The sequence below is a fragment of the Hemiscyllium ocellatum genome, chromosome 15, assembly GCF_020745735.1.
Source record: "Hemiscyllium ocellatum isolate sHemOce1 chromosome 15, sHemOce1.pat.X.cur, whole genome shotgun sequence".
Taxonomy (NCBI): Eukaryota; Metazoa; Chordata; class Chondrichthyes; order Orectolobiformes; family Hemiscylliidae; genus Hemiscyllium; species Hemiscyllium ocellatum.
The window spans coordinates 26,290,705-26,434,883 of NC_083415.1; the positions used below are offsets into that span (position 1 = coordinate 26,290,705).

Sequence of the window (144,179 nt, forward strand, 5' to 3'; positions counted from 1 at the left end):
CCATGCCGACCAGATATCCCAATCCAATCTAGTCCCACCTGCCAGCACCCGGCCCATATCCCTCCAAACCCTTCCTTATCCATATACCCATCCAAATGCCTCTTAAATGTTGCAATTTTACCAGCCTCGGGTCAAACTAGAATGTACAAAGTTAAAAATCGCAACACCAGGTTATAGTCCCACAGCTTTATTCAGAAGCACTAGCTTTCGGAGCGCTGCTCTTTCATCAGGAAGTTGTGGAGCATAAGGTTGTGGAGACAGAATTTACAGCAAAGGTTTACAGCGTGATGTAACTGAAATTATACATCGAAAAAGACCTGGATTGTTTGTTAAGTCTGTCATCTTTTAGAATGAACATGTTGATTTCAGTTCTTTCATATGTAAATCGCAGAACTTTAAAAGTTACATTCGAGTGAACTTTAACAATTGGTGTCATGTCGGCCCAGATAATGCATTGAAGGAGTGAGCCGCCCTGTGTGAGACTGTCTGTGCCAGTGGTCAGACTGATTCTCATCTAAACAAAATTGTTAAAACTCACTTGAGAATATAAATTTTAAAAAGGTTCTGTGATTTACACATGAAAGAACTGAAACCAACATGTTCATTCTAAAAGGTGACAAACTTAAACAGTCCATGTCTTTTTCAATATATAATTTCAGTTACATCACACTAAACCTTTGCTACAAATTCTGAGTCTATACCACCTGAAGGAGCAACACTCCAAAAGCTAGTGCTTCTGACTAAACCTTTTAGATTATAACCTGGACCAGAAATAAAATTTTGAATTGGGGGAAAAGCTGATTTTAATATGATGAGACCGGTTTTGGCAAAGTAGACTGGGAGTAGTTACTTGTTGGATAATCAACATTGGAGCATTTGGGAGTCAAAAAGCTGACGAGGTATCGGTGGGGATAGTGCAGTGGATGTGATCTACATGGACTTTGGTAAGGACTCACATGGAACATTGGGCAATAAGGTAGAACACATGGGATCTAAGGCAATTGGCAAACTGGACCTAAATTTGGCTTAGTTGCAGGAGGTAGAACGTAATGGTCAAAGGTTGTTTTTGGAAGCCTGTTCCAGCAGTAGAATTTGGTGCTTGGTCCCTTGCTGTTTGTAGTATACATTTGTGGTTTAGACATGAATGTAAGAGGTCTGATTTGTAAGTTTGCATGAGATTAAAATTAATTGTGTGGTAAATAGCAAGAAGGAAAGCCCGATTTGTAGGGCAATACAGATGGAATTAAATCCAGAAAATACTGAGAGGTGATGCATTTTGGAAAGACTAAGGAATGAAGAGTACACAATGAATGTTGGGCCAATAGAGATAAAAAAGATTATGGGATACTGGTGTGCATTGCCACAGATTCTTGAAGGCAACAGGACAGGTGGGGATAAAGTAATTAAGACGACACATCAGATTCTTGACTTTATTTGTACTGCCTATTTCTGTATTCAAATGATGACAGATGACACTATGAAGGATGAGATTGTACTCAATAGTAATGGATATTTACCAGGATGTTGTCTGGGCTGGACAGTTTCAGTTGTGAAGAGACACTACATGAGCTGGGTTGTTTTTCTTAAAGCAGAGAAGGCTGAAGGGGGACCTGATTGAGGTCTACAAACGTATGAGGGATATAGAGAGGGAAGATAGAAAGACAGTTTCTCCTTAGTAGAACGATCAATAACCAGGGGTCATAGATTTAAAGTTAAAGGGCATGAGGCTTATAGAGGGCTGAAGGTGGAAAAACACTAACTGAACATTGGGATCTGTGCTCTGGCAGAGCACTAGAAGATCAGTCTCTTTCCATTTATGCAGCATCTAGGCATTTAGTAAAACTGACTTATGGTCAGCTTCCCAAAAATTATTTACTTCATTAACGATATTCTATTCCTTTCAACAGCTCATTTCAACAAATCTATTCTGAAGGTGGTGTAGAATTTTAGATCTTGCTGTTTAGTCTTAGATTAATTAAATTGCACATTTCAAACCACACTGTCAGCCATGTCTGCTGTAACCGACATGCAAAAATAATCACCAGCTAAACAAAATCAAGGTTTTTTAAAACCTTGTCACTAGGTTTCCAAAGAAAGGTTCTCAGAGCAACTGCTCCATTATCCTACCAAGGCTATCACTTTAATCACAGCACTTCAGATCAGTCCTATACAACATACATAGAGGGAACAAATTTATTCAGCCAGAGGATGGTGAATGTGTGGAATTCACTGTTATAGAAGGCTGTGGAAGCCAATTCATTGAATGCCTTTAAGACAGAAATAGATAAGTTATTGATAGTAAGGGGATCAAGGATTATGGGAAGATGATAAAGAGCATGGGGTTTGAGAAATGCATCACCCATGACCGAATGGCGGAGCAGCCTTGATGGACTGATTGGTCTGACTCTACTCCTATTTCTTATTGTTATGGTAATCAAAGAGAGGAACAGAGAAAGTACACACTTGTTGACTCAGTGGCCTCTTCAGGTCCAGGATAATAGAAGTCAGATAACTGGACTATATTCTAGCAATCATGTGACTATTGTATAAGAGCAACGTTGTTGATTTTTCTTTTATTTATTGGGATGGATGACAAAACATGGTCAAATGACACAGAGGCTCATGCTTACTGCTGAAACTTTAACACAACTCAGTATTGTAAGACTCTACGAATGACCATCTTCAATTCTCTACAGGTAGACAGCAACAAGCCTGTCGAAAAATTGATGATTCAAATGAATGGTGGTGCAGAGTTTACAAGCCAGTTTCTACAATGTTGACTTGTCTCCTGGCCATAACTTCCTTTGTGGAACGGATTGTTAAAATTGCATTTGGCATTGCCCTAAATCTTCAAACTCAAGATTTCAGAACAATAAACTATGGCACACAAATACTGAAGTTTGCTTGTTCATTCAAAATCCACTAGAAACCCTGGATCAAATTCACCCCTATACACTTTTGCATATTTGACTAAGTTCATCTTTTTTAAACTTGAATAAACCAAAATATCCCAATTACAAGCTTTGATTGCATGAAAATTGATGACATACAGATATTTTCATAAGTTAGTAAATTTGCTGCTAGCAAGAATATTGATCACTGCAAATTAAAGGAAGGTTGAATTAGGTCTCCACATTGAGCAACAGTACCAGAGTTATGATTTCAATGATTTTATACTTTCCGCCTTGCTTTCCTCATTCAGTCAGCATCACAGAGGGGTCTTTGGGAGGTAAAGGTTATTTCATACTTAACATGTGCTACTCTTCAAATGCTGACATTCCATAAGATCCAAGTCTTATGCATTTGGTCACTGGACTGGGGGAGGCAGTGGCCCAGTAGTAATGTTGATTAGCAATCTAGAGGCACAAACGAGTGCTCTAGCTTTAAATCTCACCAGAGCAATTGATGAATTTTAAATTCAAATAAAATCTGGGGAGGGACAGCCTAGTGATACCATTGCTGGACTGTTAATCCAGAGAACCAGATAATGTTTTGGGGACTTGGGTTTGAATGCAGTCAGTGCAGATCATGGAATTTTAATTCAATAAAAATCTGGAATTAAAAATCAAATGATGACATGAATCTACTGTCAGAAAAATCCATCTGGATTACTGATGTCCTTTAGGGAGGAAATTGTCACCTTTACCTGGTGTGGCCTATATGTGACTCCAGACATGCAGTAATGATTGATTTCTAACTGCCCTCTAGGCAGTAAGGAATGGGCAATAAATGGCAGCGTAGCCATCAATGCCACACTGAAGGAATTAAAAAGAAAAAACTGGCATCAATAATGGTTCCATGAAACTGCCATAAAACATATCTCGCTCATAAGTATTCTTTAGGGAAAGAAACTGGTCATCTTTATGCAGCATGGTCTTTGTGACTTCAGATCCACTGCAGACTAAAGTGGGCTAGCAAGCCACCCAATTCAAAGACAAATAGGGATGGACAAAAATGTTGGGTATCCAGATGGAACACAGGCACTGAAGAGTGCTAAAAATTACAGGTATGTGCACCATACTTCCTTTCCAATTGGTGAAGATAAACCACAACTTCGACAAAATTGCTAAAGATCATTTTTGTGAAAAATTTACATTTTATTAATGGTCCACAATCAGTTCATGGTATCAAAATGTGCAAAACATTTAATGACACAATCTAATTGTTTGGTCTGTTCAATTATCTTATTGGCATGACTATGCTGGAAACAGCAAGATCCAGGGAGCATTTTAATTAAGGCATGTAGCACAGCAGCTCAATAGCTCATTTACGTTAAAGCAGCTATTTAGTATTTAACAGATATATCAGACCCAACTTTTAATTTTCTGTACATACACTATAACTACACAAGTATACAAGAGCCTTTTTAAATTTAACATCTTACACTGAGCTTATTCACTCATTTCCTCTAGACTGAATTCAAATAATACCTCCGTGCTGAGGGTTTAACATTGATCTAGGCTATTAAAATGTAGACTTGTTTGATTGAAACTCTACAAAGTGCCTCAAAATCAGCCAAAAACCTGGTAATTTATACACATGTAGGAAGTCACCAGATTAGCCAGTCATATTTCTGTACAGGAATACAGCCTAGTTGAGAGCCACTGATTTAAAAAAAACCTCCAAACATTGAACCTTATCTAACAAAATTAAACAACTACTGAACTGTGCCCCGCTTAAGACAACAGGAAGTGAGACATGAACAAGCCCTGCAGGCGATTTGGAATGTCTGGACTTGATCCTACCTACCCGAAATGTGACATCTCAATTACATTTGATTAAAAAAATACACACGAGATAAATATATATACAAACACACATGCCATACTCATTGGAAACACAGATATGCTAGCTGTTATATAAACACCCGCCAGAGAAATCAACCACTGAAGGAACAACTTGTTAATGGTCATAACCACTGTCAATACTACCAACCAGAACAATCATGCAAAGATTTTCAATGTATGCTACACATGTTCACAGTAGTAATTAAGATATAGATCTTTTGTATTCCAAGCAATTTCATATTTAAATGACACTAATGGAGTCTGCATGCACTCTACTGCACCGATATTCAATATACAACTGCCAGGATACAAAATACACCCAGACCATTGATAATCATTCTAAAAAGCAAATCTATAGCTTACACACTAATCTCCTATTATATATTATTAGTATCCCTGTACTTTGATATACATAATCCAAAAATGTTAATTCTTTTATTTTCTGAAGACAACAGACTATATATTGACTACTTACAATTTCTCCTCAGATTAAGTACTGGCACCGTATGCTCTACAAGGGAGCTGGTGGTCAGCTTTCAGTACTGATGAGGTATCTTATTTTACTTATCTTTGAGCCTTTGATACAAGGCTGAAGAAAAATGCTATATTTATAATACATAGATGGTTAAAAAATTGACAACAATTACAAATAAATATGGAGTGGAAAAATGTTCAGTTAAAAACATAGCAATTTAAATTTTATTTGTGGTGCAGCTGTAAAAATGCTGGTGGAAATGTTTGCATTTTGTATTACCCCTCCTCCATTATTACTGTCACTGAATAAACTAAAGGCTAAAAGTGAGTTAATTTGCTTTGCTTTCTGATGGTCTGTGCTCAAACAAGTACATGTGTAATGCAAAATGTTTATCAGATACAGTTGAAGAGGTCTATTTGCTGAGATACCCTGAGCAGCAGTGGAAGCCTCTTAACAAACCTGTTTTAACAAAAGCAGTAAGATAAAGCCAAAGCTTTGCTGGGATTAATGCAATTTCACCACAGACACAGCCCAAACTCCATAAGAAAAGATATATTTTCGATTATTGAGAGGTGTTTGGGAAGAAAATACAAGTTTAATATAAATGCTACATCATGTTTCTAAAGAACATATTGGGCATTTTTCATTTGGATGTAAAAACAGCAAAACGTACACTAATATTGTAATTATGAATTAAGTACACCAGGGTTACAGGATATGATTATGTCTGAACATGATTAGTTTCTCAATATCAAAAGATTGCAGTATACAACACTATTTTGCCCTATCCCAGCACACTCGCACGCGCGCGCACACACACACACACACATACTTTTTTTTAAAAAAAAAGAGCTATTTGGCATTTTTACTGCTTTCTCCTGAATATTCAAGGCCCTGAGATTTGATTGTTATGCTCTTGGGACCATGGAACTACAACAAACTATAGTGCATCATCATCATCATCATCATATCCCTATAACTGCGCCCAAGCTCCAGTCTCAGAAACTAAGTTTGCTTCTTAAGACATGGACCCTCCAGTTTTCCAAAACAGCAAATATTTTCTATTTACTGTACTGTAATACATACATTATTTCTGGAGTATTTGTCAATGAAAGCATACCCTGTAACAGAGGTAAGCCCCAGCTGTAAGAGCAGTGACCACACATACATTAACCATAAAAGGTTTCCAATGTGAACATGAGTTTTTCTCTTCCACCACCACCTCATCTTCTTCACTTCTTCCTGGATTCACTTGTTCACTTGTCTCCGTGGGCATAGATGCACTTGCGCCAACGTGCCTCTTCCGAATTTCTGGCTCTGAACTAAAAGCGAAAGCAAAAGACAGTTGAGAACCATACTTATGATGGTGTCTACATTTGGTATATTAAAACCTCCAATGCACGTCAAGCATTTTACAAGTCTGAATGTCAGATAGCACAATTAAACAGTAACACTGCAATTATGAATTAAGAATCCCTGAGATTCTCCATATGTAAACATTAAAAGAACACACACTACAACAAACAAAATTGTTTTGTTATTTTGATAGATTCGTCTTGATTACTAAAGACCGATAAACATCAATGATATGCTGTTGACTACAGGATAACAGTGAATCTTTTGAAATAAAAATCTCAATGATCTCACCAGAAATCTCAAGCTTTCCTTGCAATCCAGCCTCTAAACTACAAACGTAGGCCCTACAATTTTGCAATATTCTAACAGCAGTACTGTACAACATAACCAAAACATTGTTAACATAGCGCCAATTAGAAGCCCCCTATTCTACTTTGGCTGTAGAACTCATGACATAAATTAACTACCCTATAGAATTTTATTGGTCACATACATATTTATCAGTCACATACATATTTAAATCAGATTTATTTTTAAATGATGGCTCTGTGCAAAACAACCATAATTGGTAATGGCTGATCATTTTCATAAATTCACAACATGCTTCGTTTAATTTTTCCAGGAACTTTAACTAACTCAGAACCATCCCAAAGCATATCACAACAAAAGTTATCTTTTTGAATCATAGTTATTGTTGTAACACAGGAAAGGTAGCATGTGAGCACAAGCCTAGATTTTGAGATTTAAGTCTCTTGAGTGGGTGAGCCACCTACCACTGAGATACAGCAGGATCACTGCACAACTTGCTTAATCAAGTGGGTGACACAGTGGTTAGCACCGCTGCCTCAGCGCCAGAGACCTGGGTTCAATTCCCGCCTCAGGCAACTGTCTGTGTGGAGTTTATACATTCTCCCAGTGTCTGCTTGGGTTTCCTCCGGGTGCTCCAGTTTCCTCCCACAGTCCAAAAATGTGGTTAGGTGAATTGCCCGCAGTGTTAGGTGAAGGGGTAAATGTAGGGGAACGGGTCTGGGTGGGTTGCTCTTCGGAGGGTCGACTTGTTGGGTCGAAGAGCCTGTTTCCACGCTAAGTAATCTAATCTAATTATGCATTTTGAATTGAGTACAGCTGTTCAAATAATCAACAATAGAACACCATGTCAACAGAAGTGCATATCTCTGCTCCTCTGTGACCCTTATCTCGAGACTGAAAATAAGTATCTGTAGCTTGCCAAGGAAGGACCATCATAGAACCAAACTATATTTGTGAAAAACATTTTAAACATGCACACATATTTGCTATTGTTCTTTACTCCCAAAATTTTTGTTACAAAACTCCAAAAATTATTTATGATAAATAAGCCATGGTGAGCCGATACCACCAAAAGATATACAAATTAGTTTAAGCAAAAGCTTAGAATTTTTCACACTTTAGAAGCATACTTAAATTATTTGGTGCAAAATTTGGATGCACAGTACTTGTTTTTGGGTACTGAGGGGTTTTGGGGTTAATGTTCCCTGTAAGCCGTGTCCTGTGCACACCAGTATGCCTCACATTGGCTTCTGCTTATCGAAGTTGCTGCCACATATGGACCTTGGAGATCTGTGCAGCAGATTAAAGGAAGTTTAGCTGGGGGTCCAAAACAGCGCCCACAGCACAGAAGCATGCATATTTTTCAGTTACAATTTCTGCCAGATGCCTTAATGGTGAGGGCATTAGCAAACATGTAGTGAGAATCTTCCAGAAGAATAGTAGAAGAATTGTAATCTTCATGCTACTGCTGCATTCTAGAGCTCAATGCTTCACATAACTTTTTTTTCAAAAATCACTCTGAACACATTCAGCAGAAAGGACCCCAACCAGTTGTATTCATATAGGGCCATCAACTACTTTCAGACTGGGTGTGGATTCATTTCTTCTGTTTGTTGGTACAATTGTAAAAAATGTTTAATACTGATAAGTTGCTGCATCTATAAGGGATGACATGGTTGAGTGAAGGACTTACACATGACTTTTGTGCAAATTAGTTAATCCCAGGCAGTAGGGAGTATAGTAGGCAGAGAAAACATAGAGCTTTGCAAGGTTCACGGCAAGCTTATCTAATAGGATGGTCTGTCAGCCAGACTGTAATTCATCAAGAATTTCAATTCAGCCTGCAACTGGTATTCCATATGCAGATATGTAAAGGATTCTGCAAGGAGACACTCCTTCCAATCAAAGCATGATTTCCTCCCATGTTTGCTGCTCGTAGTCCCACTGCATAGGTTATCAGCAGCAAACGTGGAAGAACGATGGTCCTTAATTGGTAGGCAGTGAGCTGCACAATCATTTCGACATGGAATGAGGAGTGTGGATGTGTGTATCTTTATAGTCACGATGCCTTCATAAGGGTATCACAGCCAAGTCCAATTTTATTTCCCAGTGATAGGCACATGGTATTTCTGAAGGGACTGCTAAATAATAATCAAGAGCACATACAGGAAAATAGTTCCCCTTCTTTAACTCTACTTTTGCAACCAATTAGGGTGCACCTTTCATTGTGATACCAGAAATCCGCACAGGCTGACCATGAAACTTGCATATTCCTTGGTCAGCATGACTCACTCAAGAGATAAATACATTAGAGCATTAGAAATAACACTAACTAACAACTTTCAACCTTCATCTCGATTCTATCATGGGACATGACATTGTACGACAGGCATTTGTTGCTTAACTTGAATTGCAGAAGGATTGTGTGCTTTCTAAGCCATTTGAGAGAGTCATCCACATTGATCTTGGCCTGGAATTACACGTAGGACACAACAGGTAAGGATGGCAGATTTTCTCACTTTAAAAGGACATTTGCGAACCAGGTAGGCTTTCATAAATGATTGCTTTACGGTTATTGTTAGGGAGACTAGCTTTACATTGCGGATTTAATTGCATTTTAATTTCTACTTTTGTGGGATTTGACCCAATGTTGCCAGAACATTAGTCTTGACCTCTAGATTACTAGTCAACTGACATTGTCACTATACCACTACCTGTCCACTGTAGCAAGTTTCATAATTAGAGTAAAAGGAATAGATGAGTAAAAAGAGGAGACACTTTGTATTTTTAACCTCACTTCAAGCTGCTGCTAAATAATCAAACCAAGAACCTATTGCTACCACAAAATAATAACGAATCTTACATAGTTATCATTGATTTTTAAATTGTAAAATGATTTGGTACAGTCATGCGAATCCCAGTTTAAGGAAATGCCGCCTGAGCTAAAAATTATCTTTGATATATAAAGGATAAATAAATTAATTATTTTCTGAGGTGGAAAAAGTAAATTCAAATTTTGATTTAAGAAAGCTGTGTAAAAGATGAAATCATTTTTCTTTTAATGGCTGTTCGTTGAATGCCTCAACTTTTATGTTACGAGCAAATGCATAGCTTCACTAACTTTCAATAATGTAATCACCCACACCTTAACTTGAGCCAAGATTTTCAAACAATGCTGTTGCAATGGAGAGTTGTTGATTCATGATTAACTAAATCTAAAGTGACTAGTTAGCATCCTTAAAAGTCTCTTTCAGGAGTTTCTTTTTTACTTAGTACTGATATAATGTGCATCATGAAATTTAAACATCTTCCCTCTGAAAACAGTAGCTTTCAAGTTTAACAATGGAAATGTCAGAATGCATTCAAACCTGCAACAATGACTCAAGGAAAATAAAAGTATGTCCACTTCTACAATTTTAAATTGCTTTAAACTGGTCTGAGTAGATGAGCATTTCCAAATACCTTTCTGCCCTTGACCTGGTGCGTTGGTTCACTACGCCATCATGACTTTCTTCCTGTTTCTTCTCACAAGTTCTTTCATTTGGGTCAGGAAAGGATATTCTATGATCTGGTGTTTTACCATTCAGTGTCTCAGTTGTCCTTTTGGGAGGCCGTGGGGGTGGAGGACTATACTCTGGAGGCGGGTCAAGATCTTCATTAGACAGCTCTTTCCACTGTTCCTTAAATTAAGGACACAAGTTTTTAGAAAGGTAATCAAGCTGGCTGACCATTCAACTGTGTTTCACCACCTACCTTTTTCTTCATCTCTCCATCTCCATACGATCCAACCATGCTTAGTCATAGTGATGTGCAGCACAGAAACCCTCCAGTTCAACTCATCCATGCTGACCAGATATCCTAAATTAATCTAGTCCCATCTGCCAGCATTTGGCTCATATCCAAACCCTTTGTATTTACCTATCCAGGTGCCTTTTAAATTTTATAACTGTGCCAGCCTCCACCACTTCCTCTGGCAGCTTGTTTCATAAATGCACCACCCTCTACATGAAGTTACCCCTTACGTCCCTTCTAAATCTTAAATATCTCACCATAAAACTATGCCTTCTAGTTTTGGACTGCCCAAACCGGAGGAAAAGACTTGTCTATTCACCCTATCCATGCCCCTCATGATTTTATAAACTTGTAATTGGTCATCCCTCGACATCAGTTTAAATGTGGATAGCTGGCTATAAGAGAATGGAACACAGTTCAGCAGAATCCTGTTACCCAGATAACTACAGACAGAATTTATGGGAGAATGACATCTCTGTACAGGAATCAGATGCAGAAACAGCTGATATTTCTCTTCAATACAAAAGCTAATTTTAGTCATTCCACTAATAGCTCAGAGGCCAGCTAACTAAAGATTCTCTAGGGATTAAACTCAGGACCTTCTTGTTCTGCACCAGATAACTAAGCTAAAGTCTATCTATAGGAGTTTTCAGTCACTTGCTCATTTGTAGTTAAATAAAATACTGACACTGTGCCATATCATAATAAGCCCAGGCTCAGATCAGTATGGTTCACAAAACCAAAATGGATTTTCCATTTCCTATGCCAACCACCACTATACCACAAGTGAGTCTGTTACATTAGATCCAATTCCTGTCATGTTAGGGACACTGTGCTTCACAAAAACTGAGGAAAATACTTGAAACTACTAAAATTTCTGTTTAATAACTGTTGAAAGGGAGGAAAAGAAACTAAAAAAGCAAACATATGATAACTCCATATTCCAGTTGAATCTGAACCTATTTGGAGAGTCTTCACTTCCATAACACAGAAGGAAATACTGAAAGAGTCTTGCCACTACTTTTACTAAGCAAGGCAGCTACATAAGAATAGTGTTTTCTTTTCCCCATTTGTGTGATGTGGGCGTTGCTACCGGCTAGCATTTTCTTGCTCGGTCCCAGTTGCCCTTGAGAAGGTGGTGGTGAGCTGCCTTCTTGAACGACTACAGTCCACCTGCTGTAGATTGATCCACAATGCCCTTGAGGGAATTCCAGAATTTTGATCCAGTGAGTGAAGAAATAACGATATATTTCTAAGTCAAAATGGTGACTGGCTTGGAGAGGAATATGAAGGTGGTGATGTTCTCATGTATCTGTTGCCCTTGACCTTTTAGATGGCAGTGGTCGTGGGTTTAGAAGGTATTAAGGATCTTTTGTGAATTCCTGCACTGCTTCGTGTAGATAGCACACACTGCTGCTACTAAACATTGGTGGAGAAGGGGGCATTGGATGCTTATGGATGTAATGCTAAAGAAGCAGGCTGATTTTGTCCTGAATGGTGTCAAGCTTCTTGAGTGTTGTTGGGGCTACACTCACCCAGGCAAATGGGGAGTATTCATTCACACTATGACATTCCCTAAAGCCTGTCTACCATTTACAAGGCACAAGTCAGGAGTTAAGTTACTTGCCATAGTATTCCTCGCCTCTGGCCCGCTCTTGTAGCTATTTGTTTATGTGTTAAGTCCTGCTGAGTTTCTGGTCAATGATATCTTCCAGGATGATGATAGTGTGGGGTTTTCAATGATGGCAATACCAGTGAATGCCGTGGGGCGGTTGTTAGATTGTCTTTTAATGGTGATGGGCGCAAGCATTACTTGCCACTTGTCAGCCCAAGCCTGGATATTGTCCAGATCTTGTTGCACTTGAACATGGATTGCTTCAGCATGAAGAATCATAAATGGTGCTGAACATTGCGCAAACAAACATCCCCACGCTGGCCTCATGACAGAGGGAAGGCATTGATGAAGCAGCTGAAGATAGCTGGGGCTTAGAACACTATCCTAAAGCTGAGACGACTAACCAACAACCACAAACATCATCTTATGTGTCAGGTAGGACTCCAACCCACTTGAGAGTTTGCCCTTTAAATCCACTGATTCCAGTTTTGCTAGGACACCTTGATGCCACAGTTGGTTGAATAGAGCCTTGATGTCAAGACTGCTCACATTATTTTTGGAATTCAGCTCTTTTGTCCATGTTTGAACCAAGGCTGTAATGAGGTCAGGAGCTGAGTGACCCTGGCAGAACCCAAACTCTGCATCACACAGCAGGTCACTGCCATACAAGTGATATTTGAAAGGACTGTCAATGACCCCGTCCATCACTTTATTGATGATCAACAGTAAACTGATAGGGTGGTAATTGGTCAGGTCGGATTTGTCCAGCTTTTAAAATGTACAGGACATACCTGAGCAATATTCCAAATTGTCAGGAGGACAGTGATGTAACTGTACTGCAACAGCTTGGCTAGGGTAGCAGCAGGTTCTGGAGCACAAGTCTTCAGTACAAATGTTGTCAGGGCTTGTAGCCTTTGCAGTACCCAGTGTGTCCAACCCTTTTGTGATATCACGTGAAGTAAATCGAATTGACTGAAGACTGGTAGCCGTAATGCTGGGGACCACTGGAGGAAGCAGGATCATCTACTTGACACTTTTGACTGAAGAATACTGCAAAAGCATCAACCTTGTCCTTTGCATTAAGGTGCTGGGCTCTTCCATCATTGAGGATAGGGATATCTGTGGAGCCACCTCCTCCAGTGAGTTATTTAATCTGCCACCACCATTCATAATTGGAAATGGCAGGACTACACAGCTTAGACCTAATCCATTAGTTGTGGGATTGCTTAGCTCTATCACATGCTGTTTGGCATGCAAGTAGTCCTGTTTGGTGGCTTCATCAGGTTAACAACTCATCTTCAGGTATGCCTGGTGCTGCTCCTCTACTCTATTAAACAATGGTTGATCCCCTTGCTTGATGGTAATGGTTGAGTGAGGGATATGCTGGGCCATGAAGTTAGCGATTGCACAGGGGTACAATTCAGCTGCTGTTGATGGCGCATAGCACATCATGGATACCCAGTATTGAGCTGCCAGATCTGTTCCAAGTCTGTCCCATTTAGCACATTGATAGTGCTACATAACACAACGGAGGTTATTCTCAATGCAAAGGCTGGATTTTGTCTCCACAGGTACTGTGCGGTGGTCGCTCTTACTATTGCTGCCATGGACAGATGCATCTGCAGCTAGTAGATTGGTAAGGGTGAGGTCAAGTACATTTTTCCCCTTTGTTGGTGCTCTCATCACCCTGCAGGACCTGACCAGCTCAATTAGTAGTACTGCTGCACTTGTCATCCTCTGATCTTCCTCTAAGTGTTGTTCAACATGGAGGAATACTGATTCATCAGCTAAAGGAGGATGGTACGTGGTAATCAGGAGGTTTCCTTGCCCATATTTAACTTGAAGCCACGAGACTTTGTGGGGTCCAGAGTCAATGTTGAAAACTCACAAGGGCAACTCCCTCCCGATTGTGTACCACTGTGCCACCACCTCTGCTGGGTTGGTTCTGGTGAGACAGGACATATCCAGGGATGGTGATGGTGGTGCATGGGACAGTCGTACCTTACAGACAATGTCAGGCCGTTGCTTGACAAGTCTGAGTCAGCTCTTCCAATTTTGGCACTAACTCCCAGATGTTAAGGAAAACTTGGCGGAGTTGACAGGACTGTTGTGTCCGATGCCTGGTGATCCATCTGGCTTCATTTCTTTTGAGCCTTGGTAGCAACTGATACCACTGAATGGCTTGGTAGGCCTTTTCAGAGGGCAATTGAGTGTCAATCACACAGCTTTAGGTCTGGAGTCACATGTAGGCCACACCAGGTGAGGATGGCAGATTTCCTTCCCTGAAGGACATTAGTGAACCAGGTGGGTTTTTCCAACAATCGACAATGATTTTGCAGTCATCAGTAGATTCTTAATTCCAGATTTTTAAAATTTGAATTCAAATCCCACCATCTGCCGTGGCAGGTTTCAAAACCCAGATCTCCAGAATAGCTGAGTTTCTGAATTTATAGTCTAGCAATAATACAACTAGGCCCTCACCTTTAAGCGGGTCATTTATAGAACAGGTTTTGCCACCTGGATAATGTACTTAACAATAATGGGTTTTACGTTATTACTTTGTCACGCAATAGATTTGTTTTTGTCTAGCCTGCTCAAAGTCCAGTATAATACACAATTTCATTCTCTATGTATTATCAGTTAAATCTTAGTTTTGTTTATTTTACTGATACGTTTTGTTTAGAAACCAAATGATAAAGTCTTCTGTAAGCATCAGTTTGGTTAGAGTCAGAAGACTGCGGATTAAAGCTGTGTTCCAGACTGAAGCACAGAAGGTAATGCAAATTGGAGGTACTACCCTTTCAGTTAACCTATTAAAGAGAAACATCAGATGTGCCTAAGGTTCCAAGGCACTACTAACGTCAACCAGTTCACTGTCATAATTGATCCCTCATCTAATACCACTAAAACAGTCAACTATCTAACTTGATGTTAGTGGCACCTTTATGTGCCTAAGCTGGCCATTGTATTTGACTGTGCAACACTTCAGAAATGTTATGTTGCATGTGATGTGCTACAAAATATCCTGGTGTAAGGTTTTCTTAATGATCAAAAGCAATTAACAAATTGAAGTACTTACTTGCACAGAGGAGTCTCCCATAATGAATTTGGCCCCTTCAATAATAGCCATATAGGAGAAACGCATTTGATCAGCTGTCTGAATGAGACCCATACGATACTTCCTCATTTCTAATAAAACTTCTTTAATATTCACAGACAAAGGATCTTTCCGCTTGTCCATCTGCCAATGAGTCATACATTAAGGATTAAGCCAGGAAAATCACAGTTCAGATATCCAGTTCCAATCATTTTTATTTGAGCACTTTAGGACAAGGTATCCTGAATTCTTGTTACAGTATCTTGATATAATAGGTACACACATTTACCCATATAGAGAACTTTTTAAAAGTATTGAATTCAATTTTTTTAGAATTTGCTGAGATATTTTCATCAATGTTAAAAGTTGTAACTGAACTGACAGTAAATCATGGTTATCTGGAATGTGGAGCATAGTGATGCTGGCCAGAAAACACAACTTGCTTCAGGACTGCTAGCATAATCTGTGGAAGCTTTGTAACATTAGTTGTAAATATCAGGAGCAAATTAATAGCAGTAAAAAGGTTGTAAATTTGAGGCTGTGCATCAACTTAAAAAAACTGTTTTTTTCTACCAATAGACTGTTGGATTAATGGCCTTGTCATAGAAATATGTATTACGCAAAATACTGAGCTTGCAGCAACATTTCCTTTAGAGGCTTTTCAGAAAACACATGAACTTCCTTCAGTAAAGGTGGGCTCTCAAACAGTTTTTTTTTAAAAAAACGTGATTTGTACTCCAGTTGTTTTTCTCTTTATCTTCTTTCTCGTTTCTTGAGACATTCTTGGCTAATGATGATCAGAAAAGGGCACAATATAATTGGGTATAATGTGCAGATAGGTAATCTGTTTTGTCTTGAAAATAGTGTCCAGAAAGAGAAATATATAATTTGATGAACAAAATTTCCTCCCACGCATGCAAAGTCGTTTTTTTTTTGTTGAAGGACGAAATTATTTAAACCAAACACAGAATTCTGTAAGGGATCTATACAAAATATCAAAATTTACTTACCAGAAGGAGGCAAGTATCAACCAAAGAAAAAGTGCCAGATCGTCCTATCCCTGCACTGCAATGAATCATAATAGGTCCGTACTCTGGATTTAATGAGCCAGATTCCCTCACTTTGAAAAGAAAGTTCAGGAATGAAGCAGGTGATTCTGGAACTCCAAAATCAGGCCATGTGGTATAATGAAAGTGCAATATTTCCCTGGTTTCTTTGGTCTAGATAGACAGACAGCAATAACAAAGCAATAAATGTCAATGTAAAGTATCATAGAAAGCTTTAAAACTTTAATACATCTTCCAAAATATAATGTTTGTTTGGAATTTCAGTCATCTCATTAATTGATGCTAACAAAACTTGGGAAGAACAAGCGACAGCAGCAAGCTGACTAATATAAACTGGTAGTCTGTCTGTCTTATAAACACTTTTAGAAGTTAATAGACAATATATAAATTCCAAGCTTCTAGAACATTTTAAATATTTTCAACTACATTAATTATCATTTTGGAAATAACCACAGTTAGGATAGAAATAAGATGTGATAAAGGAAAGAAGTCACTTTTAGGAGTTGTGTATAAGCCCTTAGCAGTAGGTTGGAGTATGTTCATATATAAATGTATACAACATAGGGAGTCAGAAAGTAGAAAATATAGGCCAGCTAGCTTAGCATTTTATCAAAGGAAAAATATTAGATGTCATTTAAATTACTGTAGGGAGCTTAAACAGGTTTTGTGAAAGGGAAATCATATTTGATCAAACTAATGGAGTTCTTTGAGGAGGCACACATACGCTGCGGATAAAAGGTGAATCAAATGAAGCACTGTACTTGGATTCCCAGAAAGCATTTGATAAGGTACCACAAAGGTTATCAAGGAAAGTAAAATCTCATGGAAGGTGCAACATATTTGCATGGCTCAATGATTGTTTTGTTAAAGAGTAAAAGTAAATGTGTCTTTTTCAGGTTGGCAAGATGCAACAAGCGGTGTGCTAAAGGGATTTGATTCTGGTGGAAATCAGCAACAATGTTGAGTTCTACATTATATCCGATAAAAAGAGTTCTAACTCAAAAGTCCAAAGTTCCCAAATTCAGTCTGAACTACTTACAGCAAGGTTTTCCACTTCTAATTGCCGCACTGTATAATATGATTTCACATCTTCAGAAATTAATGTTAACTTGAATTGGGTGTCTGGGAATATCATTTCTCCTCCTTCTTTACTTGGCCAGTACTGTGCACATTTTACCTAGAATTGAAAGGAATCTTTAAAAAAAACTGGTATTCATCTTGTACTAACCAAAGTGTTTTATGCTATTAAAAGTGAACCAACTCACTATTTCTTCTATTTTGAAAAGATATTCCTGTTACTGAACTAACACTTAAAGTTATTTTTGGCTAGATAGTAACTTTGTGGATTAATGGAAATAAAACAATCCTAAAAGCTTTCTAGCTATACCTTAAAGCACACAAAAGTAGCAGCACAACAAAAAAAAGTTTTACACAAGCACCTTGCCTCCTATTAAAAGTCAATATTTAAAAAGGTTTTTAATAATCAGCTTCAGATTAAAACAATGACAATTCTAACAGGATATACTGAAGAAATTATACAGTTGGTGAGATAAGAACATTTCATGAGGTAAGAAAAATGGAAGTATAGCACTCCAATTAGTTTTCATGGATGAACATATTATGAACCCAGTTGAGAACTACTAATATTTAAGAGAAATCTGAATACCTTATTTTAACAATTATGCACATTTTACTTTTTAAAACAAAGTATAGAACAAATTTAACAAGATAAATACAATTAACACTTTAGCTTATATCTATATTATTCACACCCTCAAGTTTACTTCTTTTTTCCTCCAAGAATACAGTACAGTATATTAAAGCAACTGACTTCTGTGGCAAACCATAAATGAGCCATGGTCATCTGACAATTTCTTAGCTGCAACTGTTTCCATTTACTCTCACTTGACTGCGAATGCCTCAGCCTGGATTCTGGTTATTTTTCAATACTTCCAAGCTAATTCAGCTGGCTACTTTAAATTGCAAGACAACACAAAAGTTTATGAGAAATTCTCCCATTATCTTCAAACTAGGCAATTGCCAGCTTCAGGTTTTACTTTGCTTGCTGAGCTGGAAGGTTTGTTTTCAGATGTTTCATCACCGTGCTAGGTAACATCATCAGTAACCCTCCAGAGAAGCACTGGTGTTATGTCCTGCTTTCTGTGTCTTGGTTTGTTAAGGTAAGGTGATATCATTTCTGATTCTTTTCCTCAGAGGTTGGTAAACGTGGTCCAAATCAATGTTTTATTAAATGGAGTTCCAGTTTGAATATCAGGCCTCTAGGAATTCCTGTGTCTCTCTGCTTAGCCTGTCCTAGGATAGGCACATTGTGCCAAAGTGGTGCACTTTGCATGTGTGTAAGGATACTCGTGATAGTGGGTCATGTCTTTTGGTGGCTAGTTGGTGTTCACGTATCCTGGTGGTAAGTTTTCTGCCCGTCTGTCCGATGCAGTATTTGTTCTACTCCTTGCAGGGTATTTCGTAAATGACATTTGTTTTGCTGGTTGGTGGTATAGGGTCCTTTAGTTTCATCAGTAGCTGTTTCAGTGTGTGAGTAGATTTGTGGGCTACTATGGTGCCATGGGGTGAGTAGTCCAGTAGTCATCTCAGAGATGTCTTTGATGTGAAGTAATGTGGTGAACGTTTCTGGGCATGTTGTGTCTACTTGTTTAAGAATCGGCAGACTGTGTTTATTGGATACCCGTTGCTCCTGAATACACCGTCTAGGCATTTTTCTTCTGCTACTCGTGGTTCCTAGGTGCTGCAGTGTGTTGTGGCCCATTTAAATAATATCCTGATGCAGCTCCATTTGTGGATGTCGGGGTGATTGCTCCCGTAATTAACTATCTGGCCTGTGTGCGTTGCTCTCCTGCAGACGCTGGTCTTGCAGTTCTCCATTAATTGTTCGTTCCACTATGACATCTGGGAAGGGGAGTCTGTTGTTCTCCTCCTCTTTTGTGAAATTTATGCCAGTAAGGATGTTATTGACGGTGTTGTAAGTTTCCTCTAATTTGGTCCATTTTGGTCTGTGCACTACCGCCTCTGCTAAGGAGCTTGATATTGCTGATCCCATGGGTGTTCCATTAATTTGTTTGTAGGTCTTGTCATTGAAGATGAAGTGGGCAGTGAGGCACAGGTTAACTAGCTTGTGGATGTTGTCCTTGCTGATTGGGTTGGTGCTGCCTGGTGTTTGAGTCCTGGGTTCGTCCAGTAGTGTGGTCAGTGTTTCTTTGGCCATGCTGATGTTAACTGATCTTAATAGGGCTGTCATGGCAAAGGAGACCATTATTTCATCCTCTTCCTTTTTGGTGTCATTGATAATGTTGAGGAATTCTTGGGTGGAGTGGATAGAGTGGCATGAGTTTTCGGTGGAGTTGTTTTGCTAGTCTGTATGTCAATGTGCCAGGGAGTGAGACTATGGGTCTGAGGGGGCCCCTGGTTTGCGTACCCTAGGTAACCCACAGAATCAAAGTGTATTGAATCCATCAGGTTTCATTTTTTGGAGATCTACCTTGTTACTTTCACCTGATTTATGAAGCTTCTTCAATGTAGCTTCCATTAGAAGTTGCCAGCTTCCATTCCTTCAATAATCAAACTAAGATTACAGCTAACCTGCCTTTCATGCAATCAAAGAAATAGAGTGTTTGGTGTTTTACTAAGCTTTTAGTGCAGGTGGTGAGATGGTGGCATAATGATAATATGCTTGGATTGGCAATGCAGAAAACCCAAGCTAGTGGGTTTGGGGATCTCTTAGAATACCATGACATATAATCAACTATTTAGGGGTAACATACACCAGGGAGTCTGATTCAACTCTCACCTGCTCTCGAGGACCGTTCAACACATTTGAATAGGTTGATTAAAAATATCGAGAATTCAGGTTAAGCCAATTAATGATTTTTAAAAAAAAAATCAAAAACATCTCCTCCCAGAAAAGTGCAAACCAAATTACTTCCAAAATGCAACTAACTCTTGCAGCAATCAGGGAACACTTGCCAGCCAATAAATACTCTTCTGATACAGTATACAACATTGCTCCCCTTTATATTGATCACCATATGTATGCAATAATGAGTGCATGATGAAAAGTTTTGACTTAATGCATTTTTAAAGCATTATGCTGTTCTTTACTTTCAAATAACTATTGCCTGGTCCGAGGGAGAACAAATATTGATTACACAACTAAATTCTATAATCATGGTTTATTAAATCAAGAAACCTCTATAAAAAAAAGTAGCTAAGTTCTTTACTTATGATCCCCATCTTTAATAAAGATCAACTACTGCTGGCATCATTATCTAAGTTAAGGATAAATTTGATTTACAATCCTAATTACTTTCAAATGAGAAAACATCTAGTTTCATACCATTTTTGACTACAGATTGCACAGAGCTGTTGAAACTGTCAATGACTCAAGATGAATAGGAATATAGTCAATTACTTACTGATCCCTTTTCGATCACTCTGTTGAGCATGACAACGCCCCTAGATTTCTGCTCCCAAACCATTTCCCAGAAATGACCACAGGTATTTGGAAGAGGACCCTGTAAACCAAAAACAAACATTGATTAGGAACAAAAATAAAAATTCCTGGAAAAAACCCAGCAGGTCCAATAGCATCTGTGTAGAGAAAGCAGTTTTTTTTTACATTAACGTTAAACATTAATCTTACCTGCTGGCATGCAACACAAAATCTAAAAAACTTAAGTTCTACAAATCGAAGTTACTAACTTCTCACACAAGTCTGAATATTATCACCATCCGAGATTTGAAAGTTTCAAATGGTGTATTCTAAGTTTTTTTTTAAAAGAAGAGGCTCATTGTCAGCCCTCTCACCTTACTCAGAAACCGCAAGCTGAACGCCAACTCCAGAACATAAAATCCAATCTGGCACATCAGCATTGTACTCAGTGATTAACTGATGGACATGTCATCTTTCAAATGAGAGATTGATTTAAAATTTGCCTCCCTTTTAAAGAGGATATAAAAGATCTCACATTCCAATCACTATCGATCTCACTATTCTACCAAACGCAGGCGAGTTCTTCCAGTGCTCTGGCCAGTACTTATCTGTCAGTCAAGTTCACTATAAGAAATTACCTGATTACATATCTCATAGCTGCTTGGAAAACCTTGCTGTATGCAAACTGGCTGTCACAGTTTTCTACTTTACAACTGACCACTTCAAAAAGTAATTATTAATTGGTATCATGATATTCTAAAGATTGTGAAATATATTATATAAATGCATGTCCCTTAAATCATGCTCAGAATAAAGGTTCTTTTGGGGGTGGGGTGGAGGGATTGCCTTTTGGCAGTGGTAGTGTCCATACTCTGGGCTAGAAAATCTCTATTCAAATCCCACCTGCCCCAGAGGTGACAAAATTGGAAGTTGAAAACAATTTTTCTGCATATTTCCAAATGGCACTGGATCAAATTTGAAGCATGACTTTTTATAATACGGTGTTTATAATATCATATACTTCCAATTCACCTATCTGCAAGAGTTAATGGCTAGATCAATATGCTTTAATGTGAATTTCTAATTTCTGAATTATATTAGTTATTGGAAACTTAAAAGGCATACTTCAATATTCAGGGAAGCAAAAACTTCAGATTTTTTTTTACATGAAATATTGTACAACTACTAAAAATACACATCCATAACAAGTACCACAGAATTCCAATAATTGAATTTATATACTTTTTTGCAAAACACAACTTTAGCTGTCGTCAGAAAAGAGTTTGTAATTTATGTTTAGTTTTCTAAATTCAATAACATGGAGGGAAAGGTGACAATGGGCAATCACATCTTGCAACAAACATAGGTTTAAAAGTCCCAAACATACAGAACCAAAGCTTCCTTGCTGCTAGAGAAAAGGAATCAAATCAAATGAGTTTGGACAATATTAAGTTTTACTGAACCACATTGCGTATGAAAAGATAGAATATTTAATTCTTGAGTCTCATCTTCCCTTAGAGTAAAAAGTGAGGTCTGCAGATGCTGGAGATCAGAGCTGAAAATGTGTTGCTGGTTAAAGCACAGCGGGTCAGGCAGCATCCAAGGAACAGGAAATGCGACATTTCGGGCCAGAGCCCGTCATCAGGAAATTTCTGGCCCAAAACGTCGAATTTCCTGTTCCTTGGATGCTGCCTGACCTGCTGTGCTTTAACCAGCAACACATTTTCAGCTCTCATCTTCCCTTAACTTGGTGTCTTTGTTTATGCTGAATGCTCAAAATGGTATTTCAGGAATTAACTGGAGACTTAGCACCAATAATATACTGACATCTATGTTAAATAAAACTAATATGTAGTTGAAGGAAAATTTATTTTGTTCTGCGTGCCTCTTAAAATTGCTCACCTGAGTCAGAATGTAGCTCCTTTGTGCCTCTTCCATTTTAATCAAGCTTGCATTCACATAATCATTATCACCTTGTTGTAGCTTAATTCGACTGTGATCAACTTCATGTTTACAGAAAAGAAAGATTACTGGTGAGCATTATACTTCATTTATAGTTTTGCCAAAACATGAATGGTCAGGACATACCAATCAAGCTGCAACACAGGACACATGTTTAAAGTAACATTAACTAGTTGGATGATTTTGCAGTTTTGAGAAAAACAACGCATCAATTGCATTCTTCAGAAGATGTCAACTAGGACAAATAGCATAAGAAGTTCAATAGGTCTGGGACAGTCCAGCTTAAAAAGATCTGAAACCTGTTACTGGTCTGTAGGTCACATGTTTTAAAATGAAACTATAACCAATTTTAACAAAGTTAACATAGAAAACCAAATCTTTCAGATATTTGTAAATATTGTCAATTTCATTATGCATACAGCAGTAAACTAAACTGAAGAAAGATGCAATTCATCTTAAGAACTCAAGAAATGATGGGTCTACTGATCACGCTGCACTAAAATTAATTTAGTATAAAACTCATGATGAAGCAAGCATACTTTTTTTTAGTAGTGTGGAAATGATTTTTTTTCTTGAAAGGGAAATACAAAAGGAGAAATTCTGCAGTGCTTTTCTGCACAGCAAAATCCAAGTTTTCAAAGCTGGCCCATTACAATTAAGAGATTCACATCAATTTCAATTTCTAAACAAATTCATAGGTTATATTAAATGAAGGTGTTGTTGATTTGCTGTTGTAGCAAGGTTAAAAAATGCAATGCTTAATTTTCTCTAGGATGAGAAGTGCCATCTTAAAGTGACTTGCGTTTCCTGGCTCAAGGCTTTTTGTTACAAATATTGCTGAAAGATTGCTATACTTTGGGACAACATTTTTAAAATAACTGAAAGGAATCATGTGACCTGCCTGACAGCAAGACTCGATTTTTAGATTAGAAGGTCCATTTGGAAACAACAAGAGCAGCATATGTGCTAACAGTGGATAAGCTGTCAGTAGCAAAGTATCAGAAAAAAAAAGTTGAGAATCTGTTAAAAGTTAGAAACAGCTGTGCTACAAACTGTCCATTTAATTCCAAGATAATTCAGGACCTTGAATCAACTACACAAGTGATAACAGCCCCAGATTCATATTACCTTGGATTTGGGAAGAGCTGAAGATATCCCTGAAAATTCTCAGTCAGGATCTTGGAGAACAGCTGTGGTCAATAAGACACTATAGTTCACCATACAGGAATGTGGTTAGGAGCTAATAATTGGATTGAAAAGAAAATTCTTGAAGAGTAAAACAAGGATGAAAGATTTGCTGGCTTGCACAAAAGAAAGATTCTCAAAAGAAATCTTGCAGTGAAATAGTTCTAACCGTAAACGTTTCCAGAGTGAGAAATGAATAGAAGATGTGATTTTTTTGAATGCCAAGAAACACGTGACTGATAGTGAAATTTGGATGTCTATTTCATACATATACTTTACACTGTACTTGAAGCTAGTTTTCTATTGGAAAACAAAAAGGGAAACATTTTATTGAAACTTAAAGGATAAAATGCTAATTAGTTACAGTAAAGTCCTAAATGATGAATTCTCATCATCCTTTCAGCGATTAATTGGAAGCTTGAATTTCTTCTTAAAAAGAATTATCTCTGAAGTCATAATATTCAAAAGTACATACTCCCCTTATAGCACCTTAAGTCTGTGGCCTGAATTTAAAAACAGAATGTAGTTGATTGGGAATGCTGGCTTGTTGTATAAAAGGCAAACTACCTCTAATCTTCAATGTAGGTGGCCAAATTAATAAAAATCACAAACTTTTATTGATGACTATTTGATGCACTGCATTAGATTTTTTTGTTAATCTTCTTGCATTTATCTGTCCTGCAGTTCTTTGGGTCACTTCAATCACGCTTCTTTGCTGTGGCTCCATTTGTTAACAAAAATTGCAATTCAATTTGCCACAGATCTTTTTTTTCCCCCTCCTGCATACTTTGAACAGGCTTCTCTTGCATCCTGTTCCATCTCTCTTCTGGAAGTGCCCTAATTACACTTCATAGCGTTTTACTACAAGTAGCTATATTTCTAACCTCATTTTAAAGAGTCTTGACTATTCGATATAATGGTAGCCAATGGGTTCTGGGTTTGAACTGGTTACAGGATAAGGCAATAAATCAGTACTGACAAACTGTTAAAGCACAAGACCAATGACACTGGGCTGGAGAAGGGAGGGTGACAGGGTTTAGAGTGACCAGGGGATACCAAGCTCTTCAAACAAGGAAGGCACCCAAGTAAACATTAATTACAAGTCAAGGTTCATGGTAAGATCAGACACCTCAAACATTTTCAAGGTTTATGGACAGTACAGGACTGTTTTAATTCATAAATTTTGATTACGTTCTTCTGATCAAACCATATACTCAATCAATATTCCTTTTTCAATTTTCCACTTGCATACAACTTTTAATGCTATAATTAGGTCAATTACCATTTAAAATAGAAAGTTCTGTCAGGGTGGTGTCTTCGGTTGTGCTGTAATACAGCTCTAGAGTAGGTGGGACTTAAAGTCAGGAGATAGGGATACTACCACTGCACCATAACAGTACTAAGACTTAACTGTTCACACACTCGTCAAACTCCAAAACCTATGCAACAAGAGAAGAATTTTAAAGTTCGAGATACTAAGTATGTGGTGCATATGATTTGCCACTTTTTTGTAGTGGAATTTAGTTTGCTCCCAATTGTAGTGGCCATAATGAAAAATGAACTAGTTTGACAATTATTCATTTTGTTATTTAAGCAATTTATTCAGAAGAAATTAACTGATTACTTTAACCATGTTCAATGTTATCTTCATCAGGTGGCATAACAGTCAAAACTACGGGCACAACTTCAAGCTGGCAACTGTCATTTTTGATAAAAGATGAAGGACTGCATTCAACAATGCTGTAAAATCACATCAGTTTTGTTAAAAATAATTAATTAGTCAACAGTAAACTAGTGACCCTGATATGACTTGGCAATGAGGTGCTCCAAATGTATAGTTAGTGATTCAGTGAAGATATTTGTATTTTCCCTTTTAAAATATACACGGTTTGCTTTAAGGTTCTCTGAGGTCATAGATGTATAGCATGGAAACAGACCCTTCGGTCCAACCTGTCCATGCCGATCAGATATTCCAACCCAATCTAGTTCCACCTGCCAGCACCCAGCCCATATCACTTCAAACCCTTCCTATTCATATACCTATCCAAATGCCTCTTAAACATTGTAATTGTAGCAGTCTCCACCACTTCCTCTGGCAGCTCATTCCATACACATACCACCCTCTGTGTGAAAAGGTTGCCCCTTAGGTCTCTTTTATATCTTTCCCCTCTCACCCTAAACCTATCCCCTCTAGTTCTAGACTCCCCAACCCCAGGGAAAAGACTGTCTATTTATCCTATCCATGCCCCTCATAATTTTGTAAACCTCTATAAGGTCACCCCTCAGACTCCGATGCTTCAGGGAAAACAGCCCCAGCCTGTTCGGCCTCTCCATATAGCTCAAATCCTCCAACCCTGTAAATCTTTTCTGAACCCTTTCAAGTTTCACAACATCTTTCCGATAGGAAGGAGACCAGAACTGCACACAACAGTGGCCTAACTAATGTCCTGTACAGCCATAACATGACCTCCCAACTCCTGTACTCAATACTCTGACCAATAAAGGAAAGCATACCAAACGCCTTTTTCACTATCCTACCTACCTGCAACTCCACTTTCAAGGAGCTATGAACCTGCACTCCAAGGTCTCTTTGTTCAGCAACACTCCCTAGGACCTTACCATTAAGTGTATAAATCCTGCTAAGATTTGTTTTCCCAAAATGCAGCACCTCGCATTTATCTGAATTAAACTCCATCTGCCACTTCTCAGCCCACTGGCCCATCTGGTCCAGATCCTGTTGTAATCTGAGGTAACCCTCTTCGCTGTCCACTACACCTCCAATTTTGGTGTCATCTGCAAACTTACTAACTGTACCTCTTATGCTCGCATCCAAATCATTTACGTAAATGACAAAAAGTAGAGGACCCAGCACTGATCCTTGTGGCACTCCACTGGTCACAGGCCTCCAGTCTGAAAAACAACCCTCCACCACCACCCTCTGTCTTATACCTTTGAGCCAGTTCTGCATCCAAATGGCTAGTTCTCCCTGTATTCCATGAGATCAAACCTTGCTAATCAGTCTCCCATGGGGAACCTTGTCGAATGACTTATTTAAGGCAATATAGATCACATCTACTGCTCTGCCCTCATCAATCCGCTTTGTTACTTACAGTCATAGAGATGTACAGCATGGAAACTGACCCTTCGGTCCAATCTGTCCATGCTGACCAGATATCCCAACCCAATCTCGTCCCACCTGCCAGCACCGGCCCATATCCTTCCAAACCCTTACTTCTTCAAAAAAAACTCAATCAAGTTTGAGAGACATGATTTCCCATGCACAAAGCCATGCTGACTATCCTGACTCAGTCCTTGTCTTTCCAAATACATGTACATCCTGTCCCTCAGGATTCCCTCCAACAACTTGCCCACCGAGGTCAGGCTCACCGGTCTATAGTTCCCTGGCTTGTCTTTACCGTTCTTCTTAAACAGTGGCACCACGTTTGCCAACCTCCAATCTTCCAACACCTCACTTGTGAATATCGATAATGCAAACATCTCAGCAAGAGGCCCAGCAATCACTTCTCTGACTTTCCACAGAGTTCTCAGGTACACCTGATCAGGCCCTGGGGATTTATTCACTTTTACCCATGTCAAGACATCCAGCACTTCCTCCTCTGTAATCTGGACATTTTGCAAGAAGTCACCATTATTTTCCTACAGTCTATATCTTCCATATCCTTTTCCACAGTAAATATTGGTGCAAAATATTCATTTAGTATCTCCCCATTTTCTGTGGCTCCACACAAAGGCTGCCTTGCTGATCTTTGAGGGGTCGTATTCTCTCCCTAGTTACCCTTTTGTCCTCAAATGTATTTGTAAAAATCCTTTGGATTCTCCTTAATTCTATTTGCCAAAGCTATCTCACGTCCCCTTTTTGCCCTCCTGATTTCCCTCTTAAGTATACTCCTACTTCCTTTATACTCTAAGGATTCACTCGATCTATCCTGTCTATACCTGCCTGCTCACTTTATATCAGTTATTTAGAGGGCAATTGGTATTTTGGTAAAAAGGACAAAAGTCCATCAACAATAGGTCAGATTGAAACTGCAATGAACAAAACCATTCGCTTAACATACTTCTGAATAGTACAAAGGTGTCAAACTGCTGGTTTAGATTAAAAATGCAGTAAATGAATGGTTGCTATTTAGAGCAATAGTTAATACTGTATTTAAAATTGGTATCTGTTAATCTACAACACCAGGTTCTCTATTTTTTTCAATTAATAATTAGGTGTAAATTCTTTTCCAGCAGGAAATTGAGATGCAATACAAACACACCTTTTACAGTGATCAAGACCCTTCCCATTGTACTTACAGGGGCTGACATCTCTATATCTGTTCCGATTTTTATTTTCTGGAAGCTTGGCTACTTTACAAGGGAAGTCACTGGCTTGATGTCGGATTTCCTGGAATTGCAAAATGGGAAATTGTCAATGAGGCATCAGGGCTACTATAGCCTAACAGTATAACCAGCATGCACAGTGGTACCAAGAAAACAGAAAGTGCTCAAAGTAGTTAGCTTATTAAAACTGTAATACAAACAGTGAAAATAATTTCAACCATCTTTCTCCACTTTTCCTTAAAAATAAACAATTTGATTGCAATGTTAATTGTCTTCAAATAATTTCCAGTGAAAGGAACTATTGTGTTTAAACCAAGGTACATTTTAGTCAAAAATGATTGATTTTGGGATCTGGAGTTTCAAAATAGAAATAAAATCAAAGTACTAAAGCTAAGCAATACTGATGCTTTTAAAAACAAATAGTTTTGCTTAATTACTAGTCAGGGTTAATTAAAAACCAAAATCCAACATTATTCATATGGAAGAAATGCACTTTCCCTGCTTTTCATTTGCTGATCTCTCCATAATCTTCCTTTAACTTCTGTTCCAGGTCACCAAAAAAGGTGTTTATTTCTTCTCCTCTCCACTCATGCTAGTCATAGAGAAAGTCTTGGCTTAGATTTTAGATTTAAATTACTTACAGTGTGGAAACAGGCCCTTCAGCCCAACAAATCCACACCAACCCTCCGAAGAGCAACTCACCCAGGCCCATTCCCCTACATTTTACCCCTGCACCTAACAGTACGGGCAATTTACCATGGCCAAATCACCTAACCTGCACATTTTTGGATTGTGGGAAGAAACCGGAGCTCCCAGAGGAAACCAACACAGACAAGGGGAGAATGTGCAAACTCCATACAGACAGTCACCCGAGGTGGGACTTGAACCCGAGTCTCTGGCGCTGTGAGGCAGCAGTGCTAACCGGCTCTCGGGCACATTTCTGACATTTGGAATCCATCTTAAGTTTTTTGTGTACACAACATTCTGATACTCCAAAACAAGCTTAACACCTTCACACCTTCATCCATAGTATGCATGAGAGTTAGATTACCCATTAAAGCAACAAAAACGAACATCAGTGGAATAAAATTGCTAAACTAGCCTGTTTGGTCAGTGATTTAACCTGCAGCACTTATTTCCAGAAGTTGATCCCAAAATAAAATTTACACTGTTCACCCAAAATCACCCAGACATACTCTTAAAAAAGGCTGGAAAACAAATTAATGAAAATAACAAATTGTCTCTTTCAAAAAAGATACTGTAAAAGGTGAAGTCTGACTGTGATAAGCTAATGAGACAGCATATCACAAAAAAATGATGCAATGTTCCATGATCTTGTTCCCTCAAGCTTATAGCATGCTGATACAATGGTAAGAAGTTTCTGAAATAAAACTATATTTTCCTTAGCCAGTTATCTGTAAATATTTTCAATATTTGCTGCATAACAAGACCAAAAAATTTATAATCCACTCAATAGTAACATTTTATGGATATATAGTGGAGATGAAGTCAGGGAGCAAACAAAATGGGATTGATTTGTCTCTTTCGGTTTTCCATTCTGAAAGAACTACAGATACTGTAAATCAGAGACAAAAACTGAAGTTGCTGGAAAAGCTCTGCAGGTCCAACAAAATCTGCAAAGGAAAATCAGAGTTAATGTTTTGGGTCTGCTGACCCTTCCTAAATTCTGCCAGACCTTCTGAGCTTTTCCATTAATTTCTGTTTTTGCTTCATTTTCAGACTCACTTTAATCTCAGTCTACTGCGCAAACTGGTGAGAAATGTCTAGCAAATAACCAGAAATGGTTTAGCAGGCAATGTTAAACTGCTTCTGGTCTTCAATTCCTTTTCCTCGTTTGCTAATTGACACACACCCAATCCAAAATACCACAAATTAATTGCAGCATGTCATTCACCACACAGTTAGGAAGGAGCACTGTCTGCATGGGACTGCAACAGTGACAAAGACTCAGTGAGTTGCTGCTTATATTGTTGAAAATTTGGCTCAAAGTGAAAATTTGATACAAGGGGAGACATTGGTGCTTTAACCAAAGTTCAGTGCAAGAAATAAACACTCTGGAGTGAGGTGAGTGGGAGAGGATAAAAGACTTCAACCAAAAGGCCTACTTGCAGTGAGAACAACTGTCATGTGAGCTCAAAAACCACAGTGATGCAAGTACAGGGAACGAAGCTGACTGGTGAACACGATTGGTGAACATTTCTAGATTCGTAAAAGCAGTTTTCAGTTTGTTTGTGGAAGCCAATGTGACCCAGAATCAACACATCTGTGCTAAGCATTTGCAGTTTGAGGAACGTTGGTTCAGAATTGAAGAGCTAGAGTTGTAAACATTGTGCCGTATCTGGGATGGGGAAAGTTACCTGGGCACGAACAGGCCAACATTTATCAACAGGGAATTTGAATATTTCTTACATTTGAATAATATCTTCCATCTAAGGACAGCTCCATACCATCTGTCATTCAATGTTGTGGCAGAAAGAACAGTCCAAACTTTGAAGACCGGCTTAAAGAAACAGCCTACAGCTTCACTAGATAACAAACTATCCCGCTTCCCATTTAATTATATCTTCCCTGCCCTGGGAGGGGTCTGGTTGGGGAGAGTGAAATACCATCAGGAATGTCTATGCTGGACACGAGACTAAGTAAAAGAGACATTTTACTTTCCCTAAAGAACTTTGCTGTAGGAACCATGGAAACGGCCCTGGAAGGGTAACGGGCATGGCTGACCCAGTGACGTTGGGTATGTGCGACAGTCCTGAACAAGCACATGGACCATATGAAAGCTACAAACCCACAAACTGCATGGAAACAAAATATGCCTGGCTCAACTGCCAGTCTGACTGCTCTGGAACCCATGGGTTCTCCCTCCCCATCAAGCATTGAACTTACCTCTGAATCTGAGATGCAACACAGGGCATGTTGCTGCCTGAAATTAGAATTGATTTCTTCTGAAACACTGTGCACAAAAGGTGATGTACTGTGCATTACATGCCACCTACATTCATAGAGCTGGCTTTCAGGAATCTAGGCCAGGTGTCATGGCCTTTCCGCGAGGAAATAAAGGTGACTTAGTGATAGGATACCAACCTCTGGAGTTATTTTAGTCACCGCTGTCATAATGTCTCAACAACTTGCAGTTATTGTACCTTTAAATAAGTAAAATGGTCAAAGGCAGTGCTCGAAGAGGCTAAATCACCCAAACCAGATGGGTCACACCTTGTGTTGTGGAGGGAAGCAAATGTTCCATGCTTTTTAGTCACAGGATAATGCTAAAGGACCGAAAGATTCCAAATGTTACATTTTGTTCAAATTAAAGGAAAAATAAAACTGGCGATAATGAACGGATTGGCCTAACATTAAGTTTAAAAGTCATAATTTAACAGGAACTCATCTGTCACTTGAATACGCATCCGAAAGAGATCTCATATGAACTGATAAAGATAAATCACATTCAATCATCTTGAATGAAAATTTGATCAAGTTTTTAGATGAAATCAGAGATGATTCAGGAGAGTGGAGAAGTCACAGACTTCCAGAAGGTGGTGTCCAAATGCAGAGAGTCCACATTTAACATTGTTCACTTTAATGTTGTTTCACTTTAACATTGTTAAGTTGTTAGTAATGGAAACCTCACGGAACGTTGCAAGATTAATTTTAACACTGCTTATTACAGTACTGTTCACTGAAGCCTTCACCAGACAACTCACACCCACCAAGCTTCAGACCACTCACTGGAGCAAATGCCTGCACCCGGCTATGCCGCATTCCAAAAACATTTCCTTGTAAGGTTGCACAGGCCCACTGCCCTTTGGAGCCACACAGATCAGATGGGACAGCCCAGACTGAGCTTGACTGCATGCACCCTTTATACCTTGGCTGATGAACACTGCCTAGGATTGGCAGCACTTACACCTCCACCCCTGACCCATAGGGCACAGACCATAAATGAATGCTGAAGGCTCCCCACGCTCTTATAATCGAAAGCAACACAGTAAACTCCACAACCTAGCTCTTCACAATTATGATAATTCTGCCCTTCCCCAAAATACCCACTGGAGACAATGGCCATGGAGGATCATCTTGAATTACTACTGTTCATGTGGTAGAGGTACATTCAGAGTACTGTTAGAAAGTGAGTTCCAGGATTCTGACCCAGTGACAGTATAGCATTACATTCCCATGTCAGAACAGTATGTGGCATGGAGGGAGTTCTGCTGGTAATTTTTCCATTTATCTTCTGCCCTTGCCCTTATAGATGGTAGAGATTGTGAGTTCGAAGGTGCTGTTGAAGGAGTATGGGTGAGTTGCTGCAGTGCATCTTATAGATGACACATACATTTGGCCATTATATGTTGGTACTGGAGGTAGTGAAAGCTTAAGAACATGGATTAGGTGCCAAAAGAACTGCTGTGTTTTGAATGGTGTTGAGCTCAAGTGTTATTGAAGTTGAAGTTGAATCTGTTCAGTCATATAGACAATATTCCATTACACTTCTCTCTTGTAGATGATCGAGTTATGAGCCCAGTTACTCACCATAGACTTCGTAGCCTTTGACTTGCTATTGTAGCATTGCATTAATATGGCTGGTCTAATTCTGTTCTTAGACAATAGCAATCTCTAGAATGTTGACAGCGGATCATTCAGAGTTGATACTATCATTGAATATGAAAAGGAGATAGTTTTTTTTTTGTTGGGAGATGGTCAGTGCCTGGCACATATGTTACTTGCTATTTAATAATTTAATCCTGAATGTTGTTCATGTTTTGCGGTATATTGGTACAGACTGCTTCCAGACTTTAGAAAAAGTGAATGGTGCTGAACACAGTGTAATTGTCATCCCTACTTCTGACCCTATACCAGAGGGAAAGTCATTGATGAAGCAGCTGAAGATGGGGCTCAGTCACTATCCTTAAGATCCCCTACAGTCATATTCAGGTTTTGTCTATGGTTGAAAGATTGGAATTCCATCCTAAAGCAGTTTTTAATATCATGTGCAATTAACCAAAATGTGTGATACTACTTTCAAATAAGAAAAAGTGATCCAGCTCAAAAGACACAGTCCAATGAAACATTTAAGCAGAAGGTCATCTGACCCATCAGGGGAACATAACCAAGCCCATAGCACTTGAACAGCATAGGTATTCTCCCAGCCCTAGTTAAAGAACAATAAAAGAAAACAAGTATCAATTACTGCATTTGAAAACAGAAATTGCTGGAAAAACTCAACTTCAAAACAGTCCTGAAGAGTCATCACTGGACCCAAAACATTAACTCAGATTTCTCTCCACAGATGCTGCCAGATCTAGAGTCATAGAGATATAAAGATGAACAGCATGGAAACAGACCCTTTAGTCCAACCCAATGATGACCAGATATCCCAACCCAATCTAGCACCACCTGCCAGCACCTGGCCCATATCCCTCCAAACCCTTCCTGTTCATATACCCATCCAAACGCCTTTTAAATGTTGCAATTGTACCAGTCTCCACCACTTCCTCTAGCAGCTCATTCCATACACATACCATCCTCTGTGTGAAAAGGTTGCCCCTCAGGTCTCCCTTATATCTTTCCCCTCTCATCCTAAACCTATGCCCTCTAGTTCTGGACTCCCCAACCCCAGGGAAAAGACTTTGTCTATTTATCCTATCCATTTCCCTCAATTTTGTAAACCTCTATAAAGGTCAGCCCTCAGCCTTCGATGCCCCAGGGAAAACAGATCTCCTGAGTTTTATCAGCAATTTCCATTTTCGTTTCTGATTTCCAGCATCCACATTTCTTTTGGTTTTTCATTATTTCATTGCTTTTTGCTGTGTCTTGCTATGTGCTGAGTTAATAGGACATATCCTATTACAGTAACTAGACTTCCGAAGTAACTCATGATCTGTCAAGTGCTTTGGGACACTCTGAAGTCATGAAACACTTTTGATTCAAGCATTAGTTCTTGCACAGATTGTCATTCATTTTGATAAAGCAAATAAAAAAAAAGAGTTAACTACTTCTATGGAAGTTGACAATTAGAGGTCTCATTTATGATGGTCGGGGGCAACTTAAAAGTTAAGAAAAAAATGTGTTTTTACGATCGACAATGCAAAACCTGAAAATATGTTCAAGTCGATTTAGATTAGATTACTTACAGTGTGGAAACAGGCCCTTCAGCCCAACAAGTCCACACTGACCCGCCGAAGCGCAACCCACCCATACCCCTACATTTACCCCTTACCTAACACTACGGGCAATTTAGCCTGGCCAATTCACCTGCCCCGCACATCTTTGGACTGTGGGAGGAAACTGGAGCACCCGGAGGAAACCCACGCAAACATGGGGAGAACGTGCAAACTCCACACAGTCTGTCGCCTGAGTTGGGAATTGAACCCGGGTCTCAGGCGCTGTGAGGCAGCAGTGCTAACCACTGTGCCACCGTGCCGCCCACAAATAATAACCTCTAATAATTTAATAACCTCTAATAAATACTTGAGGGGAAAAATGTTGAAATTGGGAAAGAGAAAGGAAGTGGGAATAAATAGATAGCTACAGAGCAGCAGGTAAGGCAAGAAAAACAAGCGGATCCACAGAATTACCACTTAATGGGGGAAATGTGAAACATCAGAAATGTACATAAACAATGCTGTGTCAAGCTTGCTGTTATAATATGAAAAAAATTAAAATGAATGTTCGTATTGGGATGATTGCTTAAGACCTGAGCAGCCTACAGTGGTATTCTCAGTATGCATCTTACACTGAAATATTAACACGCAATTTCTCTTGATAACTCATTGCTCTTTTTCAAGTATTTAATCAGTTTATGTAAGATCCAACACTTGTATCCATTTATACAGTTCGCTTATTTTGATAGTGTAAAAATGCTTAATGCACATTGCTGAACTCATTAACTGCGGCAAAGATACAAGGTATTTTGTTTCTAAACCGCCAGTTGATTTTAAAATAAAAAGCTCATGTGACCCTTAACAAGATTCATTTTCAGATAACAAGGGGTAGTGTCTGCTTTATATAGGTAATAAGCTAGGAAAAAAGGTGAGGACTACAGATGCTGAAGGTCAGAATCAACAGTGTAGTGCTGGAAAAGCGCAGGTCAGGCAGCATCCGAGCAGCAGGAGAATCGACGTTTCGGGCATAAGCCCTTCATCAGGAAGGCTGAAGGGCTTATGCCCAAAACAATCGATTCTCCTGTCCCTCAGATGCTGCCTGACATGCAGTGCTTTTCCAGCACTACACTTTGAGAAAGCACAAAACAAGCAGTGCTTGCCAGAAATGTGGTCAACAAGAGCTGCTAAACATCACTGATATCGCTAACACAGTATGATACAATTGTACACAGGTGATACTTCAAGATGCCTAGAATGTTATCAAGTGTTAAGAAACCCAAGTGTTGTAGCTGATGCAGTGCAGACCATGTAGCTAACTTCCAGACAGGATTAGTGCATCACTGACCAGGCAGCATTTACTGCCTATCCTTAATTGCCCAAAGAGCAGTTAAGAGTCAACTACATTGCTTTGCTTGGGAGTCACATATAAGCCAGACCAGGTAACAATGGTTTTTTTTCCCAGATGAGTTTTTCTGACAAGAGATTCATGGTTCATCATTAGACTCCTAATTCCAGATAGTCTTACTGAATTCAAATTCCATCCGCCATGGCAGGATTCAAACCGTGGCCCCCAGACATTATCTGGGTCTCTGGGTTAACAGTCCAACAATAACACCATGAGGCCATCACTTCCCCAGTGGTGAATGAGTTCCCTTATTTGCGATGTTTAACGTACATTATCTCGCCAATGTATGTGTAGATGTAAACTTTGTGTGTCTGAGCTTTCTATTAAGTTGAAAGAAAACCTACAAATTCAGTCAATTCACAAATTTTGTACACTTTAAGATTCCGCTTTATGCGATCTAATTAGGTATAATTTCTCCCAAGAACTAAATCAATCTCAACAGTATAAAGATAAATCAGTATTTTTTAAAATTCCAGTGTATTTAAGAAAGCTAATTCAAAGAGACAATTTTAATTTTATGGTGTTGAAATCTGTTATCATCTTTTGAGTGCAAGTGTCAGAAAAATCTTTACACCACGTACAATGCATTTGAAAATGACTGTCTCAAACAAGTGGTTTAATACCCTTAATCACTCTGACAACTGAAAATCATACTGTCTTACACCATTGGGCAAAACAATAGCAGTGTTCAGTTTTTAACAAAACTATATCTTCTGTGTCCATATTTGGCCTGGCTAAAAAGGTACAAGCTTGTAAAAATGGAATACTTTCCATTGCTATTGAACAGTTGCACCAGATTAATTTTATGAATTTGGGAATGTGGAACAAAAACATTTGCCCAACAAAATTCACAATTAATGTTCATTCTGTCAATAACAACTAACCATATTTCGACATAAAGAAGGTGCTGCAGTATATTCAATACAAAATAAATATCAACTGCAAAATACTTTCTTCCACTTTGATCCTCCTTGGCCCCAGGTGGACTGCAGTGGGTCAAGAAGGCAATTCAGCAAAACTTTCTCAAGGGCAATTCAGGGAAGGGCCAGCCAGTGACACCCATACCCGAGTGAATTTATTTTTAAAAAATAAATCGCTCAACACTCAACGTGGAAGAGTTCTTCTGCAGCAAATATTTGAATGGGTGGGCAGGTTTAAAGCAGAGAATGAGAAGTCTGTAGTTATAAGATCGTGGCAAAAAGAAAGAAGACAGTAGCAGCTCAAAACCTCTACGTTACAGATCAGAAGTATTTCATGGCATTCAACTAAAGGCACTGGCACATAAGCACAAATGGTGACAGAAAAATAAAACAAATCCTTAGTATATTTTTTGCATATTTAAAGTTAAATGCTTTCTTAGTGATTTACAGATGAATTTGCTTTTAATTCATTCAGGGGATGAGGTTGCAATTGGTTAGGCTAACATTCATTAGTTGCCCAAAGGAGCGGCTACGACTCAACCACATTACTGCACGCCTGGAGTCCCATATAGGCCAGACCAGGTAAGGATACCAATTTCCTTCCCTGAATGACATCAATGAACTAAACTAGTTTTCCTGACAATTGACAATGGATGTATGGTCATCATTAGACTCTCCATTCAAGGTTTCATTTTAAAATTCAAATTCCACCATCTGTTGTGGCTGGAGCCAAACCCAGATCTCTACAACATGTCCTATGTCTCTGAAAAAACAGTCCAGCGATTATACAGCTATGCTGTCGGTTCCTTAAATGCAGATTTAAGTATAAGTGATTGGTTCATGTGGATCCGTGGTGATAAAGTGATCACAGTTATCAGCCAGATGAAAACTATCACTATTTAGTCAAAACATATACATTGCAAGCAAACAGTCGTACAACATTAGTTATACACAATTGAAAACATACTCTCAAAAAGTCTGTACTACTTTCATTTCGCTCTTTTATTCTAAGAATGTGTCTAGCCAAGTGATGCCTGATTTCCTTCTCTTGGTAAGGAAAGGATCTTTAATTCCATGTTACTTCCCATGGATTTCCTTTCCTTTGTCTTCTCATTTCCAGTTCTAATTTTTCTCCTTCCCTTTCTATTGCTCTTTTCATTCACTATTCTTCCCATTGTTTAGTTTATCTTTCTCCTCCTTTCTAATTTTTCTTTTCTTCTCACTCAACTTTTCATTTTTTTATTTTCTAACTGAATTTTAGTTATTTCTAATGATGACGTATCAATTTCAGCTTTCCTTCTTTTAACTCAGAATGCTGACCACAAAGTATCCCGCCGTTACAACATCTGCTTTGATTTCTGCGCGCAATTTGTCCACTAAAACAGTGTAGCTACAGTCAAAGATTTCAAGTAGTGCACTGTTACACATTCTATCTCAGTGTATCAGAATAACTAAAGCCATTTTGAAATTCTAGCCCATGTAATATACTTCCTAATTGCACTGCCATTTTTATACCCAGTATCTCCACATACTCATTTGATTAGTCAGGGTTAATCAGTAAAGGCCACAGATGATATAAAAATTGCTGGGGTGATAAATTGTTAGGAGGATAGCCTTAGATTACATGAAAGTAAAAATGGGCTGGTCAAAAGGGTTGATCAGTGGGAGTGGCAAACAGAATTCAGTCCAAGTAAATGGGAGGCAATGCACTTGGGCAAGACAAACAAGGCAAGGAAATAGATGATAAACGTTAGGAAGCACCGGGGTTCAGAGGGACCTTGGTATGCAAGTCTACCAGTCCCTTTAAGGTCGCAAGACAGGAGGATAAAGTGGTTAAGGCGGCGCGCGTGATAGCTCTGTTATTAGCCGAGGCAGAGAGAGTTTAAGAGCAAAGGAGTTATGTTGGAACTGTATAAAATGTTGGTTAGGCCACAGCTAGAGTAATGCATGCAATTCTGTAATCCACATTAAATCGGAAGCACATGAAAGCGTTGGACAGGGTACTGATTTAGCAGGGTTGGAGTTGCAGTTATGAAGAGAGACTGGACAGTCCAAGAGAGACTGGACAGTCCAAGAGAGACTGGGCGGCACGGTGGCACAGTGGTTAGCACTGCTGCCTCACAGCGCCTAGCACTGCTGCCTCACAGCGCCTGAGACCTGGGTTCAATTCCCGACTCAGGCGACTGACTGTGTGGAGTTTGCACGTTCTCCCTGTGTCTGCGTGGGTTTCCTCCGGGTGCTCCGGTTTCCTCCCACAGTCCAAAGATGTGCGGGTCAGGTGAATTAGCCATGCTAAATTGCCCGTAGTGTTAGGCAAGGGGTAAATGTAGGGGTATAGGTGGGTTGCGCTTCGGCGGGTCAGTGTGGACTTGTTGGGCCGAAGGGCCTGTTTCCACACTGTAAGTAATCTAATCTAGTCCAAGAGAGACTGGACAGTCCAAGAGAGACTGGATTGGTCTGGTGTTGGTTTCTTTAGAGCAAAGATGATTGAAAGAGGACACAATTGAGAAGTATAAAATTAAAAGCACAGATAGGGTAGCCATGAAGATTTTTTTTATTTGGATGGGATCAGCGACAGGGGACATAGATTAAGGTGCAAAAAAACAAGATGCAAGGAAACATGGTCACCCAGCAAGTGGCAGGATCTGGAACGCTCTGCTTGTAAGGGTGGTAGAGGCAGAAACTCTCAAATATTTATATGTGCCCTTGCTATGCGGAAGGCATACAAGACTATTGAAATGGAGCCTTTTTCTGTGTCTTATACCTCTATGTCTCATTGTTAAAGATCCAGACATCCCTCTTAAATTCACAAATTTCAATCCCACATGAGCTCCCAGTTTATGACTACAACAGATGGTAATGGGTAATTCAGATCCCATTGTGAAATTTAGCTTGAGAAACTATTAGCAACTTGACTACCATAGTGTAGTCAGTCACTGAACATATTCCTAAGCAGCTATCAATGTATGTTTGAGAACAAGATCAATATTTATCACCAATAGAAACAAACAAAAATTAGAATTTCCCTTGCTTCCACATTCAAAGTTTTCCAAAATAAATCTTGTGCATGGAGTGCAGGCCTCACTGGAAAAACTAGTATTTATTGTGAATCCCTAATTGTCAATAAAGTGGCAATGAGCCACCTTCTTGGATAACCGTAGTCCATATGCTTTAGACAGACCAAAGGCATTGTTCAAGATGTCTTCTAGAATTTTGACCCGATGACAGTGAAGGTATGACAATAAACTTCAAAATCAGGATCATAGAGTCATACAGTCAGTTGTACAGCATGGAAACAGACCCTTCGGTCCAATCCGTCCATGCCGGCCAGTTATCCCAACCCAATCTAGTCCCACCTGTCAGCACCCGACCCATATCACTCCAAACACCTCCTAGTCATATACCCATCCAATTGCCTCTTAAATGATGCATTGGAACCAGCCTCCACCACTTCCTCTGGCAGCTCATTTTATACATGTACCACCCTTTGTGTGAAAAAGTTGCCCCTTAGATCCCTTTTATATTTCTCCCTTCTCACCCTAAACCTACGCCCTCTATAGCCTGTTCAGCTCTCCCTTTAGCTCAAATCCTCCAACCCGAGCAGCATCTTTGTAAATACTTTCTGAACCCTTTCAAGTTTCACAACATCTTTCCAATAGGAAGGAGACCAGAATTGCACACAATACTCCAAACAGTGGCCTAACCAATGTCCTGTATAGGCCCAACTCCTGTTCTCAATACTCTGACCGATAAAGAAAAGCATACCAAATGCCTTCTTCACTATCCTATCTACCTGCAACTCCACTTTCAAGGAGCTATGAACCTGCACTCGAAGGTCTCTTTGTTCAAGAACACTCCCTAGGACCTTACCATTAAATGTATAAGTCCTGCTAAGATTTGCTTTCCCAAAATGGAGCACCTTGCATTTATCTGAATTAAACTTGTGTGACTTAGAGGAAAACTTACAGCTTGACTCTTTTAGATGGTAGAGCTGGCAGGTTTGAATGGTGCTTTAATTGTATTTAAAGTGTCATGAAGTCCTTTGGAATTTAAACAGACTTCATTGCAAGTCCTTTAAATCTGCATTTATGCTTGCTGCAAAAAGAAAGTCAAACTTTGTCAGACAAATTCTTAACATTCTGCAATTTGAATCATGTATCTAGCAGTAAAGGCAATACTACAAACGATACCCGAACTTTCACTGAATTACATGCAGCCTTGAAGTTAATGTCAGTTATAAAACTAAATGTTGGAGAAACTCAGCAGATCTGACTGCATCGTTGGAGAGAAACAGAGTTAATATTTCAAGAGTTCTGAAGTTCCTCCCACATTCGCCATTTGTTTCCAGTAACCACAGTATTTGCTTTCATTTTAGTTAATTTCAGTTAGGTGGTATCTTGAGCTAAAACTGACATAGGCAATGACATGGAAAACAACGTCCACATAAGCAATCAAACCATTGAAATAAATTATTGACTGAAATCTAGAATAATGTGCAAAATGCCTGTCATAAAGATTTAAAGATATTGGCTCATCAATCTACTTCAAGTAAATCTGATACCCTCTGTTTATGTTAATGCTAATTTGGGTTATAATTTGGTTGCAGCTCAAAACAGAAAAATGATAATGCAATGTTACCATGTAACAGTTAACAAGCTGCTTTCCAATTAATGGATGAATTTTTTAGCTTTATGACACTAAATGAACAAATACAGAAATTAAGGCAATGCACTGATCTACTGTTACAAAGTTGAGAGACACACAGTATGGAAACACACCCTTCAGTTCAACTTGTCCATGCTCACCAGCTATCCTAGGTTAATCTAGTTGCATTTGCCAGCACTTGGCCCATATCCCCCTAAACCCTTCCTATTCATATACCCATCCAGGTGCATTTTCAATGCTGTAATTGTACCAGCCTCCACCACTTCCTCTGGCAGTTCACTGCATACATTTACTCTACCCTCTGTGTGGAAAAGTTGCCTTTTAGGTCCATTTTAAATTTTTCCCCTCTGCCCCAAAACATTTGCCCTCTAGTTCTGGACTCCCCATCCAGGGAAAAGGCTTTGCCTATTTACCCTATCCATGTCCCTCATGATCTTACAAATCTCTGCAAGGTCACCCCTCAGATTCCGATGCCCCAGGGAAAAATCACCACTGCCTATTCAGCCTCTCCCTATACTTGAAACCCTCCAACCCTGACAACATCCTTGTAAATCTTTTCTGACGCCTTTTAAAGTTTCACAATATCTTTCCAACAGGAAGGGGACCAGAATTGCACGCAATATTCCAACAGTGGCCTAACCAACGTCCTGTACAGCAGCAACACAATCTCCCAATTCCTGTACTCAATACTCTGACCAATAAAGGGAAGCATACCAAATACCTTCTTCACTATCCTATCTATCTGCAACTCTACTTTCAAGAAATTATTAACCTGCACTGCAAGGTCTCTTTGTTCAGTAACATTCCCCAGACCTTGCAATTAATTGTATAAGTTCTGCTCCGACTTGCCTTTCCAAAATGCAGCACCTCACATTTATCTAAGTTAAATTCCATCTGCCAGTCCTCGGTCTATTGGTTCACCTGATCAAGATCCCATTGTACTTTGCTGTCTATCACACTTCCAAGTTTAGTGTCATCTGCAAACTTACTAACTATACTTCCTATGTTCACATCCAAAACATTTATATAAATGAAGAAAAACAGTGGACCCAGCACCAATCCTTATGACACACCACTGGTCACAGGTTCCCAGTCTAAAAAGCAACCATCCACTATCACCCTCTGTCTTCTACCTTCAAGCCAGTTCTGTATCTAAATGGCTACTTGCCCCTATGCTGCATGTGATCTAACCTGTCTACCACGAGGAAGCTTGTTGAACACCCTACTGAAGTCCATGTAGACCATATCCATTGTTCTACCCTCATCAATCCTTTTTGTTACTTCAGAAAATTCTGTCAAGTTAATGAAACATGATTTCCCATGCACAAAATCACTTTCTGCAAACAATGGCAAAAGTCAATACCAGTCAATAATCATAAAATGTTATAGTTAGTGACAGTACACACCCTTGGTCCAATCATATGGCCATAAGATATAAGAGGAGGAATCTCAGTTTCAGGTGATGGCAAATCATTTCACACTTCTTACTTCTCAGAAAGAATTGATGGACAGGTTAAAACAATTTATTTTGAAAACACTGGTCTTTAGCAGTTCTAGCTCACACAAAAAAAAGCATCATGAAAAGAACATGTTTCTAAACTGTTTCAATATAAAACACTGGTAGTAAGGGTTCCTCACAATTGTTGATTTCAGGTCAATTCAACAGGTGAGCTCCCTTCCTAACAGCATTTTAGTACACTTATACTACATGAACTGTATTTTGAACTGCTACATTCCATCACCTTCAAGGGCAATAAGGGATGGCCAATAAATGCTGGTCTTGCTAGCACTGTCAATGTCACATATCCCAATAAAAGTGCCTGAAGGTTCCATCACTGCAGTATTTTTGGCACCAACTTATGAATTCTGTCCTTGAATCGCTTTGCCTTTCCTCATTCCTCCTTTAGGATATGTCACAGTGTGTTTAGTAATATAACTATGAAATCCATTGGACAATTATTCTGTTAACTACAACCAGCTGTTGTTTTAACACTACGAAGACCACTCATGAACACGTCAGCGAGAGAACACTGTTCGAATTGACATCTTGTACAGTTTAATCACCAATTTGGTTGTTTATTGAATGTCTTCATATCAAACTCAGAATCCAACTTGTCCTTTAAATGACTTCCTGTGACACTATCTATCAAGATCTGTCTAGATAAATTAAGAGACAAATAACATTCCACTGTATTGAGAATAATTACTGTTTAGATAGCATTTCCATTCTACCGTCTAAATTTGCATTCCACATTTTAATGTGCTGAACCCCAATGGTCACGGCACCTAATTATCTGGTTAACTGGTGTACATTTTGCAATTATCAGTGCAGTAAAATTACTTCACAACTGCACAACCAGAGAAGTTTCCTATAGAAAGTACAATTGTGGTTTTCCTCAGTGTGCACGTTGTATTTGTCAAGTTTCATACCATTTTATTTGCATCATCTGTAAAATATGAAGCAAGTGACAGCATAAACTATTTCTCCTATTACCCATGATTTTCCTGGAAAGACACATTGTGAATTACTGGCAGCCAGTCAATTTATAAAACATTTAGTTATAGGGCAGAAAGTACAAATTGCCAGCACACTTCAGGTAGGAGAAACAATATTTATTTTTCTATTTAAAGATTACTTGCTGTTAAGATAGAAAAAGACTGTTCAAGCCATTGTAACCAACTTATCAACATGCAGAGGATTTTCTTATCAGCTATGTCAAACCCAATAAAAAATAATAAAAGGATTTAGAGTAAACCAAACAACTGAGGGGAATTTCTGAAGGACCACACTTCCTACCTGCAGCTAAGGCCTCAGGTTTTATTTGAGATTAAAAAAGTAGAAAATGCAAAGCACAGCTGAATGCATACATTTATTATGTTGTTCTGAAATGCAAATTTTGTGCACTAAACCCATAGGAAAGAACTACATTCTTTGGCATTGACAATACCTTAAAAATGATGATTGCAAATCAAAGAGAACCTAAGTGGTACCCTTGACAAACAATAGCAGTAACTTTTGCTTAATCTTCCGCTACCAACATTCTTGGGTTACTACTTACCAGAACTTGAACTGGACCAGCCTTACACATATTGCAGCTATAAGAGCAGGTCAGAGGCTAGGAATTCTGCAGCTAGATTCTCATTTCCCTTCTCTCCAATGCATGTTCATCTACAAGCCAAAGGTCAATTGTATGTTAGAAAACTTTCCACTTGCCTGAGTTGGTATGACTCCAAGACTTGAGCAGCTTATACAATCAAGGATAAAGCAGCCTACTTGATTGGCACCTTATCATTCATACCCTCCACTACTGACACAGTAGCAGTAATGTGTACCACATACAAAATGCATTGCAACAAGTCACCAAAGCTCCTTTGATAGCAGTTTCCAAACTAGTGACTTCTACAACCTAGAAGTACAAAGAATAAATAGGAACTCCACCACCATCTCCAAATTAGCTTCCAAGCCATACACCACTCTGCACAGAACTAAATGGCCTGTCCTTCACTGTCACTGGGTCAAAATCCTGGAACTCTTTCCTATCTGGTCTGTGTACTCCTACACCTCAAGGACTTCATGTTGCTTGCAAAATGGTAACTGGAAGGCTACTAAATAAAAACTTAGAATTGCAGATGCTGTAAATCAGAAACAAAAACAAATTGCTGGAAAAGCTCAGGTGTGGCAGCTGTGAAGAGAATTCAGCGTTAACATTTCAGGTCCAGTGATCATTCCTCGAACGGAGGAAGAGTCACCGAACCTGAAATGTTAACTCTGATTTCCCTTCACAGATGCTACTCTTCACACCTACTCGCTTTTCCACTAACTTGTTTTTGTTACTAGAAAGCTACTGTTGTCCCTACTAATTTTCAAAAAAAGTTGTTAAATAACCCATTTAATATGCTCAGCTCATCAGACCTTATCTAAAATGGTAAAAATCTCCTTTTCAAAAACTGGCAACGTTGTGAATCGGATTATGCAGTTACATCTTGAAAAGTTAGTTCTGAATAGAGCTGAAACTGCTGGGACACATGTTGCTACAAGGGAATCAAGTGAAACTGGTTTGAAAGGTCCAATCCCATTTGAATTCTGGATAAATAATGACCAAATTTCAACATTAATTGATTTTGCTCAGAGCAAGGCTGGCTTAAGGACTGGAAAATTCAAAACTCTCTAAAAGGAGTAAAACAGTGGAGTCAACTTTAGTTGAGCATGCCTATCAGGCAGATTGTGAATACAAGCTGGATCATGTCAATGTGTGCCATGAACTATTTCACATGAAAATTATCCTGGAATTGGTGGGCTGTCACTACTGTTTGCATAATCTATTGGCTGTTCACCCATTGGGATGTTAAGTGTTCTCAAAACCTAAGGGTTATGAACACGTGTAGGGAGGTGTAATTTTTATGGCTATGAAATATTATCACTTTTATAAGTGATCAGAGGTCAGGTTGCATGGTTTGCAGAAAGTACCAGAGAGGTACCAATGGGAGGATCTATGAGGAGAGCAACTTTCTTCCCACTCAAAGATCGCCAGATGCCATAGTGCATTGTCTACTAGCTGTGAAGAGAAGTCAGCACTCAGGTTATAAGAACTCCATCATTCCAGACAACAGGAGTAATGCCACAAACGAACAATGGCAATGGCTCAGTGGTCAGCACTGCTGCCTCACAGCACCAGGGACCCAGGTGTGACTCCACCCTTGGTCGACTGTCTGTGTGGAGTTTGCATATTCTCCCACTGTCCACTCTGGTCTCCCCCGACAATCCAAAGACATGCAGGTTAGCTGGATTGACGTTGCTAAATTGTCCAGTGTCCAGGGTTGTGTGGGCTGAACGGATTGGCCATGGGAAATGCAACATTACAGGGATAGGGAAGGAGGGGCGAGTCTAGGTAGGATGTTCAGAGGCTCATTGAAGATTCAATGACCCTAATGGCCTGCTTCCACATTGCAGGTATTCTATGATTCTGTAAATGACAAGGACCACCAAGGCAAGAATTGCATTCACATTTCTACAGTGTGCATCACTATACCAATATTTAAAAAGACTTCCCTCTTTTGGTTTCCATGCTGTTCACACAAACAGTAGCAGTGTACTTCTCTGCTGCTCATACTGCAACCTGCACACTTTAAATGTTATACATGTATAACATTTAAAGTAAACAAGCTTGTTCTAGAGTTTTCTTGAGGCGAAAGTGAGGACTGCAAATGCTGAAGATTAGAGTCGAGAGTGTGGTGCTGGAAAAGCACAGCAGGTCAGGCAGCATCCAAACAGCAGGAGTATCAATGTTTCAATCAGGAATGACGGTTCATTCCTGATGATGGGCTTTTGCCCAAAACATCGATTCGCCTGCTCCTCGGCTGCTGCCTGACCTGCTGAGCTTTTCCAGCACTGCACTCTATTATAGTTTTGTCTTCCTAGTTGTTAACAGTTAGGTATATATGGAGTAAGGACAGAAATCACATTCCACAGACTATTTTTAAAAAGCATTCAGTACTTAATGGTTGTATTTATAAAACAGGTCAAATGTATAAACCACTACAAATATACTATGACAACAGAAATTTGTTTCTGAGAAATGTTTACTGTGATTATCTGAGGGATAGTTTGAACAATTATGGCATTTATTTCCTTAAACAGGAAAGAATGGTTCAACATCTTTCTTAGGTCAAATGCAAATAGATATTTTTGTAACACTGTAGCCATTTTCTTAAAAAGGAACCCTTTCTCAGAAATTCAGTTTGCATATCCATTTACTGTTGACAGTACACCCTCTCTTTATTATTCCATACCTATTCTCAATCCATGGTTCAATTAGAAAATATCGTAAGGTTTCTGCTAGGACTACAGTTTACAAATTGCTACCAGAATGCATCCATCCTGCCAATTCTTTTGTTAGGCCCACATTTGTGCAAAAACTCCAGGCATCAACACAAATATTAAATATTCCATGAATCTGTACAACCTTCGTGCAAAGACTCCTAACCAGACTAGGACATCTCTCAGCATCATGGTGTGGAATTGTCAAAAGAGGATATTAAAAAAAAAGAAAAAAATTAAACTAATTGATTCTCTTTGAAGTAGCTGGGAAAACCATTAATATGATTTGTGTTTGTTTTATAATTGACTGCTTGTGACAACTGGTAAGTAACATATCCTGCGCATTTGAAAATCTAGAGTATTACTTCCACACGTTAAGCTATTATCCAGGATAGGTAGTCGTAAAAGTTTGAGTAATTTACAACAGAGGGAGAAAACTCCAGTCTGCTGAATTGAAACATTTCATTCAAATAATATAAATTATAGCCATATTCAATGTTATTCTTTCTGTTAAGAAGTACTAGGCAAAACAAATCCTTAAACTTGGGTAACAAAAGTAATGCATAAGTTCCACTCACTGCCAACATCAAACTCAGTTGCTGTCTAATCTCCAACTCCCTAACTGATACAGCTAAAACTTCAAGATGAATGTTGGCTCCTGAAAACATTTGGGTACGTCCAACCACAATTCCACCAGTGGATTCCACTTCAAGCTCAGCCATGTGCGCTGCACAATTCGACACCGAGCAGTTCCCTTTCCCAAGGCCCAATTCTCACTTCGTATATCATTGGTGACTGTTGTCCCAACTTTTGTCCGCAGCAACTCAGTTTTAACATCTCTTCTGTAAAAAATCAAGAGCTGCATTTTTAACATTCTCAGAGGTTACTTTTTTCCCTAAAAAAAAACCACTCCCCATCTTTGATGTGCATTTCGCATCCAACTTCTCAAAGCACTGACACTGCATCCAATAAGCATTGGAGAAATGTTGTTAATAATAGGTGCAGAGTTCTAATGGAAGGTCATCTCGACATGCCATGTCATAATTGTTCCCAGAAAATGCTGCCTGACCTGTTAACAAGGTTGTTGCTGGACTGCTGTTCTTAGATAGAACACCAGAATTTTTTAATGCTTATTTTAAATTCCGATTTATAGAAACTTCAGAAGTCACAATCGTTGTAACATTTAATGGTTTCTGAAATGAAACACAGGGATTCATATTCATTGAATTAGATGAAGTTAAAGCAGATTGACATTAATATTCAATTAATAATAGCAGGAAAACCCTGCTGTTCCCAATTTCAACATGACTAGCTCAGTCAACTGTTCTTGTAAGCCAAGGATTTACTAAGAAACAAAGCATCTTAAAGAAGTGTCGCCTTGCTTCCTTATTGACTTGAGAGACAATTGCAAAACATTTGAAAAAGGAGGATCAACACTTGATATTGACTTTAAAAAAACCAAGATCCAAAAAAAAAGCTTGCTCTTGCTTTCAAACACGTGATGCAGTAGCCTCTCATTACTCTGGAATTTGCTTGCCACCTTTCCTTCTTTTGCCTGATTGTGTGCATTCCTAGGCTGCACAATAGATCAGAAAGCAGTTTGAATTGCAATTCACTATCATAAAACTGGATATCTAAAATTTCAACTACAAACTTTTCGGCAATCATCTCAACTTATCTGCTTCAAAGATTTGACTACATTAATCTCATCTTTCCGCTCTTGGCCTATGGTCCTGGAGGTTATGGCAACACAAGTGAATATCCAAACATGTTACAAATGTTTTGACTCAACTACCCTTTCAGATGATGAATTTGCTGTCTCCCCAGATAGGGAAAAAAATCCTCCTCGACTCTCAGCTTTCTGCCTTTAATCTTAAATCTAGATCCCTGCTTTTTGACCTCTTTACTATTGGGAAAAAATACCATTCAATCCACCCTATCCATGCCCCTCAATCTTACACACCTCCCAGGTCCACACTCAACCTTCACTCCTGCAAGGGCACAAACTCCAACCTAGCCATTTTTTTCCCCAAAGCTCAGACCCTCTAGACCAGGTAGTAAATCTCCTCTGGGGTCACAGTACACCAGTTGTGGTCTAACTAGCATTTACACAGTTCAAGCATAGACATCTGCTCATGGATTCCAAGCCTCAGCCAACAAAGTTAAGTATCTCATATGCCTTCTTAACTATATTATATACCCCCCTTACTACCTTCAGAGATCACTGCATTTGCATATCAAGGTTCCTCTGATCTACAGCAGTTCCCAGGATTTTATTTTTCATATTGTGATTCGTTGCCTTTTGGGTGTCTCACTTTACTTCACACTATTCCAAATTGAATTCCATTTGCTTCGGCTCTGCCTTCCTAGCCAATGGTGATATCTTCCTGTAACTTACAGCTATCCTCCTCACTATTTATCACCCTACCAATTTTCATCTCTACAAACTTTTTGATCATACCCCTACCATATCATTAATTTACATCACAAACAGGCTTGCACCAAGCCCTGTGGAATCGTACTGGATACAGACTTTTATATACAAAACATTCCTCTACAATCACTGCCTGCTTCCAGTCTCAGCCACATGTGGATTTTATTTGCCATTTGTCTTGGATCCCGTGGGCTCTTTCATTCTAGACTGTGAGGAAGTTTATCAAAAATCTTCCTAAAGTCTATGTAGATGACATCAAATGCATTATCCTCATCAACATTTCTAATTAAGTCCTCAAAAGATTCAAAATTGTCAAAAAAAAAACAACCTTCTAAAAACTAATCGATTTCTCTCCAACTGCCAATATACTAATTTAATTATTTTCCACAGAGTCCCCATGACTGAGCTTAGACTGACTAGCCTGTGATTTCCTGGTCTATCCCTACTTTTTTTTGAAATAATGGGACAAAGGCAGCAGTTCTGCACTCCTGTAGAATTTCGTGGCCAGGCAGCATTTGAAAATTGTTGCCTACATCTTTGCCTCTAAACTGTCGAGAATACATCTTATGCAGACCTGCAGATTTAACTACTTTTGAAGTTGCTAAACACTAGGAGTTCTAATGTTAAGTTTCTTCTAATTTTTCAGTCCTCCACTCCAATATCTATACTTGCAACACCCTCTTGCACTGTGAAGACTGATGCAAAGTATTCAATGAGGACTGCACCCATGTCATCCAATCCCACTGAGCTAGTTTAAAACACCGAGCAATACAGGAGCAGGCCCTTCAGCAGATCATGTCTGCGCTCACCACTATGCTATTCTAAACTAATCACATCTGCCTACACGGGACCATATCCCTTTATTTTCTGCCTGTTCATGCATGTCTCAATGCCTCTTAACATTGCTACTGTATCTGCTTCTACCATCTCCCCTTGCACCGCATTGCGGACACCTATCACCTTCTGTAAATAAAGCTTTCCGAGCACATTTCCTTCAAACTTTCCCCTCTCATTTTAAATCTATGCCCCCTCATACGTGACATCTGCACCATTGCAAAGAGACTCCAACTATCCACCATATCCATATCTCAATTTAAACACTTCTATTAAGTTGCCCAAGCCTCTGACGTAGTGATCTGTTTGTCCAATCTCTCCTAATACACTCCAATTTTCCTAAGGGTCTGGTTATTTACGCAATACTTTCCTTTTGCATTTAACCTTCTGAAATGCATTGCCTCACTTTTCCAATTAAATGTGCTATTTTTCTGCCCAGCTTTCTAGCGGATCTATATCCTATTGCATTCTTTGACAAACTTCCTCACAATCCACAACTTCAATTTTCGTGTCATCTGCAAACTTAATCAGACCAACATTTTCACCCAAATCGTTTATATACATCACAGACAGAGGTCCCAACACTGATCCTTGTGGAACACCACTGGTTTCAGGGCTCCAGTCAGAAAGACACCCCTCCATTCTAGCCTGTGTCTTCTATGGTCAAGTCAATTTTGTATCCATCTTGCAAACTCACCATATTCCACGTGATTTAATCTTCTGGACCAGTCTAGCATGAGGAACCTTGTTAAACGCGTTTGGAATGTCCAGGTAAACAACATATACTGCCTGACCTTCAATTATCCTTGTCACTTGCTCAAAAAACTTAATCAAATTTGACAGTCAAGACTTCCTCAGCATAATATGATGGGACTATGCCTAATAAATCAATTTTTCTCCAAAGGTATGTAAATCATGACTCTAAGAATCTTCTCCAATTGTTTCCCTACCGCTAATGTAAAGCTCACCAGCCTATAATTTACCAGATTGTCCCTATGTCCTTCTTGAACAAAGGAACAATACTGGCTATTCTCTGGTCTTCTGGGACCTAACCTGGTGACTTTTATGGCCAAGCTAAGGCCCGATTTTTATTGTAATAAAATGCATGCGGGCAAAGGAATAGAGGATTTAGAGCAGAGAATATAAGAGGTAGATTGGCAAAGGCTGATTTTACTAGAAAGACATGCGGCACTGCAATAGGCCAATGTAAAAATACAACAATTACTATTATATTTTAATGTATTTGTAGCTTATTGTAACAGTTAATCAGATTTTTTTCACTTACAAGGAATCAAAAGTTATTGCACAGGCAGAAAATGATGGTCACAATCAAATCAACAAATGATCTTACTGAATGGCAAAGCTGGCCTACTCCATTTATTTCTTATATTCTTGTAAATTGGTGTGAACTTTCATCAAACTTACAAGTTACATATACTTCCATATACGGTACTAATGAATATTTTGAGGTAATTTAGAGCTTTTAAGTTAGGAATAACAAGTTGGATATACTGTCACAAGTTCATTTTCAAGATTTGATCTACTAACATAGAACACAGAACAGTACAGCACAGAACAGGCCCTTCAGCCTACGATGTTGTGCCGACCATTGATCCTCATGTCATGTAATTTCTATCCAAAGTACTGGTACAACGCAGGTTTTGCGCATGCAAATTTACTAATGCGATTGCTGACTTGGGGACACTTTCTAAAGTGCTAATTTTGACAAGGTGTGTTGGCTGTAACACTATTACATCACCAACACTTTAATGCTGTTTTTAGAGTGTGATTTTTCTATTTATAATGGATTGCACAAGAATGCAATCAACATGCTATAGAAGAACTACCTGTACATTGGAGACAGCATTTTTAAACCGATCAAAGTAAAAAAGGAACTCCAATGACTTGATCATAAGTACTGAATTTTAGAAACAAAGGATGGGAGTCAGGTTTCAAAAACATAAAAGCAATATTTATGAAAAGAGCTTCCTTTATCTCTACCTCTATGTCCATAAACGCTTTAAATTCTGTATAGTACTGTCAGGAATATATGAACAGATAAGCTTAGGCAGGAGCTCATTAGCTGTAAGAAAACAAAAAATCCAATCACACATTTAAAATGAAAAGAACCCAAAACATACTTGGGACACTTCAGAATTCACTAATTGACATGTTTATCAATTAAAACTCTTAATGAATACAAACAATGCATGAGCCACTGCAAGTATAGAATTGAGAATATTTTAAGTACTAAAAAATGGTCAAAGGCACAACTATAACAAAGAATAAATATGTACCAATTCATAAGAATGTCCAGTTTATATATACACATAAAAGCACACAAACACATACCCTTCCAAGATAAAAATTAAGGGCATACATTGTAGTTTGGAATAATGATAAATCTGCAAAACATCATAGGAAACCATGTCTATTACTGCTTTTCTATGTCAGAGCCATATAAATCTTCTTTAACCCATACCATTTTTCCCAGGAGCTAAAGTAAAGCTAACGATTGAACATTTATCTTAAAAACAGGGTCATAAATGGACTGCTTCTTGCTGCATATTCTTCAATTTTAGCACACTTTTACAGAACATGAAGAGTTAGGAAAAAGGGGGAAAACAGCCCGTTCAAACCAATCTCCTCATGGTATTGCTCAGTGCTATTTGTGTATAGACAGCAGTGCTTTGAACAAATGAAGAATTTTCCTTATGACCAGCTAGTAAATATCACTGCTCAGAACCTACTTAAAACTCAGTTTTCCTGAGACAAATATGATTTTAAACCTCTTTTTGGCTCACCAGCAAGAAAGCTCGTAATGCAAAACTAAGAACTAACCACTGGCTATCTGCTGCTTTGTCATCAGTTTCTGCTCAAATCCTCGTATCATGTGTAAGACTGAGGTTTGGAGGTCATTTAAATGGTTCTACAAGTGAAGTAAAATTTCAGACTTGGCAAAGTGCTGCGCAATAGCATTGTTCCACTTTGAATGGAATGCAGAAACAATTATCTTACCGAAACTGTGAAATGGCATTTACCTTCAGCTTCCAAGCAAGAACATCAACTAATCTGTGGCTTTCCAAGAGGAAAAACTCATGCATGGCAGAGGTTTGAACCATGGATGCATTAAATTTAGGGAGGAAGGGGCATAATACATGCGTAAATGGGTAGTTGACTAACAATCTAAATGCAAATATGTAATGGAAAGATTGATACAGCGAACAATGTTTCTCCAATCTACATCAGGGGGCTCTACTAACATCCTCCATAACTAAAACGTTCCAATTTCTTTGATTTTATGTTCTTCATTTAACTTGGATGTCCAATATTAGGACACTTCTTTACTAGAAAAAAGGTCAGAAGGCTCTCAGTTTAGATGCAGTGAGGCTCAAACTTGTCTCCTTCTGTTGCTGGGCTGCTTTTGTTATCACACTGAACAAGTTCTGTTCACTGTTACAGATACGAGGCTGAATATGATAGTCCTGAAACAATCTTCAATCTAGGATCAAATCAGGGGTGGGGGAAATGAATGGAGATTCATGTGATCTGTTTTGAATTCTCTAATCAGCAACCCAAGGTGACTTGAGTGTTAAAGATCAACTCCCCTACATATTTCACTTTGTTTACAGGGATCTGCCTAACCTGTATGCAATGCCAAAGGAATATGTGCAAATAATGGACATCTACCATATCATGATGTTGAAAAGTCAGGTTTAGTAAGTGGCTAATTTCAACTTAGGTAAATTCAAAACAACACCATTCTAAAAGATGATTATTTAGCATCTACACCTGGATACAGAGCCCATAATGTTATTCACATTTCCAAAGTCAATTTCTTGGTAGAGAGATCATCCATAGGAAGCTTTTGTATAATTGAGTTACAGCTTATCTTGATTATCGGCTGAGTTCAGATTTTGTTTTAAGTCCAACTTTAGTAACAATATCAGGTACTTGTGCTCAGACTGAAAAGACATACTTAATGAGATTTAATAATGATTGGAAGATTGACCAAACTTTGGCTGAAGAACTGAATTTCTAAACAACTCAATGAAAAAGCCAGTTCACAATTAGATATTTTCCAGTAGGAGAAAATAAAGGAAACATACCCTTGAGAGTCACGATCATTTTAGACAGGTTTCCCAGGAACTGAAAATAGGTGTAGGACATTCAGCCCTTTGAGCCCGATCTGCCCATCAATTAAGATTTTAACTGATCATCCAATTCAGTACCCTATTCCCAACTTCTCAGCAAACCCTTTGATTCTATTAGCGCCAAGACTGCTTCTAACTCTTCCCTGAAAACATTCAATGTTTTGGCCTCTCAACTTTGTGGCAGAGAATCCCAAATGAGAACGTGCATCAGGTATAAGCAGGTAGGGAAAGAGTTAAATTCTGAGTTTTGTGAAACAAGTAGTTCCGCTAAGCATGACACAGGTAAGAACTTGCGGTTAACATTGGGGTGCTGGAGGCAAGGGTAACAGATGGACAAGGTGGAAAAGCATTAATTATGTAGAGCCATTTGACAATATTGGAAGCATTCAGTATGTAAGGTCAGTTTAACAAGGTGAAAAGTAATCATTATGTGCAGCCAGTCATTCATTGTGTAACAGCAGATGGCTTAATCTTTACGGTTGATGCTCACTGACTGTAACTGTTACCCAATCACTATGTATGTTGCCTTATCTGGATGCGCCTTCCTGTTAAATGACTATATAGTTCATTGAGAAACTGCTGTTCAAGAGAAGACCAGGAACCCATCTATCTGTGCACATGGGCAATCGTTCTCTCCCTCCAGGGTATGAAATAAATATGAAGGAGGTAAAACTATACTGTGTCTGAGCTTTTTGCCTCGACTGGGGGGGGGGGGGGGGGGGGGAGAATGGGATGACAATATTGGCATTGTTGGCAGGATCCAAACGAACAGTTATGATTGGACAGTGTCAGCGATTACCCAGAACATTGGTATGTTGAGATGGACGGGCCTTCAAGCTAAGATTTTAAACCTTGGTCCCTCTGATATTCCTGTGTGTCAGAAATGGTCCCCTCATTCGATTGTTCTCTATTCCTTGAACTGTAATTAGTTCAGCTGAGAGATACGGTTTTGCAAGCGTGCTGACAAACAGAGGCTTGAGTCCTCTGCGCTGCATTGGGGGGGGGGGGGGGGGGGAAAGAAGAGAGGCAGCTGTGATGGAGGTTCACAGAGTCCTCTGCACTGCATTGTGGGTGGGAATCGTAAGTGGGGCTCAAGTTCTATGTTTGAGATTTACGACCTGAGTTTAAGTGGGATTTCATGTTCTGTGTTTAATTGGGGTTCAAGCCCCCATGAGGAGTAAAGAGGGAAAGAGGTTAAAGTCCCCTAGTGGTGAAATTTGAGGCTCTGTGATTCTTTGGTCTGGGAAAAAAGAAAGTGGCATGGGCTGTGATGCTTTGTGGTCTGCTGCGAGAGTTTTTTCTTTTTCGAAGTGTAATTTCATCGAGAGAATGCAAAAAAAAAAAGAAACGCTGATATTAAGGTTGTACTAAGGGGATGTTTCAGCATAAATTGTGCCATGCTGAGAGTGTTTGATGCTTAATCGTTTTTGTTTGTTAAAAATACTGGTACAGAAAACCATTTTAAGTAACTGTTGTGCCTTGTTTGAATCAGGATCTCAATTCAATGTGTTTTGTTGGCTATGTAATGGGGCAGATTTTGTTATTACAACGAAATTATACATGATGTCCTTTTTTAAAAATGATCAAAGGTGTAAACTTAAAATAAATTGAGTGTGTGCCTGGAGCCCCTGATTTGATTAAAATTCTACAATGCCTATTTAAAACAAAAGTTGGGTCAGTGATCATGCTTTAGCCAGATAAGAGTATTGTATTAAAATGTCATTACTGCTGTGTTTTTATTGCAGGATTTTCACAAAATGGAGTGCACATTTTGAGTCCGATGTTTTGTTAAGATTCAAAAGAATATCAGAATTTGAGGCTGAGCTGTTTAAGTTCTGTTAATTATTGTCAAGACGTCAGTCACCCCCTTCATGTTTCAAATTCAAAGAATGTTGATTTCTACCAAACTTGCCTCTGTTCATTTGGAGAACAGATTAAAATATTCAGCAGTTGTTTCCTACTAATATTTGAGATCTAAATCTGATCTGAAACTGCCTCTTCAATTGCTAAAGCACAGGAAACATTTTGTTGTTTTCTTGCGGTTTCAGAAATATTTATCCTGACAGCTTTCACATTAGCCATGTGTCAATTTGTTAAAGGAAAATAATTTTTGAATAACCTGAATGAGGTACCCGAGTGTTTGATTTTAGGACCACTGATTGAATTGTTTAGGCAGTACAATTTAGAAATTTATGGATTGTATAAAACTTGATAATGTCATAAATAGTGCACAGAGTAACAGGCTTCAAGGAGTAGTGTCATTAAATATGTGACCGTCTTCATACTGATCAGCACCTTGCCAAGGAAGGAATGAGAGAAAATGCAAAGATACTTTCAGCAGCTAACATCTTCTCTAGATTTTCTCCATTCACAGGTAAAGCATGCCTTCGGACCACTGCCCACTTTCCACAACCTAATCCAACGGATTCAATGAGCTCCTCAGCCATGAGCACAAAAGGTGAAGCAGCTAACAACAGTGAGGAGGACGTCAGTACGTTTTTTTGTCAGTGGCCTTCCTACGGACATTAAACCACACAAACTTTACCTTGTCTTTCGATCATTTAAGCAATATGAAGGTTCACTGATCAAGCTAACATCACAACAGCCAGTTGACTTTGTTACATTTAACAGCAGAGTGGGAGCAGAAGCAGCAAAGAAGCTGCTGCAGCAGCTGCACTCCATACAGATGCGCTGGTGTCCTCCATCTGAAGTATCTCTAGAAGGATGGAAGTCTCATCAGTTTTGTTAATTATTTAACTGCCATTATCCAAGAATTTAGATTTCTCTGTGGAGTGATGCACAAGGGCAGATAATTTTGTTTTCAGGTTGAACTTTAGTAAAGGAGATTTTGGAGAACTGGCTCATTTCGACGACTTGGAGGGGATGAACTGGTCACTAAGGACTGTGGATTTAAGAACTTTATTGGTGAATTTTTTTCCCCACATGGGAGGATTCTTCAAATTCTAATTACAGTAATGGATTAGTAATTCATGTTGTTATAATCAGTGCATATTGTGTATCAATAACTTGCTTAAATACTGGCCGTCAGAGTCTTAGAATAGTAATGCTAATGGTTATCATGAAATGATGAGGGAATGAGAATGTGTATCGGGTATAAGCAGATAAAAGGAAGTGTTAAGTTCCGAGTTTTGTAAAACAAGAGGTTCAGCTCAGCATGAATCAGTTCAGATAAGAATTTAAAATTACCACCAGGGTGCTGGAGGCAAGGGTAATGGGTTAACAAGGTGGAAAAGCATTCATTATGTAGAATATTGGGAGCATTCAGTATGTAAGGTCAGTTTAATAAGGTGAAAAGTAATCATTATGTGAAGCCAGTTATTCTTGTGTAACAGCAGATGGCTTAATCTTTACTGTTGATGCTTGCAGATTGTAATGGTGATCCAATCACTTATCTGGATCTTCCTCCCTGTTAAATGACTATGTCATTCATTGAGAAACTGCCATTCCAGTGAAGACCGAGAACCCATGTCTCTGTGCACATGAGCCATCGTTCTCTCTCTCCCTCCAGGGTGCGGAATAAAGATGGACGAGATAAAGGCATATTGTGTCTGAGCATTTTGTTTTGACTGGGGTGGAGTGGGGTGGGGTGGGGGAGAAAGAGAGAGAAAACAGGATGACGCAAAGGCTTACCACTCTGGTATATAAAAGTTTCTCTTCACGATTTTAAATAGCTGATCGTGCATCCTTCCACTGTGACCACTGGTTCTGGACTTCTGGCCATCAGGAATACCCTTCTTGTATTTACACAATTAGAATTTTATTGCTTTCTATGAGATCCTTCTTCATTTTTTCTAAAAAAAGAGATTAGTATCTCTGCTTAAGGCTCAGTGTAAAGTTTAATTATGGAAGACATTTCTGATTCTTGCTCAAACATTAAAGGGATTTTTTTTCTGTAGTTAGAATACAGTTTTCTTACAAAATGGTGTTTCTTTCAGTTTGGCCTAGAAGTCATCTTAAAAATGAAAGGAGATGCATAAGATTTTGATTTAGCCACTTGGAATTCTCCAAAAAGAAGAAAGTAATGGGACTGATTTATTTGGCTCATTTACGTCAACCAAAAAAAGTTGGATTTGGTATCTGAACGGCTTTGCCTTTTCTCTAGTGGGATCTGTGAACCAACATACTTTGGGAAAGGGATTTTCCTCATTCTCTCGACTATTCCAAACATTTAATGCAGAAAGCAACAACATAAGATGAAGCAATCTAGTTTAGTGATGTAAAAAGATAAGTAAATATTGACTAGGACACCGAGAATAACTACTGTTCTTAAAATTTAGGGTCATAAGATCATTTAAACTCAGCTTGTTTATAAATTTTCTTTCTAAATGACATCTCCAAGAGTGCTTTGCCTCGTTGCATCACTGAAGTGTCAGTCTAAATTTTGTTCCTTAATTCTGAGTAGGACATGAACTGTCAGTCTTTCGAAAAAAAGGTGACAGTGCTACCAACTATGCGCCAGCTGACAATTCTCAAAATATAACATCAAGAAAAAGGAATGCTCCAAAATGTGGACCAAGAGCACCTGCAACATTTTGTACAAGCTGTCTGTAAATTATAATTGTAACTTTAAGATATAGCTTTAGTCTGGGATTACAGTTTGATACCTGACAAGTTAAAAGGCCTAGTTTCAAGAACCACTGCACTTGCACAAAAGCCTCCAGAACTCCTCTTAAATAATGAATATTTTAGAATGAAGTAATACACTTTTCTAAGTAATAATAAAATACTTTGGCAAATTAAACTTCCCATCTCAAAGTGCACATGCAATAAATTGATCTTGAATTCTTCGTATACAGTTACCATGACATCTTAAATCATTAGTTTAACAGAGCAATATGGGGCTTAAAATTATCTGGAAACTTGTGCATGCTTATTTCCTGTATTGATGCATAGTTGCTTTTACACATTAAATATATTTTTAATAAACACGTGCACATGAGATAATACATTGCCATATCTTAATTTCTCCAACTTTGTAGCTGCCTGCTTTTAAAAGGTTTATGCCCTATAAACAAATAATCTTTGTGCAGCAAAAGAATCAAATGCACGATCTTTGATGTTGCTCAAACCAGAGTTAGTTGAGAGCTTCTATATTATAAGATGGTGGATCAGTGGTTAGCACTGCTGTCTCGCAGCACAAGGGACCCAGGTTTGATTCCAACCTCAGGTGACTGTCTGTGTGGAGTTTGCACATTTTCCCAGTGTCTGCATGGGTTTCCTCCCCCAGTCCAAAGATGTGCAGGTTAGGTGAATTGGCCAAGGTGAATTGCCCATAGTGTTCAAAGATGTGAAGATTAGGCACATTAGTCAGGGGTAAATGTAGGGGAATGGTCTGGGCGGGTTACTCTTTGGAGGATCGGTGTGGACTTGTTGGGCCAAAGGGCTTGTTTCCATTCTGTAGGGATTCTATGACTGCATAGATACATACAACATAACTTGGAGGAGAAAAGACTGTTGATATAATTCGATCTTGACATGTGAATTTAGAAATCATCATTGAGGTAACTGTCAAAATCTAAATTCTCAAAACTTATTTTGTGATTGCTAATTGTTATTATAGGCAAGCAGTTTTAAGCTACTTGGGTTTCACAAGTCAGTCAGACCGATCCTGTGGGGTAAGTGCCCCCAAAGTCACAATATGGCGCTTTCTGCTTTAAAAGTTGAAAGTTAATCACCTCTAATCTTTCAATCTCTTGTTAGCGTTGTACTCTCCCTGTCCCTTCACAGGTAAAACACTTGCCTTTCCCAATATTGTCAAGCACTGTTGATTCCAGAGCTTTATTTCATTACGAATGGACTGCTCAGGTGACTTGCAGACCTGCTTTCATCCTAGATTACTCTCATTCACATCCTCATACATTAGTATTTTGATGATATTATATACTGACTCTTAAGAACTCTGCATACACAGAATAATTGTAAGACTGAATTAAAATATTAAATACACAGTGACACTGCATATTGCTGATTTCAAATCAATGAGAAATAATTCAAACGACAAGATCTAAAAAGTGAAAGGAATGACATGCAATACAACTTGTCCCCAAGAGGCTACAGTATCAAAAGCTACCACATAACACAATATGACTTGAACCCAGGACCTGAAATGCACTTAATGTACAATTCCTTGAATTGGTTAAGTCAAAAAAAATGAAGTTAGCGTGTAAAGTCTAAGCAAGACAAGCTAGTGACACTGCCAGAGCAGTATTTAAGTGAAAAGAATGTAACAAAAAAAATATTTAAACTGATTTTCTTAAAAAGGCAGTCACAATACAAAAATATTCCAACATCTTTCATGTCCAAATGTCCAGAATTTTGTTCCAACAATTCAAAGGCAAATCAGAACTGGTGACAGATAGAGGAGTGTGGTGAGAGAGGAACTAAATCAGTTTGTGTGTACATGCAATAATTTGAGAACAAAATGATCAAGTGGGATGCAATTAGCAAAGAGCTTAAATATATTCATATGTAATTTACTCCATCAATTTCAGCTCTTATTCCAAAATTTTAAACAGGATGCATCTTGTTTACCAACTAGGGATCATTATCTCAGCATAAGAGACAGATAAAGATGGACTCTAGTGGTGAAGTAGTAGTGTCCCTACCTCAGAGCCTGATACTCTTGGTTCAAGTCCCAACTACTCCCAAGGCACGTCATAACACAGGTGAATGAGTTGATTAAAAATATTTAAAAGGCAAAGGTAACAGTCCTTCAGTTGCAAATCCTGTTCTTGGTCTGTCAGCTTTTATCCATTATCTAATTAGAGCAATGTTTTGCCTGATGTAGGGTCGAAAATAAAAAAGGTGCAGCAAAGTTTGTAAAATTATGAATAATGACTGAAATTTCCAGGGTGTATGGAAGTACAATTAGTACACATTACGTTCCGGCTTGCTCCTTTGAGGTATGTTTTCCCAATCATACTTAACATTGAAATGTCTGTATAAATATTTATAAAGGGAATTCTTAAAACACAAAACCAATTACTTATTTAAATATATTCCCATATCCATGTTTATATGGCATAAAATATTTGCAAACTAGGATGAGGGGGATCAGGGAAATGGAAAAATTAAAGTTTACATTCTTTTGTTCTAATTTGCAAAACATTTTTCTAATACAATTTTTCCTAACTCTCACAACTCTTCATACTTTTATTCTAACCAGTTAAGAGTGATAAAGGACCTATTGGAAGGCTTTAGTCAATGATACTCCAAATCAGCTGTGAAAATTAAAGTGCCACTTCCAAACTCTATTCATACTCTTACAAAGGAGTATAATTTCCACTTGATGCCTCTCAGGGTAGCAGCACAGTTCAACAACTTGGTTCGAACCTGCATCCAAAATTCTCTCAAATCCTAACATACAAGTCCCACCAAGATAGTTTTTAAAACTAAACACTTCTTGAAAATAAATTATCATGTGGAAGTTGTGGTTCTGTTCACCGAGCTGGAAGTTTTTGCTGCAAACGTTTCGTTCCCTGGCTAGGGAACATCATCAGTGCTATTGGAGCCTCCTGTGAAGTGCTGCTTTGATGTTTCTTCCGGTATTTATAGTGGTTTGTTCTTGCCGCTTCCGGGTGTCAGTTTCAGCTGTAGTAGTTTGTATGTGGGGTCCAGGTTGATGTGTCTGTTGATGGATCTTCTTGCCGTTTCCGGGTGTCAGTTTCAGCTGTAGTGGTTTGTATATGGGGTCCAGGTCTATGTGTCTGTTAATGGAGTTTGTGGATGAATGCCATGCCTCTAGGAATTCCCTGGCTGTTCTCTGTCTGGCTTGTCCTATGATGGTAGTGTTTTCCCAGTCAAATTCATGTTCCTGGTTGTCTGAGTGTATGGCTACTAGGGATAGCTGGTCGTGTCGTTTTGTGGCTAGCTGATGTTCATGGATGCGGATTGTTAGCTGTCTTCCTGTTTGTCCTATATAGTGTTTTGTGCAGTCCTTGCATGGTATTTTGTAAACTACGTTAGTTTGGCTCGTGCTGGCTATTGGGTCCTTTGTTCTAGTGAGTTGTTGTCTGAGTGTGGAGGTTGGCTTGTGTGCTGTTATGTGGAAGTTTAAGATAAAGTAATGGAGGGATCAGAAGTCTGCTTATGGACACACTTATCCTGGTTATTCATTGAGCTAATTGAAAGGAATCAAGTTAGAGCAATTTCTGATCAGCTAGTTACCAATAAATGTCAAACAGCCATCATAAAGTTTTAACCTTTAGGCTTCAAGCACACCAAAATGGACATTATATTTAAATAAGATAGACATTCATTTTTACGTAAAAATTGACTGTTTGATCTATTTGAACTAACCTGGAGTTCACTGCCGACCAAAGTTAGGGTTTTAATCCAGACAGATTTTGGAAATTTTCTTTTTAGGATCAACTTGCTATGTTACTCTGCCAATTTTGAAATAGCTGTACTGTCTATTCACCTTACAAAAAACTCAAGGCTGTGGATGCTAGAAATCAGAAACAAACATTGCTGGAAAAGCTCAGCAGGTCTGGCAGCATTTGTGAACAGAAAGCAGACAATGTTTTTCATTAACATTAAACATTAATTGTACATGCTAGCATAACAACACAAAATCTAGAAAAATGAAGTTATTCAAATCAAAGTTGCTATCTTCTTATACAAGTCTCAGAAGCAGCTGTTAATTTTTGCAATAAATACTGTTTTTTTTTCATTTTCCTAGCCTACAGTAAAAATTCCTCCTTTAGTTTAATACCCAATAATAAACTTTGATATAACAAAAATCAGCAGAATTAAAGGTGCGAAATTGTGAACTGAAGTGGTACCCCATTTGCAGTTTATAACAACACAACCATTTATGCATATGATTTGGAGATGCTGGTGTTGGACTGCGGTGTACACAGTTAAAAATCACACAACACCAGGTTATAGTCCAACAGGTTTAATTGGAAGCACACTAGCTTTCGGAGTGACGCTCCTTCATCTGGTGATTGTGGAGGGCTCGATTGTAACACAGAATTTATAGCAAAAATTTGCAGTGTGATGTAACTGAAATTATACATTGAAAAATTATAGTGATAGTTTCACTTTCATGTGTAAATTATAAATCCCTTTTTAAAGTTGCATTCTCAGGTTAGCTGCTAACAATGGCGATAGCTAGACAATATGTTGAATATAATGTCTAGCTATCACCATTGTTAGCAGCAAACCCGAGAATGCAACTTTAAAAAGAAGGGTTTTGTGATTTACACATGAAAGTGAAACTATCACTGTATTCTAACAGATGAAAGACTTAACAAACAATCAATTTTTCAATGTATAACTTCAGTTACATCACACTGTAAATTTTTGCTATGAATTCTGTGTTACGATCGAGCTCTCCACAATCACCTGATGAAGGAGCGTCGCTCCGAAAGCTAGTGTGCTTCCAATTAAACCTATTGGACTATAACCTGGTGTTACGAGATTTTTAAATTTATGCATATATTCGGTACAAAAGGTGCAGAGTGGCCATAAGTTGCCTGGGTATACCGACTTAGAAACATTAGTGAGCTTATGAGTTCTTATACCTCAGCCTCCCTCCTACAAATGAAATAATTTGACTGGTTGCAGTAGAGTTTGCAGGATAAAAATAACTCTGCTTCAAGTATGTAAATATAAAAGGAAATGGCACCTGCAAAACTATTACTACCCTATCTTTAAAAACAAAATACTTCTGCTATCATGTAAAAGTAGAAATGAGCAGTGGTAGCCTTAAAAGATTGTTCTTTATCATTTTTTGAAGCATATTTTTCAGTGAAGTAATTGTACATTCAATAAGTTTCACAGTGCAGAACAACATAGTGCTCTTTACCAAACAACAAAGTAAGGCTTACTACTCAATGAGTGTCTTGGTTGTCAACACTAGTCTTAATGTCAAAAGAAAAAATGTTTAAGGCTCAAAACTAACACTGCAGTTAGAATGAGACAAACATATATTACCAACGGGCTGAGTGACAGCGAGCGTGCCATTTGAGCATGTGTGGCTATTGTGTCAGAGACACAGGAAGCTACTTTGACCTTAAGACACGGGTGAATAAAAAATGGGGAAGAAAAATATCTAACATTCTGACAAATATTTTGGAGGACAAAACTGAGAGAGAACAAGTTTTTTACCATCGTTTTTAACATACAAAGATGATAGGTAATCAACTGCAAGACTAGGATGTAGATTCAGACAAATAGAAACTGCAAATTTTCAAATAAAATGCAAGATTTTACTGAATTGCAGGCTCACTAATTATATTTTTAAAATCTGTGCAGGATTTAAGTTATTCCAACAGCATCACATTCATCATTGCGACTCCTGCTTCCCTCTGTTTATTGGGGCATCTTTACTTCGTTGTCCAAAGTTCAGTTGTGTACTTGCTGTAATTCTGCTTGATTTGAATACTGAACTTTGTTGTGATGCTACATTTATCACAAATATATTGACAGAAGTTAGACACTTACTTGCATTTGGTGAGGAGTTACAAGGCTGTAATACAATCCAGCTGCAACTCGAAAATCCCCAAAGTTAAGAAAGCTTTAGAATTATTAAACTATTCATTGGTAATCAGCAAATATTGCTGCACTATAGTGAGTGCAGCTTCCCCAAACTTTTTTTTAAAAAGTTCACTTGCAATAAGTGCAGCAGGAGAGAAAAAGAAAATCAAAGGAAGTTGAATAGGAAACATTACACGGGTACAAGAAAAATATATTGTTTTAAGTGGTGTTCATGAAAAACATCACACGCATTCTAACATTTTCTACAATCAAAATTTGATCCTAAATCATCTTTAATCGGGTATGCTGGCCTGGTCAAGGATGCTGGTGTTGGTTCATCATTCTTCCCAGGGGATTTACAGGATCTTGCGGAGGTGTATTGATGTTCCAAACCTTTGAGGTGTCTGCTATAGACAGTCCACGTCTAAGGGCCATCTACGTGCAGGAACCACTACAGCTCTGTAAAACCGGTAACTTTGATGTTGGATCGGATATTGTTGTTACTGAACACTTTTCCTCAGGTGGCCAAAGACAGTGCTAGCACATTGGAGTAAATGCTGGATCTCTTAAATCAATATCTGCTTTGACTGGCATGAGGTATTAGTCAGTCAATCTTCACTAAGGCCTTCCTGTGGACCTGGATGAGTGGGAGTTTTCTCCATAATGCCAGGCCAGGTTGATGGGTCTTGCAGATGTTCAGTGCAAGACCCATCCTACTATGCTTCCGTAAAGGTGCTAACGACAGTCTGGAATAAGTCTTGAGATTGCACATACGCAATCATCTGCACATTGTAGCTTAACGACATTGGTTGGGGTGACCTTGGCTTTGGCTTGAAGGCGGTGGAGTTTGAATAGTTTCGCATAGGTTCTGTAAGTTAGCACCATTCCAGTGGGGAGATAAAACCCTAGTGACAAGCAGTGCAACCCATTTTTTTTTTAGAAGAGCGATTCAACTTTTACTCTTCACAGGCAGGACCTCAAAGTTGACTAATCTTGGTTTGATGAGTTGAGTTAGTTGAAGTCCACGTGCAATCTTCACATTTCATCAGATAGAAGAATTATGTTGAGGTTTATGTACTCTTTCTGCCACTTCAACTTCACTTCTGTGCATTCCTGCGATGTCTCAAAATGGCACATTTCTGAATGATTCTTCATCTAGTAGAAGGTTAGGAGCAGCAGAGTGTTGGCATGGATATTTGACCTTTTTGGAGATCACCACTGAAGCATTTCAATTGGGAACCTCCTGTTGAGATCAGGTTTTAACGAAGAGCATTGCTCAGTTGTCTGGTGCCAAGCATGCAAATGAAATAACTGCCAAGCTGAGCTGGTTTTGCATGATTAGCACCTTAATGTTGGGCACGTTGGCTTGAGAGGGGACACTGCTCCTGAACTACTTTTTCTTCCTCCCCTCAATGGATTTGGAGGATCTTCCAAAAGGCATAGCTGATAGTACTTCACCAGTGATTTGAAGTTCCTGCTATTGCTTGATCAAATCTATTAAGCATATAGAAACACAATAGATCACTTCTGCCTAGTCAACCATGACCTTGGGTTTGTAATTCTGCTCAGTTGAGAACTGAAGCAGCAGATCATTAAGTACAGAGGTTGCCTTCGACTCAGTCGAAGGCAAACATACTACAAGAGGAAGAGCAGTCAGAGAGAGAGAGAGAGAGAGAGAATGATGCATGAACTTAGAGTTTAGGTTAATGCATGAAATTATGATGTTATTGATATTACAGAGGTATGATTGAAAGACAGACTGAATCAGCAACTTAGCATCCCAGGATAGCTATATTTTAGATGAAAGAGAAAGCAGGAAGGAAAAAGGGGTGGGTGAGTTGTATTACTGGTTAGGAAGAATATCACAGCTGTATGGAGGGAGGACACTCTGGAATGATCTTGCAGCGAGGCATTATGGGTAGAGCTCAGGAATAGGAAAGGTACAATCCTAATGTTGGGATTGTACTGAAGAACTCCCAGTAGTCTGAGGGAGAAAGAGAAAGAGGTATGTAATCAGATTCAGGAAACAGGCTTCTTGTGGTTGGTGATTTTAACTTCAGCCATATAGGCTGAGACTACCTTAGTGCTGGAGGTTTGGATGTGGACCAATTTGTTAGGTGTGTCTAGGAAGGTTTCTTTGAATAGTTTTTTTGAACAGTTTGCAAATAGTCTAAATGATGGAGGGGGCCATACTGGACCTGGTATTGGGAAATGAGCTCAGCAATCACATTTTCAGTGGAGGAGCGCTTTGGGAATAGCGACCACAATTCCGCAAGCTTTTGGATACATGCATTAGGACAAGAGTGGACTCACGAATATGTTAAATTGGGGGATGGTCGCCTATAATTGTAATAGGCAAGAATTAGAGAATGTGAATTATGAGTGGCTGTTTGAGGGTGGGAGTCTTTTAAGGACCAGTTGATTAGAGTGCAGGAAAGGCATGTTCCTGTGAAAATGAAGGACACGGATGGCAGGATTCAGGAATCTTGGATGACAGGGGAAATTGTCAGCTTAGTCAAAAAAGGAAGCATACCAAAGGTCTAGGCAACTTAAACCAATGAACTCCTTGAAAGATATAGAGAAAGTAGGAAAGAGCTCAAATGAGGAGGGCTAAAAGGGACTATGAAATGTCCTTGGTCAGTAGCATTAAGGAGAATCCCAAGGCATTTTATACATATATTAGCAAGAGGGTACCTATGGAAAGAGTAGGCCCACATAAGGATAAAAGGAGGGAGGTTATGTATGAAGCCAGACAAAATACACGAGATCCTTACTAAGTACTTTATATCAGTTTTCACTGAAGACAGTGACGAGGGATTTTGAGGTTAGGGAAAAAAGTGTGAGAATACTCTCAGACAGGTCAACATAATGAAGAATGAAGTGTTGAAGATCTTGAAATACACTAAAGTAGCAAAGCCCCTAGGGCCAGACAGGATCTACTCCAAGATTCTGTGGAGGTAAGTGAGGAAATAGTCAGTGCTTCAATAGATATCTTTGCATCCTCTTTAGCCTAGGGGAAGGTTCCAGAGGACTGGAGAATGGCCAATGTTATTCCTTCTAGACAAGAAACTGAAAATCCAGGTATTTACAGGCTTGTGAGCCTGACGCTAGTGGTAGGGAAGCTGTTGGAGAGGATACTGAGAGATAGTACTGATTCACATTTGGAAGCGAACTCACCGACTTAGTTTGTTTTTGTGGAGATAACAAGAACGATTGATGAGGGAAGGGCAGTGGACATTGGCCACATGGACTTTAAGACATTTGTTACCTCATGGAAGGCTCGTACAGAGATAGAGTCTCATGGTACCTCGGCTGAGCTGGCTAGATGATGCAAAACTGGTTTGGTCAGAGAAGCTGGAAGAGTGATTTTTGGAACAGAGATCAGTAATCAGTGGAGTTTGTAGAGCTTAGTGCTGAGACCTAATAATCTGGAAGAAAACATAGGCGGCTTGACTAGTAAGCTTTCAAATGTCAAAACTGGGAGAGTTGCAGATAGTGAGTAGGATTGACATTAGATTAGATTCCCTACAGTGTGGAAACAGGCTCTTCGACCCAACCAGTCCACACCACTCTCCGAAGAGTAATCCACCCAGACCCATCTCCCTCTGACTAATGAACCTAACACTATGAGCAATTTAGCATGGCCAATTCATCTGACCTGCGCATCTTTGGATCGTGGGAGGAAACCGGAGCACACGGAGGAAACCCACGCAGACATGGGGAGAATGTGAGAACTCCCCAGTCAGTCGCCCTCAGCTGGAATTGAACCTGGGACCCTGGTGCTAACCACTGAGCCGCCACAAAAGGATTCAGCTGGATATAGTCAGATTACAAATTTGGACAGAGAAATGGCAGGTGGCATTTAATCTGAACAAATGTGAGGCAATGAATTTTGGAAGATCAAATTCAGGTGCAAATTATATACTAAATGGCAGACTCCTTAGCAGCACTGACAGAGGGATCAGGTGTAAAGGTCCACAAATCCCTGAAATTGGCATTGCAAGCGGATAAGGTGGCCAAGGTGGTATACAGCACACTCGACTTCATTGGCTGGGGCACAGAGTATAGAAGTTAGTAAGTTATGTTACAGCTGTACAAAAAGTCTTTAGTTAGGCCCACATTTGGAATATTGCATGCAGTTCAGTTCACCACACTACCAGAAGGACGTCAATGCTTTGGACAGCATGCAAAAAGTTTATGAGGATGTTGCCTGGCCTGGCGGGTTTTAATTTTGAGAAAAGGTTGGATAAACTCGGATTGTTTTCACTGGAAAGATGAGGGTTTAGAGGCGACTTGATAGCAGATTGCAAAATTTTGAGAAACACTGATAGGTTGGGTAGTCAGAGCCTTTATGCCCAGGGTAGAAAGGTGAACTACAGGGGAACAGATTCAAGGCGAGAGGGGAGAAGTTTAGGGGAGAAGTGCAGGTGGATGCCTGGAACACTGCCAGTAGAGGTAACAGAAGCAGGCATGTTAACAACATTTAAGGCATATTTTAACAGATAAATGAACATGAGACAAAGAGGGATAGAAACAGTGCATGGACAACAGGTAGCAGGTCTACTGAAGGATTAGGAATTCACACAGGCTTTGTGGGCCAGTGGGCCTATTCCTGTGCTGAACTGTATTGCGTTATTGTATAAAGAAAGAAAGGCAGTTTTTAAAAATTATATTCTCTAGGAAGATGGAGCATGACTGGAGTGCTCACATTGTATTATCAAAACTTGATCAGCATTAGAGTATGACTGCAAACTAATCAAATTAATACTGCAACCAAGGTACAGAAACTGTAGTTTCTCCTGAACGATATCAGGTTAAAAGTTTAAAATCTGATTGAAGATTTGTAGCTCGGGTATCCGTTGTTGTGGTTCTGCTCGCCGAGCTGGAAGTTTTTGCTGCAAACGTTTCGTTCCCTGGCTAGGGAACATCATCAGTGCTGTTGGAGCCTAGTGTGAAGCGCTGCTTTGATGTTTTTGGCCACACAAAACGACACGACCAGCTATCTCTAGTAGCCATACACTCAGACAACCAGCAACATGAATTTGACTGGGAAAACACCACTATCATAGGACAAGCCAGACAGAGAACAGCCAGAGAATTCCTAGAAGCATGGCATTCATCCCCAAACTCCATCAACAGACACATTGACCTGGACACCATATACAAACCACTACAGCTGAAACTGACACCCGGAAACGGCAAGAACATCCATCAACAGACACATCGACCTGAACCCCACATACAAATCACTGCAGCTGAAACTGACACCCGGAAGCGGCAAGAACAAACCAATATAAATACCGGAAGAAACATCAAAGCAGCGCTTCACACGAGGCTCCAACAGCACTGATGATGTTCCCTAGCCAGGGAACGAAACGCTTGCAGCAAAAACTTCCAGCTCGGCGAGCAGAACCACAACAGGTTAAAAGTGCATTAGTGTCAACAAAATCTCACATTAAAAATAAATACAACAGACTGGATTTAAAGTGAAGTAAGCTTAGTGGAAAGCACTAAAATCCATACCCTGAAAAAAACCATTCCAAACTTAAAACATTCAAAATGGGGGATTTATTTTCCCCTTGTTCAAAACCCTTTTCTCATGGAACTCTGGAATTAGTTTAAAATAGCCAATCACTGACATTTCCTTAGGCTATAACAAGGTTCCTCCTACGGTTCCTTGATAGATTGTGAAACTAGTGTCAATTTTCCCTCTAACTCACCTAAAAACTAATGTCACAATCTGAAAAGATGGCTGATTACTCATCACAACAAGATTTAAATGCACATTATAACTTCACATTCATCCTGAATAGGTTAATACAAGATTGCTTAAATTCACTACAAACTTGTTTCAGGTACTGATAGAATGTTTGACATTCAAGTAAACAATGGTTTTCTCATTTTAATTTGTAACTTCAGTTGTAAGATTTGTGGTGCAACTTGAATGAACTACATTGTCAGTCACATAAGAGTAAAATTAGTGCTTTTGAAGAGCTTTTCTACTTTCAAACAGTTCTTTTGGAACAAAGTGATCACTTCAGGTTGAAGCAATACTGGTCTATGTACAGGTAATAACTTTTTCCAAAACTGACAGTAAGGAACAATGACTCTTCTTTGAAACTGTACTGTAACAGAGTTGACTATGGGAAGATACTACACATTATCCCATCGAAAAAGTGTGTAAGGTATGAGCGGGTAGGAAAGAGTTAAGTATTGGTTTGTGTAACGAAGGCTCAGTTAGCATGATGTCGACCAGACAAGAACTTGCAGGGAACAATAGGTGTTGGAGGCAAGGGTAGGAGTTTAACAAGGTGAAAGAGCTTTCATTATGTAAAGCCATTTCACAAGATGAAGCAGCATTTATTATGCAAAGTCAGTTAAACAAGGTGAAAAGTATTAATTATGTAAAGCCAGTTAAGGTTAAGAACATTCATTGTATAACACCAGATGGCTCAATCTCTACTACTGACACTCGCTGATTGTAACGGTCACCCAATCAATATGAAATGTCACCTTATCTGGATGCTGGTCCCTCTAAGTGACTATACAATTAATTAAGAAACTGCTATTCGAGCGAAGACCGAGAACTCATGTCCCTGTGCACATGAGCAATCGTTCTCTCTCCCTCCAAAGCCCAGAATAAAGATGGAGGTGGTAAAACTATACAGTGCTGGAGTGTTTTGCTTCGACTGAGGCAGGAACAGATTACGTTTTGTACTTGCTTGTGAGCACTTAAGGATTTTGGCATATCAATGTTGCAATGCATGCACAGTAATCAAGTTGAACACAGCAAGGTCCTACTTACGCCAAGTAAAACATCAACCAATCTACTTTTTTAAAAACTGGTGCTGGTTGAATGTTAAATATTGGCTCAATGATCAGTACAGTGCCAATGCTCTTATTTTGAATAATGCAATATTTTATGCCCAATGGAAGAAGTAGACCGTCTTCTCAAGCAGAACTTGAGCCCCAAACGCAGAGACAGAGACAACAGCTCTATTACGGAGTCAAAATTGAAACAATAGAATAGATACAAAAGACTGAGTCACTTCTGCTGGTCAACGGTTACACAATCTAGCCTGCCAGAATTTCTACATGAACTAGCTTTTTAAAGCAGGCATAAACTCCACAATAATTATTTAGTTTTGTTGAGATGTCAATATTCTGCACCAAATCAGGAGCACATTTCCCAAGTCTTTATGCAGCAACATAGAGTGATCCGGTACTTCTTTGCAGGGGAAAGCAAGACATTGAAAAAGTCATCCAGATTTACAGCATTACAAACTTGGAGGCTAAATCATTAAATCTAATGAGAATATAGTGTGCAAAAAGGAAGTGTGTTTTTAGAAAGGATGTGAACTAATAATTAAAGTAATTTTTAAACTTGCAAAAGTACATAAAGGTGTCTCTCAATACCGTATCCATAAAGCAGAGACAATTTTCCCATTTTCCCTTACCTCATAAAATGGTGCAAGTATATTACAATAAATTTCAAACACATTTTAGTTGGAATTTAAAAGTTAAAATTATTTAAGTTTATCAAGAAATATAATGGCGATTTCCATAAGTATCATACTATTCCCATTAACCTCAACCTTCTCAGATTTCGCCAAATTAAGACTTCAACTAACCAAAGTTGTATCATTCTAACTGTTGACACACTTGTGCTCCCAGAAGTCTGTAAGCAGTCCAAAGTCCATCTAATTTCCAATTACTATGCAAGGCTAAGCGTGTACTGTTCAAACCCAGAGCTCAATTTCCTTCTTCATACTTGAACCATGACCTGTGCTGGGTACTGTTTTTTTTGACAGCACTCTAAGATCTCAGTATGAAGGAAACTAATTGCTCCCTGGTCTGTAGCTGGAGCATACTCCCATGGGAGTATGACATCAGCTGATCCTCTGTACAGGAAAGGTTCCTCTTTCACAGTACACATTCATGCTTCATTTTAAAGCGTGAAAACCACGACAGATACTACTCCAGGTTTTTGTGTCAGTATGCATAATGATTCTGCTGAAATACTTTAATGGAAAAAGGGGAAACTAAAGTAAAAGGTATAATGTTGGTGCTAAGTGCCTCAAGATTTCTTATTGTCAATTTGCATCAATGGCTCAGAATTTTAACTATAATCTTTGCTCTAATTTATCAATGGCTTTGTATCCTCTTACCTACATAAACTTCAACAGCCAACTAACCAATTTCCCAAAGCAGATGCCACTTTAACCTCTGTCACTATGCCTTAATAGCATCGCAGTTAAAACAGCCTTCAAAAGACTCTTCATCCAAGGCAGTGATGCAGTCTCCATAGCACCCAGTGTTTTGCAAAACCTGATTCACTACCCTCAGAAGAAATTCTTCCTCAGCTCTGCCCTATTTTCAATCTGCTATTATTATGGGGGTGGGGTGAGCGGGTTTAGAAAACCAGAGCAGGACAGAAAACAAAAAAAAGGAAGAGAAAAACACTAGCCCTATTCAGTAGGTTGTGACATCACTCCATAGTTGCTCTCACTGTGGGCATGTCTCTCTTACTTACACCCTTTATCCTCTCCTACTCACCTCTCATTTTGAAGAATTTCACTTCCTGTAGTATGTCTCCTTTTGCATCTAATTTCCAATAGTGCGTGTACACAGCTTTCCTCACACTCTAAAGCTTCCTGCATACTGATCATGCTCCTTACTTTATGTCTTTTAATTTTTGTTGTTAATTATTTAAGCTGAAGCATTTTGTTTATTCTAAACACACATTATGTATTCTAACAGGGACACTTGCAAATTTGCCAAGTATTCAGCTCTTAAGTGCCTAATTTTTCATCTTGCAGCTCCCAATAGATTTATCTTACAAATCTATTTTTATAAAAGATTGTTCAGATGAATGAAACTGATCTCTCTGCTGGAGGAGTTAGAGGTAGCAGTTCAGAAACTGAAGGAGTGGACAGAAGAATGGCAGATGAAATTTGATGGAATACGATTGTTTGAGAAGAGAAAAACATTAATCACACAGCTTACGACTTTAGTGTCATACTTGTTCTCGGGATACATTCTTGACTTGGTTTGCTTCTATAACACAGCCCACCTCCAATTATCTCACCCTAGCTCCATTTGCTGCTGAAAACTATATGCAGTATTCTCCTTCAAAGATAGTAGAATATTCCAACACTCTCTTCCCATCTTATGCCCTCAGAAACCTGAATTTGCCTAAAAATTGTTACTGCATAACTCCATGCTAGAAATGCTTAAAACACAATTCTCATCTTTAAGTTCAAACCCCTCCATAATCTATCCCTTTCCAATTTTGCCCAAGTTTACAACCTTCAGGAAATGGTTTCTTGAATTCTACTGTTCCCAGTTTCTATGCTTTAAGCGTTTTGTTAATGTTACTTCAAAAGGCTAGTTGAACATGATTGGGGAACAGGAAATTGGCAGAGTTTTGGTGCTGAACTAAATTCAATTACAATAGGCTCCTCTTCACAAAAAGTTGTGATTTCCTTTCATAAATCCATGATGATCATATTATCATTTCTGTTTTATAAACTGAATATCATATCCTTTACAATGGATTCTATGGCCCTCCCTGCTACTAACAAACTAAAATATGTGATTTGTCATTTTCTCTCTCCCTCCTTTGTCAAATCTAGGGGATACATTTTTTTCCCCTTTCCAATCTACAGGAATTGTTCCACAGACTATAGAGTTTTGAAAAATAACCACCAATCCATCAACTATTTTTACAGACATCTTTAACACCCTGGGATGTAGCTCAAATGGTCCAGGGACTTTACCAACTTCAAACCAGTTAATTTCTAGTATTACTAGTTCCTGATTTTTACAAGTGCCTTGGCTTCCTAGCACTCCATGAAGACAAAGTAATTATTTAATTTCATTATTCGCCATTATAAAGGTTCAGTGTCTCTGCCTGTGTGCATCCAAGTTAACTTGCTACCCTTTTCACAAACCAAAAGATGCCTTTATAGTAGCTCTTCTGGCTAGATTGCATTCATATTTTATTTTCGTTTTAACAGATTTTTGGTTTTCATCTGAATTCTAAAATGCTCCCAACCATTTTTAAAAATATTTTCGGACAAACATGAGCCACTTCCTTTGACCTAATGCAATCTAACTTCCCTACAGCTGGTAATGATGGTAATTGTTAATGTTCTTTAAGCAATTTGGTGTAACTGACATAGGAATGAATGAACACTATTATCGCCATGTCTCTTCTCATTGTATTTGAATGGAAATGAAACTTGACTTCGTCATTGATTTATTGATTAATTTGTCACGTGCATCTTGTTACAAAACAGAGTGATAAGTATTGGATGATATTGCCACTCTCCGGCACCATCCTAAAACAGAAAAATAAACCAAAGTGTAAAATATAAAAGGCAGAAAAATAAAGAGAACCTTACAGCCCTTCTTGATAAGTCCTCCATCGTGGAGCATGGGCCTAGTGGCCAGGCACAAGACCCCATGCCATATTACCACAACAAAGGTTACCACTCTTTGGCACCATCTACTCTCCAATGCCCTCACCACGGTTAGTCCCCACCAATGCAGATGGCACCAACATCCCACCAGCCCAAATTCAACACCGTTGCCACAAGTGCACTTCGGGCCCACCTCAATGCAGCCACTGCTGATACTCCAGGTCTTGTACTGGGCTCAAATTCACCTCCACGTCTGCCTCCTCCTGCACTGGATACAATGCCGCCCGGAACCCAACTTATCTCTACAGCACAGCCATGTGTTGGCACAAGGATCATCTCAATGATAAAGTAGTCGCCAGGAACCCAAACCCATCTCTGGCACCAGCGCAAGTCTGCACTGCTGGGCCAACTCGCCGTGCAATGCTGTCATCGTGAACAAACTCTTCATCAAGAAGAAATTAAAATAAAGTGAAAAAGAAAGAGAATAAAGAGAAAAGAAATGAAAAAGGAAAGTAGACAGAGCAGAAGAACACTGATCTCAGAAGCTCAACTTCATTGCTACTCAATGCAGTTCTGGACAAGGTCACTTCCTAAATTCTATTCAGACAAGTATTTCTAGTGAGCAGGCAGCCAAAACATTTTCGTTTCCAGATTAGTTTTATTGGTGACTAGCCGCAGGCCTGCTGTAAGAGTACAAACTTCATTAAGTAGCAATGGAGATATTAAGGCACATTTCCCGGTCACTTGGAGGAAATGCATTTTCCAAATGCTACACAGCCATAAAGACCGTTACCACTGAAAGCTCATTCTTTAACATATGAGATACTTCATAGGGTTCTACAGATTGTCAATTTTTTTTGGGGGAACTTGCAAATTGACTGTTATATTTTCCATATAGGGAGCAAATGCTACTCCAAACGCCACCACTAGATGGTTCAAAGAGGAGCCAAAGGAAAGCAGACATTTTGAAAGTTAGCATCAGTCACTTTGTGGTGTTTCTCAGGTTGATCTGTTACATTTCTGATCAGATTTATGATTTACCAGAGTGAGACAGCAGGTGGGAGCAGCAAAGAAACACCAACCAAGACAACATTGTCCACAGACACCGTCTAGTAACAGAAGCTCTGGTTCATCAGCCCCAGCTGGCATCACTGTCCCCCTCACCCCAGCTGGTGATGCCAGTGGTTTACGCACACACAATGCTTCTTGTGGCCTGGCACAGTCAGCTGACATTACAGTGTCTGCACTTGTGACCATCACTTTTTGGCATTATGTTTAATCAGTATTTCGTGTAATGCTATAGATCTTTAGTCTTTCAGAAAGAAATTATAGATTTTATATGGATGCAGTAGAATAAAAAAAACTATGCTTTCACTTTTTCCTTCTGATTAGAAGTCAAATTTTGACTTAAAAATCACTATGTCTTCTCTCCTTCACAGTACTGAGATTGAAGATGACTTCCACACTGGTTTAATGAGTGGAGGTGGTTGATAAGTTCAATGCACAAACTGCAGAGTCTGCAGGACACGTGGTGATTGATGGATTGTTTTGGAGGAATGCACGGTCACTCCTAAATATCAACTTCATGCCTGCACATACCCAATGAAGTTGCTGGAAGTTTTTGGTGCCTTCCTGGATGAGCCTTCCCCTTTTAGGTCAGTAACAAGCCAGAGAATTCTCAAGAGTTGGCAGAAGGTTCGTCCTCTTCAAGGATGACTCAAGGACATCGCTAAAATGTTTCTGCTGTTCTCCTGGAGTCTCCTGCCACAATACAGTTCCAAACAGAGCGACTGCTTCGATCTGTTTGTGTTCCAAGTTTCACATTTCCATTATCCCAAGTAACCTTTGATCCTTGCCTACGAATCAATTTACCTCAGCCTTAAAAAAAAGTATTCAATGGCCCCAGCTCCACCAACTGAGGTAGAGAATTCCAAAATTGTACAAAATTCAGAGAAAAATTATCCCATCTGTAAAAGAGTGACCCCTCATTTTAAAATAGTCTCCTCTGGTTAGGGACTCAAACCCAAGTGAAAAAGAAAGATTCTTTCTGCTTCATTCATGATTTTATAAAATTCAAGTATTCGCATATTGTGGTTTTGAACAGCAGTGGAAAAAAAAAGTCCAGACTACACCATCATTCTCCAGAAGACAACATGTTCTTCCCAGGTATCAATATAGTTTACTTCCTCTGACCCACATCTAAGTCATACAGACAACATGACCTGCCCAACTGAGCTGAGTTTGAGTATCTAGTGCATTGATGTTGAACAACTTGGCTTCAGAGAGGTCTACTACTATTGGACTGTAGTTCTTGTCACCAAAATGTGCATTTGCAGGATCCTGCATCGCTGGCGACAATGCTTTGAGGCACCTGCCATATGTTGGAGTCAGAGTCAGAGTCGTACAGCAGGAAGCAGTCCAACTGATTTGCACCAGACATACCAATGCACCTGCCAGCATTTGGCCCATATCTCTCTGAACTCTTCCTATCATATACCCATTCAGATGTCTTCTGAATGTAATTGTGCCCACCTTCTTTCACTTCCTCTGGCAGCTCATTCCATACACTCACCACCCTCTGCATGAGAAAATTACCCCTCAGGTCATTTAAATTTTTCCCCTCACATTAAACCTATGCCCTCCAGTTTTGGACTCCGTCAACCTAGGAAAGATATCTTGGATATTACCCCATCCATGCTCATGATTTTATAAACCTCTATAAATTGTCCAAGTTTCTAAAGTATGGCATCATCACTGTTACCCAGTAAACTGTGACCTAGTCTCAGGTTTGAGACCCTGATACTTAAAATATTATTTTCCTTAGTTGGCCAAAGACTAAACAGGCACAATATTGTGAGGGATCTCCCTGGTTCAAGAAATTGCAAGTCTCCTCTGGATCGTTCTAACCTTTGCAGTCATCACAACTGTGTGGTGAACAACTAAGAGGAGGTCGAAGGCCCACAAATTAACTTATACTCAACAATGGGAAACAGTGTAAAAGACCAGGTTGAAATATGCATATCCACGTTCAACCAGCGTTCTCCTGTTGTCAGGAAAGCAAGGCCAGTCTTCAACTAATTCAAATCATGCCATGTGACATCAAGAGATAGTTGAAGGCACTGAATACAACAAAAGCAAAAGGCTTGATGACGTTCCAGCGTTATTTCTGAAGTAGCCAGGCTGTACAACTACAACTATTGAAGTACAACTACAATATGAAAAGTTTCCCAAGCATAAAAGGCAGAACAAATTCAAACTATATCATACAACTATTATGTCAATCTATTCTCAATCAATGTGAATAGTGCTATCAAGCAGCACTTGCAATTGAATAGCCTGTGCCTTGACACTCTGTTTGGGTTCTGCCAAAAAAGCTGAACTTCAGAAGCAAAGTGATAGATTACCTTTGACATCAGGACAGAAGTCAACCAAGGTATCAAAGTGCCCTGCCAAAACTGGAGTCAACAGAAATCAGGAATAAAAAACTCTTCCACATATAGAGTTATAGTGAAGACAAAGGAAGAATGTTGTGGCTGTTCAAAGTTGATCATCTCAGTTATAGCACACCACTGCAAGAATTCCAGAGTAGTGTCCAAGGCCCAAGCATCTTCAGCTACTTCAAAGATCTTCCCTCCATCATAAGGCCAGTAGTAGGGATGTTCGCTGATGATTGCACAATGTTCAAGACCATTTACAACTCCTCAGATACTGAAGCAGTCAGAGTCCTTATTAGCAACAGGTTTGGATTTCCACATACATGGAAAATAAGATTCACGTAATACAAGTGGAAAGAATTGGTAAGAGCTAGTGTTTTAGATACTATAGAGTTTGAGGCAGGTGGCACCCATTTAAAGAGGATGCATTACATGTTTGCAAGACTAATACCTTTACAGGAGATTTGAGCACTGGCAGGAAACATTTAAATTCATTTATCACAGGAATGGGAACCTTAAAGGGAATTCAAAATGAAAATGGGAAGTAGAAAAGCTGCAAATGAATGTGGAAAGCAGTAGAAACCAATTGTGGAATTGACAGTAATTTGATGTTAGTTTGACGTTAAGACGACTTAATTAAAAGCACTACTGGAATACATGCAAGCAGATAGGTAAATTGTTGGTGCTGGGAGTAAAAGGGGATGATCAAATTGCAATTATAAAGACATGTCTTCAGGTGATCAAGGCTGAAAACTGAATAATAAAGGATACTTGACATCTGGAGGCGGGGGGGTGAAATCAGGGAAAGGAGGTACGGTAGTGCTAATAAAAAAGGGGCATCTTCAATTGGAAGAACAGAATGTAGTATCTGGATGGATGGAGCTAAGAAACACTAAGACACAGCAAATACTAGTAGTAGTTTAGAGGTCACCAAACAGTAATGTAATGTAGGGTATCGTATAAATTAGGAAACCATCGGCTTATGTAACAAGGGATCATTGGTGATTTCAATCAACATATAAACTGAGAAATTCTGATGAACACCAATGCTGTAGAAGAATAATTCTTGAACTGTATTTGAGCTAGTTTTATAGAGCAATATGTTGAGGAAACAACTAAGGCACAGGCTATATTAGATCTTATAGTAAAATGACCTTTAGGGAATAGTGACCATAGCATGATAGAGTTTTGCATGAAGTTTTTAAAAAATGCAGTTCAACCTCAAACAAGAGAGTCTCTTAAAATGTACAGGGTGTTTGGTATGGTGGATTGGAAATCTTATCAAAAGTTGAGACAGTAAATTGACAATGGTGAGTATTCAAAGAGTTAATGCTTGACTTACAAGATGTACATTCCTTTAAGGCAAAAATACCCAACAAGAAAAGCAAATCAACCATGGCTAACAAGGAAAGTTAACTACAGTATTCATAGTGGAAGTTAAGGTTTGCAAAAAAAAACTGTAAACTTGGAGAATTCAGCAAAGGAAGACCACAAAATTGAGAGAGATATGAATGTAAAATAGCAAAAAAAAGGATTGTAAAAGCTTCTGATGGCACAGAAAGAGAAAATATTAGCCAGACAAATGTGAGTCCACTACAGGCAGACAAGAGGATATACAATAGGAAAGAGACATGACAGAGAAGCTAAATAATGTGCCTGTCTGTCTTCACAAAGACACCAGAGGTCTCCAAGAAATAATTTGGATCCGAGGGTCTAGCGAGAGTGTGGAACTGAAAGAAATCAGTATTAGCAAAATAATAGTATTGTAGAAATTAATCAAACTAAAAGTTGACAGATCACCAGGACCAAATAATCTTCACTCTAGAGTATTAAAGAGGTGGCTGAAACACTGGTGCATATATGAGGGAATCATCTTTCAAAATTCTATTTACTCTGCAAAGGTGCCTGCAGATTAGAAAGGTGCAAACTTAACCCTACCTGTTAATAAAGGTGTGACAGGGAAAACCAGGAACTGCAAGCCTATGCCTTTTTCAGTAGTAAGCCAGCGATGAGTACAGGAGCACAGATCTTGCTTCAATAGCATGAAACACTGATGAGACCGTACCTAAAGTGTATAAATTCTAGTTCCCTTGCCTGATGAAGAAAAAATTGCCATGAGGGCTCACAGCAGACAATGACCAAATTGATTCTTGGGACAGCGAGACCGTTCTTCGCAGAGAGATTGATCAGACTGGGCCTGAATTCTCTGGAGTTTAAAAGAATGAGGGGCAAACTCAGAAATACACAATTCTTAAAGGGAATGTCACAACTTAAATGAGAAAAATGTGCCAGTAATCATGGCTCACTGTTTCCACAAACCATCACAAAATGTATAAAATCCTAAAAATAAAAATCAAGATGACTAATTTAACTGACTGTTGTTCAGAACCAAAGCAACTGAAAGGTTCCATTATCAGAAAATAAGTATTGAATACACTTTAACAAATGGCAAAGAAATGAAAGAAATTCTAAGCTGTTACAATGCAACCAGAATTACAGAATCCCTACAGTGTGGAAGCAGGCCATTCAATCCAAGCCCACACCAACTCTACAAAGAGCATCCTGTCTCCCATCCCTCCCCTGTAACCCTGTATTTTCCATGAATAACCCACCTAGCCTACAAATCCCTGGACACTACGGTCAATTTAGCAACTACACTACATCAAAACCTCAAAATACCCACACACCCATCCATGATCAAGATAGACATTTTGGTACATTCAGCAGGTGGAGAAAAAAAAGAGACGGATAAAATATAATTCTAAAACAATTCCAAAGAATGGGACAGCATTTGGCTCAGTAGTTAGCACTGCTGCCTCACAATGCCAGGGACCCAGGTTCAATTCCAGTCTAGGTTGACAGTCTGTGTGGAGTTTGCACGTTCTCCCAGTGTCTGCATGGGTTTCCTCCGGGTGGTCCAGTTTCCTCCCAATGTCCAAAGATGTGCAGGTCAGGTGAATTGGCCATGCTAAATTGCATTAATCAGAGGGAAATGGATCTGGGTAGGTTACTCTTGAGAGTTGGTGTGGACTATTTGGCCAAAGGGCCTGTTTCTTCACTGTAGGGGAATCTAATCTATCAAAAGCCCAGGCTGAGAAGTGGCAAATGGAGTTTAATTCCGATAAATGCGAGGTGCTGCATTTTGGGAAAGCAAAGCTTAGCAGCACTTATACACTTAATGGTAAGGTCCTAGGGAGTGTTGCTGAACAAAGAGAGCTTGGAGTGCAGGTTCATAGCTCCTTGAAAGTGGAGTCACAGGTAGATAGGATAGTGAAGAAGGCATTTGGTATGCTTTCCTTTATTGGTCAGAGTATTGAGTACAGGAGTTGGGAGGTCATGTTGTGGCTGTACAGGACATTGATCAGGCCACTGTTGGAATATTGCATGCAGTTCTGGTCTCCTTCCTATCGGAAGGATACTGTGAAACTTGAAAGGGTTCAGAAGAGATTTACAAGGATGTTGCCAGGGTTGGAGAATTTGAGTTATACGGAGAGGGTGAACAGGTTGGGGCTGTTTTCCCTAGAGCAGAGGCTGAGGGTTGGTCTTATAGAGGTTTACAAAATTTTGAGGGGTATGGATAGGGTAAATATATGAAATCTTTTCCCTGGGGTCAGGGAGTCCAGAACTAGAGGACATATGTTTAGGGTGAGAGGGAAAAGATATAAAAGAGACCCAAGGGGCAACTTTTTCACGCAGAGGGTGGTATGTGTATGGAATGAGCTGCCAGAGGATGTGGAGGAGGCTGGTACAATTGCAATATTTAAGAGGCATTTGGATGGGTATATGAATAGGAAGGGTTTGGAGGGATATGGGCCGGGCTCTGGCAGGTGGGACTAGATTGGGTTGGGATATCTGGTCGGCGTGGACGGGTTGGACCGAGGGGTCTGTTTCCATGCTGTACATCTCTAGGACTCTATTTCAAATGCAGCTTTATTTGTCTGTTGCAGCGTTCCTCTTAAATTTTAGTACTGACGATAATTTAGAAGTTTACTCATTGGAGTTTAAAAGAATGAGGGGTGATCTCCTTGAAATATAGGAATGCTAAAAGAGCCTGACAAGGTAAATACTGCGAGTATATTTCCCCTCATGTGACAGTATAGGACTAAAGGCCTTAGTCTCAGAGTAAAGGGGTGCAATTTAACACAGACAAGGAGAAATTTCTTCTGTCGAGAGGATTGAGTGGGGGGGGGGGGGGGGGGGGGGGTTTAGGGTACACCTCTGTAGAACTCCAAGGAAGTATGGAGAGAAAGAGGGCAGGAGGTCAGTCATTTGAGACGGTGCCTGTTTAATCACTGTAAACAAAAGACCCGATCACTGTTGGAAACACGTCTTTGATGTAATGTTTCTGTCTGGACCTTGAGATCTCCTGCGGATAATCCAATTTTCAGGTAATTGGTATTCAGATAATCGAGGTTCCTCTGTAATTGCTTTTAAGAACAGGATCAACTACACGGTCAGTTGGAAAATATTATGAAACATACAAATATGTCAAGTATTTTGCACAATATGAAGTAGGATTGTCATTTGAAGCTTATTCTGATTAGGTTGTCACCTACTGTAAAGATATTAAGTGTGAATCATTGTCAACAAAAAAAAAGACATAATTACTTACCAGAAACCGAAATTGTTAAGGTAAATTTAAAGGAGGTTTTTTTGTTGTAAGACAGGAATGGAGATTCACCCAAAGTCCCCAACATCCTGCAGTGGATTGACCCATTCAAATTGTTTACTGTGGTTTACACAGTTTACGAAACTGCATTCTGAAAATTAGGAAGTTGGAATAAAAATTGAAGTGCTGCACATCCTTTGTAAGCTAAAGGAAAAAAATGGTACATATAACTAGGCCACATTTCCTGGAATGCAAGGCTCGCATTGCAATAGACAGAATAAGTGGTCCGAGGCTCAAATAGATCTAATCTGGGTGAGGGGAAGTAATTGTATGTTGGAAGGTGGGAAGATTACATCTTACAAATTCAATGTTCTGATATGCTGACAAAAATTGTTTTTTTTCACATTTCACTCATTCATATTTTACCTATAACACTCAACTATGCCTTTAACATCTCCAGACTAATTTTCCTCAGTGGTCAACCTCTCAAGCTCAATTTCATACGAACTCCAATTTGTTCAGCAATTCAGTGCCCTCATTCAATGCAGTTATTCACTTTTACTTATCTAGATTTTTGTCATTACCAATCTTCACTACATTCCATTTCACTTTTTCGTGATTTCAAGAACTTCCAAAAGTCCTTTGATTATTTTCCCACATCATCTTACCTCAATATTTGACTGATCAGTTTGTTTCATACACCACTCTGCAAAGCAGTCTGGAAATTTCCCTCTGTACTAAAAACACTAAAATCAAATTGTTGTAAATGTCTCAAGGTTACCGGACATTTTTCCTACAATTAATCTAAAAATTTCCAAATTCAGGAATGATTGCTAAACACATCAATAATTATCCTTCGAATACTTTAGAAGACCCATCTCGGTCTCCGTTGCCATAAATATGCATTCCATAACTTCCTTACCAGAAAGAGAGAAAGATGAAGCTTCAACACAAAATACTCAAAACATCAGATGATCTATTGAAACTCTAAACATTACGCTGAACATTTGCAACCTTTTCCATGGCTTACACTATACACATATATGCAGCCGATCCCAGAATCCATAACTGTACTTAAAATCTACAAACAGGACTGTTCAGGCAGACTCCGTTTCTGCCTGCAACTACCTGACAAAACTCATTTCTTCCTACCTTAATTTTTTCTCCCCTTGTCCAGTCCCTGCCCACTTAAATCCATGATTCCTCTGATGTTTTACATCAGTTTCTGTATTTCCGGGCTCCTTTTCACCATGGATGTGCAATCCTTTACGTGCCCACCCACCATCAGGATGGTCTCAGGGCTCTCTGCTATTTCCTGAAAGAAAGGCCTGTACAGTCCCCATCCAACACTAGTCACCTCTGCGTGTCTAAGCTTGGCCTCACCTTGAACAACTTCTCTCACTTTCCTCAGGTCAAAAGGATGGCCATGGGTACCCTCATGAGTCCCCATTATGCACTGTTCCAGTCTTATTGTAGCACCCTCCCACAATTCTTTCTCCAGTATATTAATTATCATTGTTGCCACTTCCCTCTTTCACTCAGTTGGAAGAGTTTATTAATTTCACTTCCAATTTCCAACCCACTCATCTTCACCTGGCTCATCTCTGACTGCTTCCATTTCTGAGGATAAGCTGGCCACCAATATCAAAACGTCAAATCAATCTGTTCTGATTATGCCAACTCAATTACAGGGCCTCTGAAACGTCCATGTCTTTCCTCAACCGAGGATTCCCCAACACTGTAGCTGACAGGGCCCTCAGCCAGGTCCGACCTACTTCCCAAACATCAGCCCACACATCTTCTCTTCCCCACCCGCCATTCCACCAGCATCTACATCCAGCGGATCATTAGCCACCATTTCCACCACTTCCAGTGGGATGCCAATCCCAGACATTTTCCATTCCCCTGTTGTTTCTGCCTCCCACAAAGGAGGCCCTCTGGGACACCCTAGTCCACTCCCCCTTCCCTCCCACAGCCCTATGGCACCTTCCTCTGTAACCGCAGAAGGTGTAACGCCTTTTTCCTCCCTTCTCATTATCCAAGATCCCAAACATACCTTCCAGATGAAGCAGTGCTTTACCTGCACTTCACAACCTGGTCTACTGCATTTGCTACTCACAATATTTGGTACTCTTCTCTATGCTAGGGAAACAAAGGGTAAACCAGGTGATTGCTTCACAGAACATCTACATCCTGTCTGCAAACAAGATCCTGAGCTTCTAGTTGCCTGCCGCTTCAACACACCACCTTGTTTCCTGGCCAACATCATCGTCTCAGAATTGCTCAAACAATGCCCAGTGTAAACCGGAAGAACATTACCTCATTCTCCACTGAGCCTTTTCATTCAGCCTTCTAGACTCAATTTCAAGTTTAACAATTTTACGGGATGAGACATCTTCCCCCATGCCCTTAACCCAACTCCCACACATCAGGCCTTGTTATCATATGGTCTATTACACACAACCCATTGTTACTGAGAAACCCCATTAAAAGTTATTCATTTTCCTAACCTAATTGTAATCCACTCCTTTAATCTGAACAACTGTTCTCTCTCCTTGGACTCTATCTCCACCTATCGTTTACTCCCTAGCCCCTCCCACACCCTGTCTTCTGCATGAAAACCAACTTTTTCCTAGCTACCATCAGTTCTGAGGAAAGGTCACTAGATCCCGAAATGTTAGCTCTCATTTCTCTGCACAGATGTTGCTGGACATGCTGAGCTTTTCCAGCAATTTGTTTTGTTTCTGATACTCAGCATCCGCAGTTCTCAGTTTTTATTTCATAATTTTATACTTTTTTCAGGTCTGCTTAGTACAAAACAATGCATATAAGAGTGATCTTGAGGCCTTGCATAATTCACTACGACCAAACATTTTAAGCTACTTATCCACCCAAACGTAGGAAAGTGAAAAACCTATCGTGTCATTTAAATTCAAAGTTCATTTTTACACCCCTATAGAAAAAAAGTGTCAGAATTTGCAGAACATCGTTTCGTATTTGCAACAGTATTTCTTCGAATTAACAGACATCCTCATGATCAGGGGGAAAAAAATAGTAGCCTTTAGAAAGCATGCGGGAGACATGGGGCACGATCATTAGCAGGCTTAACCAGAATTAATGCAAAAATTAATCTTCGCCTAGCCACCAATAATTACCGCTGATTATCCGCTGTTTAAGAATGAAACCAGGATATGATTTAATAACTGAAGTTGGCAAACGAAATCAGGGAACAATGTATTTCGTGATGAATATTACCGGATGCTTTAAAAAAGCAAATTCAGCCGACAGAGAGAGAGAGAGAGAGAGATCACCCTAGGTAACTACAAAGACCATTTGCCTATGTCGTTTTAAAAGTCGGTGTGGGTCCCTCCCGTTACCAAGGCAGTAGAGTGACAGTTGCTGGTTATAATGTTTGTACAGTAATTTGCCGGAGTGGCTGCTGACAGCACTAATTAATTGGACAGCCCCGCCACAGTCCACAAGCGGCTCCCACACCGATGGGACCTGGGACAACACTCCAGAATCAAGGCAGCCACATGAGTTGCCGGTGCGCGGAGCCAGGTATTCCAGCCGCGGCTCTGCACTTCCCTCCATGCCGCCTATAACTCGGCCCCCCAGGCTGATTGGGACAGGGCTGAGGGGGGAGGAGGAGGAGAAGTTGGGGGGGGGCTGGTGGGGAAGGACTCCCGAACCACGCTCGCCCTCCCGACCCCGGACACTCACCTGGTAAAGCATCGCCCAGTTGCCCTGTTTGTCGATCTCCGCGAACTCCTGCTCCATGACTCCGAGTGCGCTATGCCTTCCTCCCCTCCACTCTGGGCCTCACACTTAACGCCGTAAATTCCCCTTCGCGCTCCGCTCCTACCACTTCATCTCAACTCCCTCGCATCAGGAGGGCTTCGACCACACACCGGAAACACGCGCCCATCCAGCCCATGACTGGCATCCGCCTCCACCAATCAGAACGTAGGAGGCGGGTGGGCTGTGCGTACTGCCTGATGGGAATCGTAGTGCACCGTGCAGGAAATGACGTTGCTTGCGGGTCCCAGGGGACAGTGCGATCCACGGGCCCGAAGTACATGCTTTAGTCCGAAAAATCAGATATTGCTTCATAAAAGCGGGGAATTGTTTACACTAGTCGTAGCCCCATACTTTCGGGGCGCTTTGCTCCTGTATGTTTATAGCGCAGCTGGGCAGTTTCGCGATGCCTGCCGGGAGATGTAGTTCCCGTTTCCGATGGTATCCCAGGGGCCTTGGCGGTGGGCCAGGTTGAAGATTCTGGAACAAAAGTACTTCTGATAATAATTCGGGGCTTTGTTGGAACATAACTGTCTAAATCTAAAACTGAACCAAAGCTCAGGGTAAAGTTAAGTCTGTACGCCGGTATGTGGATATGTGCTTAGAAACAGCAAACACTACAGCGGCGAAGCGATGTCCTTGTACCATGGAATATTGCTAATGATATATTAAAGCTCTTTCTTTATCCATGGCTTAAGTGTCCCCCAGGGCTGACAGGAAGGATTTGAAACTCTTTAAGAGTTTTAAAAAAGTTTAGTTTTAAAATAATTATTAAACAATTTGGCAGGTAGCAGACAGCTAGAAAAATGTTAATGGAGACATGGCTTTTGACTTTGATCCCCAAAACTATTGTGTAGATCTTTCAAACTGAAACCCTGTTGCACTACTTCAGTCAGAGGCCACATTACTTATTTCTTAAGTTTGAGAAATAATATTTCATCTCTTGATTTAACACATCTTTTGTACTCCACGTGAAATTCAACAATTTCAAACCATGAACTGTGTACCTTTTTTTGTTTCATATTTTTCTCATTGTTGATGAAAGGTGATCATAAATGTTATGTTTGAAACATTAACAATTTTTCTCTCTACTATTGCTACTTATTTCAGTTTTAGTTCCTGATCTTTTAAGTAGCTTTGATCTCTGGGGAGGTACAAGTTGAGAGAAAATACCACAGAATTCTGGCAAGACCACAGAGTTCAAAGAGTCTGTTGCATCCAAGTAATGGTCCTTCTCAGGAAACTAGACAAATTATGAAAGCTTGTATTCTTCAAGAGATTCTTACCATGGATTGTATGAAATTCAGAAACTTTTTTTTAAAAACTTACAACTGAAAGGTGAAACCCTAAACATTTTTAAGTATATGTTACTATGTTATTTTAATTGACAGATTATTTTAGTATACTTCTCTATTTACAATTCAAGATTTCATCCAACCCCTTTCTGTGACAGAGGAACAAATTGCATATCAAATGAAAGTGAAACTGCAACATGATGTGGTTTGTGAGGGGGATACTATTCTAAATGAACAATAAATTATCTCAACCACATTGCATCAGAGGTCACAGAGAAGACCACCATGTTTTCTTGCTGACAAAAACTGGAAATATTGTATTAACAAATGATTATATTCAAGTTAAACAATAAATATATAAAAATAAAAACGCAGTGAATTACCAATGGTGCAGCTATTTTGCACATAATCTGAACTTTGCAACTTATAGACTGCAAGACTGATGAATAAAAGTACAATCAAAGTAATGCCATACGTGATTTGTTAATTAACCATCTTAATTTTATAAGTGAACTCAATAACATTTTCATAGCTAATGTGGGCCAAAATAAGTTGTTTGTAATACAGCTGTTAAAGTTAAGATATTAATATTCTTTCCAGCTAAGAGTTCCATCTCGATCTCTGGGTAGATTCCAATTTGTCCATTTCTCCAGCTGTGCAGATTTATGTACAACAGCATTTTAAATAAAATTGTCCTGCCATTAAGGAAACTTTGATCCAAATATTTTCTGAGTACAGATCATGACAAAAACGCAGATGGCTAGTGAAGTCGCTTTGATCTGGTCAATTTTAGTTGCTGACCGTTCCAGAAACAAAGGCAACTGACCTCTGAAATTCTAAGGATTTTTTTATGGTAAGACATTTGTATTAATGTGTTTGATCTGTAGGTTTTTATTCTGTTCGAATCCAATTCTGAGTGTAACTTTTTTTATCTTTCAGACCCACAACAAGGATATGGCAGAAATTGAAGCAAAATAAGTTCATTCTTAATCTGAAATATGCAACTTAAGATATCCAACATTTGGCCATAAGGGCACTGCCTGCTCTTGAGTATCATCAGTGTGTATGAAATAGTTTTAAAATAACTGAACTGTTACACCTTCCTTTACTTTCTGCGAGAGACATTCAAAATATTGAGGAATCTCATACCCTTCTGCTCAATGCCTGGTCTCATTGCAGCTAGACAAAGTCTCCATCGAATTCTCTAAAATCATAAATCCCAGTTTTCCACCTAACTCCATGTCTAAACTCTTAACTCTCCCAGTTAATATCTTGCATACCACAACATGAAGGCTCATGTTTTTCCCATTCTCTTCCTATTTTTCATTTGTTCCAGTACAGTTTCTTCTCATATTTCTCAACTCCAGTGTATGCTCTGTAGGATGATGTATAATGAATGGATTAAAATGTCTATCCAAGGATAAATAGTGTAATGTAATTCCCCGTAGTTCCTATAAACTGTGGCTGGAGTGCTCTACTAACACTTTCTTGTGCTTAAATAAAAGCCATGATTTAGAAATCTGGCGTCAGGCTTAAACTATCGAGCAGACAGTTTGATAGAATTTAAAATGTATTACATGGCTCTGAACTGTGGTCTTCAAAGCTGAATAAATGTGTACATCAAAAAGCAGGAACAAAGTAGCAGGATGTTGAATACGCAGTGAGACTACTAGAAAGAATTATAGTATAGCAAAGGAACAAAATCCAAGTACATGGTTGCAGGAAAATACATTTGTGCATGAGTCTGTGAAACTAGAGTGACTTGTTAGCTCTGTGATACCACAAGTTTACGTGGGATTGGATCCATGAATATAACAGGTTTTTATAATCCAAAGAACTTGCATTAGCACAGCACCTTTCATTAAAGGACATCCAAAAGCACTGTGATGGGATGAATACACTGATTATCAAGCAAACCAGATCACCTGTAATATAAATTTGCTAATTCAAACACAAAAATGTGTTTTTACTGTTGTCTAGAATAAAAGAACATAAGAACCAGGAACAGGAGTAGGCAATTCAGCCCATTGAGCTTGCTCTGCCATTTGATATGATCATGGCTGATCTCATCTCGGCCTCAAGTCCACTTTCCTACCCACTCTCCGTAACGCTTCAACCCACTCCTATTTAAAAATGTCTATCTCCTTCAAAGTACTGAATGTCCCACCATCCACTGCTGTCTGGGGTAGTGAATTCCACAGATTCACAATCCTTTAAGAGAATTAATTTCTCATCTCTGTTTTAAATCTGCTCTCCTTTACACTAAAACTATGACCTCTCATTCCAGATTGCCTACATGAGGAAACATCCTTTCTACATCTACTTTGTCAATCTCTTTAGCATCTTATGTGCCTCAATTAGATCTCTTCACAGTCTTCTAAACTACTCAATCTCTCTTCATAAGACAAACACTTTATCTCTGAAATCAATCTAGTGAACCTCCTCTGAACTGCCTCCAATACAACTGCATTCCTTCCTTGACTGAGGGGACCAGAATTGTATGCAAAACTCCAGTGCAGTCTCACTAATACCTTGTACATTTGCAGCAACATTTCCCTCCCTTTGTACTCTTTTCTTTTATCAATAAATGCTGAAACTTAATTTGCCTTACTTATTACCTGTGATACCTACATACAGGTTTTCGGCAATTCATGCACAAGGACACCCAGCTCCCTCTGCACTGAAGCACTTTGAAATTTCTTTCTGTTGGGATAAAGTGCCTTTCTATTCCTCCAATTAAAATAGATAACCTCTCATTTATTCATATTAAACTTTACCTGCCACATTTTGGCCCAATCCTATCCGTTCGTAAATTTCTTAATTCCTCATTGCAACTTACTCTCCCACCTGTTTTAGTGTGATCTGCACATTTGGCTATAGTACTTTCTATACCCACATCCAAGGTATTAATATAGACTGTAAGTAGATGGGGCCCAAACACTGAATCCTGTGGCACCCTACTAGTTGCGTCTTGCCAACCAGGTAAAGATACTTTAATGAAGCCACTAGACAATGGCGTAGTGTTATTATCACTAGACTATTAATCCAGAAACTCAGCGAAAGTTCTGGGGATCCGGGTTAGAATCCTGTCATGGCAGGTGGTGATAATTCAATAAAATCTGGAATTAAGAATCTTCTGATGACCAAGAAGCCATTGTTCATTGTTGGAGACATAGATCTGACTCACTAATGTCTAATGCCCATCAGGGAAGGAAATTTGCCATCCCCACCTGGTCTGGCCTACATGTGACTCTAGGGCCAAAGCAATGTGGTTGACCCTCTGAAATATTCAGTTGAATCAGTCACTACTAAGTCTCAGGAAAGAAATGAAATGGAAAGGACCACCTGGCATCAAGCTAGGCATCGGAAAAGACAACTCTGCAAAATCCTTCTTAGTAACTACTAGTGCCAGAATTGGGAAAGCTGTCTCAAGCACTAATCAAATAATAGCCTGACATACTCTTGGAATCATACTTTACAGACAATGTCACAGACACCACTGTCACCATCCCTGAATCTCTCCTGTCCCACTGGTAGGACAGACCCAGGAGAGCTGGTGGAACAGTGGTTTGGAGTGGGGAGGAAGTCCTCCATCAGCTGATGAGTAAGTATTTCACATTGAGCAACATTTGGAGAAAGCACTGACTGTGACAATGGAACAAAGAACACAGCTACCAGCTGAGCCTTTGGCAGGTGGTGACAAAACCAACAAGAGGCAAAAACATACTTGACTTCATACTTTCCAATGTGTCGACTTTAAACACATCTGTCCATTACAGCATTGGTAAATGTGACCACACACAGTCCTTGTGGAGATTAAGTCTGCCTTCGCATTAAGAATACGTCCATCGTGTTGTATGACACTATCACTGCGCTAAATGGGACAGACTTCGAACAGATCCAGCAATTCAAGGCTGGGCATCTATGTGGTGTTGTTGGCCATCGACATCAGCAACATTGTACTTCAGCACAATAATGTACGTCATGGCCTGGCATATCCCTCACTCCCATTACCATCAAGACAAAAGGTTAACCTTAGTTGAATATAGGGTACAAGAGGGTATGCCAGGAGCAGCACCAGACATACATTAAAACAAGGTGTCAACCTGGTTAAGCTACCAAACATAACTACTTTCATAACGAACAGCATGAGCATCAAGTGATAGAGCTAAGCAAATCCACAACCAACAGATCAGATCTAAGCTGTGCAGACCTGCCATATCCAATCACAATGGTGATGGACAAGTAATCAACTCACTAAAATTGGGAGGTATAGTGGACAGCGAAGAGGTTACCTCAGATTACAATGGGATCTTGATCAGATGGGCCAATGGGTTGAGGAGTGACAGATGGAGTTTAATTTAGACATATGTGAGGTGCTGCTTTTTGGGAAAGCAAATCTTAGCAGGACTTATACACTTAATAGTAAGGTCCTAGGGAGTGTGGCTGAACAAAGAGACCTTGGAGTGCAGCTTCATAGCTCCTTGAAAGTAGAGTCGCAGATAGACAGGATAATGAAGAAGACATTTGGTATGCTTTCCTTTATTGGTCAGAATATTTAATGTAGGAGTTGGGAGGTCATGTTTCAGCTCTATAGGACATTGGTTAGGCCACATTTGGAATATTGTGTGCATTTCAGGTCTCCTTTCTATTGGAAGGATGTTGTGAAATTTAAAATAGTTCAGAAAAGATTTAAAAGGATGTTGCCAGAGTTAGAGGATGTGAGCTATAGGGGAGAGGTTGAATAGGCTGGGGCTGTTTTCAATGGAACGTCGGAGGCTGAGGGGTGACTTTGTAGATGTTTATAAAACCATGAGGGGCATGGATAATATAAATAGACAAAGTCTTTTCCCTCGGGTGGGGGAGTCCAGAACTAGAGGGCATAGGTTTAGGGTGAGAGGGAAAAGATATAAAAGAGACCTAAGGGGCAACTTTTTCATGCAGAGGGTCATGCATGAATGGAATGAGCTGCCAGAGGAAATGGTGGAGGCTAGTACAGTTGTAACATTTAAAAGACATGTGGATGGGTATATGAATAGGAAGGGTTTAGAGGGATATGGGCCAGTTGCGGGCAAGTGGAACTAGATTAGATTGAGATATCTGGTTGGCATGGACGAGTTGGACGAAAGGGTCTGTTTCTGTGCTGTACATCTCTATGGCTCTATGACTTTAGTAGCAGTGTGTATGGATCTACAAGATGCACTGCAGAAATTTACCAAATATCCTTAGTAGTTTCCAAACTCATGACCACCTCTGTCAAAAAGAATAAAGGCAGCAGCAATATGGGAACAACACCACCTGCAAGTTCCCTCCACCCATTCATTATCCTGACGTGGAAATATATATCACTGTTCCTTCACTGTCGCTGGGTCAATATCCTTGGCATTCCCTCCCTAAGGGCTTTGTAGTTCAATCTACAGCTCATGGACTGCAGCAGTTCAAGAAGGCATCTCACCACCACCTACTCAAAAGCAAGTAGGGCAAGCCAACAATTCTCATTTCCCTTGAATGAATGAAAAGAAAACAAACCCAAATAATCCATTTTGTTATAAAATATAAATTATTCTCCCAATTATTACCAGTTAACATCTAAACTATAATCCAGAATTTGAACTATGTCCCCTTAATCTCAAATATGGACATGCACAACACAAAAGACATCAGGCCAGAGAAGGTATGTTTAATTTTTATTCATTTGTAGGACATTGCAGACTGACCAGCATTTATTGCCCATGCCTAGTTGTCAATAAGAGCTGCCTTCTTGAAGTACTGAAGCCCATGTGTTGTAGGTAGACCCACAATATGGTCAGAGAGGGAATTAAAAAGACAAAAGGAAAAAAGGTCAGCTAAGAGTTTGAAAAAAAAGGATAGAATCTATTTACTTTTCACAGTCTACTATTTTCTGTCCATGACATCAAACCACTGACAATAGTAGACTGATGGAAGATCTTCGGCTCATGATGAAATCATGCTGGAACCAAATCTTTGGAAAGTGGCCACAGTTCAGTTTTTCAAGTTTTCTTAGGTTGTCAGAAATATTGAAATTTAGAAATGCTTTCAGATTATGAAAGCCTTCAACTGAGAGCGTAAGAGACTCGCAGCTCTTGAGATTTTCTCCTGACTGATTTCTTATATCAGTGAATAGACAAAAAAAAGATTGCTAGGTGAGCATTAACATGAAAGGACCCGCAGTTTTTTCAAAGGCATATTTTCCACTAATTAAGGTCAAAAACCAGATCTCTTATTGAAAGCTTTGTTTGCCTATTCTCCAAAGTCACTTGACTTTCTGCAAACAGCAAGTAAACCATGGCACACTTTAAACTGTTGATTTTCTTTTCATTAAACCACAACCTTTTCAACCCAAATGTCTAAACTGCTATATATCTTCCAGTTTTTTACATAATCCTTAAATAATAGGTACTCCCACCATGTCACTATTCTTGGGAAATGAAATACCACTTACAATAATATAAAAATTATGTTGAGGTAAAAATTATTTATTTATTAATCTTCATTCACTTAATATATGAAAACCAAGCAGTTTCTTGTCACCTACATAATCTCTAAATTATTTCAACATCATTACCTTATTGATAACAAATTAGCAATTATGTTATCTTTTCCAGAAATATGAAAACTTTCATCATAACTCTGCACATTCTATTGAAAAAGTCAAGTATTTTGATTGTTAACATTTCTAGCAAGGCCAAGGATTTATGTTCACTGCATATTAGCATTTATTTGTTATTACAGATGTAAATTTCAAAACATTTAAAACCCATCACAATCTCAGAGTTTCCCTTTTTATTGTAGAATATCTCTTTTGATGCTGATTCATTGCCTTGGAAGAGTGTCTTACTAGCTTTTCCTTGACTGATTCATCCTCTTGCCCAAGTCACTAGCATTGATTGCCATTTTAAAGGCTTAAATGAAGTCAAGTGTGGGCAATACATCATCTTTGTTATGATTGTCTTTAGCTTCTCAAAAACTGTTTACCGCTGACTATTTTGACAAAAAGTCTGGACCATTTTACATGCTTTTGCAATAAGTCTGTTGGGAGGAAGCTATTGTGCTAACGTTTGGCACAGAAGCCTCTCTGTCCCAAAAATCTCATGATTCCCCTTTTAGCTTTAGGAATTGAGAGGTCTATCAAGGAATTTACTTTTGCTACCTTTGACAACACTTCCTTTTCCCTATCTCATGTCCTGGGTAAGTTACCAGTTTCCATGATGACCTCAGCCAGTACAGGAATGTCACTCTGCATCACAAATCAATTGTCCAGCTATTCGAACCTCTGCAGGGATATTCATGACAATATTGTTTGATCATTATCTTAAGAGTCTGATAGATTTTCTCTGAAGCACCATATGAATGTCAACTGTTTTACATCCAAGTTAAGTATTATGTCTTGAAAATATTTTAGATATAATAAACTGGAACCTTAGTCTGTATCTCATGTTAGTCCATAATGAGCTGTTTAAAAAAATTATCACCATGGTATGATTGTCATCAAAGACCTCTGGGAACCATTTGGGAATTCTGAGTCCATAAGTGAGGACTGTGTATTGGTATTTTGTAGATTATTTTTAAAAACTGGTGTTTGAAAGTGTGACTGTGATTTTTAAAGATAACCTAGCACCTGTTACAAGCACTATAAATGACTGAACAAACAGTAATTGAAGTTTTAGATGCACGTAATTTGGAGCCATGGGAATATAGAGATGTAGCTTTTACTGGCAACAAGAAGTTGATTGTAGTTTGGAAAATGGGCTAGTCATCCATGACAGAGACTTTCTTGCCTGCTGACAATTGTGTGATTGGTTTTCAGATAACTGGATAACTTGGAGCTGGAGCAAGTTAGAAACCGAGCAATGTTCAGCTCTTGCCCAGCTTAGAAGCATTTCCCTGTTCTTTGCAGTCAAAACTCACCGTAAACCTGAAGAAAATCAGTTTATCTTGACTGCATCAGTTATCATAAGCTGAAATTTTAACTGATGAGTCAGAAATTTGTTATAAGTAAACTGGCCACCTTGTATCTCTTACCAGCCAGTAGAAGCATTCAGTAAAAAATGACTAAAGCAACATGCTGGCCAACAGGACACTCATACAGTGCAACAAGAAAACCTGAAAACAGAGACTACTGAATGTCTTTTGACGTTTCACCCAGTGCCCATAACCTATTTTACCCTGTCCATCCCTGAGGGGGAGTTTATAGGGGGTTTAAAATTTTATTTAGTAATGTTATATGATGGTTTATAACTCTTTACCTGTAGCTAGAGTCTAATTAATTATAGCAAATAGTGATTTTTGTTTGTACAAAAATGGATTGACCCTTGCCTGAGGATTGGTCATAATAGTATTTAAAATAGTAGTTAGAAGTGCTGACAACTGGGAACTCTGTCAGATTCCCAATAATGTTTCCTGAGGGAGAGTGACTTGTTGCTCCTTGGGCTTCTTCCTTAATGACTGCTTTGTTCTGTAAAATGGAAACTATGTCCAGAAAGGATTGCTAGGCAACAGCTAGCATTGAGGCCCCATTATTCATTTCAACCCTAGGTTTTGCAGCATTTAAGAGCCATAAACCCTATCTCTTATCTCCTTGTAAGTGTTATTTACCTTTTGGACCGAAGCCACTGGACATTCTGTAAACAACATGTAAACCACAGAACACATTAAACGCTTCATTTCCTTGACACTACAAGGTGATTCCCTCTTCAGTTCCAGTTTTTCACATATTATTTAAATATAAACATATATGCCTAATATTGCCTCTGAACTAGACAACTAATTTACACACAGCAATGTTCCACATAACAGAACAGATGAAAAACACTTAATTAGTTATTTAAGAAAAGTTTTTTTAAAGAAATGATTGCAATCTAATTGTTAATGTTTTTGATTCATTACTGAATGTAAGTTTTTGACTAAAATATTTTAATTGTCCACGGATGGCCCAATGACCTACTGATACTGAGACTAAGCTATTCGTGGAGAATGGGCACAGAATGCTCACAGAATATCAGCTACATCTTTTGGAAAGGACATGTTGAATGGAAATCTTTGGCTGGGGCAAGAAAAGCTTATAGTTCTTGGTCTTTGAGAAAAATTAACAAGTGGTGAATAAGTCTGCAATGTGTACTGCAAAGAATTCTTCTGTCACTGGCAGTGACATTTGAGATGCTTCTGTAAACAATCTTAAATGATTTCATAAATATTTAACAATTTTTCTGTTTTACCAGATTACTTGATAGTCAGCACCGAAAGTGCATCGTGATTGACTTTAAGTACAAATTATATTTTTTTTCTCCACCATTATCTAGAGTAAGCATCAACAGTGACAGTCAAATGTATTCTTTCAAAATTGCATGCTTACGAATTAGAGGTTATGCTGCTGAATCTCAGATATAATGTAAAAGTATTTTTTCCCCATAGATTCTTTTCAAACTTGACAGCACTTGAATCAAAAGTCTGAAATATTGTGTTGTGCAAGAAAACTTCCTCAGCAAACAGCTGTTTCAGCAGCATGACATTTAAGTTATGCCAATTTCCTATAAAAATAGATGTCATTAAAAGATTTTTCACTTAAATCTTCTGCTCAAGTTTTAGCTCGCATGTTTCTGCATAAACCTGCCTATAGGTTTTGCCTCTGACAACATTTTTACAATAGTGTAATGAGAAACTAATTCTGGTCCTTGGTATACAGTGACCGATTAAGCCATCCTCCTTTTCCAAAAAAAAGATAATGTGGTTTTCTGAAATCTTTACTGATTGTGAGCTCACATACGTATTCTTGTCTATTTTACTATGATTTATGCAAACCAGTGGAACTGACCATTGTTTATGTTATTTGTGAGTTATCAAGTAGATTTTTGAAATATAGTGTGCCTTATTGTTGTCTTATATAATTTCCTTTTTGAAAGAGCAAGGAACAAGTTACATATTTTTGAATAACCTAATGGGTAGTGGAAGTTCAGATTCTACTTCGTAGCATAATTAGGTTTGCTTATTATTATTGATTCGTAGAGATGATTTCATAATCCATTTTGGCAAAGCTGGTAATACTAACAGTGTATTTTCACTGAAGACAAATCTCAGTTATTTATTAAATTACTTTGCAACTGTTTTACGAACAAGAAACTCATTTCCTATGGCCACTTGATTTATTTAGCAGTGATTTATGTCAGACGTTGCAATTCAATCAACTGAGCTCTTCATCTGACCAGAAACTTCCATGTGGTGTATTTTGGCTGGAACCCATTTGGCTGAGTTTTCTTCCATACTTGTGTTTTCTGTAATTTTAGTCAGCCTATTACAAGGGAAGAGATTTTTAAAATATTTCCAATTTGCTCCCTTTATTTCCTATAGTTGTTCAGGCTTTGCAGTGATCATGCCTTGGTAGTTCACTATTCCTCATATTTGTTAAATGTTGATACGATTCTTTACTACGGATTATTGTTAGTTGTTGCACCAGGTCTGCACAGGCAACTTTTCTAGCAGGAATCACTGCGCAGCAATCAAAAGTAGCAACATTTTTTTGTTTTCTCTTTCCAAGAAACTGCATGGCCAATTGTCGTGCTCTTGCATTCCAAGTGAAGCGGCTGTACTCTGTTGTGCCACCAGCTTCCGATATGAGTCCTGCACAATACAAAATAAACTGACAGATTCACTTAAACTATTAAAGTGGAATCATCTTGGCCATATTAAATGTATTAATTTTATTTTGCCACTGTCATTGACTTCATGAGATTTGTGTATATGGCATATCAACACTAGTTGTAGCACAGTGCATACAGAAAATCAAACCCGGGCTCTTCTGAGATACTCATGCCTTAGTTTCACATTAAGCAACAATCTTGCCAAATAAATGTTGAAACATGTTGTTTGGTTGTTGTGTAGTGGAAATTACAATGGGAAGCGCAATTTTGTTGCAAAAAATCTCAGGCCCACATACAGCAGAGACCTCAAATCCCTGGAGAGTTATCACAAGTACTGCCTTCACAAAATCCTGTTAATTCACTGGCAGGATAGGTGCAGCAATATGAGCCTCACCTCTTCCAGGCCAATATCTCCAGTATTGTGCACTGGTCACGTATGACCAGATGCAGTAGGTTGGCCACATTATCTGCTTGCCTGACTCAAGATTCTGACACAGTGCTTTATTCTGACCACTGCAATGGTAACCTATCATAAAGATGGCAGATGAAATACTACACTCTGAAAGCTTCCCTAAACAAGTGCAAGATCTCCATTGACATGTGGAAATCACTTGCCTCAGAACACACAAATTGAGGAAGAAGAATCTGTGAAGGCACCAACCGCTTTGAGCATCACCAAGTGGATCATGTGGAGGCCAAGCACAAGCATTGGCAAGAGTGTGCAGAATCCAAAGATTCCCATCCACCCAACTCATCAAACACCACTTCACCTGCTTGCAGCAAAATCTGCAGCTCCAGGACTGGATCAATCAGCCATTGCAGAAACCCCCACCCCCAAAGTGGAAACAAGTCATCCTTGACTCTAAGGGACTATGAAAAAAAGAGAAATTAACAGTCTTGAGCCTTAAAGAGGATTTGACCTAAGGAAGATTAATTGTATTGTGAAGTGTATAACATATGTGTATATTGATATGACATAGAAATTTAGTTCATTTCATTCCGTGATGTAGAGTCATAAAGTCATAGAGATGTTCAGTACGGAAACAGATCCTTCGGTCCAACTTGTCCAGGCTGACCAGATATTCCAACCTAATCTAGTCTCACTTGACAATACCCAGTTCATATTCCTCCAAACCCTTCCTATTCATATACCCATCCAGATGCATTTTAAATGTTGCAATTGTACTCGCCTCCATCACTTCCTCTGACAACTCATTCCATATACGTACCACCTTAAATGTTGCCCCTTAGGTCTCTTTTATATCCTTTCCCTCTCACCCTAAACCTATGCCCTCTAGTTCTGAACACCCCACCCCAGGGAAAAGACTTTGACTATTTATCCTATCCATGACCCTCATGATTTTATAAACCTCTATAAGGTCACCCCTCAGCCTTCGACACTTCAAGGAAAACACTCCGAGTCTATTCAACCTCTCCCTATAGCTCAAATCCTCCAACCCTGGCAACATTCTTGTAAATCTTTTCTGAACCCTTTCAAGTTTCTCAACATCCTTCCGTTAGCAAGAAGACCAGAATTTCACGCGATATTCCAAAAATGGCGTAACCAATGTCAGAACAATGAAATTTCCTTTGGGCATATACTGACATCTAGTGGTAGTTATTAAAATTCTTGCAAATATTGTAGCTAATTTGTAATATTCCTTTAAAGCTGTGCTCCCACCATGGATATAGTATCCATGTGAACTAGTACTGTACAGATAATATTTACTGTTTCTAGGATGATTACTTAACGGTTCTAATTGGATATTTAGGGGACAAAAGGAAACATCAATAGAAGCATTGAGGTCTCTAAGGAAGACAATTGTCATAATCTAAGATCATGAAACCTCTTTATAAAATTTTTTTTAAGTTATAAAAGATCCTAGATTTTGCACTAGTTGTTGGTTTTCTCCTAGGATACAGCAGCTTCTGATGCCTTGTTCTTTCTCATGACCACTCATAAAATCATTATTTCACAAAAAAGCAGAAAATTGTTAACATGTTGTTGTAGGATAACCCAGAAAACAGTGTCAGTTTTTTTTGAATGGGGTGGCATTTATAAGTTATATAATCCCAGAACTGATGCCTATTGCAAGTCTTTAAAATCATAAGAATGAAAGGGGATGTAATGGAAGTTTTGAAGAACAATATTAGCAAATACTACATTCTCTTGTTCTTTGGTATGTTGCTGAAAATGTGTTACTGGAAAAGCGCAGCAGATCAGGCAGCATCCAAAGAGCAGGAGAATCAACGTTTCGGGCATGAGCCCTTCTAGCAACACATTTTCCACTTGGATCTCCAGCATCTGCAGTCCTCACTTTCTCCTTCTTTGGTATGTTGTCAGGTTTATCTAATGCTTATGTGATGCCTCTTGGGATGTGATCTTATATTAAAGATCTTGTTAATACTATGAAATTGGAGTGAATTGAATAAATTTCTAATTGTCAAAAATTTTGAAATTTTGTTAAGTTTTTAATAGGAAATTTGCACATTAATTATACAGCTTGGGAGAGATGTGTAAAAGCAATGAGGGAACACCTGAATTTACTTTATGGTATTTTTCTTTATCACTGTTCTGCCAATACTAATTAATTATCCATCTCTCCTTCCAAGTGAAAAGGCAGGCAGTATATATTTTCTATCATCCCGCCAATATTTTGAAGAATTCCATCTTAACTTTATATCTATGATCCATTTACATTTTTTGCAGTGTGTTTTGCATACTTTTTATGTCTGATGTTCCTTTTCTCTTTTTAATGCTTATAGTGGTATGATAGTACAGAACTTGAATATTGCTAAAAAAAATACATTTTGGTTGAGAAGCTTCTCATCTTGAACTTACCAGGACATTTTTCAAGAAATACTAAAGCAAGGGAAAGGCAATATTTATACTGTATGAGCAGAGACTGCCAATTAATTGGAAAATGGACTCTGACTGGTAGAGACATTATTTTCACTTTACTGTTTTATTTCTTGCAAATTGACATGATGAGTGCAAGACAAGAATTTTGACAAAGTCGGACTAAATTAGGTACGTAAAACCTTGAGAAACTCCTTAGTAGCTATTAAGCTGGGCTATCTTTACCTCATACATCCTCAAGTACACCTCAACAGACCACTAACACAGTCATAACCAGCCCTGACCCAAAACCCCCTTGGACGTGAACTTCCTTCCCTCTTGCTAGATATGACCCTTTCTCGCAGAGGCTATGTTGGCCTAGTTTGAGCTCAAATGCACTCCACCCCAACTAATCCTCAGAGTGCTGGCTGCTCTCCTGTCCTCTCTAACCCCACTTGTTCTTGTCTCTCTAATCCCTCCTCCCACTTCTCTTTTTGTCTACCCCCAACTGTTTCCCTCCGCTTCTTGTCTCTCCCACCAGCTCTCTTCCTCTTTCTTACCCCACTCATCCTCTCCTGCACTTCCCTTCAACCCTGACCTCATCTGCCTGCACCTCACCTTCTGGGCCGCTGATGTCTATTGAACTCAAAAAGTCCTCTAGGCAGCAACTGGAAAGGTAAGATGGTGGTCTACAGCCTGCAGCCAGTAGAAAAGTGCAGGAGAACTTTCAAGCTTTATCTGCATCAGAGCAGCCAGCACCCCTGTATCTCAGAGAGAAGTAGGGGAGGAGGCGCTGGTTAGCTCAGCTTTTATCAGAGTTTGATCAGTTTCACGATACTTCTCCAGTAATGTTTAAGCGGTGAGCCTCTTACAGATCCCTTACTAGGAAGTACACCCTACTGTCAGGCCAGAGTGAATCATTTCAGTAAGATACTGTGGCACCCAATTCTTTTACCCTTGCTGAAGTACATCAGGATCCTTCTGATGCTCTTCCAGATCGGAATTCCCAGAATTTTTCACCTGCTTCTATGGCAAGGCCAGTTTGTACAACAACATTGTTAACAAAGAAGTGTAATGTGAGTCTATTGATGGGGTTTCGCATACTTTCATCTACGAGGTGATCATAATGATCTTTCATTTGGCAGCCGAGGTAGGAAAATTCTTTACTAAATCTGAAGCATAATAATGATATTCTACTTTTGAATGATAGCCTAGAAAGTACTTTACCTTTGCTTAGTGCCCAAAGATACCGTTGGATGTGCCGGTAATCAGTGCTGAAGATCCACCCATTTTGTATTTTTGTCCAAGGTATTTTGCTGTAACTTCATTTGAAGCTTCAGCATTCCTGACTGCAAATCTTCCAGTGCAAACAGCAATCTCAGAAGAGAGTTTTGTTCATTCTTGTCAGATATTGCATGGGTCTTTTTGAAGAAGTGGATCAATACTTTGCAGTAATCATGATGATATATTCCTCTTTATTCTACTTATTGCCAAACTTTAAGAACTTAAGGATGTTTTTGCACTGCTATAGCAGTTGGGTGTTGAAACCCTTCAGCTCTTCTTTGATTGTGCAGTTTTGTAATCAGCAGTCTTTCATGCACAGATCTTCTCTGCAAAAGAAGGTACCATGAAAATGATAAAATGAATTGATGATCAGCCAAGCAAAATTAGCATCCTCTCAACGACCACCCAACTGTCTTCTAAAAACAAAACAGTCTGGATGCTACAGAGTTAATGTTTCAAGTCCAGTATGTCAGGTGACATTGAGGGGGTGGGGAGGTTTCAGAAGGATTTGGACAGGTTAGGAGAGTGAGCAAAGAAGTGGCAGATGGAGTACAATGTGGGAAAGTGTAAGGTCATGTACTTTCGTAGGAAGAATAGAGGCATGGATTATTTTTCAAATGGGGAGAAAATTCAGATGTCTGAAGTGCAAAGTTCAAGTGCAGATTTCTCTCAAGGTAAACTTGCAAGTTGAGTTTGTATTTACGAAGGCAAATCCAATAATGGCATTTATATTGAGAGGACTTGAATATAAAAGCAAGAATGTACCTCTGAGGCTCTGGTCAGGCCACATTTGAAGTATTGTGCATAGTTTTGGGCATCATATCTCAGGAAGAATGTACTAGTCTTGGAGCGTGTTCAGAGGACGTTCAGGAGAATGGTCCCAGAAATGAAAAGCTTAATGAATGAGGAACATTTGAGGACTCTGGGTCCATACTGGATGGAGTTTAGAAGGATTAGGGGGCATCTAATTGAAACATACAGAATACTGAATGGCCTGAACAGAGTAGATGTTGGGAAGATGGTAGGGGAGACTAGGACCTGAGGGCATAGCCTTAGAGTAAAGGGAAGACCTTTTAGAATGGAGATAAGGAAAAACTTCTTCAGCCAGAGAGTGGTGAATCTATGGAATTCATTGCCACCGAAGGCTGTGGAGGCCAGGTCATTGATTATATTTAAGACTGAGAGTCGACGTTTCAGGCATGAGCCCTTCTTCAGGAATGAGGAAAGTGTGTCCAGCAGGCTAAGATAAAAGGTAGGGAGGAGGGACTTGGGGGAGGGGCGTTGGAAATGTGATAGGTGGAAGGAGGTCAAGGTGAGGGTGATAGGCTGGAGTGGGGGTGGGGGCGGAGAGGTCAGGAAGAAGATTGCAGGTTAGGAAGGCAGTGCTGAGTTCGAGGGATTTGACTGAGACAAGGTGGGCGGAGGGGAAATGAGGAAACTGGAGAAATCTAAGATCATCCCTTGTGGTTGGAGGGTTCCTAGGTGGAAGATGAGGTGCTCTTCCTCCAGCCGTCATGTTGTTATGGCCTGGCGATGGAGGCATCCAAGGACCTGCATGTCCTTGGTGGAGTGGGAGGGGGAGTTGAAGTGTTGAGTCATGGGGTGGTTGGGTTGGTTGGTCCGGGTGTCCCAGAGGTATTCTCTGAAATGTTCCGCAAGTAGGCAGTCTGTCTCCCCAATATAGAGGAGGCCACATCGGGAGCAGCGGATGCAGTAAATGATGTGTGTGGAGGTGCAGGTGAATTTGTGGCGGATATGGAAGGATCCCTTGGGGCCTTGGAGGGAAGTAAGGGGGGAGATGTGAGCGCAAATTTTGCATTTCTTGCGGTTGCAGGGGAAGGTGCTGGGAGTGGAGGTTAGGTTGGTGGGGGGTGTGGACCTGACAAGGGAGTCACGGAGGGAGTGGTCTTTTCGGAACGCTGATAAGGGAGGGGAGGGAAATATATCTCTGGTGGTGGGGTCCATTTGGAGGTGGGACACATTCCTGAGGAAGGGCTCATGCCCGAAATGTCGACTCTCCTGCTCCTTGGATGCTGCCTGACCTGCTGCGCTTTTCCAGCAACACATTTTCAGCTCTGATCTCCAGAATCTGCAGTCCTCACTTTCTCTTATATTTAAGACTGAGCTGGATAGGTTCTTGATTGTCAAAATGATCAGGAGTTATGGGGAGAAAGCGGGAGAATGGAGTTGAGAAATTTATCCCCCATGATTGAATGGTGGAACAGACTCAATGGGCTGAATAGCCTAATTTCTGCTTCTATGTTTTATAGTCTTATGGACTCCTGTTCAGAACAGTTAACTTAATTTGTTTCTCCTTCCACAGTCGTTGCCAGTCCTACTGAGTTTCACCAACTCTCTTTTTGTTTCAGCTGCTTAAAGTGAAGTTCCAGGTCAGTTTTCAGTTCATTGCCTTCCTACACCTTTTTATAACCAGATCAGGGAGAATCGCAAGCACTTGAATCTGAGACTTTGTGGAGGAGATGACGGAAATACATTTGCTCATATAGGGAAAGCTTTCAGTTAAATGTTTAAGGTACTAATGTTAAGAAAATGCTTTTAGTTAATAACAGTGGAAAACGAGAATGTACTTGGGGGAGATGTGGAGGTAGGGTTTAACAAATATACAGATGAGCCTCTGATGTAGGAGCAACATAGCTATGACCTCAGCAGTCACAAGTAGGAGAGTTGAACCTGTACAGGATAGAGTATGATGTCCTGTAGCTTTACCATCATGTCTGGTCTATCATTGTTTAGCAGTAGCTGGGATGTCTGGCCTGAAATTATATGAAGGCCCAAATAAGCCAGATGTTACAAAATCCATTGTCCAGGGACAATCACATCCCTTAGGCTAGGTACTTCAGATTTGCCCATCAGAAACCTGGAATGGGAATTTGGAGTTGGCAACTGAGGAGTGTAAGACTTTGCAAGTATCGAGCAGGTTTGATGTTCTTGCAACTTGTATGGAGAAGAGTAAAGATTGAAAATAGGGTGAACAACTAACCATATGCCATGATGCAGGAGGCTGTTTGACTGGAGGGCATTGGTGGGGTATGTAGCTATGGGACAGTATATTTAAAGGGGGAATAAACACATTTCTCAACAGCCAAGAGCATGAGGCCCAAACATTTTATAACTTAAGTGATGTCAGGAGTGACAACAGTTGTTCAGAGGTGAAGAGAAACTTTGAATTGAGGGGAAGAATTCAGTTTCTATGGTCCATGTGGACTAACATATGTAGGAGTAAGGAGGAACTTCTGCAGAGGAAGCATGAGCTTTTAGGGATTACATTTAAAAGCAGAATCACTAAAATAATAATCATTGGATTACTTCTTGAGCAAGGCTAAATTATAGGATAAATAAGATGAGAAAGGTGAATGTATGACTCAAATATTGATGTGGGAGAAATGGAATTTGATTCAAGAGTCGCTGTGCTAGTAGTGGGGGAAGTGAACTGTATCATTAGTATGAACATCATGTGAACCATTTTGGGTCCACTATTGGCGAATTGTATAACTAATCTGTTTGGAAGTATTTTACACGAAATTATACAGTGGGGATGGGAAAGTTGAAAAGTGCAGGATGGTGATGTCATGTAATGATAAAAGAGCATGACAGGAAGTTGTAGAGTGTATAAACATGAAGTGAATTAGCAAACAAGGTCACAATGTTGAGGCTTTTGTGGCATAGTGGTAGTGACCCAATTTCTGAGCCAGGAGGCACTGGTTCAAGTCTGACCTGCTCTGGATGTATGTCATAACATGTCTGAGGGGTTGATGAAAAATATCAATAAAGTCAGGGCAGGGAAAATAATAAACAGAGAGAATTAAAGGTACCTTTATGAAATTAAGTAGCTTTCACAAATGTTGATTCATTGTGTAATGAATTGCTAGCACAAATATAAATAAATGAGCATAGTTTGAGCATGGCTAAAACCTGAATATTCATCAATATTTTAAATTTTAGAAGGACAAAAAAACGAAAAAAAGAGATGACATTGTTCTATTAATAAAGGCTAGAATAAAAAGTGTGAAGCAACCTTGGTTTGGGGATAAAAGTGTAAAATCACTAGTAAGAGTGGTTTATCAACATCTGGCAATGGCTAAACTTGGATAGATGATAAACCAGAAAATAAAATGTGGCTTGCAAGAAAGAAAGGATCTACAAGGAGCCGTTGCAAGCCTGGGATAGAGACTGCAACAATTTCATCCTTCCCCTGCTGGTGGAATTCTATATTCTTTATCGTTTTGATAGTCAGAACGCAGAGCAATAGGTTCAGGGAATGGGTCTGGATGGGTTACTCTTTGGAGGGTCGGTGTGGACCGGTTGGGCTGAAGGGCCTGTTTCCACACTGTAGGGATTTGAATAAAAAAAGAAGCTACAATAATTGTCAGAGATTTCAAAGTGGCATATATTACCTGGTGTGGATTTGTTTACAGACTGTATTGAGGATAGTTTCGTAGAAGAATACATCCTGGAGCTGACCAGAATATAGGATATTTTAGATTGGAAAACCGGTAATGAAACATGATTTCAGACTGATCATAACACGATAGAATTTCACATTTGGTGAGAAACTAGAGTCTGAAATGAGTTCCATCAACTTAAGAAAAATAGTCAATGGGTATGAAAACAACATTGGGTAAAGTGGAATGTCAAAAACTGTAGAAGCTGTCATTGTTTTTAAGTATGCTTGAAAAGGGCTTCTAAATGTTTGCATCAATATTAAAAAATCAGCTGCCATTTTCTTGGATAATAAGAAATATGAGACAATAAGTGGTTAATGCAAAAATGAACATTAATTTTGTAGAAAGTGAGACTGTATTGTTAAGAGTCAGAAACAAGGAAATTAGAGATAAAATTACAGATTACCTCTGCACAGTAGATGACACAAAAAAATCACCCCTAAAATAGTAAGGGCAGGACCCTTAAGGGAGGGAAACATGTAAAAACACAGTAGTTACTGGAGGAAAGGTTTTTGGAAAAGTAATAGGACTAAAGGCTGATAAGTCCCTGGACTGACTGTCTGCATCCTGGGGGCTAAAAGGAAGTAGCTTCAGGAGAAGTAGATGTATTGTTTATAATCTTTTCAAAATTCTGTAACATTTGAAGTGATCCTAGTGGTTGAAAATCTGCTGGTGTAATATCAGCCTTCAATAAAGGAGGGAGTCAGAAAGAAGAAATGTATAAGTCAGATGATTTAACACATCACTGGGAAAGTGCTGGAATCTGTGACTCTCCAGCCCATCCCACTCACTTGTACCTAGGGACCAGCAATGACCTTCTTGGTATACCCTGCAGCATTACTGGTAGCAGCCAATGTTTCAATAGTGTTGCCAGCAGTGTAAAACTACCAGTTTCTGATTGACTGCCAACTTTTAGAGATGGAACTTCCATAGTCCATGGATCTGATGCTGGTCAGTTAAGTGCCAAAGTTCACTTCAATTGCGTTGGGCTTCCTTCACAAAAGTAACATCATGTTCCTGTCAGTTCTTTAACTAGTAAGGGTCCTGCGTCACAGGGATGGAATCCGAGCCTATATTTTTGCCCAGATTGCTGTTATTTTCATCTCAAGGCAGACGTTGTACTCTGGGAAAGTATAGTATTCACAATTCCTTAGAATGTAACTGTAGGAGTTAAACAAGCCAAATGATAGACCACATGTTTACTGTGTATTAATAGATAGTGTATTTGTTGGCACATGTTCTAGGGATAAAGAAAGGGGAAGCATTACAGATTATACTGATTACATCCTTTAGCTTTATAAGTTTTCATAATTCTGTTAATATTGGATAATGTAAGAAGACAGAAGATTGTTTATTGCAACATGAGAGAAATTGCATTGACATGATTCATGTTTAGAAAATTTAATCATTACAAGAAAACTGAGGCAATGCCTGCTAAATTTCCTACGTTACAACTATGACAACACTTCAATATACACAGTCAACTATAAATTGCTTTGAGGCTGACAGTGGTCACAAGAGGGTCAAGTTTAGACTGGTGCTGGAAAAGCACAGCAGGTCAGGCAGCATCTGAGGAGCAGGAAAATTTGACAAAAGCCCTTCATCAGGAATGAGGCTGGGAGCCTCGGGAGTGGAGGGATGATTAGGAGCAGGGTGGGGCTGGGAGGAAGGTAGCTGAGAGCCAAATAGGTGGATGGAAGTTGCGGTAAAGGTGAAAGGTCGGAGAGGAGTGTGGAGCGCATAGATGGGAAGGAAGATTGACAGATTGACAGAGGGTGATGAGCTGCAAGGTTGGAACTGGGGTAAGGTGGGGGGAGGGGAAATGAGGAAACTGGTGAAGTCCACCGTACGTGGCCAAACACTTCAACTACCCCTCCTACTCTGCCGAGGACATGCAGGTCCTGGGCCTCCTCTATTGCCACTTCCTTACCACCTGACGCCTGGAGGATGAATGCCTCATCTTCCGCCTCAGAACCGTTCAACCAGAGAGCATCAATGTGGACTTCACCAGTTTCCACTCTCCTCTCTGACCTTTCACCTTTACCCCCACCTCCATCCACCTATTGCACTCTCAGCTATCTCCCCCCCAGCCCCAGCCCCCTGCCACTTTTCTCTCCACCCCCGAGGCTCCTAGCCTCATTCCTGATGAAAGGTTTTTGTCCAAAACATCAATTTTCCTGCTTCTCAGATGCTGCCTGAACTGCTGTGCTTTTCCAGCACTACTCTAATCTTGACTCTAATCTCCAGCAGCTGCAGTACTCATTTTCGCCTAGTGGTCTCAAAGGGCTCTACTTTAAGATCTCACTCTACATTATAATAGATGCAAAATACATCTTGAAACCACTGATTTTTGCAATTATCAATGGCTGGTTTTTAATACACAAATGTCATTTAAACTGAAAGAAATTGGATACTCAATACGAAGTGAGACGGCAATGGGTAGTAATAAAAATAACATTTCTGGAAAAGGGATCTCTTTCCTCAGCTTCCTTAGCAACAGGGAGGCTTCCATTGCTGGATTGAATGCTGGTGTGGATCAACTTCAGAGTTATAAAGGGTTTCTCAGCTCCTATGGAGGCTAGGTGGAAACTATTCATTGAACAAAAGTCATAACTATCTGAAATTACTACTATTCTTACAAAACAGGGCACGGGTCTTCAGGACAGTGGCTCAAGATTATTTACATGGTGATTATCATGTTAAGTTTTGCCAGCACCTTTCTCAGTAACATAAATTAAGTAGTTGCTTCCATGTTTCTGATGTATATTTCAAAGTGGAATAGAGCCAACACAAGAATCAATGTTTGATTGAATGTTTTCTCAATGCTTGATTTGTTTTTGGCATATAATCAGTTTCTTTGAAAAATAACTGACAGGTGGTTTGATCTCCAACTCATTATCTTGATGTAGAACAGCCCGCATGCCAATGATGCTAGCATCAACAACCAGTTTGAATGGCTTTGATATGTCCAATCTTATTACAATGGAAGCATGTTAATTTCTTTCTGCCACTTTTTGTTTCTAATCTTTCCCCTTTATTGCTGCGATATCTGTCTGTTCTCAAAAACTGCTATGTCTTACGGAAATCTAATCTCTGAGCTGTTTCATGGCCAACTCATGTTCTTTCTAGCACATGCTAGAAGCCAGAGTCAATAGATGTGAAGCACAGCAAGTCAGACAGCATCCAAGGAGCAGGAAAGTCAACGATTTGTCCAAAATGCTTTGTTGGGCCTGGGGAAGGTGAGGGAGCCCAGAAGTAAATAGAGAGAGGGTTGTGGGCCTGGGGGAAGGGTAGGTGGGATGGTGATGGGTGGATGCAGGTAGGAGGTTATTGTGATTGGTCAGTGGGAAGGGCAGAGTGGATAGGTAAGTAGGAAGATGGTCAGGTTAGGTCAGGGAGGTGAGAGGGAGGAGGGCTGGACATGGAATAAGGGAGGGGGTAGAGGGATTTTGAAGCTGGTGAAGTCAATATTGAGGCCATTAAGCTCGAAGCTCCCTAGGCAAGATAGTAGGTGTTGTTCCTCCAGTTTACGTTTAGCCTCACTCTGATACTGGAGGAGACCAAAGATGGACATGTCACTGGGGAAATGGCAGGGGGATTTAAAATGGATGGCAACCAGAAAGTTGGGTTGATTGATGCGTGCAGAGCACAGATGTTTCAGTATCACCCCTGTCTTTTGAACTCTAATTAATAAATGCTTAATCTACTTAGCTGTTCTTGATGATTCAACTCCTGCATCCCAGCAATCAGTGAAGAGAATCTCTTAAACTGCCTTCAATATCCTTTCTTAAGTATGGAGACCAAAATTGTATCAACATCTTGCACAATTGCAACATGACTTCCCTATTTTTAAACTCTAACTCCCGAGAAATGAAGGCGAAGTATTTAATTATTTATTGCACATGCATGCTAATGTTTTGTGTTTAATGCACAAGAACATCTAAGTCCTTCTATACTGCAGTTTTTTTGGAGTCTCTCTCTCTCTCCGTTTAAATAATAGTGTACCTTTTGATTCTTCCTAACAAAATGCATGACCTCACACTTACTGACATTAAACTGCATTTGCCTTGTTTTCGCCCACACCCTCAACCTATCTATATCCCCTTGCAGACTCCTTGTATCCTTAGCACAGATGCCCTCTTGCTTACTTTTATATCAAAAGCAAATTTGGATGCACTAAAATCTGCTCCCACCTCCAGTACAAAATCAATAATAAATAATTAGGGCCCTATAATTGATCCTTGTGCCCTTCTATAAAGCTTAAAAAGAGCTGTTAATTCTGACTTACTGTCTTCTACATGTTAATCAACCCTCAAACAACGCTCATATATTACCTACACCAACGATAATAAACTCTTGTTTTTGCAAACCCTTTCATGTAATATCTTACTTAATGCCTTCTGGAAATTCAAATACATCAACCTTTTGTCAACTCTGCTTGTTATATCATCAAAGAATGCTAGAAAATTTGTCAAAGATAATTTTCCTTTCACAAACCATGTTGACTTGATTGCATTGAGCTTTTCTAAATGTTTCTGTTATTTTTTCTGTATTAATGGAGTCTAGAAGATTTTTAAAATAAATTTAATTGGGCTTGGCTGGCTGGACTAGCAATTAATCCCCATCACAAGTTGACCTTGAGAATGAGATGACAAGTTGCCTTCTTGTTGCAGTCCATTGGAGTAGGCATACCCATGATGCTGTTAGAGAAGGAGTTCAAGGATTATGTAATACTGAAGAAACAGCAATAAATTTCCAATTCCGGATTGCACATGGCCTGGATAAGCACTTGCAGGTGGTTTCGTCCCATTTATCTGCTGCCCTTGGACTTCTACGTGGTCATATGTTTGGAAGGTTCTGTCTAAGGAGCCTCAGTGAATTTCTATAGTGCATCTTGCAAATGGTGTATGTTGCTGTTACTGAGTATCAGTAGTGGAAAGAGTGAATATGGTGCTAATCAAGCAGGTTACTTTGTCATGGTTGGTGTCAGCTTCTTGAGTGTTGTTGAAACTGCACTCATTCAGGCAAGTAACTCTTAACTGCAAGTGGGCGATGTTCAATCACACTCTTGACTTGTGCTTTGTAATTAGAGATAGGCTTTGGAGGATCAGGTGGTAAATTACATGGTATCTTAGCTTCTGACTTGTTCTGGTAGCCATGATATTTGTATGGCCAGTTCACATCAGCTTCTAATCAATGCCAACCCAAAGATGTTGATATTGTGGGAATTCCGCCATGGTAATGCCATGAATGTCAAAGGGCAGTTGTTAAGATTCTTACTTACTGGAAATGGTTAATGCTTGGCAATAGTGCGGTGTAAATGTTACTTGCCACTTATCAACCCAAACTGGGATATCATGGAAGCCTTGCTGCATTTGGACACAATTGCCTTGGAATCTGAGGAGTCACGAATGGTGCTGATCATTGTGCTGAACATTATCATCAGTGAATATCCCCATTTCTGACCCTATGACAGAAAGAAGGTCTTTAATAAAGCAGCAAAAGATGATTGGATCTATTGCTCCGCCATAAGGAACTCCTATAGAGATATCCTTGGGCTGAGATGACTAATCTCCAACAACCACACCAACATTCTATGTGCCAGGTATGACTCCAAATAACATAGAGTTTAATTCCCATTGATTTGTGTTTTGTTAGGATTTCAAGACTGTGGTTAAATTCCAACCTAGTCAAGAGCAGTCATTGTCACTTCACCTCTGGAATTCTGCTCATTTGTCCGTGTTTAAACCAAGGCTGTAATGAAGTCAAGAGTTAAATGGCCCGAGTGGAACCCAACCTGAGCGTCAGTGAGCAGGTTATTGCTGAGCAAGTGTTGCTTGACAGTATTGTTGATGGACTGATGGGACAGTATTTGGCTGGTTAAGATTTGGCCGACATTTTGTGTATAGGACATACCTGTGCAATTTCCTGTCTTGTCAAGTAGATGGCAGTATTGTTGTATTGAAACAGCTTGAACAGGGGCATGATAAACTCTGAAGTATGTCTTCAGTGCTATTGTGGGAATCTTTTCAGGGCCAATGTTCCCTCTTGGCTGCATGGTTGTACATGTGCACAGCTGTCCTGATGTTACATGAACAGTGATCATGCTTGCATTCCGACTGCGGTATTGACTTCCAGTTCCAAAGTCATTGCCGTCTGTGGGCCTTGGAGACCCATGCAGCTGATTAGAAAATTAGAAGAACATTGGTCAATAAAAGGTGCTTCTACCCATTTCATGATATCATGTATCATGAACTGAAATGGCTGAAGACTGAAATCTGTAGTATTGGGGCAGAAGACTAAGGTAGATGATCCAGACAGCACTTCTGGCTGAAGATTGCTGTGACAGTTTCTGCCTTATCCTTTGCACTGATATACTGAGCTCATCCATTATTGAGGATAGGGACATTTGTGGAGCTTCGTCCTCCAGTGAGTTGTTTAATTGTACACCATTCCCAACTGGATGTGGCAGGACTGCAAAGCCTCAATTTGATTTGCTGGCTTTGGAGTTACTTAGCCTTGATTATTGCTTGTTTTTTGATTAGATTACATGTGAAAAATTCTGGCCTGCAGCTTCACCAGATTGATACCTTATTTTTAGACATAGCTGGTGTTGCTCCTAACATGCTCTCCTCCAATTTTCATTGAACTACTATTAATCTCCTGACTTGATGGTAAGAGGTAAAGTGGGGGATATGGCAGGCTTTATGGTGGCAGGCTGCATCTGTATACAATTCTGCTACTGCTGATGGTCCACAATGCTTCATGGATGCCGTTTCTTGATTTGCTGGGTCTGGATGATGTCTGTCCCATTTAACACGGTGATCATGTCACACAACACAATGCAAACCATTCTCAATTTGAAGGCAGGAATTGATTTTCACAGGGCTGTGTGATGGTTACTCTTACCAATAGCATCATGAACAGATTCCTCTGCAGCAAGCAGATTGGTAAGGATGAGGTCAAGTCTGATTTTGCTCTTGTTGGGTCCCTCATCACCTGCCACAAACCAAGCATAGCAGTTATTTTCTTTAGAACTTGACAACTGGTTTGGTGTTCTTGCTGCTGAACCAGTCTTGCTGATGGACATTGAAATCATTCAGTCAGATTACATTCTGTGCTCTTATCACCTTTAGTGTTTCCACTAAATAGTGGTCAATGTGGAGGATTCAGGGGTGATGTATTGGTGGAGGAGGTTGAATTCTGTGGTTATCAGCAAGAGGCTTCATTGTCCTGGTTTCCTGCAGGAGACAAAACCCAAATTGGGTGACTGTTTTACAGAACACCTACATTCTGTCCACAAAACTTGAACTTCCTGTTGCCTGCCACTTCAACACACTGTTGTGTTCCCTGTCCAATCATCTCTGTCTTGGGCTTGCTGCAGTGCTCCAGTGAAGCTCTGCACAAGTCAGAATAACAACATCTCATTTTCAACATGGAAACCCTGCAGTCTTCAGGACTCAATATTGAATTCAATAATCTGAGGGCCTGAGCACCTTCTCCCATATCCTTACCACATTGTCAACACATGGGCTGCTCCCACAACTGCTACCACATTGCTGACTGATAATACTTCCAGTCAGCAGCTTTTGATTCCTCCAGGCTGATGTTTACTGATTCCTTTGTTCATCTTACTGCATTTTTTTCACTCTGGATTTCACCTCCACCTATTGTTTACTCTTCCCCAGACCCCCACTCCATCTTCACTGTATATAGCAATAATTTCCTAGCTTAAATCAGTTCTGAAGAAGGATCATTGGACGCAAGACATTCATTCTGCTTTCTCTTCACAGATGCTGCCAGACCTGAATTTAGGCCCGCAATTTCTGTTTTCCTTTCTGATTTCCAGCATCCGCAGTTTTATATTTTCTTTTCTTATCCATGTTTAACCTGATGCCATGAGACTTGATGGAGTCCAGAGTCAATGTTGATAACTCCATTCCATCTGCATAGCACTATCTCATCACTTTTGCTGAATCTGTCCAGCTAATGGGACAGGTCCTACATTGGGATGGTGATAACGATGTCTGGGATGTTGTGTGGAAGGGAATGTTCCATGAGTATGATGATGTCAGGCTGTTGCTTGAATAGTCTGTGAGAGAATTCTCCCATTTTTGACACTGGTCCCCAAATGTTAGTCAGGACAAGCTGGCAGAGCTGTTGTCTTTCTAGTGTGTTGTTTGATGCCAGATGGTCCACGCAGTTTCATTCCTTTTTTGAGATATTTTAGTGGTTCATAGTTCATTTCAGAGGGCATTTAAGGTCAACCATATTGCTGAGTCTACAGTCACAAGTAGGCCAGGCCAGGTAAGAATGACAAGTTTCCTTCCCTAAAATCCAAATGGGTTTTATGACAATCCACACTGGTTTTATGATCATAGTTAGACTTTTAATTCCACAAAAGCTATTTGACTTCTGTCATGGTAGGACTTGAACCTGGGATTGCAGAACATTATCTGTGCATCTGGCTTACTAATGCAGTGACAATACCACTATATTATTACCTCTTCTTAAAGAGAGGGATAAGGCAAAGCAAGAGAGCAAAAAGCAATAAGGCAATTAGAGTTGGGGAGAGAGGGACAGTGGGTACAAACTTAGGAATGCGCTAGTAGATATGACTATTTGTAATATAGGCACACTATCTTAAAGTCCACAGCATTCTTAGCAAGGTAGATGAATTGATGGTACAAATCGAAGTAAATACTCTTCGCCTAATTGTGATTACATAGATGTGGCTGCAGTCTGAATGGTCAAGGGTATTCAACATTCAGAAAGTGTGCACTAAAAAGAAACAGATACATAGCACTGTTGTAAAGGTCAATACATTAATGAGAGAGGATCTTAGATCCTGAGGACAAAGCAGTTAGTGGAATTCATAAAAAAGAGGCAGCATTTTGGTTGGAGTTTATAGCTCACAATCAGAAAAGTAGAGATGCACGTAGCAAAGGAAGTACAGTAATTATGGGGAACTACAATTTACATATTGCTTAGGTAAACCATATTCATGCTAATGCTGTGGAGACCAAATTCCTGAAAGCATAACAAGAACGTTTTCTTGAATACTATGTTGAGGAAACTCTGGTAGTGTCCAATATTGTGCAGTGAGAAAGCGTTAATTGATCATAATATTGTGGAATTCTACATTAAGATTGTAAATGATGCACTGTAATCTAAAACTAGGATCTTAAATCTAAACAAAATAAAAGGGAAAAATTAACTGTAGTAGATTGGGAAGCTACTTGAAAGGTCTGATGTGAGACAGGCAATGGCTAGCATTTAAAGAATTATTACATGGTTTACTATGAGCTTGATTGAGTTTTTTGAAGAAGTAATGAAGAGGATTGATGAAGGCAAAGCTGTGGACGTGATCTATCTGTACTTCAGTAAGGTGTTTGACAAGGTTACTCATGGTAGACTGGTTGGCAAAGTCAGATCACATGGAATACAGGGAGAATTAACCATTTGGATACAGATCTGACTCGAAGGTAGAAGACAGAGGGTGTGGTGGAGGGCTGTCTTTCAGACTGGAAGCCTGTGAGCAGTAGCGTGCCACAAGGATCCGTGCTAGATCCACACTTTTTGTCATTTGTATAAACGATTTGGATGTGAACACAGGAGGTAGAGATAGTAAGTTTGCAGATGGCACCAAAATTGGAGGTGTGGTGGACAACGAAGAAGGTTACCTCAGAGTGCAATGGGATCTTGATCAGATGGGTCAATGGGCCAAAGAGTGGCAGATGGAGTTTAATTTAGGTAAATATGAGGTGCTGCATTTTGGAAAAGTAAATCAGGGCAAGACTTATACACTTAATGGTGAGGTTCTGGGGTGTGTTGCTGAACAAAGAAGCCTTGGAGTGCAGGTTCATAGCTCCTTAAAAGTGGAGTCACAGGTAGATAGTTTAATGAAGAAAGTTTTTGGTATGTTTTCCTTTATTGGTCAGAGCATTGAGTATAGGAGTTGGAAGGTCATGTTGCGGCTGTACAGGATATTACTTCATTCCTGATGAAGGGCTTATGCCCGAAACGTCGAATTTCCTATTCCTTGGATGCTGCCTAACCTGCTGTGCTTTAACCAGCAACACATTTTCAGCCAGGATATTACTTAGTCCACAATTGGAATACTGTATGCAATTTTGGTCTTCCTGCTGTAGGAAGGATGTTGTGAAACATGAAAGTGTTCAGAAAAGATTTATAAGGATGTTTCTAGGATTGGAGTGTTTGAGCTACAGAGAGAGGCTGAAAAGACTGGGGCTATTTTCCTTGAAATGTCAAAGGCTGAGGAGTGACCATATCGAATTTTATAAAATCATGAGGGGCATGGTTAGGATAAATAGACAATGTCTTTTCATTGGGATGGGGGAGTCCAGAACTAAAGGGCATAGGTTTAAGGTGAGAGAGGAAAGATTTAAAAGGGATTGAAGAGGCAATCGTTTCACACAGAGGGTGGTGCGCACATGGAATGAGCTGCCAAAGGAGGTGTTGGAGGCTGGTACAATGACAACATTTAAAAGGCATCTGGGTGAGTATATGAATAAGAAGGGTTTAGAGGGATATGGGCCGAATTCTGACAAATGGGATTAAATTAATTTAGGATATCTGGTCAGCATGGATGAGTTCGACCAAAGGGTCTGTTTCCATGCTATACATCTCTGTGACTCTCTATGACTGTATCTGGACACAACACTTAAGTGTTCAGAGCTTTGTATAGTTTAATCAAAATGTTCTCTAATCAATACTCCGTCATTCTGAAAACTTTAAGTGAAAAATATATTGAACAAAAAGATAAAATCATCGTGGGTGTTTTTCCTGGTATAAGTTAAATTGTTTGCCTCTGTTCAGATCTGTTCCACATTCTTGTTGCCAGTCCTTAGCACTTGCTGCAGCTGATATGCCAAAGGCTAGAATTGCACAAGACAATGTTGATAAAATTCCTGATTGTAAGAAAATCTGAATTCCAGCCACTGGTCAATATGTATTACATTGCAATTAAAACTACAAATTCTGGAGAAACTCAGCAGGTTTGGCAGCATCAATGGAGAAAGAAAAAGAGCTAATATTTTGAGTCCAATATGACTTTTCTTCAAAACTTTACATTCTGAAGAGGCATTATATTGGACTTGATGTGTTAGTTTTATTTTTCTCTCACAGATGCTGCCAAACTCACTGAGTTTCCCACACAACTTTCTGTTTTTATTCCAGTATCCCCAGGCCATTGCTTTTATTTGAACATTATGTTGGAGCTGAAATCTGTGTTGAAGTCTAAAGCATAGAACCGAGATGAGCAGTAAAGATACCAGCATAAACTAAGGGGTGGGGAGAAAAAATATAAGGGAGATGGTGATGAATATGATGCGAAGAAGAGAGTAAGGCATGAAAAGGCATGAAAAGACCAATACTGATCAAAACCAGAGACCCAGACAGACATCTGGCAACTATGGCATGGACTGATGACATCACAGGTTCTAAAAAGAGACAGTGCAAGATAGCAGACCATGACACATTCCTCCCAGATCGTCTCAATGCCTTCTATGCTTGTTTTGAGCAGAATTTCGGCAGTGAGGTAACACCTATTCTGACAAGTCCTGACAAACCTATCCCAACAGTCACTGCATCAGAGGTCAGATCAGCTTTCCTTCGTGCGAATCCAAGAAAATCTTTGGGACCAGACGGAGTACCAGGCCGTGCACTCAACGGATGCGCAGATCAACTGGCAGAAGTTTCTTGGACATCTTCAACCTCTCCCTGCAGCAGGCCACTGTCCCTGCCTGTTTCAAGAGGGCCAACATCATCCCTGTACCTAAGAAGGCTCATGCAAGATATCTCAATGACTACCGCCCAGTGGCCCTAACTTTGGTGGTCATGAAGTGCTTTGAAAGGCTGGTCATGGTATTAATCAACTCCAGCCTCCCTACTACTGTTGACCCACTCCAATTTGCCTATCAGACCAACAGATCCACGTCAGATGCCATATCACTTGCCCTTCACTCCTCCCTAGAACACCTTGACACCAAGAACAGCTACATAAGAATCCTACTCATTGACTACAGTTCAGCCTTCAACACTATTATCCCCGTGAGACTGATTACTAAACTTAGTGATCTCGGACTAAGCCCCACCCTCTGCAACTGGATCCTCATTTTCCACAGGCCTTAATCAGTGGTGATTGGGAACAATATTTCATCCTCACTAACACTTAACCTTGGAGCCCCCCAGGGGCACGTACTTAGGCCCCTACTGTACCCACTGTATACCCACCAGACTAATGCCATTTACAAGTTCGCTGACGACACCACGATAGTCGATCGAACCTCAGATGGTGACGAAACAGACTACAGATAGGAGGGGGAAGACCTGGAAAAATGGTGCACTGAGAAGAACCTAGCTCTCAATGCTGACAAAACCAAGGAACTCATTATTGACTTTCGGCAGGATGGTACTCATGCCCCCCTACATATTAACAGCACAGATGTGGAACAAGTGGAGAGTGTCAATCTCCTGGGAGTGGCCATCCACAACAAGCTTTCTTGGACTGTTCATGTGAACGCATTGGTTACAAAGGCATAACAACATCTCTTCTTCCTCAGGCAGCCGAGAAAGTTTGGCATGATGGCAAATATCCTTGCCAACTTTTATAGGTGCGCCATCGAGAGCATTCTGTCTGGATGTATTGTTACCTGGTATGGTAACTATTATTCAAGGTTGGAGGCAGTTACAGGGAGTGGTGAACTCAGCCAGGACTAGCACAAAGGCCAACCTCCCATCTTTAGAATCCATCTACCAGGCCCGTTGTCAAGGAAAGGCCGTCAACATTCTCAAAGATCCACCCCACCCTGGCAATGTTTTTCTACAACCTCTACCATCAGGGAGAAGGTACAAAAGCCTGAACACAACTGGTTTCAAAACAGTTTCTACTCTATTGTAGTTAGAATACTGAATGAACTCACAAACTCTTAACATTTGTCTGTACCTGTGTTTTTTTTTTATGCTGCTATTTACCTATTATTTACTTATGTATGCTACTTAACTATGTGATCTACCTGTATTGTTTGCAAGGCAAAGCTTTTTACTGTGCCTCGGTACATGTGACAATAAATTCAATTAAATTCAAATATGATAATCAGCATTCTTTGATGGTAGGGGAAGAGTGTAAGCTAGGACTATTTCTAGCATGAAACTTGGAAGGTGAAGCACAAATGCATGTCAATATGTGTTCAACGAGGGAGATGATGCAAAATCAAATTGGAAAAGTGTGTGTATGAGAATTGACAAGAATAGGTATATATGAGAAATGTCTGTATAAAGTGAAAGGAGGAGTGAAGGATCCTTTTGTGCTCAGAAGTTGAAGAAATGAGTGCCTCCAAATTGTTGTGACAATAAAGTTTGTCCAATTGGATGGAAAACTAGCCACCAGGATACATGAACATCAATTAGCCACAAAACGATATTACCCACTCTCACTGATATCCTTACATGTAGATGAGGAAGGACATCACTTCAACCAGGAAAATACACCCATCCTAGGACAAGCCAAACAGAGGCATGCACAAGAATTCCTTGAGCATGGCATTCCATCCGGAGCTCTATGAATAAACACATTGGCTTGGCTCCCAGTAACTACAGCTGAGAAAAAGAACAGGAAATGACATCACCACAGGCAATTACATCACCAACCCAAGGAAACCTAAACACATAAATAGAAAGCAGGCCATGCCAACAGTGCATCATCCAGAGGCTCACTGATGATGTTACCTAGAATGGTGACAAAATGTCTGAAAAGAAACCTTCCTGCTCAGTGATCAAACCTACATCCATAACTTTGAGTATATTTTCACCTCACCTTTTGAAACTGCATGCTGTTTTAATTTGTTAGTTTTATTAAATCATTTTTGGATAGCTTTTATGAGTTTTCAAAGTTACCATGTAAGTGCCTAATATCTGAGATGATTAACTTTCTTTCCACACATGGCTGCTTGTGTTGGTGATTCTTATCAATCTTGATTAATATCAAGTGTTTCACCAAATATTTTGCTCAGTGGAATTAAATACAGGATTTCCTTTGAAATACACATACGTGTAGAAGTTGCAACAAATTGTCTCCTATTCTGCAGTTGTCATATTATTTTGTGTTGTTGGCACACGTTGGAAAGCTCTGTCCCTTTTCTTCCTTTAAAATGTTTCCTAATACAATATGTTCCTATAGGTATTGACAACCTTATTGCACTTTGTCTTCTCTATCTGTGTTTCTTTGAGAAGTTGCTGGACCCTGCTGCAGACTGGTGTCAGGTAAGGTGCAACTGAACATTAATAGTAGGGTACTTGTTAGTCAGCAGTACTGAAAGGCGTATCTGTGGCCGTGATCAAGACTCCAGGATTATGTGTTGCCTTTCCTGATGCCAGGGTCGAGGATGTCTCTGAAATTCTTAAGTGGGAAGGTGAGCAGCCAAAGGTTGTTGTACACATTGGTACTACCAACAACATAGGTAAGAAAAGGGATGAGGTCCTGAAGAGTGATCCGAGGGAGTTAGGCAGAAGGTTAAAATGCAGGACCTCAAAGGCAGTAATTTCTGCTGCCTTGTTTTAGTGAGAGTAGGAGTAAGAAGATCTGGCAGAAGAATATGTGACTTGAAGCTGATGCAGGGGGCAGGGATTCAGATTCTTGGATCATTGGGATCTCTTCTGGGTAAAGATGGCTTGTACGAAAAGCACGGAGTTGCCCCTGAACTGGAAGGAGCCCAATATCCTGGCAGGAAGATTTGCTCGAGCCACTCTGGAGAGTTTAAACTAGTCTGGCAGGGGATGTGATCCAAAGCAGTCGGGAGATGAAAGAGAAGGTTGAGGACAGTACAGAAGTTAGTGAAATCAAGTTAAATAGTTAAGGCTGTGTGGTAATCCTAGTATTAGACAGAGCAGGCAAGAGCATGGCAAGAAGCAAGGGAATTTCTGGGTGAAACTGCAGGCAAATTAACTCAGAGCATCAATGCGTACGTGGGACTGGGATGTTATTGCAATTTCAGAAACTGAGGAAAAGACAGGATTTGCAGCTCAATATTCTGTGGTACAGATGCTATGGGAAGGATGGATGGGGTGGCAAGAGAGAAGGGGGAGTTATCATTTTCATCAGGGAGAACATCATAGAACATAGAACAATACAGCGCAGAACAGGCCCTTCGGCCCTCGATTGGTTGCGCCGACCTGTGAACTATTCTTAGCTTATCCCCCTACACTATCCCAAAATTATCCATGTGCTTATCTAAGGATTCTTTAAATCTCCCTAATGTGGCTGACAGGTTTAATTGGAAGCACACTAGCTTTCAGAGCGATGCTCCTTCTTCAGGTAATAGTGGAGGGCTCGATCGAAACACAGAATTTATAGCAAAAATTTGCAATGTGATGTAACTGAAATTATACATTGAAAAATTAGTTGTCAGTTAAGCATTTCATCTGTTAGAATACAGTGATAGTTTCACTTCTTTCATGTGTAAATCACAAAACCTTTTTTTAAAAGTTGCATTCTCGGGTTAGCTGTTAACAATGGTGATAGCTAGACAATATGTTGAAGGTGTTAGCCCCCTGTGTTCTCTGTCTATGACCTGATGCTTAGATTGATTCTAATCTAAAAGGTGAGATAACATATTTTTACATAAATTCATGCAGTTTTTGAGCTCAGAGTTCTACATGAATGTATGCAGTTTTTGACAAAGTGCAGTGTAACTCTGCAAGTACAAATTCACCCCACAAAATATATGTGTGCATGTGGGTCTTTGTCTGTCTGTGTGTGTGTCTGTCTGTCTGGGGTGGGGGTTGTGAGTGTGAGAAAGTGTGTGTGTGTGTGTGTGTGTGTGTGTGTGTGTGTGTGTGTGTGTGTGTGTGTGTGTGTGTAGTGAGTGCAGAGTGTCTTAAGTCTGTGGGGGGGTGAGTGTGGGAGGGTGTGTGTCTATAAAGGTGTGTTGGGTGTCTGTATTCGCACCTGTGTGTACCTGTGTCCGTGTGTATGTAAGAGTGTGTGTGTGTGTGTGTAGTGCAATGGTGATCACCTGTAATGTGACATGAACCCAAGGCATGGTACATTGGGGAAACCGAGCAAAGGCTACGACAACGGATGAATGGGCACCGCACAACAATCAACAGACAGGAAGGTTACCTCCCAGTTGGGGAACACTTCAGTGGTCCAGGACATTCAGCCTCGGACCTTTGGGTGACCATCTTCCAAGGTGGACTTCGGGACAGGCAGCAGAGGAAAGTGGCTGAGCAGAGGCTGATAGCTAAGTTCGGTACGCATAGGAAGGGCCTCAACCGGGACCTTGGGATTTACACATGATTGAAGTGAAACTATCGCTGTATTCTAACAGATGAAAGGCTTAACTGACAATCAATTTTTCAATGTATAATTTCAGTTACATCACACTGCAAATTTTTGCTATAAATTCTGTGTTACGATCGAGCCCTCCACTATCACCTGATGAAGGAGTGTCGCTCCGAAAGCTAGTGTGCTTCCAATTAAACCTGTTAGACCATAACCTGGTGTTGTGTGATTTTTAACTTTTTACACCCCTGTCCAACACTGGCATCTCCAAATAATATGGCTGAGTTGACTACCTTAGCAGGTAGGGCATCCCACGCTCTTACAACTTTCTGCCTCTGACATCTGTCTTATGTCTTTCACCCCTCAATTTGTAGTTGTGCCCTCTCATACAAGCTGATGTCATCATCCTAGGAAAAAGTCTTTCACCGTCTACCCTAACTAATCCTCTGATCATCTTGTATGTCTCTATCAAATCCCCCCTTAGCTTTCTTCTTTCCAATGAGAACAGACCCAAATCTCTCAGCCTTTCCTCATAAGACCTTACCTCCAACCAGGCAATATCCTGGTAAATCTCCTCTGCACCTTTTCCAATGCTTCCATATCCTTTCGGTAATGGGGCGACCAGTACTGTACATAATATTCCAAGTTTGGCCGCACCAGCATTTTGTATAGTTGCAGCATGATATTGCTGTTCTGGAATTCAATCCCTCTAACAATGATACCTAACACACCGTACGCCTTCTTAACAGCACTATCCACCTGGGTGGCAACTTTCAGGGATCTATGTACATGGACTCCAATTTCCCTCTGCACATCCACACTACCAAGAATCTTTCCATTGACCCAGTACTCTGCCTTCCTGTCATTCTTCCCAAAGTGCATCACCTCACATTTAGCTGCATTGAACTCCATTTGACATCTCTCAGCCCAATTCTGCAGTTTATCCAAATCCCCCTCCACCCTGTAGCATTCTTCCAAACTGTCCACTACTCTACCGACTTTAGTGTCGTCTGCAAGTTTACTAATCCATCCACCTATGCCTGCGTCTAAGTCATTTATAAAAATGACAAAAAGCAGTGGTCCCAAAACAGATCCTTGTGGCACACCACTAGTACCTGGACTCCAGACTGAATATTTTCCATCAACCACCACTTGCTGCCTTCCTCCAGGAAGCCAGTTTCTAATCCAAACTGCGAAATCACCCTCAATTCCATGCCCCTGCATTTTCTCCATCAGCCTACTAAGTGGAACCTTATCAAAGGCTTTACTGAAGTCCAAGTATACCACGTCAACTGCCCTTCCCTCATCTACATGCTTGGTCACCTTCTCAAAAAATTCAATGAGATTTGTGAGACACGACCTGCCCTTGACGAAACCATGTTGACTATCTGAAATCAAATTGATGCTTGCTAGATGATTATAAATCTTATCTCATAATTCTTTCCAAAACCTTTCCTACAACAGAAGTAAGGCTCACTGGTCTATAATTATCTGGGTCATCTCAGTTGCCCTCCTTGAAAAATGGCACAACTTTTGCAATCCTCCAGTCCTCAGGTACTAAACCTGTAAACAACGATGACTCAAATATCAAAGCCAATGGCTCTGCTATCTCCTCCCCAGCTTCCCAGACAATCCTCAGATAAATCCCATCCGGCCCAGGGGACTTGTCTACTTTCACTCCTTCAAGGATTGATAACACCTGTGCATAACTAACCTCAATCCTTTCTAGTCTAATATCTTGTACCTCATTCTTCTCCTCTGCAATACCTTTCCGTTTCCTGAGTGAACAGCAATGAGAAATGTTCATTTAGCACCTCTCCGATCTCTACAGGGTCCACACTCAATTTCCCACTTCTTTCTTTGACTGGCCCTATTCCTACCCTAATCATCCTTTTATTCCTCACATACCTATAGAAAGCTTTAGGGTTCTCCTTTATTCTATTTGCTAAAGACTGCTCATGTCCTCTCTTTGCTCTTCTTAACTCTCTCTTTAAATCCTTCCTAGCTGATCTGTAACTCTCCACCGCCTCATCTGTACCATCTTGCCTCAGCAACACATAAGCCTCTTTCTTCTTCTGAACAAGAGATGCAATTTCTGTAGAAAACCACGGTTCCCTTACCTTATCACTTCCTCACTGCTTGACAGAGACATACCTATCAAGGACACGCAATACCTGTTCCTTAAACCAGCTCCACATTTCAATTGTCTGCATCCCCTGCATTTTGTTACCCCATTCTATGCACCCTAATTCTTGCCTAATCGCATTATAATTGCCCTTGCCCCATCGATAACTCTTGATCTGTGGTATGTACCTATCCCTTTCCATTGCTAAACTCAAGTAACTGAATTATGGTCACTCTCTCCAAAGTGCTCACCTACAACTAAATCAAACACCTGGCCTGGTTCATTACCAAGCACCAGATCCAGTGTGGCCTCCCCTCTTGTCTGCCCTTCGACATACTGTGTCAGGAAACCCTCCTGTACACATTGGACAAAAATCGATCGATCCGACATACTAGAGCTATAACATTTCCAATCAATGTTGGGGAAGTTAAAGTCCCCCATAATGACCACCCTGTTCCTTTCACTCCTACCCATAATAATTTTGCTAATCCGCTCTTCCACCTCCTGGAACTCTGCGGAGGCCTATAAAAAAATCCAAGAAGTGTGACCTCTCCTCTCCTGTTTCTAAGCTCAGCCCATCCTACCTCAGTAGACGAGTTCTCATCAAACGTTCTCTCACCATTATATTATTTTTGACAAACCAAGGCCACGCCTCCCCCTCTTTTACCGCCTTGCCTATTTTTAATGAAAGATCTAAATCTTAAAACTGCAACATCCATTCCTCACCCTGCTCTATCCATGTATCTGAAATAGCCACAACATCAAAGTCCCAGGTACCTATCTATGCTGCAAGCTCACCTACCTTATTTCGGATATTTCTGGTGTTGAAGTAGAATAGACACACTTCAAACCACTTCGCTATCTGCCAGCATATTCCTGTGACCCTGAAATCCTGTCCCTGTCCTTCCTACTCTCATCCTCCTGTGCTCTGCAGCTACATCTCTGGTTCCCATCCCCTTGCTGAGCTAGTTTAAACCCATCCGAATAGCACCAGTAAATTTCCCACCCAGGATATTAGTACCTCTCTGGTTCAAGTGAAGACCGTCCTGTTTGTACAGGTCCCATCTTCCCCAGAATGAGCCACAAGTATCCAAAAACCTGAAACCCTCCCTCCTGCACCATCCTTGCAGCCACATGTTTAGTTGATATCTCTCCTTATTCCTTGCCTCGCTATCACGTGGCACGGGTAACAATCCAGAGATAACAACTCTGTTTGTTCTAGCTCTCAGCTTCCACCCTAGCTCCCTGAAATCCTGCGTTACATCCCTATCCCTCTTTCTACCTATGTCATTGGTACCTACATGGACAACGACTTGAGGCTGGTCACCCTCTCCCTTCAGGAGCCCAAAGATATGATCCGCGACATCACGGACCCTGGCACCTGGGAGGCAACATACCAACCGTGAGTCTCGTTCGTTCCCTACAAGCCTTCTATCTGAGCCTCTAACTATTGAGTCCCCAAAGACTAACACTCTCCTCCTTTCCCTCCTTCCCTTCTGTGCAACAGGGACAGGCTCTTTGCCAGAGACCTGGGCCCCACTGCTTGCCCCTGGTAAATTGTCCCCCTCGACAGTATTCAAAATGGTATACATGTTTTTCAGGGGACCAACCATAGGGGATCCCTCCACTGACTGTTTTTTCCCCTTTCGAACAGTCATCCAGCTTTCCTCTTGCCTAGGAGTGACTACTTCCCTGTAACTACTATCTGTCACAGCCTCTGCCTCCTGAATGGTCTGAAATTCATCCAGCTCCCACTCCAGTTCCCTAACACGGTCTTGGAGGAGCGAGAGTTGGCTGCACTTCCTACAGATGCACTTGGATGGGACACTACTGGCATCCCTGACCTCAAACATCATGCAGGAGGAACTTTGCTCTCCCTGCACTGCCATCCCTGCACAAAGTAAAAAAGAGATACTTGCCTGATATGTCCAAGGTCTTTGAGGTTAGAGGAGGTGGTTGGGTGGGAGGCCCTACAAAGATAGGGTCTCGGGTTGAGAAGACACTGACTTATATAGCAGGACGGAAATAAAAATAAGAAGTCCCTCCTTTCCCAGAAACCTCTGCTCTGCCTTCAAATTTAAAAGCACAAATCAGTGACTCACTGTTCCCGGCAGGCCCCTGGTGCAAGCTCCCGCCCTTCGAATTGCTGCTGCTGCTGTTTAAAAACAGAAATCATGGTAACACTGAGAGAGGACATACTTGTCCATTCGACCACTGAGTCTAAGTGGGTGGAACTGAGAAATAAAAAGGGGGAGATCACTCTGATAGCATTACACTATAGGCCTCTCAATAGTCAGCAGGAGATTGAGGAGCAAATGTGGAAAGTTTTCACAGATAGCTGCAAGAATAATAGGATTGTAGTAGAGTCATAGAGATGTACAGTATGGAAACAGACCCTTCGGTCCAACCCGTCCATGCTAACCAGATATCCCAACCCAATCTAGTCCCACCTGCCAGCACCCAGCCCATATCCCACCAAACCCTTCCTATTCATATACCCATCCAAATGCCTCTTAAATGTTGCAATTGTACCAGCCTCCACCACTTCCTCTGGCAGCTCATTCCATACACGTATCACCCTCTGTGTGAAACCATTGCCCCATAGGTCTTTTATATCTTTCCCCTCTCACCCTAAACCTATGCCCTCTAGTTCTGGACTCCCTGACCCCAGGGAAAAGACTTTGCCTATTTACCCTATCATCATTTTGTAAACCTCTATCAGGTCACCCTTCAGCCTCCGATGCTCCAGGGGAAACAGCCCCAGCCTGTTCAGCCTCTCCTTACAGCTCAAATCCTCCAACCCTGGCAACATCCTTGTAAATCTTTTCTGAACTCTTTCAAGTTTCATAACATCTTTCCAATAGGAAGGAGACCAGAATCGCATGCAATATTCCAACAGTGGCCGAACCAATGTCCTGCACAGCCGCAACATGACCTCTCAACTCCTGTACTCAATACTCTGACCAATAAAGGAAAGCATACCAAACACCTTCTTCACTATCCTATCTACCTGTGACTCCACTTTCAAGGAGCTATGAACCTGCACTCCAAGGCCTCTTTGTTCAGCAACACTCCCTAGGACCTTACCATTAAGTGTATAAGTGCTGCTAAGATTTGCTTTCCCAAAATGCAGCACCTTGTATTTATCTGAATTAAACTCCATCTGCCACTTCTCAGCCCATTGGCCCATCTCGTCCAGATCCTGTTGTAATCTGAAATAACCCTCTTCACTGTCCACTACACCTCCAATTTTGGTGTCATCTGCAAACTTACTAACTGTACCTCTTATGTTCGCATCTAACTCATTTATGTAAATGATAAAAGATAGGGACCCAGCAGTCAGAATTTTAACTTTATAACATTAACTGGGACTGCCATATTGTTAAGGAATTGGATGGAGACAAATTTGTTAAGTGTGTTCAAGAAGAATTTCTCATGCAGTATGTCGATGGCTCTATTAGAGAAGGGCAAACTTGACCGACTCTTAAGAAATAAGACAGGGCAAGTGACAAAAGTGTTAGTGGAAAGCATTTTGAGACCAAAGATCATTATTCCATTAGTTTTAAAATAATTGTGGAAAAGGATAAGTCTGCCCACGAGTTCAAGTTCTAAATTGGGGCTAGGCAATTTTGATGGTCTTAGACAGGAACTTTAAAAAGTTGATTTGGGAAGGCTGTTTACAGTCAAAGTGACGTCTGGTATGTGGGAGGCTTTCAAAAATGAGTTAGTGAGGTTTCAGTGCCAGCATGTTCCTTTTAGAGTGATGGTTAAGGCTGGTAGGCATAGGGAACCTGGATGATTAGAGTTATTGAGGCCCTGGTCAAGAAAAAGTAGAAGGTATATGACATGTATGGGCAACTCGGATCAAGTACATTCCTTGAGGATTATAAAGGACAACAGAGGACATGTAAGAGAGAAATCAGGAGGGCTACAGGGAAAATGAGTTGGCTTTGGCAGATAAAAGGAGAATCTAAAGAGATTCTATAAGTATCTGAAGGGCGAAAGAGTAACTAGAGAGAGAATACAGCCTCTGAAAGATCAACAAGGTTGTCTAAATGTGAAGCCAGAAGAGATGGGTAGATCATAAATAAATATTTCTCGTCAGTATTTACCATCAAGAAAAGTGTGGATGCTAAGGAACTTGGGGAAATCAATATTAATGTCTTAAGGAGAGTAGACGTTACATAAAATGGAGTGCTGGAAGTCCTAAAACACATTAAGGTAGATAAAAGGACCTGGTGGTGTATCCCATGATTTTGTGGGAGGCTAGGGAGAAATTACGGAGATATTTGTATTATTGACAGCCACATATAAAGCGTCTGAAGATTGGAGGGTGGCTAATGTTGTGCCATTATTTAAGAAAAGCTGCCTAGAAACTACAGACTGGTGAGCCTAACATCTGTGGTGGGTAAATTGTTAGAGGAAATTTTGAGCGACTTGATCTACAGGCATTTGGAGAGGCAAGGACTCATCGAGGATAGTTTTTGAAGGAATGACCAAAAAAGTACATTAGGGTAGAGTGGAAGACATTGTCTATATGGGATTTAGCAAGACCTTTTAGGAGAAAGTGAGGACTGCAGATGCTGGAGACCAGAGTTGAAAAATGTGGTGCTGGAAAAACACAGGAATCCTGAAGAAGGGCTTATGCCTGAAACATCGATTCTCCTGCTCTTCGGATGCTGCTTGGCCTGTTGTGTTTTTCCAGCACCACATTTTTAAACTTTAGCAAGACCCTTGACAAGATACTGCACGGTGGGTTGCTGAGTAAAGCTAAATTTCATGGGATCTAGGGAGAGCTAGCCAACTGGATACAAAATTAGCTGAAAGGTAGAAAATAGAGGGTGGTGGTAGATGGTTGTTTTTCAAACTGGAGGCCTGAGACCAGCAGTGTGCCATGAGGATTGGTACTGGGTCTACTGTTACTTGTCATTTATATAAATGATTTGGATGAGAATTTAGGAGGTTTGGTTAGTTAGTTTGCGGATGACACAAAGATTAGTGATGTTGTGTACAGTGAAGAAGGTTATCTGGGAGTAGAGTGAGATCTTGATCAACTAGCCCAGTGAGGAGTGGCAGATAGAGTTTAATTTCGATAAATGTGAGGTGTTGCATTTTAGTAGGTCAAACCAGGAGATGACTCATAGAGTCAATGGTAGGGCCCTGGAGAGTGATTTGGAACAAAGAGATCTAGGGGTATAGGTTCATAACTCCTTGCAATTGGAGTCACAGGTAAATAAGTTCATGAAGAAGGCTTTTGGCATGCTTGCTTTCATCAATCATAGTATTGAGTACAGGAATTGGAATGTCTTGTTGCAGCTATGCAAGACATTGTTAAGGCTACATTTGGAATACGATATGCAGTTCTGGGCACCCTACTACAGGAAGGATATCATTAAAATAGAAAGATTTACTAGGATGCTAGCTGGACTGGAAGGTTTGAGTTATAAGGAGAGGCTGGATAGGCTGGGACTTTTTTCCCTAGAGTGTAGGAGACTGAGGGGTGACAATCTAGAGGTTGTCTCTATAAAATCACGAGATGCATAGATAAGGTAGCTAGCCATCAGCTTTTTCCCATGGTAGGGGAGTCTAAAACTAGAAGGTATAGGATTAAGGTGAGAGGAGAGAGATACAAAGGTCCAGAGGGACAATTTGTTTCACATGGAGGATGGTGAGGATCAAGAATGGGCTGCCAGAGATAGTGGGAGAGGTGGGTATAATTCTGTCATTTAAGAAACATTTGAATGGGTATGGGATGGCATAGGAATTGATGGATAAGGAGCAAATGCAGGCAAATAAGACTAGATTAAATGTGAAAACTGGACAAGTTGGGCCAAAAGGTCTGTTTCCATGCTGTAAACTTCTATGACTCTAAGTTGTGGTCAGGAAGAGATTAATCTGCGAATGAACTGGACTGAATTTTTACTTGACCTCCATCGTCTATACATTTTACAGGATGAATCGTTCTGCAAGGATTGTGAGTGGGAGACCTAGCGAGTTTTCTTATTTCTACTCCAGTGTAATGTACAATTGTAGCTCAGTTCCTAATATCCTCGCATACTTTTCAAAGAAACTTTCCAAGTAAATTTATTTTAATTATCAGCCTAAATCCTCTAGATGGCATTGTGGGCCAGAAGATACGAGGTGGGAGTCATATTTATCGAGTTTGCTGCTACTTATCTTGATGTTGATACTTTATTTTGTATTGTACATAACAATCATACACTTTAAAATGCAACATTGCAAAATATGAAGCAAGTGTTGTCTTTTCGCATAACTAATTAAGTATCTTTTTCACAAGAATGCACAGTAAGATCTTACAAGTCCCCAATATAACATTTATTACCAAATAAAAACGCAGTAAGTTAATTCAACTACATACGAGTCACCCCGTGTTTAAAGAGTTGCTCCTCAAATCTCTTTTAAAACGTTTTCCTCTCACCTTAAAAATATGACCCCCTAATTTTGAATTCCCCTCCCCCAGGGAAAAGACCTTTGCTATTCATCTTATCTATTACTCCTCATTTTATAAACCTCTCTAAGGTCACTTCTCAACCTCCTACGTTCCACTAAAAAAGTCGTGGTCTATCCAGCCTATTCCTATAACTCAAACCCTCCAGTGAGCACTGGGCAAGAAGATCCATTGAGGACTTTCTCGACATGTCAACAACTAACTGCCTTAAGTGATCAATTAATAATCACCTAATGACTCAACCCACTACCTCCCAGATAATCTACCTTCCTGAAGGGTGAGAAAAGTGTCTAGTTTCCTGGTCAGAGAGCAAATTGACAAGCCTGTTAGGTTTAGGGAAGGGTGTACGGAAGAGGAATCAGAGACATGCCTGCGAAAGAGGGGTAATCTCTGGAAGCCACTTCTCTGACTCTTCTCACCCAACAATCTCTACTCTGCTACAAGAAGATAAAGGACACTTACATTCTTGCTGTTGGTACTTCTGAGGAGTAAACTTCGACTGGTGATCTTTAAGGCTCAGAAGCTTCCAGTCTGTGATCAGCTGACCCTCGATGGCAATGCCAATGTCTTTGATCTGCCAAGAAACTTACATGAACTCTACCTATTAATCAACTGATTTGCGCAGGATAGGTCAAGTTGTCTTATTGGTGGTGATGACGTGTTAATTGCCACCTAACATGTCTGCCCCTATACTTTAGATATGACTTTCCCATTTTTAATCAGCATGTTAAGTTAGGGTTAATGTAATGATTTTAGTTTGCCACATTTTCGGTGGAAGATTCATAATGTTAATGACTTTATCATTCCTCTAAATATATTTGTCCAAATTCCTTGACATCATTCACATTTGATTTTGTGATGAATAAGTAAAACTCTTTGCAAGTTAGTTAAATTAGCCATGCTAAATTGCCTTGTAGATTAGCCATGGTAAATGGGGAGTTATGGGGATAGGATGGGATGTTCTTTGGAGAGTCAGTGCAGACTCAATAGGCCAAACTGCCTCTTTCTGGACTGTAGGGAGTCTGTGATTCTTTGCTGTCCTAATGCTTCTTAATTTCGGCATGAAACTATGAAACATTTTGACATGTTTTGCTGTTAGCGAGTTTTGAGAAGATTTACAGTTCAGGTTGAGGTTCTGGATGTTGGTGTGCTCGCTGAGCTGGAAGGTTCATTTCCAGACGTTTCGGCACCCTACTAGGTAACATCTTCAGTTCGCCTGGAGGCCCAGCGAGCAAACCTACATCCAGAATGTTTTGTTATGTTAAATGCAATCTAAATGTAAATTGTTATGAGTTTGAAGTGTATGTCAAATGGCTTCCAATGTGGGGGAGTAGTAAATATTGGTCATTGCATTGGTCTTAAGCCAACATTGCACTATCAATGAAGAAAAACTCTTAAAAACTTTTATTATTACAAAGATTATGACAGTTTTATGGTGACAACCCTCATTTTCAATGCTAATTAATTTCCTTTTGGAAATGGATCAGCTATATGTAAATGTCTCGGAATATTTGCAGAGGCTTTCTTCTAACAAGATTATTTATTGAAATGTTAACTTACAGTGTCAAAGGTGATGAGTTTAATATCAAACTTCAAAACGATCATTATCCCCTACTTTCTAACTGCAGATGTAAGTAATGAAAGGAAAGTTTCACAGATTGTAAATTTGTCTCACTTACTGATTCAGCTTTGTCCTTGTCATTTTTCTAGTTTAACTGTCTTTAAGTAGGTGATCATATCATGGCACTAAATTCATCTGCTCTAGGTTCCCATAAAATGTATGCTTAACACTGTGTACTTATTACACTTGGCAGTCAGAGGCAGTCCAAGGAGGAAGAGGATAGCATGATGAAAGTCAGGTGAAATGATTTATGACTATTTAGCTAGCCCTGCCACCGAGTATAATTTTTCTGGGCATGCTGTTGCTTGTTCTTTACCAGAGTGAATTTTTGTTTCTCTGCCAGCACATTGTGTTCTTAGTGTGCAGTGTGACGTCAGCTGTAAGCTGGCTCCAGGCCTAAAAATAGTTCTCAGTATGAATGAATGGATTTCAGTATAAATACTGCTGCTTACTCGTGATGTAGAAAGGAAATAAACATAGTATTTGGAAGTATACTACTTCTGTGCCTGAGGATCATGCTCTGATTTACAACTCTATACTACTAGTTTGCTCACCAAATTCCATTAAATATGGAACAAAACAAATTGTAGTTGACAACTAAAATGCCAATTCATATTTTAGATGCCTTGAATTTATTTTTACTGTTGAAAATGGCTAAACTATGACCTAAACTATAGTGAAACTTTATTGCCAACCTATCCTAACAAATGTGTTCCCTGATCCCAGTACAAAGTACTGTTCAATGATAAACTGAAGCTAAGCCATGATCAAAAAAGAAATTTGCAACTGTCCATGGGTTTGTAACAATAAAGAGCATCCATTTTATCAATTTAATAAAGTTAGCTTTTAAAGTTATAAAATATATAAAGATTTTAGTTTTGAGTTAGGAGGAAAAAAATCTGCATCGTATGCAAATAGTTCTGGGACAGTACGGCTGTTAGGAGGAAAAGAATGGCAACTGAAAGAAGTCTCAACTTTTAATTTTGAAAGTCTTGAATTACTTCTTCATATACCAATTGTGCTTATACTTGAATTTAGTCACATGATTAAAGTGAGACACAATGAATCTTTGCGTACAGTATGACTTTTGGAATTGCTAATTTTGTGTATATGTATGTTCCTAAGCATCTGTAATAAGGAGGAAATCTTCAAAAAGTAATGTAAGCCATTGTGAAATAATTGAAACTACAACTCAGTATGTAGATATTCCCAACAGTGATTAAAACAAAGAGCATGGATCTGTGAAGGTGGCTGGATTCTTTTGGAATGTGTTGTATGTGTCCTTTTACCTGTGTGTCTCTTAGGTCCATTTTTGTTGTATATGTAACCTGGTTTTACCAAGGTAGTATACCATTTTGCTTCAGCTTATTGGCTCATGTGTTCTATTCATGTGGCTTAAATCTACTTCAGCACTCAGATATGTGGTCCGATTGGATTATTTTACAGTGTGGAAACAGGCCCTTTGTCCCAACAAATCCACACCGACCTGCCGAAGCGTAACCCACCCATACCCCTACATTTACCTGACCTGCACATCTTTGTGACTGTGGGAGGAAACTGGAGCACCCGGAGGAAACCCATGCAGACATGGGGAGAATGTGCAAACTCCACACAGTCAGTCCCCTGAGGTGGGAACTGAACCCGGGTCTCTGGCGCTGTGAGGCAGCAGTGCTAACCACTGTGCCACCGTGCAGCCCACAATACTGTTGTAGTCCAGCATTACTGACTATTGTTCATATTTAACAAGAGATTCTGGCAATTCTCAGAAACTCAGATAACATTTATAGAGAGATGAACAATTATAATTTCAGGTTAATAATTTTTCATTAGCAAATTCTGATTGGTTCAGGATAACGTCTGCTCGCTCCACATTCTTTCCTATGTCTTCCAATTTACATGCAACAATTCCGAATATAAATATTTAAACAGCACATAAAATGTCACGAAGATTTCATTCAGGTTTCAAGATCATTCAGCTTCACATGTTCAGAAAGGAGAGATCACATCCAGATTGAGACACATTTTGGGTGAATACATATATCTGAGATCTTGAAATCTTTGGAAATTCTGTGCAAAGGGCTGATGTACTTTCTGCTTTTTTGGCTCATAGTTTGTAAAGTCTTTTTAACAGTAGAAATTGAAACCCAGGAGCAGGGGCCGAGCACAAAACAGTAAGTGACATCACTGGAAAACCATAGGTTCATTGGTTGCCAATAGCTACTAATTTGACTATCTATTGTGAAAGGTTTGTGAAGGTTTGTAGCTCATGTTGAGGTTTAGGGTGTAGGTTTGCTTGCTGAGCTGTAGGTTTGATATTCAGATGTTTCATTACCTGGCTAGGTAACATCAGTGGTCACCTCCAAGTGAAGCAAAGCTGTTGTCTCCTGCTTTCTATTTATATCTTTCTCTTGGATGAGGTTCCTGGGGTTTGTGGTGATGTCATTTCCTGTTCGTTTTCTGAGGAGTTGATAGATGGCATCTAGATCTATGTATTTGTTTATGGCGTTGTGGTTGGAGTGCCAGGCCTCTAGGAATTCTCTGGCATGTCTTTGCTTAGCCTGTCCCAGGATAGATGTGTTGTCCCAGTTGAAATGGTGGGGTTTTTTTTCATCCGTGTGTAGGGCAATGCGGGAGAGAGGATCATGTCTTTTTGTGGCTAGACAGTGTTTGTGTATCCTGGTGGTTAACCTTCTCCCTGTTTGTCCTACGTAGTGTTTGTGGCAGTCCTTGCATGGAATTTTGTAGATGACGTTGGTTTTGTTCATGGGTTGTAATGGGTCTTTTAAGTTTGTTAGTTTTTGTTTGAGAGTGTTGGTGGGTTTGTGTGCTCCTAAGTTTGTCTGGCTGTCATCTCTGAAACTTCTTTGATGTATGGTAAGGTGGTTAGGGTTTCTGGCTGTGTTTGGTCTGCTTGTCGTGGTTTGTTCTTGAGGAATCTGTGCACTGTATTTTTTGTTTGAGTATCCGTTCTTCTTGAATACGTTCTCCTCTGTTTTCCAAATTTCACCTGTGCTGCAGTGTGTGGTGGCTCATTGGAATAGTGTTCTGATACAGCTTTGTTTGTGTGTATTGGGTGGTTGCTGGTGTAGTTAAGTATTTGGTCAGTGTTTGTCGGTTTTGGAACCACTATTTCGACTGGGACGACACATCTATCCTGGGACAGGCTAAGCAAAGACATGCCAGAGAATTCCTAAAGGCCTGGCACTCCAACCACAATGCCATAAGCAAACACATAGATCTAGATGCCATCTATCAACCCCTCAGAAAGCGAACAGGAAATGACATCACCACAAACCCCAAGAACCCCATCCCGGAGAAAGATATAAATAGAAAGCAGGAGACAACAGCTTCGCTTCACTTGGAGGTCGCCACTGATGATGTTACTTAGCCAGGTAATGAAATGTCTGGATGTCAAACCTACTGCTCAGCAAGCAAACCTACATCCTAAACTATCTATTATAAATTGCTTTCAGAATCAGAGTAAATAGAAGAAATATTTTACAGATTAAAGACTAAATGACCAGTAGGATATTTTTTAAAAAGACTAATTAAGTAAAATAGAGATGCAAGGTCAGGCGATGTGTTGTATCTGCATGATGCAGGAGCTGGTAGACCCCATTGTGGTTCATGGTGACTATATGTGTAGCAAGTGTTCATTGTTTGTGGAATGCTGGCTCAGATTAGATGAGTTCGAGTCCAAGCTTCAAGCATTGCAACACATCAGGGAGTGATAGATTTACCTGGACACTGTATTTGAGGAAGCAGTCACACCTGCCAGAGTAATTAGGGGTGGCATAGTGGTTCAGTGGTTAGCACTGCTGCCCCACAGCACCAGGTCCCAGATTCGATTCCAGCCTTGGGCGACTGTCTTGTGGAGTTTTCACATTCTCCCCATGTCTGCGTGGGTTTCCTCCCACAGTCCAAAGATGTGCAGGTCAGGTGAATTGGCTCTGCTAAATTGCCCATACTGTTAGGTCCATTAGTCAGAGGGAAATGGGTCTGGGTGGGTTACTCTTCAGAGGGTTGGTGTGGACTGGTTGGGCCGAAGGGTCTGTTTCCACACTATAGGGAATCTAATTCAGGGATAAGACAGTATAACTATGAGCAAGAGAAGTAGAGCGCTGCAGGAGTCTCTACCCTAAGCTTGTCAAACAATTTGAGATTCTTACTCCTTAGTGATTGAGACAAGGGGCTGTAGGGAGGAGTGCAAACTGACCATAGCACTATGGGGAGAAAAGAGAAATGAAATTGTAATGAGAGGTGGTATAGTTAGGGGTTTAGAAACTGGTTTCTGTGGCTTGGATCAAGAGTCCCAAATGTTGTGTTGCCTGTCTGGTGTCTGGCTTCAGGATTTCACATCTGGGCTGCAAAGGAACTTGGAGTGAACCATAGAATTGCATTCAGCCCATCGAAACCACGTCACATTCCTAACAGCCTCCCACACAGACTCACACTGCCCTCCCCATACCATAACCCTGCATTTGCCATGGCTAACCCACCTATTTTGCACATCCCTGGACACTATGGACAATTTACCATGGACAATCCATCTAACCTGCTCATCTTTGGACTGTGAGAGGAAACCAGAGACCTGGAGGAATCCCACACAGACAAAGGAAGAATATGCAAATGCCATACAGCCAGTTGCCAGAGGCTGGAATCAAACCTGGAACTGTCAGGCAGCAGTGCTAACCATTATGCTGCCCCAAGTTCTGAGTGGGAGGGGAAAGATCCAGTTGCTGTGGACTATGTAGGCATCAATGATATCAATAGAACAAGGAAATTGGTTCTGTGTAAGCATGTGGCTCAAAGATTGGTGTGGGAGAAATAGGTTCAAATTCATGGGACATTGTCACTAATACCTCACTGCTGCCTCACAGCAACAGGGTCCCAGATTCGACTCCAGCCTCGGGCAACTGTCTGTGTGGAGTTTGCACATTCTCCCCGTGTCTGCATGGGTTTCTTCCGGGTGCTCCAGTTTCCTCCCACAGTCCAAAGATGTGTAGGTCTGGTGAATTGGCCATGCTAAATTGCCCATAGTGTTAGGTGCATTAGTCAGAGGGAAATGGGTTGGGGTGGGTTACTCTTCGGAGGGTCAGTGTGGGCTGGTTGGGCTGAAGGGCCTGTTTCCACATTGTAGGGAATCTAAAAAAATACTCGGGAAGGAGGGAGCTGTTCTGATGGGATGGACTCCATCCGAATCATGCGGGAGCATAGTCCTGGCAAATTGCATGACTAGGACTGTAGATAGAGCTTTAAACTTGCTTAGTGGGATAAGAGGGGGCTGTTTAGTTACATGAAACATTAGAAAATCTAAGGTAAAGGAAAAGGTAGAATTGTAGGTTAGTGATGGGCTGATTGTTACCAGAAAATAAAAAGAAGGGACAGAATGTGCAAGTATTATATTGCACCAAGGATCCATAAACATGTGGGAAAACTTGAGTGATCCTAACATGATAAAATTTAATATTCAGTTCAAGAGTGAAAAACTTGGGTCAGAAACAACTGTGTTTAACTTAAATAAAGGAAATTGCAATGAAATGAGGATAGTGTTGGATAAAGAGAAGTCGACAAACAGATTAACAGGAATGACAGTAAGTAAGCAAAGACAGACATGAAAGGAGGTAATTTATGACTCTCAGCAAAATTACATCCCATAAGGAGGCAATGGCCTCATGGTATTATCACTGAACTGTTAATCCAGAGACCCAGGTAATGCTCTGGGACCCAAGTTTGAATCCCACCATGGTAGATGGTGGAATTTAAATTCAATAACTATCTGGAATTAAGAGTCTAATGATGACTATTGTGGGTTGCCGGAAAAACTCATCTGGTTCACTCATGTCCTTTAGGGAAGGAAATTGCCATCCTTAACTGGTGTGGCCTACATGTGACTCTAGATCCATAGCAATTAGCAATGGGCAATAAATGCTGGCCTAGACAGCAATGCCCTCGCCCCATGAATAAAAAAAATTCTAAGAGAGAGGTAAACCAACCATGGTTAACCAAGGAAATTAAGGAGAGCTTTAAGTTGAAAGAAAAAGCACAAAAGGGGGCAAAAGTCAATGATAGCTCCAAAAACCAGAATGTATTCAAAATCCAACAAAGGAGGACTAAAAAAAGACAGAGTAAATAAACTACAATGACAAACTAGTGAGGATATAAAATCAAAGAGCTTATTTATATAAACAAAAAAGAAGAGAGAGGTCAAAGTGAACAGAGGCCCCATATAAAATGAATCTGGGGATATGATTATGGTGAACAAGAAAATGGCAGAGGAGTTAGACAGATATTTTGCATCAGTCTTTATGTGGAAGATACTTTGAACATCCCATTAATACCATGGAATATGGCGGAGGAATTAAGTAGCATTGCCACCAAAAGGAAAGTAGTACTAGACAAACTAATGTGGCTAAAGACAGATTGGTCTCTTGGTTCTGATAGCTTCCATTCTAGGATCCTAAAACAGGCAACAACAGAGATAGTGGATGGAGAGCTTTTAATTTTCCATAAACCCTTGGATTCTGGAGAAGTACCAGAGAATTGGAAAACTGCAAATACAACACCCCTATTCAAAAAGGGAAGAAGGCAGAAAGAGGCTAACTATATGCTCTGGGGCCTAACATTTATTGTTAGAAAATGTTGGAATCAATTATTAAGGAAATAATAGCAGCACATTTGGAAAATCAAAATCTAATCAAATACAGTCAGCATGGCTTCATGAAAAGGAAATTATGTATGAGTAACTTATTAGAGTTTTTCAGGAAAGTGTCAACCAGAGTGGATAGAGGGGAGCCAGTAGATGTGTTATACGTAGACTTCCAGAACGTGTTCAACAAAGCACCTTCCAAAAGGCTAAATCATATGATAAGAGTCGACTGTGTTGGAGTTAGCAAATTGGCATGGATAGAGAATTGCCTTATGGGCAGGAAGCAGTGAGTGGGGATAAGGAGTTCTTTCTTCGTCAGAGGACTGCAGATGCTAGAGATCAGAGTCAAATGTGTAGCACTGGCAAAGCACAGCAGGTCAGGCAGCATTGGAGGAGCAGGAAAATTGATGTTTTGGACATATGCCCTTCATCAGGAATGTGGGCTGGGGGAGTGGGGGCTGGGAGATAAATAGGAGGGTGGAGGTGGGGCTGGGGGTATGTAGTTGGGAAGGTGATAGGTAGATGATGGTGGGGGGTGATGGTGATAGGTTGGAGGGAAGGAGGGAGCAGATAGGTGGGAAGAAAGATGGACAGGTGGGACAGTTCAAGAAGATGATGCTGAGTTGAAGGGTTGGATCTGGGATGAGGTGGGGGGGAGGGGAGATGAGGAAACTGTTGGAATCATCGTTGATGCCGTATTGTTGGAGGGCCCCAAGGCAAAAGATGTGGCATTCTTCCTCCACGCATCGGGTGGGTTGGATTTGATGGTTGAAGAGGCCCAGGACTTATATGCCCTTGGCAGAGTGGGAGGGGAAGTTGAAGTGTTCGGCCGCAGGGTGGTGGGATTGTTTGGTGCATGTGGCCCAGAGATATTCTCTGAAACATTCCATGAGTTGGCGTCCTGTCTCCCCAATGTAGATGAGACCACATCGAGAGCAGTACACACAGTGGATGAGGTTTTTGGATGTGCAGGAATATCTCTGCAGGATGTGGAAGGATCCTTTGGGGTCTTGGACAGAGGTGAGGGGGAAGGTGTGGGCACAGTTTCTTTCCAGGTTGGTGATCTGTGGCCAGTGGGGTTCCACAAGGATCATTGCTGGGACCGCAAACTTTCCAATATATATTGGAGGAAGGACATGAATGTACACTAGTCAAATTTGTAGATGACGCAAAACTAAGTCAAAAAACAGATTGTGAGAGAGATATGAACAGTTTACAGAAATGCTGATAGATTAAGCAAGTGGTCAAATAGAGTATAATGTGGGAAGATGTGAAATTGCTCAATTTTGGAAGGGAGAACAAAAGAGCAGAATATTACTGAAATGAGGAAAATCTTCAGAAAACTGCAACACAAAGGGTCTTGGATGTATTTGCACATGAAACATAAAAAGCTAGCATACAGATGCAGCAGGCAATCAGGAAGGCAAATGGAAGGCTGGTCCTTATTTCAAAGGAGTTCCAGTACAAGATTAGGGAAGTCTTACTGCAACTGTACAAGATGCTGGTGAAATCACAGCTGGAGTAATGTGAACAGTTTTTCCCCCTTATTTAAGGAAAAATGTCATTTCATTGGAGGTCGTTCGGATAAGTTTCCCTAGGATTATTCTGATGTGGAGAGATTTATGAGCAAAGGATAAACAGATTGGGATGTACTCATGGAGTTTAGAAGAATGAGAGGCAGTCTCATTGAAACACACAGGATATATCAAGGGGCTTGATAGAGTAATTGCTGAGAAGATGCTTCCCCTCATGGGAGACTCTGTGACCAGAGGGCATAACCTCAGAATAAAGAGGCACCAATTTGAAACTAAGATTAGGAGGAATTTCTTCTCTCAGGGGGTTGTGAGTCTTTCGAACTCCTAAGCACAGACTGCAGAATCCCAAAGCCTGATGGTAGTGTCCTTGTGCATATTTAAGGCTGAGATAGATAGATTTTCGAACAGTCGGGGAATCAGAGGTTATGGGAAAAGGGTAGGAAAGTGGAGGTGAGAAATATCAGATCAGCCATGATTGTATTGAATGACAGAGCAGGCACAAGGGATGGAACAACCTGGTCCTGTTTCTATTTCTTATGAACAAAGTTTCTACCAAAACAAAAATATAACTGGATTTGGCCAAATTTAGAAGTTTTTGATGTAAATCTGAGTTCACTATATGATTTACAACATTTTTCCAGTGGATGGTTCGTAAGCATTTCAAGAATATTGGTCTTTATTTCAAAGGGAAAGGGATATAAATTGAGGGAGGTCTTCCTAAAACTGTACAAAGCACTAGTCAGACCATATGTGGAATACCGTGAGCAGTTCTGAGCTCCTTTCTAAGGAAAGATATATTGGAATTTGATGCAGTCCAGATATCTAGTGTGGAGGGATTGCCTAAAGAGAAGAGAATCATAGAGTCCTACAGCATGGAGACAGGCCCAAATTGGTCCATACCAACTAAAGTATCCATCCACACTATCACCATTTCCCTGCACTTGGCCCATATACTTCGAATCCTTTCCTATCCATGCCTTTTAAATATTGTTAACTTACCTGCCTCAACCACTTCTGCTGTTGACAGGCAGGAGGCTGGAAGAGCACAGCAAGCCAGGCAGCATCAGGAGGTGCAGAGTCAGGAGGTGCCCTGTGATTCCACTTTCAGAGAACTGTGAACCTGAACGCCACGATCCTTCTGTTCCACTACACTCCTCATGTAGTTGATTGGACCTGTGCTCATTGGAGTTTAGAAGAATGAGATGTGGCCTTATTGAAACATACAAGACTCATAGGAGACTTGACAGGGAATGGGAAGAAGTTGTTTCCTCATGTGGGGGAGTTTTGGGCCAGAGGGCATAATCTCAGAGTATAGAGTCACATATTTAAGATAGAGGTCAAAAGAAATTTCTTCTTTCAGAGGCTGGGCA

The 144,179-nt window shown here is 39.9% G+C and overlaps 1 protein-coding gene and 1 long non-coding RNA gene across 3 annotated transcripts; one reads left to right on the plus strand and one right to left on the minus strand.

The window, feature by feature from the left end:
- Positions 1 to 661: 661 nt before the first annotated feature.
- LOC132822914 (tyrosine-protein phosphatase non-receptor type 1-like) lies at positions 662 to 87,673 on the minus strand. Of its 2 annotated transcripts, none has more exons than XM_060836319.1 (9): positions 87,497 to 87,673; positions 28,425 to 28,515; positions 22,863 to 22,963; positions 20,944 to 21,042; positions 17,538 to 17,675; positions 16,442 to 16,651; positions 15,414 to 15,575; positions 10,390 to 10,607; positions 662 to 6,584 (listed from the first exon to the last, which is right to left on the minus strand). In XM_060836319.1, exons 1-9 carry the CDS (start codon positions 87,551 to 87,553, stop codon positions 6,368 to 6,370), a joined length of 1,293 nt encoding a protein of 430 aa, XP_060692302.1. In that variant the 5' UTR covers positions 87,554 to 87,673; the 3' UTR covers positions 662 to 6,367. The 2 variants fall into 2 exon arrangements, with proteins under 2 accessions (XP_060692302.1, XP_060692303.1); XM_060836320.1 differs by lacking the exon at positions 87,497 to 87,673 and adding an exon at positions 84,442 to 84,497.
- Positions 87,674 to 88,017: 344 nt separating this feature from the next.
- Positions 88,018 to 90,192, plus strand: LOC132822724 (uncharacterized). The gene is made up of 3 exons (XR_009645466.1): positions 88,018 to 88,156; positions 89,605 to 89,719; positions 89,806 to 90,192. It is a non-coding gene; the product is annotated as an uncharacterized LOC132822724 (long non-coding RNA).
- The last annotated feature ends 53,987 nt before the right edge of the window (positions 90,193 to 144,179 follow it).

Coding starts and splice junctions, on each gene's coding strand:
- LOC132822914 (XM_060836319.1), bottom strand. CDS start 87,553: ATGGAGCAGGAGTTCGCGGAGATCGACAAACAGGGCAACTGGGCGATG. Junction 17,676..20,943: donor GAGTGATCGAAAAGGGATCA/GTAAGTAATTGA, acceptor TTTCAATTCTAG/GTAAAATGTGCACAGTACTG. Junction 15,576..16,441: donor TTGATACTTGCCTCCTTCTG/GTAAGTAAATTT, acceptor ACTCATTGGCAG/ATGGACAAGCGGAAAGATCC.